The sequence below is a fragment of the Equus asinus genome, chromosome 1 (genome assembly GCF_041296235.1).
Source record: "Equus asinus isolate D_3611 breed Donkey chromosome 1, EquAss-T2T_v2, whole genome shotgun sequence".
NCBI lineage: Eukaryota > Metazoa > Chordata > Mammalia > Perissodactyla > Equidae > Equus > Equus asinus.
In genome coordinates, this window is record NC_091790.1 from 58,931,530 (window position 1) to 59,075,708 (window position 144,179).

Consider the following 144,179-nt stretch of genomic DNA (forward strand, 5'->3'; position numbering starts at 1 on the left):
CAAGTCCCTCTGCACAGTGCTCTTACAGCCTACCGGGAACATCTCTTACAGAGGCCTGTGAAACGCAGTTTCTTTGCAGGCCTGATACGGCTGAAGTAGAACATCTGCTCTGGGTGTGCTACATTGCCCTAGAGATGCAAGGCACAAAGTGCTGCCTTCTTTCCTTAAGGGCAGATGGCCCCTAAAGCATCTTGCTTCCAGCTCGTTGGGAAGCTAAGAAACAACTCGCTCTGCACAGTGCTCTAACAGCCTACCGGGAACATCTCTTACAAAGGCCTGTGAAACGCAGTTTCTTTGCAGGTCTGATCTAGCTGAAGTAGAACTTCTGCTGTGGGTGTGCTACATTGCCCTAGAGCTGCAAGGCACAAAGTGCTGCCTTCTTTCCAAAGGGTGAGAAGGGCCCCAAAGCATCTTGCTTCCAGCTCTGTGGGAAGCTAAGAAACAAGTCGCTCTGCACAGTGCTCTTAGAGCCTACCGGCAACATCTCTTACAAAGGCCTGTGAAACGAAGTTTCTTTGCAGGCCTGACCTGGCAGAAGTAGAACATCTGCTCTGGGTGTGCTACATTGCCCTAGAGATGCAAGGCACAAAGTGCTGCCTTCTTTCCTTAAGGGCAGATGGCCCCTAAAGCATCTTGCTTCCAGCTCGTTGGGAATCTAAGAAACAACTCGCTCTGCACAGTGCTCTAACAGCCTACCGGGAACATCTCTTACAAAGGCCTGTGAAACGCAGTTTCTTTGCGGGCCTGATCTGGCTGAAATAGAACTTCTGCTCTGGGTGTGCTACATTGCCCTAGAGCTGCAAGGCACAAAGTGCTGCCTTCTTTCCAAAGGGTGAGAAGGGCCCCAAAGCATCTTGCTTCCGGCTGTTTGGGAAGCTGAGAAACAATTCGCTCTGCACAGTGCTCTAACAGCCTACCGGGAACATCTCTTACAAAGGCCTGTGAAACGCAGTTTCTTTGCAGGCCAGATCTGGCTGAAGTAGAACTTCTGCTCGGGGTGTGCTACCTTGCCCTAGAGCTGCAAGGCACAAAGTGCTGCCTTCTTTCCTTAAGGGCAGATGGCCCCTAAAGTATCTTGCTTCCAGCTCTTTGGGAAGCTAAGAAACAACTCGCTCTGCACAGTGCTCTAACAGCCTACCGGGAACATCTCTTACAAAGGCCTGTGAAACGCAGTTTCTTTGCAGGCCTGATCTGGCTGAAGTAGAACTTCTGCTGTGGGTGTGCTACATTGCCCTAGAGCTGCAAGGCACAAAGTGCTGCCTTCTTTCCAAAGGGTGAGAAGGGCCCAAAAGCATCTTGCTTCCGGCTGTTTGGGAAGCTGAGAAACAACTCGCTCTGCACAGTGCTCTAACAGCCTACTGGGAACATCCCTTACAAAGGACTGTGAAACGAAGTTTCTTTGCAGGACTGACCCTGAAGAAGTAGAACATCTGCTCTGGGTGTGCTACATTGCCCTAGACCTGCAAGACACAAAGTGTTGCCTTCTTTCCAAAGGGGCAGATGAGTCGCAAAGCATTTTGCTTCCAGCTCTTTGGGAAGCTAAGAAACAAGTCCCTCTGCACAGTGCTCTTACAGCCTACCGGGAACATCTCTTACAGAGGCCTGTGAAACGCAGTTTCTTTGCAGGCCTGATACGGCTGAAGTAGAACATCTGCTCTGGGTGTGCTACATTGCCCTAGAGATGCAAGGCACAAAGTGCTGCCTTCTTTCATTAAGGGCAGATGGCCCCTAAAGCATCTTGCTTCCAGCTCTTTGGGAAGCTAAGAAACAACTCGCTCTGTACAGTGCTCTAACAGCCTACAGGGAACATCTCTTACAAAGGCCTGTGAAACACAGTTTCTTTTCAGGCCTGACCTGGGAGAAGTAGAACATCTGCTCTGGGTGTGCTACATTGCCCTAGAGCTGCAAGGCACAAAGTGCTGCCTTCTTTCCAAGGGTGAGAAGGGCCCAAAAGCATCTTGCTTCCGGGTGTTTGGGAAGCTGAGAAACAACTCGCTCTGCACAGTGCTCTAACAGCCTACTGGGAACATCCCTTACAAAGGACTGTGAAACGAAGTTTCTTTGCAGGACTGACCCTGAAGAAGTAGAACATCTGCTCGGGGTGTGCTACATTGCCCTAGACCTGCAAGACACAAAGTGTTGCCTTCTTTCCAAAGGGGCAGATGAGTCGCAAAGCATTTTGCTTCCAGCTCTTTGGGAAGCTAAGAAACAAGTCCCTCTGCACAGTGCTCTTACAGCCTACCGGGAACATCTCTTACAGAGGCCTGTGAAACGCAGTTTCTTTGCAGGCCTGATACGGCTGAAGTAGAACATCTGCTCTGGGTGTGCTACATTGCCCTAGAGATGCAAGGCACAATGTGCTGCCTTCTTTCATTAAGGGCAGATGGCCCCTAAAGCATCTTGCTTCCAGCTCTTTGGGAAGCTAAGAAACAACTCGCTCTGTACAGTGCTCTAACAGCCTACCGGGAACATCTCTTACAAAGGCCTGTGAAACGCAGTTTCTTTGCGGGCCTGATCTGGCTGAAGTAGAACTTCTGCTCGGGGTGTGCTGCATTGCCCTAGAGCTGCAAGGCACAAAGTGCTGCGTTCTTTCCATAGGGGCAGATGGGCCCCAAAGCATCTTGCTTCCAGCTCTCTGGGAAGCTAAGAAACTAGTCGCTCTGCACAGTGCTCTTACAGCCTACCGGGAACATCTCCTACAAGGGCCTGTGAAACGAAGTGTCTTTGCAGGCCTGACCTGGCAGAAGTAGAACATCTGCTCTGGGTGTGCTACATTGCCCTAGAGCTGCAAGGCACAAAGTGCTGCCTTCTTTCCTTAAGGGCAGATGGCCCCTAAAGCATCTTGCTTCCAGCTCGTTGGGAAGCTAAGAAACAACTCGCTCTGCACAGTGCTCTAACAGCCTACCGGGAACATCTCTTACAAAGGCCTGTGAAACGCAGTTTCTTTGCAGGTCTGATCTAGCTGAAGTAGAACTTCTGCTGTGGGTGTGCTACATTGCCCTAGAGCTGCAAGGCACAAAGTGCTGCCTTCTTTCCAAAGGGTGAGAAGGGCCCCAAAGCATCTTGCTTCCAGCTCTGTGGGAAGCTAAGAAACAAGTCGCTCTGCACAGTGCTCTTAGAGCCTACCGGCAACATCTCTTACAAAGGCCTGTGAAACGAAGTTTCTTTGCAGGCCTGACCTGGCAGAAGTAGAACATCTGCTCTGGGTGTGCTACATTGCCCTAGAGATGCAAGGCACAAAGTGCTGCCTTCTTTCCTTAAGGGCAGATGGCCCCTAAAGCATCTTGCTTCCAGCTCGTTAGGAATCTAAGAAACAACTCGCTCTGCACAGTGCTCTAACAGCCTACCGGGAACATCTCTTACAAAGGCCTGTGAAACGCAGTTTCTTTGCGGGCCTGATCTGGCTGAAGTAGAACTTCTGCTCTGGGTGTGCTACATTGCCCTAGAGCTGCAAGGCACAAAGTGCTGCCTTCTTTCCTGAAGGGCAGATGGCCCCTAAAGTATCTTGCTTCCAGCTCTTTGGGAAGCTAAGAAACAACTCGCTCTGCACAGTGCTCTAACAGCCTACTGGGAACATCCCTTACAAAGGACCGTGAAACGCAGTTTCTTTGCAGGACTGACCCTGAAGAAGTAGAACATCTGCTCTGGGTGTGCTACATTGCCCTAGACCTGCAAGACACAAAGTGTTGCCTTCTTTCCAAAGGGGCAGATGAGTCGCAAAGCATTTTGCTTCCAGCTCTTTGGGAAGCTAAGAAACAAGTCCCTCTGCACAGTGCTCTTACAGCCTACCGGGAACATCTCTTACAGAGGCCTGTGAAACGCAGTTTCTTTGCAGGCCTGATACGGCTGAAGTAGAACATCTGCTCTGGGTGTGCTACATTGCCCTAGAGATGCAAGGCACAAAGTGCTGCCTTATTTCCTTAAGGGCAGATGGCCCCTAAAGCATCTTGCTTCCAGCTCTTTGGGAAGCTAAGAAACAACTCGCTCTGTACAGTGCTCTAACAGCCTACAGGGAACATCTCTTACAAAGGCCTGTGAAACACAGTTTCTTTTCAGGCCTGACCTGGGAGAAGTAGAACATCTGCTCTGGGTGTGCTACATTGCCCTAGAGCTGCAAGGCACAAAGTGCTGCCTTCTTTCCTTAAGGGCAGATGGCCCGTAAAGCATCTTGCTTCCAGCTCTTTGGGAAGCTAAGAAACACCTCGCTCTGCACAGTGCTCTAACAGCCTACCGGGAACATCTCTTACAAAGGCCTGTGAAACGCAGTTTCTTTGCAGGCCAGATCTGGCTGAAGTAGAACTTCTGCTCGGGGTGTGCTACCTTGCCCTAGAGCTGCAAGGCACAAAGTGCTGCCTTCTTTCCTTAAGGGCAGATGGCCCCTAAAGTATCTTGCTTCCAGCTCTTTGGGAAGCTAAGAAACAACTCGCTCTGCACAGTGCTCTAACAGCCTACCGGGAACATCTCTTACAAAGGCCTGTGAAACGCAGTTTCTTTGCGGGCCTGATCTGGCTGAAGTAGAACTTCTGCTGTGGGTGTGCTACATTGCCCTAGAGCTGCAAGGCACAAAGTGCTGCCTTCTTTCCAAAGGGTGAGAAGGGCCCAAAAGCATCTTGCTTCCGGCTGTTTGGGAAGCTGAGAAACAACTCGCTCTGCACAGTGCTCTAACAGCCTACTGGGAACATCTCTTACAAAGGACTGTGAAACGAAGTTTCTTTGCAGGACTGACCTTGATGAAGTAGAACATCTGCTCTGGGTGTGCTACATTGCCCTAAACCTGCAAGACACAATGTGTTGCCTTCTTTCCAAAGGGGCAGATGAGTCTCAAAGCATTTTGCTTCCAGCTCCTTGGGAAGCTAAGAAACAAGTCCCTCTGCACAGTGCTCTTACAGCCTACCGGGAACATCTCTTACAGAGACCTGTGAAACGCAGTTTCTTTGCAGGCCTGATACGGCTGAAGTAGAACATCTGCTCTGGGTGTGCTACATTGCCCTAGAGATGCAAGGCACAAAGTGCTGCCTTCTTTCCTTAAGGGCAGATGGCCCCTAAAGCATCTTGCTTCCAGCTCTTTGGGAAGCTAAGAAACAACTCGCTCTGCACAGTGCTCTAACAGCCTACCGGGAACATCTCTTACAAAGGCCTGTGAAATGCAGTTTCTTTGCGGGCCTGATCTGGCTGAAGTAGAACTTCTGCTGTGGGTGTGCTACATTGCCCTAGAGCTGCAAGGCACAAAGTGCTGCCTTCTTTCCAAAGGGTGAGAAGGGCCCAAAAGCATCTTGCTTCCGGCTGTTTGGGAAGCTGAGAAACAACTCGCTCTGCACAGTGCTCTAACAGCCTACTGGGAACATCTCTTACAAAGGACTGTGAAACGAAGTTTCTTTGCAGGACTGAACTTGATGAAGTAGAACATCTGCTCTGGGTGTGCTACATTGCCCTAGACCTGCAAGACACAAAGTGTTGCCTTCTTTCCAAAGGGGCAGATGAGTCGCAAAGCATTTTGCTTCCAGCTCTTTGGGAAGCTAAGAAACAAGTCCCTCTGCACAGTGCTGTTACAGCCTACCGGGAACATCTCTTACAAGGCCTGTGAAACGCAGTTTCTTTGCAGGCCTGATACGGCTGAAGTAGAACATCTGCTCTGGGTGTGCTACATTGCCCTAGAGCTGCAAGGCACAAAGTGCTGCCTTCTTTCCTTAAGGGCAGATGGCCCCTAAAGCATCTTGCTTCCAGCTCTTTGGGAAGCTAAGAAACAACTCGCTCTGCACAGTGCTCTAACAGCCTACCGGGAACATCTCTTACAAAGGCCTGTGAAACGCAGTTTCTTTTCAGGCCTGACCTGGGAGAAGTAGAACATCTGCTCTGGGTGTGCTACATTGCCCTAGAGCTGCAAGGCACAAAGTGCTGCCTTCTTTCCTTAAGGGCAGATGGCCCGTAAAGCATCTTGCTTCCAGCTCTTTGGGAAGCTAAGAAACAACTCGCTCTGCACAGTGCTCTAACAGCCTACCGGGAACATCTCTTACAAAGGCCTGTGAAACGCAGTTTCTTTGCGGGCCTGATCTGGCTGAAGTAGAACTTCTGCTCTGGGTGTGCTACATTGCCCTAAAGCTGCAAGGCACAAAGTGCTGCCTGCTTTCCAAAGGGTGAGAAGGGCCCCAAAGCATCTTGCTTCTGGCTGTTTGGGAAGCTGAGAAACAATTCGCTCTGCACAGTGCTCTAACAGCCTACCGGGAACATCTCTTACAAAGGCCTGTGAAACGCAGTTTCTTTGCGGGCCTGATCTGGCTGAAGTAGAACATCTGCTCTGGGTGTGCTACATTGCCCTAGAGATGCAAGGCACAAAGTGCTGCCTTCTTTCATTAAGGGCAGACGGCCCCTAAAGCATCTTGCTTCCAGCTCTTTGGGAAGCTAAGAAACAACTCGCTCTGTACAGTGCTCTAACAGCCTACCGGGAACATCTCTTACAAAGGCCTGTGAAACGCAGTTTCTTTGCGGGCCTGATCTGGCTGAAGTAGAACTTCTGCTCGGGGTGTGCTGCATTGCCCTAGAGCTGCAAGGCACAAAGTGCTGCGTTCTTTCCATAGGGGCAGATGGGCCCCAAAGCATCTTGCTTCCAGCTCTCTGGGAAGCTAAGAAACTAGTCACTCTGCACAGTGCTCTTACAGCCTACCGGGAACATCTCCTACAAGGGCCTGTGAAACGAAGTGTCTTTGCAGGCCTGACCTGGCAGAAGTAGAACATCTGCTATGGGTGTGCTACATTGCCCTAGAGCTGTAAGGCACAAAGTGCTGCCTTCTTTCCTTAAGGGCAGATGGCCCCTAAAGCATCTTGCTTCCAGCTCGTTGGGAAGCTAAGAAACAACTCGCTCTGCACAGTGCTCTAACAGCCTACCGGGAACATCTCTTACAAAGGCCTGTGAAACGCAGTTTCTTTGCAGGTCTGATCTAGCTGAAGTAGAACTTCTGCTGTGGGTGTGCTACATTGCCCTAGAGCTGCAAGGCACAAAGTGCTGCCTTCTTTCCAAAGGGTGAGAAGGGCCCCAAAGCATCTTGCTTCCAGCTCTGTGGGAAGCTAAGAAACAAGTCGCTCTGCACAGTGCTCTTAGAGCCTACCGGCAACATCTCTTACAAAGGCCTGTGAAACGAAGTTTCTTTGCAGGCCTGACCTGGCAGAAGTAGAACATCTGCTCTGGGTGTGCTACATTGCCCTAGAGATGCAAGGCACAAAGTGCTGCCTTCTTTCCTTAAGGGCAGATGGCCCCTAAAGCATCTTGCTTCCAGCTCGTTGGGAATCTAAGAAACAACTCGCTCTGCACAGTGCTCTAACAGCCTACCGGGAACATCTCTTACAAAGGCCTGTGAAACGCAGTTTCTTTGCAGGCTTGATCTGGCTGAAGTAGAACTTCTGCTCGGGGTGTGCTACCTTGCCCTAGAGCTGCAAGGCACAAAGTGCTGCCTTCTTTCCTTAAGGGCAGATGGCCCCTAAAGTATCTTGCTTCCAGCTCTTTGGGAAGCTAAGAAACAACTCGCTCTGCACAGTGCTCTAACAGCCTACCGGGAACATCTCTTACAAAGGCCTGTGAAACGCAGTTTCTTTACGGGCCTGATCTGGCTGAAGTAGAACTTCTGCTGTGGGTGTGCTACATTGCCCTAGAGCTGCAAGGCACAAAGTGCTGCCTTCTTTCCAAAGGGTGAGAAGGGCCCAAAAGCATCTTGCTTCCGGCTGTTTGGGAAGCTGAGAAACAACTCGCTCTGCACAGTGCTCTAACAGCCTACTGGGAACATCCCTTACAAAGGACTGTGAAATGAAGTTTCTTTGCAGGACTGACCCTGAAGAAGTAGAACATCTGCTCTGGGTGTGCTACATTGCCCTAGACCTGCAAGACACAAAGTGTTGCCTTCTTTCCAAAGGGGCAGATGAGTCGCAAAGCATTTTGCTTCCAGCTCTTTGGGAAGCTAAGAAACAAGTCCCTCTGCACAGTGCTCTTACAGCCTACCGGGAACATCTCTTACAGAGGCCTGTGAAACGCAGTTTCTTTGCAGGCCTGATACGGCTGAAGTAGAACATCTGCTCTGGGTGTGCTACATTGCCCTAGAGATGCAAGGCACAAAGTGCTGCCTTCTTTCCTTAAGGGCAGATGGCCCCTAAAGCATCTTGCTTCCAGCTCTTTGGGAAGCTAAGAAACAACTCACTCTGTACAGTGCTCTAACAGCCTACAGGGAACATCTCTTACAAAGGCCTGTGAAACACAGTTTCTTTTCAGGCCTGACCTGGGAGAAGTAGAACATCTGCTCTGGGTGTGCTACATTGCCCTAGAGCTGCAAGGCACAAAGTGCTGCCTTCTTTCCTTAAGGGCAGATGGCCCCTAAAGTATCTTGCTTCCAGCTCTTTGGGAAGCTAAGAAACAACTCGCTCTGCACAGTGCTCTAACAGCCTACCGGGAACATCTCTTACAAAGGCCTGTGAAACGCAGTTTCTTTGCGGGCCTGATCTGGCTGAAGTAGAACTTCTGCTCGGGGTGTGCTGCATTGCCCTAGAGCTGCAAGGCACAAAGTGCTGCGTTCTTTCCATAGGGGCAGATGGGCCCCAAAGCATCTTGCTTCCAGCTCTCTGGGAAGCTAAGAAACTAGTCGCTCTGCACAGTGCTCTTACAGCCTACCGGGAACATCTCCTACAAGGGCCTGTGAAACGAAGTGTCTTTGCAGGCCTGACCTGGCAGAAGTAGAACATCTGCTCTGGGTGTGCTACATTGCCCTAGAGCTGCAAGGCACAAAGTGCTGCCTTCTTTCCTTAAGGGCAGATGGCCCCTAAAGCATCTTGCTTCCAGCTCGTTGGGAAGCTAAGAAACAACTCGCTCTGCACAGTGCTCTAACAGCCTACCGGGAACATCTCTTACAAAGGCCTGTGAAACGCAGTTTCTTTGCAGGTCTGATCTAGCTGAAGTAGAACTTCTGCTGTGGGTGTGCTACATTGCCCTAGAGCTGCAAGGCACAAAGTGCTGCCTTCTTTCCAAAGGGTGAGAAGGGCCCCAAAGCATCTTGCTTCCAGCTCTGTGGGAAGCTAAGAAACAAGTCGCTCTGCACAGTGCTCTTAGAGCCTACCGGCAACATCTCTTACAAAGGCCTGTGAAACGAAGTTTCTTTGCAGGCCTGACCTGGCAGAAGTAGAACATCTGCTCTGGGTGTGCTACATTGCCCTAGAGATGCAAGGCACAAAGTGCTGCCTTCTTTCCTTAAGAGCAGATGGCCCCTAAAGCATCTTGCTTCCAGCTCGTTAGGAATCTAAGAAACAACTCGCTCTGCACAGTGCTCTAACAGCCTACCGGGAACATCTCTTACAAAGGCCTGTGAAACGCAGTTTCTTTGCGGGCCTGATCTGGCTGAAGTAGAACTTCTGCTCTGGGTGTGCTACATTGCCCTAGAGCTGCAAGGCACAAAGTGCTGCCTTCTTTCCAAAGGGTGAGAAGGGCCCCAAAGCATCTTGCTTCCGGCTGTTTGGGAAGCTGAGAAACAATTCGCTCTGCACAGTGCTCTAACAGCCTACCGGGAACATCTCTTACAAAGGCCTGTGAAACGCAGTTTCTTTGCAGGCCAGATCTGGCTGAAGTAGAACTTCTGCTCGGGGTGTGCTACCTTGCCCTAGAGCTGCAAGGCACAAAGTGCTGCCTTCTTTCCTTAAGGGCAGATGGCCCCTAAAGTATCTTGCTTCCAGCTCTTTGGGAAGCTAAGAAACAACTCGCTCTGCACAGTGCTCTAACAGCCTACTGGGAACATCCCTTACAAAGGACCGTGAAACGCAGTTTCTTTGCAGGACTGACCCTGAAGAAGTAGAACATCTGCTCTGGGTGTGCTACATTGCCCTAGACCTGCAAGACACAAAGTGTTGCCTTCTTTCCAAAGGGGCAGATGAGTCGCAAAGCATTTTGCTTCCAGCTCTTTGGGAAGCTAAGAAACAAGTCCCTCTGCACAGTGCTCTTACAGCCTACCGGGAACATCTCTTACAGAGGCCTGTGAAACGCAGTTTCTTTGCAGGCCTGATACGGCTGAAGTAGAACATCTGCTCTGGGTGTGCTACATTGCCCTAGAGATGCAAGGCACAAAGTGCTGCCTTATTTCCTTAAGGGCAGATGGCCACTAAAGCATCTTGCTTCCAGCTCTTTGGGAAGCTAAGAAACAACTCGCTCTGTACAGTGCTCTAACAGCCTACAGGGAACATCTCTTACAAAGGCCTGTGAAACACAGTTTCTTTTCAGGCCTGACCTGGGAGAAGTAGAACATCTGCTCTGGGTGTGCTACATTGCCCTAGAGCTGCAAGGCACAAAGTGCTGCCTTCTTTCCTTAAGGGCAGATGGCCCGTAAAGCATCTTGCTTCCAGCTCTTTGGGAAGCTAAGAAACAACTCGCTCTGCACAGTGCTCTAACAGCCTACCGGGAACATCTCTTACAAAGGCCTGTGAAACGCAGTTTCTTTGCAGGCCAGATCTGGCTGAAGTAGAACTTCTGCTCGGGGTGTGCTACCTTGCCCTAGAGCTGCAAGGCACAAAGTGCTGCCTTCTTTCCTTAAGGGCAGATGGCCCCTAAAGTATCTTGCTTCCAGCTCTTTGGGAAGCTAAGAAACAACTCGCTCTGCACAGTGCTCTAACAGCCTACCGGGAACATCTCTTACAAAGGCCTGTGAAACGCAGTTTCTTTGCGGGCCTGATCTGGCTGAAGTAGAACTTCTGCTGTGGGTGTGCTACATTGCCCTAGAGCTGCAAGGCACAAAGTGCTGCCTTCTTTCCAAAGGGTGAGAAGGGCCCAAAAGCATCTTGCTTCCGGCTGTTTGGGAAGCTGAGAAACAACTCGCTCTGCACAGTGCTCTAACAGCCTACTGGGAACATCTCTTACAAAGGACTGTGAAACGAAGTTTCTTTGCAGGACTGACCTTGATGAAGTAGAACATCTGCTCTGGGTGTGCTACATTGCCCTAGACCTGCAAGACACAATGTGTTGCCTTCTTTCCAAAGGGGCAGATGAGTCGCAAAGCATTTTGCTTCCAGCTCCTTGGGAAGCTAAGAAACAAGTCCCTCTGCACAGTGCTCTTACAGCCTACCGGGAACATCTCTTACAGAGACCTGTGAAACGCAGTTTCTTTGCAGGCCTGATACGGCTGAAGTAGAACATCTGCTCTGGGTGTGCTACATTGCCCTAGAGATGCAAGGCACAAAGTGCTGCCTTCTTTCCTTAAGGGCAGATGGCCCCTAAAGCATCTTGCTTCCAGCTCTTTGGGAAGCTAAGAAACAACTCGCTCTGCACAGTGCTCTAACAGCCTACCGGGAACATCTCTTACAAAGGCCTGTGAAACGCAGTTTCTTTGCGGGCCTGATCTGGCTGAAGTAGAACTTCTGCTCGGGGTGTGCTGCATTGCCCTAGAGCTGCAAGGCACAAAGTGCTGCGTTCTTTCCATAGGGGCAGATGGGCCCCAAAGCATCTTGCTTCCAGCTCTCTGGGAAGCTAAGAAACTAGTCGCTCTGCACAGTGCTCTTACAGCCTACCGGGAACATCTCCTACAAGGGCCTGTGAAACGAAGTGTCTTTGCAGGCCTGACCTGGCAGAAGTAGAACATCTGCTCTGGGTGTGCTACATTGCCCTAGAGCTGCAAGGCACAAAGTGCTGCCTTCTTTCCTTAAGGGCAGATGGCCCCTAAAGCATCTTGCTTCCAGCTCGTTGGGAATCTAAGAAACAACTCGCTCTGCACAGTGCTCTAACAGCCTACCGGGAACATCTCTTACAAAGGCCTGTGAAACGCAGTTTCTTTGCGGGCCTGATCTGGCTGAAGTAGAACTTCTGCTGTGGGTGTGCTACATTGCCCTAGAGCTGCAAGGCACAAAGTGCTGCCTTCTTTCCAAAGGGTGAGAAGGGCCCCAAAGCATCTTGCTTCCGGCTGTTTGGGAAGCTGAGAAACAATTCGCTCTGCACAGTGCTCTAACAGCCTACCGGGAACATCTCTTACAAAGGCCTGTGAAACGCAGTTTCTTTGCAGGCCAGATCTGGCTGAAGTAGAACTTCTGCTCGGGGTGTGCTACCTTGCCCTAGAGCTGCAAGGCACAAAGTGCTGCCTTCTTTCCTTAAGGGCAGATGGCCCCTAAAGTATCTTGCTTCCAGCTCTTTGGGAAGCTAAGAAACAACTCGCTCTGCACAGTGCTCTAACAGCCTACCGGGAACATCTCTTACAAAGGCCTGTGAAACGCAGTTTCTTTGCGGGCCTGATCTGGCTGAAGTAGAACTTCTGCTGTGGGTGTGCTACATTGCCCTAGAGCTGCAAGGCACAAAGTGCTGCCTTCTTTCCAAAGGGTGAGAAGGGCCCAAAAGCATCTTGCTTCCGGCTGTTTGGGAAGCTGAGAAACAACTCGCTCTGCACAGTGCTCTAACAGCCTACTGGGAACATCTCTTACAAAGGACTGTGAAACGAAGTTTCTTTGCAGGACTGAACTTGATGAAGTAGAACATCTGCTCTGGGTGTGCTACATTGCCCTAGACCTGCAAGACACAAAGTGTTGCCTTCTTTCCAAAGGGGCAGATGAGTCGCAAAGCATTTTGCTTCCAGCTCTTTGGGAAGCTAAGAAACAAGTCCCTCTGCACAGTGCTGTTACAGCCTACCGGGAACATCTCTTACAAGGCCTGTGAAACGCAGTTTCTTTGCAGGCCTGATACGGCTGAAGTAGAACATCTGCTCTGGGTGTGCTACATTGCCCTAGAGCTGCAAGGCACAAAGTGCTGCCTTCTTTCCTTAAGGGCAGATGGCCCCTAAAGCATCTTGCTTCCAGCTCTTTGGGAAGCTAAGAAACAACTCGCTCTGCACAGTGCTCTAACAGCCTACCGGGAACATCTCTTACAAAGGCCTGTGAAACGCAGTTTCTTTTCAGGCCTGACCTGGGAGAAGTAGAACATCTGCTCTGGGTGTGCTACATTGCCCTAGAGCTGCAAGGCACAAAGTGCTGCCTTCTTTCCTTAAGGGCAGATGGCCCGTAAAGCATCTTGCTTCCAGCTCTTTGGGAAGCTAAGAAACAACTCGCTCTGCACAGTGCTCTAACAGCCTACCGGGAACATCTCTTACAAAGGCCTGTGAAACGCAGTTTCTTTGCGGGCCTGATCTGGCTGAAGTAGAACTTCTGCTCTGGGTGTGCTACATTGCCCTAAAGCTGCAAGGCACAAAGTGCTGCCTGCTTTCCAAAGGGTGAGAAGGGCCCCAAAGCATCTTGCTTCTGGCTGTTTGGGAAGCTGAGAAACAATTCGCTCTGCACAGTGCTCTAACAGCCTACCGGGAACATCTCTTACAAAGGCCTGTGAAACGCAGTTTCTTTGCGGGCCTGATCTGGCTGAAGTAGAACTTCTGCTGTGGGTGTGCTACATTGCCCTAGAGCTGCAAGGCACAAAGTGCTGCCTTCTTTCCAAAGGGTGAGAAGGGCCCAAAAGCATCTTGCTTCCGGCTGTTTGGGAAGCTGAGAAACAACTCGCTCTGCACAGTGCTCTAACAGCCTACTGGGAACATCTCTTACAAAGGACTGTGAAACGAAGTTTCTTTGCAGGACTGACCTTGAAGAAGTAGAACATCTGCTCTGGTGTGCTACATTGCCCTAGACCTGCAAGACACAAAGTGTTGCCTTCTTTCCAAAGGGGCAGATGAGTCGCAAAGCATTTTGCTTCCAGCTCTTTGGGAAGCTAAGAAACAAGTCCCTCTGCACAGTGCTCTTACAGCCTACCGGGAACATCTCTTACAGAGGCCTGTGAAACGCAGTTTCTTTGCAGGCCTGACCTGGCAGAAGTAGAACATCTGCTCTGGGTGTGCTACATTGCCCTAGAGCTGCAAGGCACAAAGTGCTGCCTTCTTTCCTTAAGGGCAGATGGCCCGTAAAGCATCTTGCTTCCATCTCTTTGGGAAGCTAAGAAACAACTCGCTCTGCACAGTGCTCTAACAGCCTACCGGGAACATCTCTTACAAAGGCCTGTGAAATGCAGTTTCTTTGCAGGCCAGATCTGGCTGAAGTAGAACTTCTGCTCGGGGTGTGCTACCTTGCCCTAGAGCTGCAAGGCACAAAGTGCTGCCTTCTTTCCTTAAGGGCAGATGGCCCCTAAAGTATCTTGCTTTCACCTCTTTGGGAAGCTAAGAAACAACTCGCTCTGCACAGTGCTCTAACAGCCTACAGGGAACATCTCTTACAAAGGCCTGTGAAACGCAGTTTCTTTGCGGGCCTGATCTGGCTGAAGTAGAACTTCTGCTGTGGGTGTGCTACATTGCCCTAGAGCTGCAAGGCACAAAGTGCTGCCTTCTTTCCAAAGGGTGAGAAGGGCCCAAAAGCATCTTGCTTCCGGCTGTTTGGGAAGCTGAGAAACAACTCGCTCTGCACAGTGCTCTAACAGCCTACTGGGAACATCCCTTACAAAGGACTGTGAAACGAAGTTTCTTTGCAGGACTGACCCTGAAGAAGTAGAACATCTGCTCTGGGTGTGCTACATTGCCCTAGACCTGCAAGACACAAAGTGTTGCCTTCTTTCCAAAGGGGCAGATGAGTCGCAAAGCATTTTGCTTCCAGCTCTTTGGGAAGCTAAGAAACAAGTCCCTCTGCACAGTGCTCTTACAGCCTACCGGGAACATCTCTTACAGAGGCCTGTGAAACGCAGTTTCTTTGCAGGCCTGATACGGCTGAAGTAGAACATCTGCTCTGGGTGTGCTACATTGCCCTAGAGATGCAAGGCACAAAGTGCTGCCTTCTTTCCTTAAGGGCAGATGGCCCCTAAAGCATCTTGCTTCCAGCTCTTTGGGAAGCTAAGAAACAACTCGCTCTGTACAGTGCTCTAACAGCCTACAGGGAACATCTCTTACAAAGGCCTGTGAAACACAGTTTCTTTTCAGGCCTGACCTGGGAGAAGTAGAACATCTGCACTGGGTGTGCTACATTGCCCTAGAGCTGCAAGGCACAAAGTGCTGCCTTCTTTCGTTAAGGGCAGATGGCCCGTAAAGCATCTTGCTTCCAGCTCTTTGGGAAGCTAAGAAACAACTCGCTCTGCACAGTGCTCTAACAGCCTACCGGGAACATCTCTTACAAAGGCCTGTGAAACGCAGTTTCTTTGCAGGCCAGATCTGGCTGAAGTAGAACTTCTGCTCGGGGTGTGCTACCTTGCCCTAGAGCTGCAAGGCACAAAGTGCTGCCTTCTTTCCTTAAGGGCAGATCTCCCCTAAAGTATCTTGCTTCCAGCTCTTTGGGAAGCTAAGAAACAACTCGCTCTGCACAGTGCTCTAACAGCCTACCGGGAACATCTCTTACAAAGGCCTGTGAAACGCAGTTTCTTTGCGGGCCTGATCTGGCTGAAGTAGAACTTCTGCTGTGGGTGTGCTACATTGCCCTAGAGCTGCAAGGCACAAAGTGCTGCCTTCTTCCCAAAGGGTGAGAAGGGCCCAAAAGCATCTTGCTTCCGGCTGTTTGGGAAGCTGAGAAACAACTCGCTCTGCACAGTGCTCTAACAGCCTACTGGGAACATCTCTTACAATGGACTGTGAAACGAACTTTCTTTGCAGGACTGACCTTGATGAAGTAGAACATCTGCTCTGGGTGTGCTACATTGCCCTAGACCTGCAAGACACAAAGTGTTGCCTTCTTTCCAAAGGGGCAGATGAGTCGCAAAGCATTTTGCTTCCAGCTCTTTGGGAAGCTAAGAAACAAGTCCCTCTGCACAGTGCTGTTACAGCCTACCGGGAACATCTCTTACAGAGGCCTGTGAAACGCAGTTTCTTTGCAGGCCTGATACGGCTGAAGTAGAACATCTGCTCTGGGTGTGCTAAATTGCCCTAGAGCTGCAAGGCACAAAGTGCTGCCTTCTTTCCTTAAGGGCAGATGGCCCCTAAAGCATCTTGCTTCCAGCTCTTTGGGAAGCTAAGAAACAACTCGCTCTGCACAGTGCTCTAACAGCCTACAGGGAACATCTCTTACAAAGGCCTGTGAAACGCAGTTTCTTTTCAGGCCTGACCTGGGAGAAGTAGAACATCTGCTCTGGGTGTGCTACATTGCCGTAGAGCTGCAAGGCACAAAGTGCTGCCTTCTTTCCAAAGGGTGAGAAGGGCCCAAAAGCATCTTGCTTCCGGCTGTTTGGGAAGCTGAGAAACAACTCGCTCTGCACAGTGCTCTAACAGCCTACTGGGAACATCTCTTACAAAGGACTGTGAAACAAAGTTTCTTTGCAGGACTGACCTTGAAGAAGTAGAACATCTGCTCTGGGTGTGCTACATTGCCCTAGACCTGCAAGACACAAAGTGTTGCCTTCTTTCCAAAGGGGCAGATGAGTCGCAAAGCATTTTGCTTCCAGCTCTTTGGGAAGCTAAGAAACAAGTCCCTCTGCACAGTGCTCTTACAGCCTACCGGGAACATCTCTTACAGAGGCCTGTGAAACGCAGTTTCTTTGCAGGCCTGACCTGGCAGAAGTAGAACATCTGCTCTGGGTGTGCTACATTGCCCTAGAGCTGCAAGGCACAAAGTGCTGCCTTCTTTCCTTAAGGGCTGATGGCCCCTAATGCATCTTGCTTCCAGCTCTTTGGGAAGCTAAGAAACAACTCGCTCTGCACAGTGCTCTAACAGCCTACAGGGAACATCTCTTACAAAGGCCTGTGAAACGCAGTTTCTTTTCAGGCCTGACCTGGGAGAAGTAGAACATCTGCTCTGGGTGTGCTACATTGCCCTAGAGCTGCAAGGCACAAAGTGCTGCCTTCTTTCCTTAAGGGCAGATGGCCCGTAAAGCATCTTGCTTCCAGCTCTTTGGGAAGCTAAGAAACAACTCGCTCTGCACAGTGCTCTAACAGCCTACCGGGAACATCTCTTACAAAGGCCTGTGAAATGCAGTTTCTTTGCAGGCCAGATTTGGCTGAAGTAGAACTTCTGCTCGGGGTGTGCTACCTTGCCCTAGAGCTGCAAGGCACAAAGTGCTGCCTTCTTTCCTTAAGGGCAGATGGCCCCTAAAGTATCTTGCTTCCACCTCTTTGGGAAGCTAAGAAACAACTCGCCCTGCACAGTGCTCTAACAGCCTACCGGGAACATCTCTTACAAAGGCCTCTGAAACGCAGTTTCTTTGCGGGCCTGATCTGGCTGAAGTAGAACTTCTGCTGTGGGTGTGCTACATTGCCCTAGAGCTGCAAGGCACAAAGTGCTGCCTTCTTTCCAAAGGGTGAGAAGGGCCCAAAAGCATCTTGCTTCCGGCTGTTTGGGAAGCTGAGAAACAACTCGCTCTGCACAGTGCTCTAACAGCCTCCTGGGAACATCTCTTACAAAGGACTGTGAAACGAAGTTTCTTTGCAGGACTGACCTTGAAGAAGTAGAACATCTGCTCTGGGTGTGCTACATTGCCCTAGACCTGCAAGACACAAAGTGTTGCCTTCTTTCCAAAGGGGCAGATGAGTCGCAAAGCATTTTGCTTCCAGCTCTTTGGGAAGCTAAGAAACAAGTCCCTCTGCACAATGCTCTTACAGCCTACCGGGAACATCTCTTACAGAGGCCTGTGAAACGCAGTTTCTTTGCAGGCCTGATACGGCTGAAGTAGAACATCTGCTCTGGGTGTGCTACATTGCCCTAGAGATGCAAGGCACAAAGTGCTGCCTTCTTTCCTTAAGGGCAGATGGCCCCTAAAGCATCTTGCTTCCAGCTCTTTGGGAAGCTAAGAAACAACTCGCTCTGCACAGTGCTCTAACAGCCTACAGGGAACATCTCTTACAAAGGCCTGTGAAACGCAGTTTCTTTTCAGGCCTGACCTGGGAGAAGTAGAACATCTGCTCTGGGTGTGCTACATTGCCCTAGAGCTGCAAGGCACAAAGTGCTGCCTTCTTTCCTTAAGGGCAGATGGCCCGTAAAGCATCTTGCTTCCAGCTCTTTGGGAAGCTAAGAAACAACTCGCTCTGCACAGTGCTCTAACAGCCTACCGGGAACATCTCTTACAAAGGCCTGTGAAACGCAGTTTCTTTGCGGGCATGATCTGGCTGAAGTAGAACTTCTGCTCGGGGTGTGCTGCATTGCCCTAGAGCTGCAAGGCACAAAGTGCTGCGTTCTTTCCATAGGGGCAGATGGGCCCCAAAGCATCTTGCTTCCAGCTCTCTGGGAAGCTAAGAAACTAGTCGCTCTGCACAGTGCTCTTACAGCCTACCGGGAACATCTCCTACAAGGGCCTGTGAAACGAAGTGTCTTTGCAGGCCTGACCTGGCAGAAGTAGAACATCTGCTCTGGGTGTGCTACATTGCCCTAGAGCTGCAAGGCACAAAGTGCTGCCTTCTTTCCTTAAGGGCAGATGGCCCCTAAAGCATCTTGCTTCCAGCTCTTTGGGAAGCTAAGAAACAACTCGCTCTCCACAGTGCTCTAACAGCCTACCGGGAACATCTCTTACAAAGGCCTGTGAAACGCAGTTTCTTTGCCGGTCTGATCTAGCTGAAGTAGAACTTCTGCTGTGGGTGTGCTACATTGCCGTAGAGCTGCAAGGCACAAAGTGCTGCCTTCTTTGCAAAGGGTGACAAGGGCCCCAAAGCATCTTGCTTCCAGCTCTGTGGGAAGCTAAGAAACAAGTCGCTCTGCACAGTGCTCTTAGAGCCTACCGGGAACATCTCTTACAAAGGCCTGTGAAACGAAGTTTCTTTGCAGGCCTGACCTGGCAGAAGTAGAACATCTGCTCTGGGTGTGCTACATTGCCCTAGAGCTGCAAGGCACAAAGTGCTGCCTTCTTTCCTTAAGGGCAGATGGCCCCTAAAGCATCTTGCTTCCAGCTCGTTGGGAATCTAAGAAACAACTCGCTCTGCACAGTGCTCTAACAGCCTACCGGGAACATCTCTTACAAAGGCCTGTGAAACGCAGTTTCTTGGCGGGCATGATCTGGCTGAAGTAGAACTTCTGCTCTGGGTGTGCTACATTGCCATAGAGCTGCAAGGCACAAAGTGCTGCCTTCTTTCCAAAGGGTGAGAAGGGCCCCAAAGCATCTTGCTTCCGGCTGTTTGGGAAGCTGAGAAACAACTCGCTCTGCACAGTGCTCTAACAGCCTACCGGGAACATCTCTTACAAAGGCCTGTGAAACGCAGTTTCTTTGCAGGCCAGATCTGGCTGAAGTAGAACTTCTGCTCGGGGTGTGCTACCTTGCCCTAGAGCTGCAAGGCACAAAGTGCTGCCTTCTTTCCTTAAGGGCAGATGGCCCGTAAAGCATCTTGCTTCCAGCTCTTTGGGAAGCTAAGAAACAACTCGCTCTGCACAGTGCTCTAACAGCCTACCGGGAACATCTCTTACAAAGGCCTGTGAAACGCAGTTTCTTTGCGGGCCTGATCTGGCTGAAGTAGAACTTCTGCTGTGGGTGTGCTACATTGCCCTAGAGCTGCAAGGCACAAAGTGCTGCCTTCTTTCCAAAGGGTGAGAAGGGCCCAAAAGCATCTTGCTTCCGGCTGTTTGGGAAGCTGAGAAACAACTCGCTCTGCACAGTGCTCTAACAGCCTACTGGGAACATCCCTTACAAAGGACTGTGAAACGAAGTTTCTTTGCAGGACCGACCCTGAAGAAGTAGAACATCTGCTCTGGGTGTGCTACATTGCCCTAGACCTGCAAGACACAAAGTGTTGCCTTCTTTCCAAAGGGGCAGATGAGTCGCAAAGCATTTTGCTTCCAGCTCTTTGGGAAGCTAAGAAACAAGTCCCTCTGCACAGTGCTCTTACAGCCTACCGGGAACATCTCTTACAGAGGCCTGTGAAACGCAGTTTCTTTGCAGGCCTGATACGGCTGAAGTAGAACATCTGCTCTGGGTGTGCTACATTGCCCTAGAGATGCAAGGCACAAAGTGCTGCCTTCTTTCCTTAAGGGCAGATGGCCCCTAAAGCATCTTGCTTCCAGCTCTGTGGGAAGCTAAGAAACAACTCGCTCTGTACAGTGCTCTAACAGCCTACAGGGAACATCTCTTACAAAGGCCTGTGAAACACAGTTTCTTTTCAGGCCTGACCTGGGAGAAGTAGAACATCTGCTCTGGGTGTGCTACATTGCCCTAGAGCTGCAAGGCACAAAGTGCTGCCTTCTTTCCTTAAGGGCAGATGGCCCGTAAAGCATCTTGCTTCCAGCTCTTTGGGAAGCTAAGAAACAACTCGCTCTGCACAGTGCTCTAACAGCCTACCGGGAACATCTCTTACAAAGGCCTGTGAAACGCAGTTTCTTTGCAGGCCAGATCTGGCTGAAGTAGAACTTCTGCTCGGGGTGTTCTACCTTGCCCTAGAGCTGCAAGGCACAAAGTGCTGCCTTCTTTCCTTAAGGGCAGATGGCCCCTAAAGTATCTTGCTTCCAGCTCTTTGGGAAGCTAAGAAACAACTCGCTCTGCACAGTGCTCTAACAGCCTACCGGGAACATCTCTTACAAAGGCCTGTGAAACGCAGTTTCTTTGCGGGCCTGATCTGGCTGAAGTAGAACTTCTGCTGTGGGTGTGCTACATTGCCCTAGAGCTGCAAGGCACAAAGTGCTGCCTTCTTTCCAAAGGGTGAGAAGGGCCCAAAAGCATCTTGCTTCCGGCTGTTTGGGAAGCTGAGAAACAACTCGCTCTGCACAGTGCTCTAACAGCCTACTGGGAACATCTCTTACAAAGGACTGTGAAACGAAGTTTCTTTGCAGGACTGACCTTGAAGAAGTAGAACATCTGCTCTGGGTGTGCTACATTGCCCTAGACCTGCAAGACACAAAGTGTTGCCTTCTTTCCAAAGGGGCAGATGAGTCGCAAAGCATTTTGCTTCCAGCTCTTTGGGAAGCTAAGAAACAAGTCCCTCTGCACAGTGCTCTTACAGCCTACCGGGAACATCTCTTACAGAGGCCTGTGAAACGCAGTTTCTTTGCAGGCCTGACCTGGCAGAAGTCGAACATCTGCTCTGGGTGTGCTACATTGCCTTAGAGCTGCAAGGCACAAAGTGCTGCCTTCTTTCCTTAAGGGCTGATGGCCCCTAATGCATCTTGCTTCCAGCTCTTTGGGAAGCTAAGAAACAACTCGCTCTGCACAGTGCTCTAACAGCCTACAGGGAACATCTCTTACAAAGGCCTGTGAAACGCAGTTTCTTTTCAGGCCTGACCTGGGAGAAGTAGAACATCTGCTCTGGGTGTGCTACATTGCCCTAGAGCTGCAAGGCACAAAGTGCTGCCTTCTTTCCTTAAGGGCAGATGGCCCGTAAAGCATCTTGCTTCCAGCTCTTTGGGAAGCTAAGAAACAACTCGCTCTGCACAGTGCTCTAACAGCCTACCGGGAACATCTCTTACAAAGGCCTGTGAAACGCAGTTTCTTTGCGGGCCTGATCTGGCTGAAGTAGAACTTCTGCTGTGGGTGTGCTACATTGCCCTAGAGCTGCAAGGCACAAAGTGCTGCCTTCTTTCCAAAGGGTGAGAAGGGCCCAAAAGCATCTTGCTTCCGGCTGTTTGGGAAGCTGAGAAACAACTCGCTCTGCACAGTGCTCTAACAGCCTACTGGGAACATCTCTTACAAAGGACTGTGAAACGAAGTTTCTTTGCAGGACTGACCTTGAAGAAGTAGAACATCTGCTCTGGGTGTGCTACATTGCCCTAGACCTGCAAGACACAAAGTGTTGCCTTCTTTCCAAAGGGGCAGATGAGTCGCAAAGCATTTTGCTTCCAGCTCTTTGGGAAGCTAAGAAACAAGTCCCTCTGCACAGTGCTCTTACAGCCTACCGGGAACATCTCTTACAGAGGCCTGTGAAACGCAGTTTCTTTGCAGGCCTGACCTGGCAGAAGTCGAACATCTGCTCTGGGTGTGCTACATTGCCTTAGAGCTGCAAGGCACAAAGTGCTGCCTTCTTTCCTTAAGGGCTGATGGCCCCTAATGCATCTTGCTTCCAGCTCTTTGGGAAGCTAAGAAACAACTCGCTCTGCACAGTGCTCTAACAGCCTACAGGGAACATCTCTTACAAAGGCCTGTGAAACGCAGTTTCTTTTCAGGCCTGACCTGGGAGAAGTAGAACATCTGCTCTGGGTGTGCTACATTGCCCTAGAGCTGCAAGGCACAAAGTGCTGCCTTCTTTCCTTAAGGGCAGATGGCCCGTAAAGCATCTTGCTTCCAGCTCTTTGGGAAGCTAAGAAACAACTCGCTCTGCACAGTGCTCTAACAGCCTACCGGGAACATCTCTTACAAAGGCCTGTGAAACGCAGTTTCTTTGCGGGCCTGATCTGGCTGAAGTAGAACTTCTGCTGTGGGTGTGCTACATTGCCCTAGAGCTGCAAGGCACAAAGTGCTGCCTTCTTTCCAAAGGGTGAGAAGGGCCCAAAAGCATCTTGCTTCCGGCTGTTTGGGAAGCTGAGAAACAACTCGCTCTGCACAGTGCTCTATCAGCCTCCTGGGAACATCTCTTACAAAGGACTGTGAAACGAAGTTTCTTTGCAGGACTGACCTTGAAGAAGTAGAACATCTGCTCTGGGTGTGCTACATTGCCCTAGACCTGCAAGACACAAAGTGTTGCCTTCTTTCCAAAGGGGCAGATGAGTCGCAAAGCATTTTGCTTCCAGCTCTTTGGGAAGCTAAGAAACAAGTCCCTCTGCACAGTGCTCTTACAGCCTACCGGGAACATCTCTTACAGAGGCCTGTGAAACGCAGTTTCTTTGCAGGCCTGATACGGCTGAAGTAGAACATCTGCTCTGGGTGTGCTACATTGCCCTAGAGATGCAAGGCACAAAGTGCTGCCTTCTTTCCTTAAGGGCAGATGGCCCCTAAAGCATCTTGCTTCCAGCTCTTTGGGAAGCTAAGAAACAACTCGCTCTGCACAGTGCTCTAACAGCCTACAGGGAACATCTCTTACAAAGGCCTGTGAAACGCAGTTTCTTTTCAGGCCTGACCTGGGAGAAGTAGAACATCTGCTCTGGGTGTGCTACATTGCCCTAGAGCTGCAAGGCACAAAGTGCTGCCTTCTTTCCTTAAGGGCAGATGGCCCGTAAAGCATCTTGCTTCCAGCTCTTTGGGAAGCTAAGAAACAACTCGCTCTGCACAGTGCTCTAACAGCCTACCGGGAACATCTCTTACAAAGGCCTGTGAAACGCAGTTTCTTTGCGGGCCTGATCTGGCTGAAGTAGAACTTCTGCTCGGGGTGTGCTGCATTGCCCTAGAGCTGCAAGGCACAAAGTGCTGCGTTCTTTCCATAGGGGCAGATGGGCCCCAAAGCATCTTGCTTCCAGCTCTCTGGGAAGCTAAGAAACTAGTCGCTCTGCACAGTGCTCTTACAGCCTACCGGGAACATCTCCTACAAGGGCCTGTGAAACGAAGTGTCTTTGCAGGCCTGACCTGGCAGAAGTAGAACATCTGCTCTGGGTGTGCTACATTGCCCTAGAGCTGCAAGGCACAAAGTGCTGCCTTCTTTCCTTAAGGGCAGATGGCCCCTAAAGCATCTTGCTTCCAGCTCTTTGGGAAGCTAAGAAACAACTCGCTCTCCACAGTGCTCTAACAGCCTACCGGGAACATCTCTTACAAAGGCCTGTGAAACGCAGTTTCTTTGCAGGTCTGATCTAGCTGAAGTAGAACTTCTGCTGTGGGTGTGCTACATTGCCCTAGAGCTGCAAGGCACAATGTGCTGCCTTCTTTGCAAAGGGTGACAAGGGCCCCAAAGCATCTTGCTTCCAGCTCTGTGGGAAGCTAAGAAACAAGTCGCTCTGCACAGTGCTCTTAGAGAGTACCGGGAACATCTCTTACAAAGGCCTGTGAAACGAAGTTTCTTTGCATGCCTGACCTGGCAGAAGTAGAACATCTGCTCTGGGTGTGCTACATTGCCCTAGAGCTGCAAGGCACAAAGTGCTGCCTTCTTTCCTTAAGGGCAGATGGCCCCTAAAGCATCTTGCTTCCAGCCTTTTGGGAATCTAAGAAACAACTCGCTCTGCACAGTGCTCTAACAGCCTACCGGGAACATCTCTTACAAAGGCCTGTGAAACGCAGTTTCTTTGCAGGCATGATCTGGCTGAAGTAGAACTTCTGCTCTGGGTGTGCTACATTGCCATAGAGCTGCAAGGCACAAAGTGCTGCCTTCTTTCCAAAGGGTGAGAAGGGCCCCAAAGCATCTTGCTTCCGGCTGTTTGGGAAGCTGAGAAACAACTCGCTCTGCACAGTGCTCTAACAGCCTACCGGGAACATCTCTTACAAAGGCCTGTGAAACGCAGTTTCTTTGCAGGCCAGATCTGGCTGAAGTAGAACTTCTGCTCGGGGTGTGCTACCTTGCCCTAGAGCTGCAAGGCACAAAGTGCTGCCTTCTTTCCTTAAGGGCAGATGGCCCGTAAAGCATCTTGCTTCCAGCTCTTTGGGAAGCTAAGAAACAAGTCCCTCTGCACAGTGCTCTAACAGCCTACCGGGAACATCTCTTACAAAGGCCTGTGAAACGCAGTTTCTTTTCAGGCCTGACCTGGGAGAAGTAGAACATCTGCTCTGGGTGTGCTACATTGCCCTAGAGCTGCAAGGCACAAAGTGCTGCCTTCTTTCCTTAAGGGCAGATGGCCCGTAAAGCATCTTGCTTCCAGCTCTTTGGGAAGCTAAGAAACAACTCGCTCTGCACAGTGCTCTAACAGCCTACCGGGAACATCTCTTACAAAGGCCTGTGAAACGCAGTTTCTTTGCGGGCCTGATCTGGCTGAAGTAGAACTTCTGCTGTGGGTGTGCTACATTGCCCTAGAGCTGCAAGGCAGAAAGTGCTGCCTTCTTTCCAAAGGGTGAGAAGGGCCCAAAAGCATCTTGCTTCCGGCTGTTTGGGAAGCTGAGAAACAACTCGCTCTGCACAGTGCTCTAACAGCCTCCTGGGAACATCCCTTACAAAGGACTGTGAAACGAAGTTTCTTTGCAGGACTGACCCTGAAGAAGTAGAACATCTGCTCTGGGTGTGCTACATTGCCCTAGACCTGCAAGACACAAAGTGTTGCCTTCTTTCCAAAGGGGCAGATGAGTCGCAAAGCATTTTGCTTCCAGCTCTTTGGGAAGCTAAGAAACAAGTCCCTCTGCACAGTGCTCTTACAGCCTACCGGGAACATCTCTTACAGAGGCCTGTGAAACGCAGTTTCTTTGCAGGCCTGACCTGGGAGAAGTAGAACATCTGCTCTGGGTGTGCTACATTGCCCTAGAGCTGCAAGGCACAAAGTGCTGCCTTCTTTCCTTAAGGGCAGATGGCCCCTAAAGCATCTTGCTTCCAGCTCTTTGGGAAGCTAAGAAACAACTCGCTCTGCACAGTGCTCTAACAGCCTACAGGGAACATCTCTTACAAAGGCCTGTGAAACGCAGTTTCTTTTCAGGCCTGACCTGGGAGAAGTAGAACATCTGCTCTGGGTGTGCTACATTGCCCTAGAGCTGCAAGGCACAAAGTGCTGCCTTCTTTCCTTAAGGGCAGATGGCCCGTAAAGCATCTTGCTTCCAGCTCTTTGGGAAGCTAAGAAACAACTCGCTCTGCACAGTGCTCTAACAGCCTACCGGGAACATCTCTTACAAAGGCCTGTGAAACGCAGTTTCTTTGCGGGCCTGATCTGGCTGAAGTAGAACTTCTGCTCGGGGTGTGCTGCATTGCCCTAGAGCTGCAAGGCACAAAGTGCTGCGTTCTTTCCATAGGGGCAGATGGGCCCCAAAGCATCTTGCTTCCAGCTCTCTGGGAAGCTAAGAAACTAGTCGCTCTGCACAGTGCTCTTACAGCCTACCGGGAACATCTCCTACAAGGGCCTGTGAAACGAAGTGTCTTTGCAGGCCTGACCTGGCAGAAGTAGAACATCTGCTCTGGGTGTGCTACATTGCCCTAGAGCTGCAAGGCACAAAGTGCTGCCTTCTTTCCTTAAGGGCAGATGGCCCCTAAAGCATCTTGCTTCCAGCTCTTTGGGAAGCTAAGAAACAACTCGCTCTCCACAGTGCTCTAACAGCCTACCGGGAACATCTCTTACAAAGGCCTGTGAAACGCAGTTTCTTTGCAGGTCTGATCTAGCTGAAGTAGAACTTCTGCTGTGGGTGTGCTACATTGCCCTAGAGCTGCAAGGCACAATGTGCTGCCTTCTTTGCAAAGGGTGACAAGGGCCCCAAAGCATCTTGCTTCCAGCTCTGTGGGAAGCTAAGAAACAAGTCGCTCTGCACAGTGCTCTTAGAGCCTACCGGGAACATCTCTTACAAAGGCCTGTGAAACGAAGTTTCTTTGCATGCCTGACCTGGCAGAAGTAGAACATCTGCTCTGGGTGTGCTACATTGCCCTAGAGCTGCAAGGCACAAAGTGCTGCCTTCTTTCCTTAAGGGCAGATGGCCCCTAAAGCATCTTGCTTCCAGCCTTTTGGGAATCTAAGAAACAACTCGCTCTGCACAGTGCTCTAACAGCCTACCGGGAACATCTCTTACAAAGGCCTGTGAAACGCAGTTTCTTTGCAGGCATGATCTGGCTGAAGTAGAACTTCTGCTCTGGGTGTGCTACATTGCCATAGAGCTGCAAGGCACAAAGTGCTGCCTTCTTTCCAAAGGGTGAGAAGGGCCCCAAAGCATCTTGCTTCCGGCTGTTTGGGAAGCTGAGAAACAACTCGCTCTGCACAGTGCTCTAACAGCCTACCGGGAACATCTCTTACAAAGGCCTGTGAAACGCAGTTTCTTTGCAGGCCAGATCTGGCTGAAGTAGAACTTCTGCTCGGGGTGTGCTACCTTGCCCTAGAGCTGCAAGGCACAAAGTGCTGCCTTCTTTCCTTAAGGGCAGATGGCCCGTAAAGCATCTTGCTTCCAGCTCTTTGGGAAGCTAAGAAACAAGTCCCTCTGCACAGTGCTCTAACAGCCTACCGGGAACATCTCTTACAAAGGCCTGTGAAACGCAGTTTCTTTTCAGGCCTGACCTGGGAGAAGTAGAACATCTGCTCTGGGTGTGCTACATTGCCCTAGAGCTGCAAGGCACAAAGTGCTGCCTTCTTTCCTTAAGGGCAGATGGCCCGTAAAGCATCTTGCTTCCAGCTCTTTGGGAAGCTAAGAAACAACTCGCTCTGCACAGTGCTCTAACAGCCTACCGGGAACATCTCTTACAAAGGCCTGTGAAACGCAGTTTCTTTGCGGGCCTGATCTGGCTGAAGTAGAACTTCTGCTGTGGGTGTGCTACATTGCCCTAGAGCTGCAAGGCAGAAAGTGCTGCCTTCTTTCCAAAGGGTGAGAAGGGCCCAAAAGCATCTTGCTTCCGGCTGTTTGGGAAGCTGAGAAACAACTCGCTCTGCACAGTGCTCTAACAGCCTCCTGGGAACATCCCTTACAAAGGACTGTGAAACGAAGTTTCTTTGCAGGACTGACCCTGAAGAAGTAGAACATCTGCTCTGGGTGTGCTACATTGCCCTAGACCTGCAAGACACAAAGTGTTGCCTTCTTTCCAAAGGGGCAGATGAGTCGCAAAGCATTTTGCTTCCAGCTCTTTGGGAAGCTAAGAAACAAGTCCCTCTGCACAGTGCTCTTACAGCCTACCGGGAACATCTCTTACAGAGGCCTGTGAAACGCAGTTTCTTTGCAGGCCTGACCTGGGAGAAGTAGAACATCTGCTCTGGGTGTGCTACATTGCCCTAGAGCTGCAAGGCACAAAGTGCTGCCTTCTTTCCTTAAGGGCAGATGGCCCCTAAAGCATCTTGCTTCCAGCTCTTTGGGAAGCTAAGAAACAACTCGCTCTGCACAGTGCTCTAACAGCCTACAGGGAACATCTCTTACAAAGGCCTGTGAAACGCAGTTTCTTTTCAGGCCTGACCTGGGAGAAGTAGAACATCTGCTCTGGGTGTGCTACATTGCCCTAGAGCTGCAAGGCACAAAGTGCTGCCTTCTTTCCTTAAGGGCAGATGGCCCGTAAAGCATCTTGCTTCCAGCTCTTTGGGAAGCTAAGAAACAACTCGCTCTGCACAGTGCTCTAACAGCCTACCGGGAACATCTCTTACAAAGGCCTGTGAAACGCAGTTTCTTTGCGGGCCTGATCTGGCTGAAGTAGAACTTCTGCTCGGGGTGTGCTGCATTGCCCTAGAGCTGCAAGGCACAAAGTGCTGCGTTCTTTCCATAGGGGCAGATGGGCCCCAAAGCATCTTGCTTCCAGCTCTCTGGGAAGCTAAGAAACTAGTCGCTCTGCACAGTGCTCTTACAGCCTACCGGGAACATCTCCTACAAGGGCCTGTGAAACGAAGTGTCTTTGCAGGCCTGACCTGGCAGAAGTAGAACATCTGCTCTGGGTGTGCTACATTGCCCTAGAGCTGCAAGGCACAAAGTGCTGCCTTCTTTCCTTAAGGGCAGATGGCCCCTAAAGCATCTTGCTTCCAGCTCTTTGGGAAGCTAAGAAACAACTCGCTCTCCACAGTGCTCTAACAGCCTACCGGGAACATCTCTTACAAAGGCCTGTGAAACGCAGTTTCTTTGCAGGTCTGATCTAGCTGAAGTAGAACTTCTGCTGTGGGTGTGCTACATTGCCCTAGAGCTGCAAGGCACAATGTGCTGCCTTCTTTGCAAAGGGTGACAAGGGCCCCAAAGCATCTTGCTTCCAGCTCTGTGGGAAGCTAAGAAACAAGTCGCTCTGCACAGTGCTCTTAGAGCCTACCGGGAACATCTCTTACAAAGGCCTGTGAAACGAAGTTTCTTTGCATGCCTGACCTGGCAGAAGTAGAACATCTGCTCTGGGTGTGCTACATTGCCCTAGAGCTGCAAGGCACAAAGTGCTGCCTTCTTTCCTTAAGGGCAGATGGCCCCTAATGCATCTTGCTTCCAGCCTTTTGGGAATCTAAGAAACAACTCGCTCTGCACAGTGCTCTAACAGCCTACCGGGAACATCTCTTACAAAGGCCTGTGAAACGCAGTTTCTTTGCAGGCATGATCTGGCTGAAGTAGAACTTCTGCTCTGGGTGTGCTACATTGCCATAGAGCTGCAAGGCACAAAGTGCTGCCTTCTTTCCAAAGGGTGAGAAGGGCCCCAAAGCATCTTGCTTCCGGCTGTTTGGGAAGCTGAGAAACAACTCGCTCTGCACAGTGCTCTAACAGCCTACCGGGAACATCTCTTACAAAGGCCTGTGAAACGCAGTTTCTTTGCAGGCCAGATCTGGCTGAAGTAGAACTTCTGCTCGGGGTGTGCTACCTTGCCCTAGAGCTGCAAGGCACAAAGTGCTGCCTTCTTTCCTTAAGGGCAGATGGCCCGTAAAGCATCTTGCTTCCAGCTCTTTGGGAAGCTAAGAAACAACTCGCTCTGCACAGTGCTCTAACAGCCTACCGGGAACATCTCTTACAAAGGCCTGTGAAACGCAGTTTCTTTTCAGGCCTGACCTGGGAGAAGTAGAACATCTGCTCTGGGTGTGCTACATTGCCCTAGAGCTGCAAGGCACAAAGTGCTGCCTTCTTTCCTTAAGGGCAGATGGCCCGTAAAGCATCTTGCTTCCAGCTCTTTGGGAAGCTAAGAAACAACTCGCTCTGCACAGTGCTCTAACAGCCTACCGGGAACATCTCTTACAAAGGCCTGTGAAACGCAGTTTCTTTGCGGGCCTGATCTGGCTGAAGTAGAACTTCTGCTGTGGGTGTGCTACATTGCCCTAGAGCTGCAAGGCAGAAAGTGCTGCCTTCTTTCCAAAGGGTGAGAAGGGCCCAAAAGCATCTTGCTTCCGGCTGTTTGGGAAGCTGAGAAACAACTCGCTCTGCACAGTGCTCTAACAGCCTCCTGGGAACATCCCTTACAAAGGACTGTGAAACGAAGTTTCTTTGCAGGACTGACCCTGAAGAAGTAGAACATCTGCTCTGGGTGTGCTACATTGCCCTAGACCTGCAAGACACAAAGTGTTGCCTTCTTTCCAAAGGGGCAGATGAGTCGCAAAGCATTTTGCTTCCAGCTCTTTGGGAAGCTAAGAAACAAGTCCCTCTGCACAGTGCTCTTACAGCCTACCGGGAAGATCTCTTACAGAGGCCTGTGAAACGCAGTTTCTTTGCAGGCCTGACCTGGGAGAAGTAGAACATCTGCTCTGGGTGTGCTACATTGCCCTAGAGCTGCAAGGCACAAAGTGCTGCCTTCTTTCCTTAAGGGCAGATGGCCCGTAAAGCATCTTGCTTCCAGCTCTTTGGGAAGCTAAGAAACAACTCGCTCTGCACAGTGCTCTTACAGCCTACCGGGAACATCTCTTACAAAGGCCTGTGAAACGCAGTTTCTTTGCGGGCCTGATCTGGCTGAAGTAGAACTTCTGCTCGGGGTGTGCTGCATTGCCCTAGAGCTGCAAGGCACAAAGTGCTGCGTTCTTTCCATAGGGGCAGATGGGCCCCAAAGCATCTTGCTTCCAGCTCTCTGGGAAGCTAAGAAACTAGTCGCTCTGCACAGTGCTCTTACAGCCTACCGGGAACATCTCCTACAAGGGCCTGTGAAACGAAGTGTCTTTGCAGGCCTGACCTGGCAGAAGTAGAACATCTGCTCTGGGTGTGCTACATTGCCCTAGAGCTGCAAGGCACAAAGTGCTGCCTTCTTTCCTTAAGGGCAGATGGCCCCTAAAGCATCTTGCTTCCAGCTCTTTGGGAAGCTAAGAAACAACTCGCTCTCCACAGTGCTCTAACAGCCTACCGGGAACATCTCTTACAAAGGCCTGTGAAACGCAGTTTCTTTGCAGGTCTGATCTAGCTGAAGTAGAACTTCTGCTGTGGGTGTGCTACATTGCCCTAGAGCTGCAAGGCACAAAGTGCTGCCTTCTTTGCAAAGGGTGACAAGGGCCCCAAAGCATCTTGCTTCCAGCTCTGTGGGAAGCTAAGAAACAAGTCGCTCTGCACAGTGCTCTTAGAGCCTACCGGGAACATCTCTTACAAAGGCCTGTGAAACGAAGTTTCTTTGCAGGCCTGACCTGGCAGAAGTAGAACATCTGCTCTGGGTGTGCTACATTGCCCTAGAGCTGCAAGGCACAAAGTGCTGCCTTCTTTCCTTAAGGGCTGATGGCCCCTAATGCATCTTGCTTCCAGCTCTTTGGGAAGCTAAGAAACAACTCGCTCTGCACAGTGCTCTAACAGCCTACAGGGAACATCTCTTACAAAGGCCTGTGAAACGCAGTTTCTTTTCAGGCCTGACCTGGGAGAAGTAGAACATCTGCTCTGGGTGTGCTACATTGCCCTAGAGCTGCAAGGCACAAAGTGCTGCCTTCTTTCCTTAAGGGCAGATGGCCCGTAAAGCATCTTGCTTCCAGCTCTTTGGGAAGCTAAGAAACAACTCGCTCTGCACAGTGCTCTAACAGCCTACCGGGAACATCTCTTACAAAGGCCTGTGAAATGCAGTTTCTTTGCAGGCCAGATCTGGCTGAAGTAGAACTTCTGCTCGGGGTGTGCTACCTTGCCCTAGAGCTGCAAGGCACAAAGTGCTGCCTTCTTTCCTTAAGGGCAGATGGCCCCTAAAGTATCTTGCTTCCACCTCTTTGGGAAGCTAAGAAACAACTCGCCCTGCACAGTGCTCTAACAGCCTACCGGGAACATCTCTTACAAAGGCCTCTGAAACGCAGTTTCTTTGCGGGCCTGATCTGGCTGAAGTAGAACTTCTGCTGTGGGTGTGCTACATTGCCCTAGAGCTGCAAGGCACAAAGTGCTGCCTTCTTTCCAAAGGGTGAGAAGGGCCCAAAAGCATCTTGCTTCCGGCTGTTTGGGAAGCTGAGAAACAACTCGCTCTGCACAGTGCTCTAACAGCCTCCTGGGAACATCTCTTACAAAGGACTGTGAAACGAAGTTTCTTTGCAGGACTGACCTTGAAGAAGTAGAACATCTGCTCTGGGTGTGCTACATTGCCCTAGACCTGCAAGACACAAAGTGTTGCCTTCTTTCCAAAGGGGCAGATGAGTCGCAAAGCATTTTGCTTCCAGCTCTTTGGGAAGCTAAGAAACAAGTCCCTCTGCACAATGCTCTTACAGCCTACCGGGAACATCTCTTACAGAGGCCTGTGAAACGCAGTTTCTTTGCAGGCCTGATACGGCTGAAGTAGAACATCTGCTCTGGGTGTGCTACATTGCCCTAGAGATGCAAGGCACAAAGTGCTGCCTTCTTTCCTTAAGGGCAGATGGCCCCTAAAGCATCTTGCTTCCAGCTCTTTGGGAAGCTAAGAAACAACTCGCTCTGCACAGTGCTCTAACAGCCTACAGGGAACATCTCTTACAAAGGCCTGTGAAACGCAGTTTCTTTTCAGGCCTGACCTGGGAGAAGTAGAACATCTGCTCTGGGTGTGCTACATTGCCCTAGAGCTGCAAGGCACAAAGTGCTGCCTTCTTTCCTTAAGGGCAGATGGCCCGTAAAGCATCTTGCTTCCAGCTCTTTGGGAAGCTAAGAAACAACTCGCTCTGCACAGTGCTCTAACAGCCTACCGGGAACATCTCTTACAAAGGCCTGTGAAACGCAGTTTCTTTGCGGGCATGATCTGGCTGAAGTAGAACTTCTGCTCGGGGTGTGCTGCATTGCCCTAGAGCTGCAAGGCACAAAGTGCTGCGTTCTTTCCATAGGGGCAGATGGGCCCCAAAGCATCTTGCTTCCAGCTCTCTGGGAAGCTAAGAAACTAGTCGCTCTGCACAGTGCTCTTACAGCCTACCGGGAACATCTCCTACAAGGGCCTGTGAAACGAAGTGTCTTTGCAGGCCTGACCTGGCAGAAGTAGAACATCTGCTCTGGGTGTGCTACATTGCCCTAGAGCTGCAAGGCACAAAGTGCTGCCTTCTTTCCTTAAGGGCAGATGGCCCCTAAAGCATCTTGCTTCCAGCTCTTTGGGAAGCTAAGAAACAACTCGCTCTCCACAGTGCTCTAACAGCCTACCGGGAACATCTCTTACAAAGGCCTGTGAAACGCAGTTTCTTTGCCGGTCTGATCTAGCTGAAGTAGAACTTCTGCTGTGGGTGTGCTACATTGCCGTAGAGCTGCAAGGCACAAAGTGCTGCCTTCTTTGCAAGGGTGACAAGGGCCCCAAAGCATCTTGCTTCCAGCTCTGTGGGAAGCTAAGAAACAAGTCGCTCTGCACAGTGCTCTTAGAGCCTACCGGGAACATCTCTTACAAAGGCCTGTGAAACGAAGTTTCTTTGCAGGCCTGACCTGGCAGAAGTAGAACATCTGCTCTGGGTGTGCTACATTGCCCTAGAGCTGCAAGGCACAAAGTGCTGCCTTCTTTCCTTAAGGGCAGATGGCCCCTAAAGCATCTTGCTTCCAGCTCGTTGGGAATCTAAGAAACAACTCGCTCTGCACAGTGCTCTAACAGCCTACCGGGAACATCTCTTACAAAGGCCTGTGAAACGCAGTTTCTTGGCGGGCATGATCTGGCTGAAGTAGAACTTCTGCTCTGGGTGTGCTACATTGCCATAGAGCTGCAAGGCACAAAGTGCTGCCTTCTTTCCAAAGGGTGAGAAGGGCCCCAAAGCATCTTGCTTCCGGCTGTTTGGGAAGCTGAGAAACAACTCGCTCTGCACAGTGCTCTAACAGCCTACCGGGAACATCTCTTACAAAGGCCTGTGAAACGCAGTTTCTTTGCAGGCCAGATCTGGCTGAAGTAGAACTTCTGCTCGGGGTGTGCTACCTTGCCCTAGAGCTGCAAGGCACAAAGTGCTGCCTTCTTTCCTTAAGGGCAGATGGCCCGTAAAGCATCTTGCTTCCAGCTCTTTGGGAAGCTAAGAAACAACTCGCTCTGCACAGTGCTCTAACAGCCTACCGGGAACATCTCTTACAAAGGCCTGTGAAACGCAGTTTCTTTGCGGGCCTGATCTGGCTGAAGTAGAACTTCTGCTGTGGGTGTGCTACATTGCCCTAGAGCTGCAAGGCACAAAGTGCTGCCTTCTTTCCAAAGGGTGAGAAGGGCCCAAAAGCATCTTGCTTCCGGCTGTTTGGGAAGCTGAGAAACAACTCGCTCTGCACAGTGCTCTAACAGCCTACTGGGAACATCCCTTACAAAGGACTGTTAAACGAAGTTTCTTTGCAGGACCGACCCTGAAGAAGTAGAACATCTGCTCTGGGTGTGCTACATTGCCCTAGACCTGCAAGACACAAAGTGTTGCCTTCTTTCCAAAGGGGCAGATGAGTCGCAAAGCATTTTGCTTCCAGCTCTTTGGGAAGCTAAGAAACAAGTCCCTCTGCACAGTGCTCTTACAGCCTACCGGGAACATCTCTTACAGAGGCCTGTGAAACGCAGTTTCTTTGCAGGCCTGATACGGCTGAAGTAGAACATCTGCTCTGGGTGTGCTACATTGCCCTAGAGATGCAAGGCACAAAGTGCTGCCTTCTTTCCTTAAGGGCAGATGGCCCCTAAAGCATCTTGCTTCCAGCTCTGTGGGAAGCTAAGAAACAACTCGCTCTGTACAGTGCTCTAACAGCCTACAGGGAACATCTCTTACAAAGGCCTGTGAAACACAGTTTCTTTTCAGGCCTGACCTGGGAGAAGTAGAACATCTGCTCTGGGTGTGCTACATTGCCCTAGAGCTGCAAGGCACAAAGTGCTGCCTTCTTTCCTTAAGGGCAGATGGCCCGTAAAGCATCTTGCTTCCAGCTCTTTGGGAAGCTAAGAAACAACTCGCTCTGCACAGTGCTCTAACAGCCTACCGGGAACATCTCTTACAAAGGCCTGTGAAACGCAGTTTCTTTGCAGGCCAGATCTGGCTGAAGTAGAACTTCTGCTCGGGGTGTTCTACCTTGCCCTAGAGCTGCAAGGCACAAAGTGCTGCCTTCTTTCCTTAAGGGCAGATGGCCCCTAAAGTATCTTGCTTCCAGCTCTTTGGGAAGCTAAGAAACAACTCGCTCTGCACAGTGCTCTAACAGCCTACCGGGAACATCTCTTACAAAGGCCTGTGAAACGCAGTTTCTTTGCGGGCCTGATCTGGCTGAAGTAGAACTTCTGCTGTGGGTGTGCTACATTGCCCTAGAGCTGCAAGGCACAAAGTGCTGCCTTCTTTCCAAAGGGTGAGAAGGGCCCAAAAGCATCTTGCTTCCGGCTGTTTGGGAAGCTGAGAAACAACTCGCTCTGCACAGTGCTCTAACAGCCTACTGGGAACATCTCTTACAAAGGACTGTGAAACGAAGTTTCTTTGCAGGACTGACCTTGAAGAAGTAGAACATCTGCTCTGGGTGTGCTACATTGCCCTAGACCTGCAAGACACAAAGTGTTGCCTTCTTTCCAAAGGGGCAGATGAGTCGCAAAGCATTTTGCTTCCAGCTCTTTGGGAAGCTAAGAAACAAGTCCCTCTGCACAGTGCTCTTACAGCCTACCGGGAACATCTCTTACAGAGGCCTGTGAAACGCAGTTTCTTTGCAGGCCTGACCTGGCAGAAGTCGAACATCTGCTCTGGGTGTGCTACATTGCCTTAGTGCTGCAAGGCACAAAGTGCTGCCTTCTTTCCTTAAGGGCTGATGGCCCCTAATGCATCTTGCTTCCAGCTCTTTGGGAAGCTAAGAAACAACTCGCTCTGCACAGTGCTCTAACAGCCTACAGGGAACATCTCTTACAAAGGCCTGTGAAACGCAGTTTCTTTTCAGGCCTGACCTGGGAGAAGTAGAACATCTGCTCTGGGTGTGCTACATTGCCCTAGAGCTGCAAGGCACAAAGTGCTGCCTTCTTTCCTTAAGGGCAGATGGCCCGTAAAGCATCTTGCTTCCAGCTCTTTGGGAAGCTAAGAAACAACTCGCTCTGCACAGTGCTCTAACAGCCTACCGGGAACATCTCTTACAAAGGCCTGTGAAATGCAGTTTCTTTGCATGCCAGATCTGGCTGAAGTAGAACTTCTGCTCGGGGTGTGCTACCTTGCCCTAGAGCTGCAAGGCACAAAGTGCTGCCTTCTTTCCTTAAGGGCAGATGGCCCCTAAAGTATCTTGCTTCCAGCTCTTTGGGAAGCTAAGAAACAACTCGCTCTGCACAGTGCTCTAACAGCCTACCGGGAACATCTCTTACAAAGGCCTGTGAAACGCAGTTTCTTTGCGGGCCTGATCTGGCTGAAGTAGAACTTCTGCTGTGGGTGTGCTACATTGCCCTAGAGCTGCAAGGCACAAAGTGCTGCCTTCTTTCCAAAGGGTGAGAAGGGCCCAAAAGCATCTTGCTTCCGGCTGTTTGGGAAGCTGAGAAACAACTCGCTCTGCACAGTGCTCTATCAGCCTCCTGGGAACATCTCTTACAAAGGACTGTGAAACGAAGTTTCTTTGCAGGACTGACCTTGAAGAAGTAGAACATCTGCTCTGGGTGTGCTACATTGCCCTAGACCTGCAAGACACAAAGTGTTGCCTTCTTTCCAAAGGGGCAGATGAGTCGCAAAGCATTTTGCTTCCAGCTCTTTGGGAAGCTAAGAAACAAGTCCCTCTGCACAGTGCTCTTACAGCCTACCGGGAACATCTCTTACAGAGGCCTGTGAAACGCAGTTTCTTTGCAGGCCTGATATGGCTGAAGTAGAACATCTGCTCTGGGTGTGCTACATTGCCCTAGAGATGCAAGGCACAAAGTGCTGCCTTCTTTCCTTAAGGGCAGATGGCCCCTAAAGCATCTTGCTTCCAGCTCTTTGGGAAGCTAAGAAACAACTCGCTCTGCACAGTGCTCTAACAGCCTACAGGGAACATCTCTTACAAAGGCCTGTGAAACGCAGTTTCTTTTCAGGCCTGACCTGGGAGAAGTAGAACATCTGCTCTGGGTGTGCTACATTGCCCTAGAGCTGCAAGGCACAAAGTGCTGCCTTCTTTCCTTAAGGGCAGATGGCCCGTAAAGCATCTTGCTTCCAGCTCTTTGGGAAGCTAAGAAACAACTCGCTCTGCACAGTGCTCTAACAGCCTACCGGGAACATCTCTTACAAAGGCCTGTGAAACGCAGTTTCTTTGCGGGCCTGATCTGGCTGAAGTAGAACTTCTGCTCGGGGTGTGCTGCATTGCCCTAGAGCTGCAAGGCACAAAGTGCTGCGTTCTTTCCATAGGGGCAGATGGGCCCCAAAGCATCTTGCTTCCAGCTCTCTGGGAAGCTAAGAAACTAGTCGCTCTGCACAGTGCTCTTACAGCCTACCGGGAACATCTCCTACAAGGGCCTGTGAAACGAAGTGTCTTTGCAGGCCTGACCTGGCAGAAGTAGAACATCTGCTCTGGGTGTGCTACATTGCCCTAGAGCTGCAAGGCACAAAGTGCTGCCTTCTTTCCTTAAGGGCAGATGGCCCCTAAAGCATCTTGCTTCCAGCTCTTTGGGAAGCTAAGAAACAACTCGCTCTCCACAGTGCTCTAACAGCCTACCGGGAACATCTCTTACAAAGGCCTGTGAAACGCAGTTTCTTTGCAGGTCTGATCTAGCTGAAGTAGAACTTCTGCTGTGGGTGTGCTACATTGCCCTAGAGCTGCAAGGCACAAAGTGCTGCCTTCTTTGCAAAGGGTGACAAGGGCCCCAAAGCATCTTGCTTCCAGCTCTGTGGGAAGCTAAGAAACAAGTCGCTCTGCACAGTGCTCTTAGAGCCTACCGGGAACATCTCTTACAAAGGCCTGTGAAACGAAGTTTCTTTGCATGCCTGACCTGGCAGAAGTAGAACATCTGCTCTGGGTGTGCTACATTGCCCTAGAGCTGCAAGGCACAAAGTGCTGCCTTCTTTCCTTAAGGGCAGATGGCCCCTAAAGCATCTTGCTTCCAGCCTTTTGGGAATCTAAGAAACAACTCGCTCTGCACAGTGCTCTAACAGCCTACCGGGAACATCTCTTACAAAGGCCTGTGAAACGCAGTTTCTTTGCAGGCATGATCTGGCTGAAGTAGAACTTCTGCTCTGGGTGTGCTACATTGCCATAGAGCTGCAAGGCACAAAGTGCTGCCTTCTTTCCAAAGGGTGAGAAGGGCCCCAAAGCATCTTGCTTCCGGCTGTTTGGGAAGCTGAGAAACAACTCGCTCTGCACAGTGCTCTAACAGCCTACCGGGAACATCTCTTACAAAGGCCTGTGAAACGCAGTTTCTTTGCAGGCCAGATCTGGCTGAAGTAGAACTTCTGCTCGGGGTGTGCTACCTTGCCCTAGAGCTGCAAGGCACAAAGTGCTGCCTTCTTTCCTTAAGGGCAGATGGCCCGTAAAGCATCTTGCTTCCAGCTCTTTGGGAAGCTAAGAAACAACTCGCTCTGCACAGTGCTCTAACAGCCTACCGGGAACATCTCTTACAAAGGCCTGTGAAACGCAGTTTCTTTTCAGGCCTGACCTGGGAGAAGTAGAACATCTGCTCTGGGTGTGCTACATTGCCCTAGAGCTGCAAGGCACAAAGTGCTGCCTTCTTTCCTTAAGGGCAGATGGCCCGTAAAGCATCTTGCTTCCAGCTCTTTGGGAAGCTAAGAAACAACTCGCTCTGCACAGTGCTCTAACAGCCTACCGGGAACATCTCTTACAAAGGCCTGTGAAACGCAGTTTCTTTGCGGGCCTGATCTGGCTGAAGTAGAACTTCTGCTGTGGGTGTGCTACATTGCCCTAGAGCTGCAAGGCAGAAAGTGCTGCCTTCTTTCCAAAGGGTGAGAAGGGCCCAAAAGCATCTTGCTTCCGGCTGTTTGGGAAGCTGAGAAACAACTCGCTCTGCACAGTGCTCTAACAGCCTCCTGGGAACATCCCTTACAAAGGACTGTGAAACGAAGTTTCTTTGCAGGACTGACCCTGAAGAAGTAGAACATCTGCTCTGGGTGTGCTACATTGCCCTAGACCTGCAAGACACAAAGTGTTGCCTTCTTTCCAAAGGGGCAGATGAGTCGCAAAGCATTTTGCTTCCAGCTCTTTGGGAAGCTAAGAAACAAGTCCCTCTGCACAGTGCTCTTACAGCCTACCGGGAACATCTCTTACAGAGGCCTGTGAAACGCAGTTTCTTTGCAGGCCTGACCTGGGAGAAGTAGAACATCTGCTCTGGGTGTGCTACATTGCCCTAGAGCTGCAAGGCACAAACTGCTGCCTTCTTTCCTTAAGGGCAGATGGCCCGTAAAGCATCTTGCTTCCAGCTCTTTGGGAACCTAAGAAACAACCCGCTCTGCACAGTGCTCTTACAGCCTACCGGGAACATCTCTTACAAAGGCCTGTGAAACGCAGTTTCTTTGCGGGCCTGATCTGGCTGAAGTAGAACTTCTGCTCGGGGTGTGCTGCATTGCCCTAGAGCTGCAAGGCACAAAGTGCTGCGTTCTTTCCATAGGGGCAGATGGGCCCCAAAGCATCTTGCTTCCAGCTCTCTGGGAAGCTAAGAAACTAGTCGCTCTGCACAGTGCTCTTACAGCCTACCGGGAACATCTCCTACAAGGGCCTGTGAAACGAAGTGTCTTTGCAGGCCTGACCTGGCAGAAGTAGAACATCTGCTCTGGGTGTGCTACATTGCCCTAGAGCTGCAAGGCACAAAGTGCTGCCTTCTTTCCTTAAGGGCAGATGGCCCCTAAAGCATCTTGCTTCCAGCTCTTTGGGAAGCTAAGAAACAACTCGCTCTCCACAGTGCTCTAACAGCCTACCGGGAACATCTCTTACAAAGGCCTGTGAAACGCAGTTTCTTTGCAGGTCTGATCTAGCTGAAGTAGAACTTCTGCTGTGGGTGTGCTACATTGCCCTAGAGCTGCAAGGCACAAAGTGCTGCCTTCTTTGCAAAGGGTGACAAGGGCCCCAAAGCATCTTGCTTCCAGCTCTGTGGGAAGCTAAGAAACAAGTCGCTCTGCACAGTGCTCTTAGAGCCTACCGGGAACATCTCTTACAAAGGCCTGTGAAACGAAGTTTCTTTGCAGGCCTGACCTGGCAGAAGTAGAACATCTGCTCTGGGTGTGCTACATTGCCCTAGAGCTGCAAGGCACAAAGTGCTGCCTTCTTTCCTTAAGGGCAGATGGCCCGTAAAGCATCTTGCTTCCAGCTCTTTGGGAAGCTAAGAAACAACTCGCTCTGCACAGTGCTCTAACAGCCTACCGGGAACATCTCTTACAAAGGCCTGTGAAAAGCAGTTTCTTTGCGGGCATGATCTGGCTGAAGTAGAACTTCTGCTCTGGGTGTGCTACATTGCCATAGAGCTGCAAGGCACAAAGTGCTGCCTTCTTTCCAAAGGGTGAGAAGGGCCCCAAAGCATCTTGCTTCCGGCTGTTTGGGAAGCTGAGAAACAACTCGCTCTGCACAGTGCTCTAACAGCCTACCGGGAACATCTCTTACAAAGGCCTGTGAAACGCAGTTTCTTTGCAGGCCAGATCTGGCTGAAGTAGAACTTCTGCTCGGGGTGTGCTACCTTGCCCTAGAGCTGCAAGGCACAAAGTGCTGCCTTCTTTCCTTAAGGGCAGATGGCCCGTAAAGCATCTTGCTTCCAGCTCTTTGGGAAGCTAAGAAACAACTCGCTCTGCACAGTGCTCTAACAGCCTACCGGGAACATCTCTTACAAAGGCCTGTGAAACGCAGTTTCTTTGCGGGCCTGATCTGGCTGAAGTAGAACTTCTGCTCGGGGTGTGCTGCATTGCCCTAGAGCTGCAAGGCACAAAGTGCTGCGTTCTTTCCATAGGGGCAGATGGGCCCCAAAGCATCTTGCTTCCAGCTCTCTGGGAAGCTAAGAAACTAGTCGCTCTGCACAGTGCTCTTACAGCCTACCGGGAACATCTCCTACAAGGGCCTGTGAAACGAAGTGTCTTTGCAGGCCTGACCTGGCAGAAGTAGAACATCTGCTCTGGGTGTGCTACATTGCCCTAGAGCTGCAAGGCACAAAGTGCTGCCTTCTTTCCTTAAGGGCAGATGGCCCCTAAAGCATCTTGCTTCCAGCTCTTTGGGAAGCTAAGAAACAACTCGCTCTCCACAGTGCTCTAACAGCCTACCGGGAACATCTCTTACAAAGGCCTGTGAAACGCAGTTTCTTTGCAGGTCTGATCTAGCTGAAGTAGAACTTCTGCTGTGGGTGTGCTACATTGCCCTAGAGCTGCAAGGCACAAAGTGCTGCCTTCTTTGCAAAGGGTGACAAGGGCCCCAAAGCATCTTGCTTCCAGCTCTGTGGGAAGCTAAGAAACAAGTCGCTCTGCACAGTGCTCTTAGAGCCTACCGGGAACATCTCTTACAAAGGCCTGTGAAACGAAGTTTCTTTGCATGCCTGACCTGGCAGAAGTAGAACATCTGCTCTGGGTGTGCTACATTGCCCTAGAGCTGCAAGGCACAAAGTGCTGCCTTCTTTCCTTAAGGGCAGATGGCCCCTAAAGCATCTTGCTTCCAGCCTTTTGGGAATCTAAGAAACAACTCGCTCTGCACAGTGCTCTAACAGCCTACCGGGAACATCTCTTACAAAGGCCTGTGAAACGCAGTTTCTTTGCAGGCATGATCTGGCTGAAGTAGAACTTCTGCTCTGGGTGTGCTACATTGCCATAGAGCTGCAAGGCACAAAGTGCTGCCTTCTTTCCAAAGGGTGAGAAGGGCCCCAAAGCATCTTGCTTCCGGCTGTTTGGGAAGCTGAGAAACAACTCGCTCTGCACAGTGCTCTAACAGCCTACCGGGAACATCTCTTACAAAGGCCTGTGAAACGCAGTTTCTTTGCAGGCCAGATCTGGCTGAAGTAGAACTTCTGCTCGGGGTGTGCTACCTTGCCCTAGAGCTGCAAGGCACAAAGTGCTGCCTTCTTTCCTTAAGGGCAGATGGCCCGTAAAGCATCTTGCTTCCAGCTCTTTGGGAAGCTAAGAAACAACTCGCTCTGCACAGTGCTCTAACAGCCTACCGGGAACATCTCTTACAAAGGCCTGTGAAACGCAGTTTCTTTTCAGGCCTGACCTGGGAGAAGTAGAACATCTGCTCTGGGTGTGCTACATTGCCCTAGAGCTGCAAGGCACAAAGTGCTGCCTTCTTTCCTTAAGGGCAGATGGCCCGTAAAGCATCTTGCTTCCAGCTCTTTGGGAAGCTAAGAAACAACTCGCTCTGCACAGTGCTCTAACAGCCTACCGGGAACATCTCTTACAAAGGCCTGTGAAACGCAGTTTCTTTGCGGGCCTGATCTGGCTGAAGTAGAACTTCTGCTGTGGGTGTGCTACATTGCCCTAGAGCTGCAAGGCAGAAAGTGCTGCCTTCTTTCCAAAGGGTGAGAAGGGCCCAAAAGCATCTTGCTTCCGGCTGTTTGGGAAGCTGAGAAACAACTCGCTCTGCACAGTGCTCTAACAGCCTCCTGGGAACATCCCTTACAAAGGACTGTGAAACGAAGTTTCTTTGCAGGACTGACCCTGAAGAAGTAGAACATCTGCTCTGGGTGTGCTACATTGCCCTAGACCTGCAAGACACAAAGTGTTGCCTTCTTTCCAAAGGGGCAGATGAGTCGCAAAGCATTTTGCTTCCAGCTCTTTGGGAAGCTAAGAAACAAGTCCCTCTGCACAGTGCTCTTACAGCCTACCGGGAACATCTCTTACAGAGGCCTGTGAAACGCAGTTTCTTTGCAGGCCTGACCTGGGAGAAGTAGAACATCTGCTCTGGGTGTGCTACATTGCCCTAGAGCTGCAAGGCACAAACTGCTGCCTTCTTTCCTTAAGGGCAGATGGCCCGTAAAGCATCTTGCTTCCAGCTCTTTGGGAACCTAAGAAACAACCCGCTCTGCACAGTGCTCTTACAGCCTACCGGGAACATCTCTTACAAAGGCCTGTGAAACGCAGTTTCTTTGCGGGCCTGATCTGGCTGAAGTAGAACTTCTGCTCGGGGTGTGCTGCATTGCCCTAGAGCTGCAAGGCACAAAGTGCTGCGTTCTTTCCATAGGGGCAGATGGGCCCCAAAGCATCTTGCTTCCAGCTCTCTGGGAAGCTAAGAAACTAGTCGCTCTGCACAGTGCTCTTACAGCCTACCGGGAACATCTCCTACAAGGGCCTGTGAAACGAAGTGTCTTTGCAGGCCTGACCTGGCAGAAGTAGAACATCTGCTCTGGGTGTGCTACATTGCCCTAGAGCTGCAAGGCACAAAGTGCTGCCTTCTTTCCTTAAGGGCAGATGGCCCCTAAAGCATCTTGCTTCCAGCTCTTTGGGAAGCTAAGAAACAACTCGCTCTCCACAGTGCTCTAACAGCCTACCGGGAACATCTCTTACAAAGGCCTGTGAAACGCAGTTTCTTTGCAGGTCTGATCTAGCTGAAGTAGAACTTCTGCTGTGGGTGTGCTACATTGCCCTAGAGCTGCAAGGCACAAAGTGCTGCCTTCTTTGCAAAGGGTGACAAGGGCCCCAAAGCATCTTGCTTCCAGCTCTGTGGGAAGCTAAGAAACAAGTCGCTCTGCACAGTGCTCTTAGAGCCTACCGGGAACATCTCTTACAAAGGCCTGTGAAACGAAGTTTCTTTGCAGGCCTGACCTGGCAGAAGTAGAACATCTGCTCTGGGTGTGCTACATTGCCCTAGAGCTGCAAGGCACAAAGTGCTGCCTTCTTTCCTTAAGGGCAGATGGCCCGTAAAGCATCTTGCTTCCAGCTCTTTGGGAAGCTAAGAAACAACTCGCTCTGCACAGTGCTCTAACAGCCTACCGGGAACATCTCTTACAAAGGCCTGTGAAAAGCAGTTTCTTTGCGGGCATGATCTGGCTGAAGTAGAACTTCTGCTCTGGGTGTGCTACATTGCCATAGAGCTGCAAGGCACAAAGTGCTGCCTTCTTTCCAAAGGGTGAGAAGGGCCCCAAAGCATCTTGCTTCCGGCTGTTTGGGAAGCTGAGAAACAACTCGCTCTGCACAGTGCTCTAACAGCCTACCGGGAACATCTCTTACAAAGGCCTGTGAAACGCAGTTTCTTTGCAGGCCAGATCTGGCTGAAGTAGAACTTCTGCTCGGGGTGTGCTACCTTGCCCTAGAGCTGCAAGGCACAAAGTGCTGCCTTCTTTCCTTAAGGGCAGATGGCCCGTAAAGCATCTTGCTTCCAGCTCTTTGGGAAGCTAAGAAACAACTCGCTCTGCACAGTGCTCTAACAGCCTACCGGGAACATCTCTTACAAAGGGCTGTGAAACGCAGTTTCTTTGCGGGCCTGATCTGGCTGAAGTAGAACTTCTGCTCTGGGTGTGCTACATTGCCCTAGAGCTGCAAGGCACAAAGTGCTGCCTTCTTTCCAAAGGGTGAGAAGGGCCCAAAAGCATCTTGCTTCCGGCTGTTTGGGAAGCTGAGAAACAACTCGCTCTGCACAGTGCTCTAACAGCCTCCTGGGAACATCCCTTACAAAGGACTGTGAAACGAAGTTTCTTTGCAGGACTGACCCTGAAGAAGTAGAACATCTGCTCTGGGTGTGCTACATTGCCCTAGACCTGCAAGACACAAAGTGTTGCCTTCTTTCCAAAGGGGCAGATGAGTCGCAAAGCATTTTGCTTCCAGCTCTTTGGGAAGCTAAGAAACAAGTCCCTCTGCACAGTGCTCTTACAGCCTACCGGGAACATCTCTTACAGAGGCCTGTGAAACGCAGTTTCTTTGCAGGCCTGATACGGCTGAAGTAGAACATCTGCTCTGGGTGTGCTACATTGCCCTAGAGATGCAAGGCACAAAGTGCTGCCTTCTTTCCTTAAGGGCAGATGGCCCCTAAAGCATCTTGCTTCCAGCTCTTTGGGAAGCTAAGAAACAACTCGCTCTGTACAGTGCTCTAACAGCCTACTGGGAACATCTCTTACAAAGGACTGTGAAACGAAGTTTCTTTGCAGGACTGACCTTGAAGAAGATAGAACATCTGCTCTGGGTGTGCTACATTGCCCTAGACCTGCAAGACACAAAGTGTTGCCTTCTTTCCAAAGGGGCAGATGAGTCGCAAAGCATTTTGCTTCCAGCTCTTTGGGAAGCTAAGAAACAAGTCCCTCTGCACAGTGCTCTTACAGCCTACCGGGAACATCTCTTACAGAGGCCTGTGAAACGCAGTTTCTTTGCAGGCCTGACCTGGCAGAAGTAGAACATCTGCTCTGGGTGTGCTACATTGCCCTAGAGCTGCAAGGCACAAAGTGCTGCCTTCTTTCCTTAAGGGCAGATGGCCCGTAAAGCATCTTGCTTCCAGCTCTTTGGGAAGCTAAGAAACAACTCGCTCTGCACAGTGCTCTAACAGCCTACCGGGAACATCTCTTACAAAGGCCTGTGAAATGCAGTTTCTTTGCAGGCCAGATCTGGCTGAAGTAGAACTTCTGCTCGGGGTGTGCTACCTTGCCCTAGAGCTGCAAGGCACAAAGTGCTGCCTTCTTTCCTTAAGGGCAGATGGCCCCTAAAGTATCTTGCTTCCACCTCTTTGGGAAGCTAAGAAACAACTCGCTCTGCACAGTGCTCTAACAGCCTACCGGGAACATCTCTTACAAAGGCCTGTGAAACGCAGTTTCTTTGCGGGCCTGATCTGGCTGAAGTAGAACTTCTGCTGTGGGTGTGCTACATTGCCCTAGAGCTGCAAGGCACAAAGTGCTGCCTTCTTTCCAAAGGGTGAGAAGGGCCCAAAAGCATCTTGCTTCCGGCTGTTTGGGAAGCTGAGAAACAACTCGCTCTGCACAGTGCTCTAACAGCCTCCTGGGAACATCCCTTACAAAGGACTGTGAAACGAAGTTTCTTTGCAGGACTGACCCTGAAGAAGTAGAACATCTGCTCTGGGTGTGCTACATTGCCCTAGACCTGCAAGACACAAAGTGTTGCCTTCTTTCCAAAGGGGCAGATGAGTCGCAAAGCATTTTGCTTCCAGCTCTTTGGGAAGCTAAGAAACAAGTCCCTCTGCACAGTGCTCTTACAGCCTACCGGGAACATCTCTTACAGAGGCCTGTGAAACGCAGTTTCTTTGCAGGCCTGACCTGGGAGAAGTAGAACATCTGCTCTGGGTGTGCTACATTGCCCTAGAGCTGCAAGGCACAAAGTGCTGCCTTCTTTCCTTAAGGGCAGATGGCCCGTAAAGCATCTTGCTTCCAGCTCTTTGGGAACCTAAGAAACAACCCGCTCTGCACAGTGCTCTTACAGCCTACCGGGAACATCTCTTACAAAGGCCTGTGAAACGCAGTTTCTTTGCGGGCCTGATCTGGCTGAAGTAGAACTTCTGCTCGGGGTGTGCTGCATTGCCCTAGAGCTGCAAGGCACAAAGTGCTGCCTTCTTTCCTTAAGGGCAGATGGCCCCTAAAGCATCTTGCTTCCAGCTCTTTGGGAAGCTAAGAAACAACTCGCTCTCCACAGTGCTCTAACAGCCTACCGGGAACATCTCTTACAAAGGCCTGTGAAACGCAGTTTCTTTGCAGGTCTGATCTAGCTGAAGTAGAACTTCTGCTGTGGGTGTGCTACATTGCCCTAGAGCTGCAAGGCACAAAGTGCTGCCTTCTTTGCAAAGGGTGACAAGGGCCCCAAAGCATCTTGCTTCCAGCTCTGTGGGAAGCTAAGAAACAAGTCGCTCTGCACAGTGCTCTTAGAGCCTACCGGGAACATCTCTTACAAAGGCCTGTGAAACGAAGTTTCTTTGCAGGCCTGACCTGGCAGAAGTAGAACATCTGCTCTGGGTGTGCTACATTGCCCTAGAGCTGCAAGGCACAAAGTGCTGCCTTCTTTCCTTAAGGGCAGATGGCCCCTAAAGCATCTTCCTTCCAGCTATTTGGGAATCTAAGAAACAACTCGCTCTGCACAGTGCTCTAACAGCCTACCGGGAACATCTCTTACAAAGGCCTGTGAAAAGCAGTTTCTTTGCGGGCATGATCTGGCTGAAGTAGAACTTCTGCTCTGGGTGTGCTACATTGCCATAGAGCTGCAAGGCACAAAGTGCTGCCTTCTTTCCAAAGGGTGAGAAGGGCCCCAAAGCATCTTGCTTCCGGCTGTTTGGGAAGCTGAGAAACAACTCGCTCTGCACAGTGCTCTAACAGCCTACCGGGAACATCTCTTACAAAGGCCTGTGAAACGCAGTTTCTTTGCAGGCCAGATCTGGCTGAAGTAGAACTTCTGCTCGGGGTGTGCTACCTTGCCCTAGAGCTGCAAGGCACAAAGTGCTGCCTTCTTTCCTTAAGGGCAGATGGCCCGTAAAGCATCTTGCTTCCAGCTCTTTGGGAAGCTAAGAAACAACTCGCTCTGCACAGTGCTCTAACAGCCTACCGGGAACATCTCTTACAAAGGGCTGTGAAACGCAGTTTCTTTGCGGGCCTGATCTGGCTGAAGTAGAACTTCTGCTCTGGGTGTGCTACATTGCCCTAGAGCTGCAAGGCACAAAGTGCTGCCTTCTTTCCAAAGGGTGAGAAGGGCCCAAAAGCATCTTGCTTCCGGCTGTTTGGGAAGCTGAGAAACAACTCGCTCTGCACAGTGCTCTAACAGCCTCCTGGGAACATCCCTTACAAAGGACTGTGAAACGAAGTTTCTTTGCAGGACTGACCCTGAAGAAGTAGAACATCTGCTCTGGGTGTGCTACATTGCCCTAGACCTGCAAGACACAAAGTGTTGCCTTCTTTCCAAAGGGGCAGATGAGTCGCAAAGCATTTTGCTTCCAGCTCTTTGGGAAGCTAAGAAACAAGTCCCTCTGCACAGTGCTCTTACAGCCTACCGGGAACATCTCTTACAGAGGCCTGTGAAACGCAGTTTCTTTGCAGGCCTGACCTGGCAGAAGTAGAACATCTGCTCTGGGTGTGCTACATTGCCCTAGAGCTGCAAGGCACAAAGTGCTGCCTTCTTTCCTTAAGGGCAGATGGCCCGTAAAGCATCTTGCTTCCAGCTCTTTGGGAAGCTAAGAAACAACTCGCTCTGCACAGTGCTCTAACAGCCTACCGGGAACATCTCTTACAAAGGGCTGTGAAACGCAGTTTCTTTGCGGGCCTGATCTGGCTGAAGTAGAACTTCTGCTCTGGGTGTGCTACATTGCCCTAGAGCTGCAAGGCACAAAGTGCTGCCCTCTTTCCAAAGGGTGAGAAGGGCCCAAAAGCATCTTGCTTCCGGCTGTTTGGGAAGCTGAGAAACAACTCGCTCTGCACAGTGCTCTAATAGCCTCCTGGGAACATCCCTTACAAAGGACTGTGAAACGAAGTTTCTTTGCAGGACTGACCCTGAAGAAGTAGAACATCTGCTCTGGGTGTGCTACATTGCCCTAGACCTGCAAGACACAAAGTGTTGCCTTCTTTCCAAAGGGGCAGATGAGTCGCAAAGCATTTTGCTTCCAGCTCTTTGGGAAGCTAAGAAACAAGTCCCTCTGCACAGTGCTCTTACAGCCTACCGGGAACATCTCTTACAGAGGCCTGTGAAACGCAGTTTCTTTGCAGGCCTGACCTGGGAGAAGTAGAACATCTGCTCTGGGTGTGCTACATTGCCCTAGAGCTGCAAGGCACAAAGTGCTGCCTTCTTTCCTTAAGGGCAGATGGCCCGTAAAGCATCTTGCTTCCAGCTCTTTGGGAACCTAAGAAACAACCCGCTCTGCACAGTGCTCTTACAGCCTACCGGGAACATCTCTTACAAAGGCCTGTGAAACGCAGTTTCTTTGCGGGCCTGATCTGGCTGAAGTAGAACTTCTGCTCGGGGTGTGCTGCATTGCCCTAGAGCTGCAAGGCACAAAGTGCTGCCTTCTTTCCTTAAGGGCAGATGGCCCCTAAAGCATCTTGCTTCCAGCTCTTTGGGAAGCTAAGAAACAACTCGCTCTCCACAGTGCTCTAACAGCCTACCGGGAACATCTCTTACAAAGGCCTGTGAAACGCAGTTTCTTTGCAGGTCTGATCTAGCTGAAGTAGAACTTCTGCTGTGGGTGTGCTACATTGCCCTAGAGCTGCAAGGCACAAAGTGCTGCCTTCTTTGCAAAGGGTGACAAGGGCCCCAAAGCATCTTGCTTCCAGCTCTGTGGGAAGCTAAGAAACAAGTCGCTCTGCACAGTGCTCTTAGAGCCTACCGGGAACATCTCTTACAAAGGCCTGTGAAACGAAGTTTCTTTGCAGGCCTGACCTGGCAGAAGTAGAACATCTGCTCTGGGTGTGCTACATTGCCCTAGAGCTGCAAGGCACAAAGTGCTGCCTTCTTTCCTTAAGGGCAGATGGCCCCTAAAGCATCTTCCTTCCAGCTATTTGGGAATCTAAGAAACAACTCGCTCTGCACAGTGCTCTAACAGCCTACCGGGAACATCTCTTACAAAGGCCTGTGAAAAGCAGTTTCTTTGCGGGCATGATCTGGCTGAAGTAGAACTTCTGCTCTGGGTGTGCTACATTGCCATAGAGCTGCAAGGCACAAAGTGCTGCCTTCTTTCCAAAGGGTGAGAAGGGCCCCAAAGCATCTTGCTTCCGGCTGTTTGGGAAGCTGAGAAACAACTCGCTCTGCACAGTGCTCTAACAGCCTACCGGGAACATCTCTTACAAAGGCCTGTGAAACGCAGTTTCTTTGCAGGCCAGATCTGGCTGAAGTAGAACTTCTGCTCGGGGTGTGCTACCTTGCCCTAGAGCTGCAAGGCACAAAGTGCTGCCTTCTTTCCTTAAGGGCAGATGGCCCGTAAAGCATCTTGCTTCCAGCTCTTTGGGAAGCTAAGAAACAACTCGCTCTGCACAGTGCTCTAACAGCCTACCGGGAACATCTCTTACAAAGGGCTGTGAAACGCAGTTTCTTTGCGGGCCTGATCTGGCTGAAGTAGAACTTCTGCTCTGGGTGTGCTACATTGCCCTAGAGCTGCAAGGCACAAAGTGCTGCCTTCTTTCCAAAGGGTGAGAAGGGCCCAAAAGCATCTTGCTTCCGGCTGTTTGGGAAGCTGAGAAACAACTCGCTCTGCACAGTGCTCTAACAGCCTCCTGGGAACATCCCTTACAAAGGACTGTGAAACGAAGTTTCTTTGCAGGACTGACCCTGAAGAAGTAGAACATCTGCTCTGGGTGTGCTACATTGCCCTAGACCTGCAAGACACAAAGTGTTGCCTTCTTTCCAAAGGGGCAGATGAGTCGCAAAGCATTTTGCTTCCAGCTCTTTGGGAAGCTAAGAAACAAGTCCCTCTGCACAGTGCTCTTACAGCCTACCGGGAACATCTCTTACAGAGGCCTGTGAAACGCAGTTTCTTTGCAGGCCTGACCTGGCAGAAGTAGAACATCTGCTCTGGGTGTGCTACATTGCCCTAGAGCTGCAAGGCACAAAGTGCTGCCTTCTTTCCTTAAGGGCAGATGGCCCGTAAAGCATCTTGCTTCCAGCTCTTTGGGAAGCTAAGAAACAACTCGCTCTGCACAGTGCTCTAACAGCCTACCGGGAACATCTCTTACAAAGGCCTGTGAAATGCAGTTTCTTTGCAGGCCAGATCTGGCTGAAGTAGAACTTCTGCTCGGGGTGTGCTACCTTGCCCTAGAGCTGCAAGGCACAAAGTGCTGCCTTCTTTCCTTAAGGGCAGATGGCCCCTAAAGTATCTTGCTTCCACCTCTTTGGGAAGCTAAGAAACAACTCGCTCTGCACAGTGCTCTAACAGCCTACCGGGAACATCTCTTACAAAGGCCTGTGAAATGCAGTTTCTTTGCGGGCCTGATCTGGCTGAAGTAGAACTTCTGCTGTGGGTGTGCTACATTGCCCTAGAGCTGCAAGGCACAAAGTGCTGCCTTCTTTCCAAAGGGTGAGAAGGGCCCAAAAGCATCTTGCTTCCGGCTGTTTGGGAAGCTGAGAAACAACTCGCTCTGCACAGTGCTCTAACAGCCTCCTGGGAACATCCCTTACAAAGGACTGTGAAACGAAGTTTCTTTGCAGGACTGACCCTGAAGAAGTAGAACATCTGCTCTGGGTGTGCTACATTGCCCTAGACCTGCAAGACACAAAGTGTTGCCTTCTTTCCAAAGGGGCAGATGAGTCGCAAAGCATTTTGCTTCCAGCTCTTTGGGAAGCTAAGAAACAAGTCCCTCTGCACAGTGCTCTTACAGCCTACCGGGAACATCTCTTACAGAGGCCTGTGAAACGCAGTTTCTTTGCAGGCCTGATACGGCTGAAGTAGAACATCTGCTCTGGGTGTGCTACATTGCCCTAGAGATGCAAGGCACAAAGTGCTGCCTTCTTTCCTTAAGGGCATATGGCCCCTAAAGCATCTTGCTTCCAGCTCTTTGGGAAGCTAAGAAACAACTCGCTCTGCACAGTGCTCTAACAGCCTACAGGGAACATCTCTTACAAAGGCCTGTGAAACGCAGTTTCTTTTCAGGCCTGACCTGGGAGAAGTAGAACATCTGCTCTGGGTGTGCTACATTGCCCTAGAGCTGCAAGGCACAAAGTGCTGCCTTCTTTCCTTAAGGGCAGATGGCCCGTAAAGCATCTTGCTTCCAGCTCTTTGGGAAGCTAAGAAACAACTCGCTCTGCACAGTGCTCTAACAGCCTACCGGGAACATCTCTTACAAAGGCCTGTGAAACGCAGTTTCTTTGCGGGCCTGATCTGGCTGAAGTAGAACTTCTGCTCGGGGTGTGCTGCATTGCCCTAGAGCTGCAAGGCACAAAGTGCTGCGTTCTTTCCATAGGGGCAGATGGGCCCCAAAGCATCTTGCTTCCAGCTCTCTGGGAAGCTAAGAAACTAGTCGCTCTGCACAGTGCTCTTACAGCCTACCGGGAACATCTCCTACAAGGGCCTGTGAAACGAAGTGTCTTTGCAGGCCTGACCTGGCAGAAGTAGAACATCTGCTCTGGGTGTGCTACATTGCCCTAGAGCTGCAAGGCACAAAGTGCTGCCTTCTTTCCTTAAGGGCAGATGGCCCCTAAAGCATCTTGCTTCCAGCTCTTTGGGAAGCTAAGAAACAACTCGCTCTCCACAGTGCTCTAACAGCCTACCGGGAACATCTCTTACAAAGGCCTGTGAAACGCAGTTTCTTTGCAGGTCTGATCTAGCTGAAGTAGAACTTCTGCTGTGGGTGTGCTACATTGCCCTAGAGCTGCAAGGCACAAAGTGCTGCCTTCTTTCCTTAAGGGCAGATGGCCCCTAAAGCATCTTCCTTCCAGCTATTTGGGAATCTAAGAAACAACTCGCTCTGCACAGTGCTCTAACAGCCTACCGGGAACATCTCTTACAAAGGCCTGTGAAAAGCAGTTTCTTTGCGGGCATGATCTGGCTGAAGTAGAACTTCTGCTCTGGGTGTGCTACATTGCCATAGAGCTGCAAGGCACAAAGTGCTGCCTTCTTTCCAAAGGGTGAGAAGGGCCCCAAAGCATCTTGCTTCCGGCTGTTTGGGAAGCTGAGAAACAACTCGCTCTGCACAGTGCTCTAACAGCCTACCGGGAACATCTCTTACAAAGGCCTGTGAAACGCAGTTTCTTTGCAGGCCAGATCTGGCTGAAGTAGAACTTCTGCTCGGGGTGTGCTACCTTGCCCTAGAGCTGCAAGGCACAAAGTGCTGCCTTCTTTCCTTAAGGGCAGATGGCCCGTAAAGCATCTTGCTTCCAGCTCTTTGGGAAGCTAAGAAACAACTCGCTCTGCACAGTGCTCTAACAGCCTACCGGGAACATCTCTTACAAAGGGCTGTGAAACGCAGTTTCTTTGCGGGCCTGATCTGGCTGAAGTAGAACTTCTGCTCTGGGTGTGCTACATTGCCCTAGAGCTGCAAGGCACAAAGTGCTGCCTTCTTTCCAAAGGGTGAGAAGGGCCCAAAAGCATCTTGCTTCCGGCTGTTTGGGAAGCTGAGAAACAACTCGCTCTGCACAGTGCTCTAACAGCCTCCTGGGAACATCCCTTACAAAGGACTGTGAAACGAAGTTTCTTTGCAGGACTGACCCTGAAGAAGTAGAACATCTGCTCTGGGTGTGCTACATTGCCCTAGACCTGCAAGACACAAAGTGTTGCCTTCTTTCCAAAGGGGCAGATGAGTCGCAAAGCATTTTGCTTCCAGCTCTTTGGGAAGCTAAGAAACAAGTCCCTCTGCACAGTGCTCTTACAGCCTACCGGGAACATCTCTTACAGAGGCCTGTGAAACGCAGTTTCTTTGCAGGCCTGATACGGCTGAAGTAGAACATCTGCTCTGGGTGTGCTACATTGCCCTAGAGATGCAAGGCACAAAGTGCTGCCTTCTTTCCTTAAGGGCAGATGGCCCCTAAAGCATCTTGCTTCCAGCTCTTTGGGAAGCTAAGAAACAACTCGCTCTGTACAGTGCTCTAACAGCCTACTGGGAACATCTCTTACAAAGGACTGTGAAACGAAGTTTCTTTGCAGGACTGACCTTGAAGAAGATAGAACATCTGCTCTGGGTGTGCTACATTGCCCTAGACCTGCAAGACACAAAGTGTTGCCTTCTTTCCAAAGGGGCAGATGAGTCGCAAAGCATTTTGCTTCCAGCTCTTTGGGAAGCTAAGAAACAAGTCCCTCTGCACAGTGCTCTTACAGCCTACCGGGAACATCTCTTACAGAGGCCTGTGAAACGCAGTTTCTTTGCAGGCCTGACCTGGCAGAAGTAGAACATCTGCTCTGGGTGTGCTACATTGCCCTAGAGCTGCAAGGCACAAAGTGCTGCCTTCTTTCCTTAAGGGCAGATGGCCCGTAAAGCATCTTGCTTCCAGCTCTTTGGGAAGCTAAGAAACAACTCGCTCTGCACAGTGCTCTAACAGCCTACCGGGAACATCTCTTACAAAGGCCTGTGAAATGCAGTTTCTTTGCAGGCCAGATCTGGCTGAAGTAGAACTTCTGCTCGGGGTGTGCTACCTTGCCCTAGAGCTGCAAGGCACAAAGTGCTGCCTTCTTTCCTTAAGGGCAGATGGCCCCTAAAGTATCTTGCTTCCACCTCTTTGGGAAGCTAAGAAACAACTCGCTCTGCACAGTGCTCTAACAGCCTACCGGGAACATCTCTTACAAAGGCCTGTGAAACGCAGTTTCTTTGCGGGCCTGATCTGGCTGAAGTAGAACTTCTGCTGTGGGTGTGCTACATTGCCCTAGAGCTGCAAGGCACAAAGTGCTGCCTTCTTTCCAAAGGGTGAGAAGGGCCCCAAAGCATCTTGCTTCCGGCTGTTTGGGAAGCTGAGAAACAACTCGCTCTGCACAGTGCTCTAACAGCCTACCGGGAACATCTCTTACAAAGGCCTGTGAAACGCAGTTTCTTTGCAGGCCAGATCTGGCTGAAGTAGAACTTCTGCTCGGGGTGTGCTACCTTGCCCTAGAGCTGCAAGGCACAAAGTGCTGCCTTCTTTCCTTAAGGGCAGATGGCCCGTAAAGCATCTTGCTTCCAGCTCTTTGGGAAGCTAAGAAACAACTCGCTCTGCACAGTGCTCTAACAGCCTACCGGGAACATCTCTTACAAAGGGCTGTGAAACGCAGTTTCTTTGCGGGCCTGATCTGGCTGAAGTAGAACTTCTGCTCTGGGTGTGCTACATTGCCCTAGAGCTGCAAGGCACAAAGTGCTGCCTTCTTTCCAAAGGGTGAGAAGGGCCCAAAAGCATCTTGCTTCCGGCTGTTTGGGAAGCTGAGAAACAACTCGCTCTGCACAGTGCTCTAACAGCCTCCTGGGAACATCCCTTACAAAGGACTGTGAAACGAAGTTTCTTTGCAGGACTGACCCTGAAGAAGTAGAACATCTGCTCTGGGTGTGCTACATTGCCCTAGACCTGCAAGACACAAAGTGTTGCCTTCTTTCCAAAGGGGCAGATGAGTCGCAAAGCATTTTGCTTCCAGCTCTTTGGGAAGCTAAGAAACAAGTCCCTCTGCACAGTGCTCTTACAGCCTACCGGGAACATCTCTTACAGAGGCCTGTGAAACGCAGTTTCTTTGCAGGCCTGATACGGCTGAAGTAGAACATCTGCTCTGGGTGTGCTACATTGCCCTAGAGATGCAAGGCACAAAGTGCTGCCTTCTTTCCTTAAGGGCAGATGGCCCCTAAAGCATCTTGCTTCCAGCTCTTTGGGAAGCTAAGAAACAACTCGCTCTGTACAGTGCTCTAACAGCCTACTGGGAACATCTCTTACAAAGGACTGTGAAACGAAGTTTCTTTGCAGGACTGACCTTGAAGAAGATAGAACATCTGCTCTGGGTGTGCTACATTGCCCTAGACCTGCAAGACACAAAGTGTTGCCTTCTTTCCAAAGGGGCAGATGAGTCGCAAAGCATTTTGCTTCCAGCTCTTTGGGAAGCTAAGAAACAAGTCCCTCTGCACAGTGCTCTTACAGCCTACCGGGAACATCTCTTACAGAGGCCTGTGAAACGCAGTTTCTTTGCAGGCCTGACCTGGCAGAAGTAGAACATCTGCTCTGGGTGTGCTACATTGCCCTAGAGCTGCAAGGCACAAAGTGCTGCCTTCTTTCCTTAAGGGCAGATGGCCCGTAAAGCATCTTGCTTCCAGCTCTTTGGGAAGCTAAGAAACAACTCGCTCTGCACAGTGCTCTAACAGCCTACCGGGAACATCTCTTACAAAGGCCTGTGAAATGCAGTTTCTTTGCAGGCCAGATCTGGCTGAAGTAGAACTTCTGCTCGGGGTGTGCTACCTTGCCCTAGAGCTGCAAGGCACAAAGTGCTGCCTTCTTTCCTTAAGGGCAGATGGCCCCTAAAGTATCTTGCTTCCACCTCTTTGGGAAGCTAAGAAACAACTCGCTCTGCACAGTGCTCTAACAGCCTACCGGGAACATCTCTTACAAAGGCCTGTGAAACGCAGTTTCTTTGCGGGCCTGATCTGGCTGAAGTAGAACTTCTGCTGTGGGTGTGCTACATTGCCCTAGAGCTGCAAGGCACAAAGTGCTGCCTTCTTTCCAAAGGGTGAGAAGGGCCCAAAAGCATCTTGCTTCCGGCTGTTTGGGAAGCTGAGAAACAACTCGCTCTGCACAGTGCTCTAACAGCCTCCTGGGAACATCCCTTACAAAGGACTGTGAAACGAAGTTTCTTTGCAGGACTGACCCTGAAGAAGTAGAACATCTGCTCTGGGTGTGCTACATTGCCCTAGACCTGCAAGACACAAAGTGTTGCCTTCTTTCCAAAGGGGCAGATGAGTCGCAAAGCATTTTGCTTCCAGCTCTTTGGGAAGCTAAGAAACAAGTCCCTCTGCACAGTGCTCTTACAGCCTACCGGGAACATCTCTTACAGAGGCCTGTGAAACGCAGTTTCTTTGCAGGCCTGACCTGGGAGAAGTAGAACATCTGCTCTGGGTGTGCTACATTGCCCTAGAGCTGCAAGGCACAAAGTGCTGCCTTCTTTCCTTAAGGGCAGATGGCCCGTAAAGCATCTTGCTTCCAGCTCTTTGGGAACCTAAGAAACAACCCGCTCTGCACAGTGCTCTTACAGCCTACCGGGAACATCTCTTACAAAGGCCTGTGAAACGCAGTTTCTTTGCGGGCCTGATCTGGCTGAAGTAGAACTTCTGCTCGGGGTGTGCTGCATTGCCCTAGAGCTGCAAGGCACAAAGTGCTGCCTTCTTTCCTTAAGGGCAGATGGCCCCTAAAGCATCTTGCTTCCAGCTCTTTGGGAAGCTAAGAAACAACTCGCTCTCCACAGTGCTCTAACAGCCTACCGGGAACATCTCTTACAAAGGCCTGTGAAACGCAGTTTCTTTGCAGGTCTGATCTAGCTGAAGTAGAACTTCTGCTGTGGGTGTGCTACATTGCCCTAGAGCTGCAAGGCACAAAGTGCTGCCTTCTTTGCAAAGGGTGACAAGGGCCCCAAAGCATCTTGCTTCCAGCTCTGTGGGAAGCTAAGAAACAAGTCGCTCTGCACAGTGCTCTTAGAGCCTACCGGGAACATCTCTTACAAAGGCCTGTGAAACGAAGTTTCTTTGCAGGCCTGACCTGGCAGAAGTAGAACATCTGCTCTGGGTGTGCTACATTGCCCTAGAGCTGCAAGGCACAAAGTGCTGCCTTCTTTCCTTAAGGGCAGATGGCCCCTAAAGCATCTTCCTTCCAGCTATTTGGGAATCTAAGAAACAACTCGCTCTGCACAGTGCTCTAACAGCCTACCGGGAACATCTCTTACAAAGGCCTGTGAAAAGCAGTTTCTTTGCGGGCATGATCTGGCTGAAGTAGAACTTCTGCTCTGGGTGTGCTACATTGCCATAGAGCTGCAAGGCACAAAGTGCTGCCTTCTTTCCAAAGGGTGAGAAGGGCCCCAAAGCATCTTGCTTCCGGCTGTTTGGGAAGCTGAGAAACAACTCGCTCTGCACAGTGCTCTAACAGCCTACCGGGAACATCTCTTACAAAGGCCTGTGAAACGCAGTTTCTTTGCAGGCCAGATCTGGCTGAAGTAGAACTTCTGCTCGGGGTGTGCTACCTTGCCCTAGAGCTGCAAGGCACAAAGTGCTGCCTTCTTTCCTTAAGGGCAGATGGCCCGTAAAGCATCTTGCTTCCAGCTCTTTGGGAAGCTAAGAAACAACTCGCTCTGCACAGTGCTCTAACAGCCTACCGGGAACATCTCTTACAAAGGGCTGTGAAACGCAGTTTCTTTGCGGGCCTGATCTGGCTGAAGTAGAACTTCTGCTCTGGGTGTGCTACATTGCCCTAGAGCTGCAAGGCACAAAGTGCTGCCTTCTTTCCAAAGGGTGAGAAGGGCCCAAAAGCATTTTGCTTCCGGCTGTTTGGGAAGCTGAGAAACAACTCGCTCTGCACAGTGCTCTAACAGCCTCCTGGGAACATCCCTTACAAAGGACTGTGAAACGAAGTTTCTTTGCAGGACTGACCCTGAAGAAGTAGAACATCTGCTCTGGGTGTGCTACATTGCCCTAGACCTGCAAGACACAAAGTGTTGCCTTCTTTCCAAAGGGGCAGATGAGTCGCAAAGCATTTTGCTTCCAGCTCTTTGGGAAGCTAAGAAACAAGTCCCTCTGCACAGTGCTCTTACAGCCTACCGGGAACATCTCTTACAGAGGCCTGTGAAACGCAGTTTCTTTGCAGGCCTGACCTGGCAGAAGTAGAACATCTGCTCTGGGTGTGCTACATTGCCCTAGAGCTGCAAGGCACAAAGTGCTGCCTTCTTTCCTTAAGGGCAGATGGCCCGTAAAGCATCTTGCTTCCAGCTCTTTGGGAAGCTAAGAAACAACTCGCTCTGCACAGTGCTCTAACAGCCTACCGGGAACATCTCTTACAAAGGCCTGTGAAATGCAGTTTCTTTGCAGGCCAGATCTGGCTGAAGTAGAACCTCTGCTCGGGGTGTGCTACCTTGCCCTAGAGCTGCAAGGCACAAAGTGCTGCCTTCTTTCCTTAAGGGCAGATGGCCCCTAAAGTATCTTGCTTCCACCTCTTTGGGAAGCTAAGAAACAACTCGCTCTGCACAGTGCTCTAACAGCCTACCGGGAACATCTCTTACAAAGGCCTGTGAAACGCAGTTTCTTTGCGGGCCTGATCTGGCTGAAGTAGAACTTCTGCTGTGGGTGTGCTACATTGCCCTAGAGCTGCAAGGCACAAAGTGCTGCCTTCTTTCCAAAGGGTGAGAAGGGCCCAAAAGCATCTTGCTTCCGGCTGTTTGGGAAGCTGAGAAACAACTCGCTCTGCACAGTGCTCTAACAGCCTCCTGGGAACATCCCTTACAAAGGACTGTGAAACGAAGTTTCTTTGCAGGACTGACCCTGAAGAAGTAGAACATCTGCTCTGGGTGTGCTACATTGCCCTAGACCTGCAAGACACAAAGTGTTGCCTTCTTTCCAAAGGGGCAGATGAGTCGCAAAGCATTTTGCTTCCAGCTCTTTGGGAAGCTAAGAAACAAGTCCCTCTGCACAGTGCTCTTACAGCCTACCGGGAACATCTCTTACAGAGGCCTGTGAAACGCAGTTTCTTTGCAGGCCTGACCTGGGAGAAGTAGAACATCTGCTCTGGGTGTGCTACATTGCCCTAGAGCTGCAAGGCACAAAGTGCTGCCTTCTTTCCTTAAGGGCAGATGGCCCGTAAAGCATCTTGCTTCCAGCTCTTTGGGAACCTAAGAAACAACCCGCTCTGCACAGTGCTCTTACAGCCTACCGGGAACATCTCTTACAAAGGCCTGTGAAACGCAGTTTCTTTGCGGGCCTGATCTGGCTGAAGTAGAACTTCTGCTCGGGGTGTGCTGCATTGCCCTAGAGCTGCAAGGCACAAAGTGCTGCCTTCTTTCCTTAAGGGCAGATGGCCCCTAAAGCATCTTGCTTCCAGCTCTTTGGGAAGCTAAGAAACAACTCGCTCTCCACAGTGCTCTAACAGCCTACCGGGAACATCTCTTACAAAGGCCTGTGAAACGCAGTTTCTTTGCAGGTCTGATCTAGCTGAAGTAGAACTTCTGCTGTGGGTGTGCTACATTGCCCTAGAGCTGCAAGGCACAAAGTGCTGCCTTCTTTGCAAAGGGTGACAAGGGCCCCAAAGCATCTTGCTTCCAGCTCTGTGGGAAGCTAAGAAACAAGTCGCTCTGCACAGTGCTCTTAGAGCCTACCGGGAACATCTCTTACAAAGGCCTGTGAAACGAAGTTTCTTTGCAGGCCTGACCTGGCAGAAGTAGAACATCTGCTCTGGGTGTGCTACATTGCCCTAGAGCTGCAAGGCACAAAGTGCTGCCTTCTTTCCTTAAGGGCAGATGGCCCCTAAAGCATCTTCCTTCCAGCTATTTGGGAATCTAAGAAACAACTCGCTCTGCACAGTGCTCTAACAGCCTACCGGGAACATCTCTTACAAAGGCCTGTGAAAAGCAGTTTCTTTGCGGGCATGATCTGGCTGAAGTAGAACTTCTGCTCTGGGTGTGCTACATTGCCATAGAGCTGCAAGGCACAAAGTGCTGCCTTCTTTCCAAAGGGTGAGAAGGGCCCCAAAGCATCTTGCTTCCGGCTGTTTGGGAAGCTGAGAAACAACTCGCTCTGCACAGTGCTCTAACAGCCTACCGGGAACATCTCTTACAAAGGCCTGTGAAACGCAGTTTCTTTGCAGGCCAGATCTGGCTGAAGTAGAACTTCTGCTCGGGGTGTGCTACCTTGCCCTAGAGCTGCAAGGCACAAAGTGCTGCCTTCTTTCCTTAAGGGCAGATGGCCCGTAAAGCATCTTGCTTCCAGCTCTTTGGGAAGCTAAGAAACAACTCGCTCTGCACAGTGCTCTAACAGCCTACCGGGAACATCTCTTACAAAGGGCTGTGAAACGCAGTTTCTTTGCGGGCCTGATCTGGCTGAAGTAGAACTTCTGCTCTGGGTGTGCTACATTGCCCTAGAGCTGCAAGGCACAAAGTGCTGCCTTCTTTCCAAAGGGTGAGAAGGGCCCAAAAGCATTTTGCTTCCGGCTGTTTGGGAAGCTGAGAAACAACTCGCTCTGCACAGTGCTCTAACAGCCTCCTGGGAACATCCCTTACAAAGGACTGTGAAACGAAGTTTCTTTGCAGGACTGACCCTGAAGAAGTAGAACATCTGCTCTGGGTGTGCTACATTGCCCTAGACCTGCAAGACACAAAGTGTTGCCTTCTTTCCAAAGGGGCAGATGAGTCGCAAAGCATTTTGCTTCCAGCTCTTTGGGAAGCTAAGAAACAAGTCCCTCTGCACAGTGCTCTTACAGCCTACCGGGAACATCTCTTACAGAGGCCTGTGAAACGCAGTTTCTTTGCAGGCCTGACCTGGCAGAAGTAGAACATCTGCTCTGGGTGTGCTACATTGCCCTAGAGCTGCAAGGCACAAAGTGCTGCCTTCTTTCCTTAAGGGCAGATGGCCCGTAAAGCATCTTGCTTCCAGCTCTTTGGGAAGCTAAGAAACAACTCGCTCTGCACAGTGCTCTAACAGCCTACCGGGAACATCTCTTACAAAGGCCTGTGAAATGCAGTTTCTTTGCAGGCCAGATCTGGCTGAAGTAGAACTTCTGCTCGGGGTGTGCTGCATTGCCCTAGAGCTGCAAGGCACAAAGTGCTGCGTTCTTTCCATAGGGGCAGATGGGCCCCAAAGCATCTTGCTTCCAGCTCTCTGGGAAGCTAAGAAACTAGTCGCTCTGCACAGTGCTCTTACAGCCTACCGGGAACATCTCCTACAAGGGCCTGTGAAACGAAGTGTCTTTGCAGGCCTGACCTGGCAGAAGTAGAACATCTGCTCTGGGTGTGCTACATTGCCCTAGAGCTGCAAGGCACAAAGTGCTGCCTTCTTTCCTTAAGGGCAGATGGCCCCTAAAGCATCTTGCTTCCAGCTCTTTGGGAAGCTAAGAAACAACTCGCTCTCCACAGTGCTCTAACAGCCTACCGGGAACATCTCTTACAAAGGCCTGTGAAACGCAGTTTCTTTGCAGGTCTGATCTAGCTGAAGTAGAACTTCTGCTGTGGGTGTGCTACATTGCCCTAGAGCTGCAAGGCACAAAGTGCTGCCTTCTTTGCAAAGGGTGACAAGGGCCCCAAAGCATCTTGCTTCCAGCTCTCTGGGAAGCTAAGAAACAAGTCGCTCTGCACAGTGCTCTTAGAGCCTACCGGGAACATCTCTTACAAAGGCCTGTGAAACGAAGTTTCTTTGCAGGCCTGACCTGGCAGAAGTAGAACATCTGCTCTGGGTGTGCTACATTGCCCTAGAGCTGCAAGGCACAAAGTGCTGCCTTCTTTCCTTAAGGGCAGATGGCCCCTAAAGCATCTTGCTTCCAGCTATTTGGGAATCTAAGAAACAACTCGCTCTGCACAGTGCTCTAACAGCCTACCGGGAACATCTCTTACAAAGGCCTGTGAAACGCAGTTTCTTTGCGGGCATGATCTGGCTGAAGTAGAACTTCTGCTCTGGGTGTGCTACATTGCCATAGAGCTGCAAGGCACAAAGTGCTGCCTTCTTTCCAAAGGGTGAGAAGGGCCCCAAAGCATCTTGCTTCCGGCTGTTTGGGAAGCTGAGAAACAACTCGCTCTGCACAGTGCTCTAACAGCCTACCGGGAACATCTCTTACAAAGGCCTGTGAAACGCAGTTTCTTGGCGGGCATGATCTGGCTGAAGTAGAACTTCTGCTCGGGGTGTGCTACCTTGCCCTAGAGCTGCAAGGCACAAAGTGCTGCCTTCTTTCCTTATGGGCAGATGGCCCGTAAAGCATCTTGCTTCCAGCTCTTTGGGAAGCTAAGAAACAACTCGCTCTGCACAGTGCTCTAACAGCCTACCGGGAACATCTCTTACAAAGGCCTGTGAAACGCAGTTTCTTTTCAGGCCTGACCTGGGAGAAGTAGAACATCTGCTCTGGGTGTGCTACATTGCCCTAGAGCTGCAAGGCACAAAGTGCTGCCTTCTTTCCTTAAGGGCAGATGGCCCGTAAAGCATCTTGCTTCCAGCTCTTTGGGAAGCTAAGAAACAACTCGCTCTGCACAGTGCTCTAACAGCCTACCGGGAACATCTCTTACAAAGGCCTGTGAAATGCAGTTTCTTTGCGGGCCTGATCTGGCTGAAGTAGAACTTCTGCTGTGGGTGTGCTACATTGCCCTAGAGCTGCAAGGCAGAAAGTGCTGCCTTCTTTCCAAAGGGTGAGAAGGGCCCAAAAGCATCTTGCTTCCGGCTGTTTGGGAAGCTGAGAAACAACTCGCTCTGCACAGTGCTCTAACCGCCTACTGGGAACATCCCTTACAAAGGACTGTGAAACGAAGTTTCTTTGCAGGACTGACCCTGAAGAAGTAGAACATCTGCTCTGGGTGTGCTACATTGCCCTAGACCTGCAAGACACAAAGTGTTGCCTTCTTTCCAAAGGGGCAGATGAGTCGCAAAGCATTTTGCTTCCAGCTCTTTGGGAAGCTAAGAAACAAGTCCCTCTGCACAGTGCTCTTACAGCCTACCGGGAACATCTCTTACAGAGGCCTGTGAAACGCAGTTTCTTTGCAGGCCTGATACGGCTGAAGTAGAACATCTGCTCTGGGTGTGCTACATTGCCCTAGAGATGCAAGGCACAAAGTGCTGCCTTCTTTCCTTAAGGGCAGATGGCCCCTAAAGCATCTTGCTTCCAGCTCTTTGGGAAGCTAAGAAACAACTCGCTCTGTACAGTGCTCTAACAGCCTACAGGGAACATCTCTTACAAAGGCCTGTGAAACACAGTTTCTTTTCAGGCCTGACCTGAGAGAAGTAGAACATCTGCTCTGGGTGTGCTACATTGCCCTAGAGCTGCAAGGCACAAAGTGCTGCCTTCTTTCCTTAAGGGCAGATGGCCCGTAAAGCATCTTGCTTCCAGCTGTTTGGGAAGCTAAGAAACAACTCGCTCGGCACAGTGCTCTAACAGCCTACCGGGAACATCTCTTACAAAGGCCTGTGAAACGCAGTTTCTTTGCAGGCCAGATCTGGCTGAAGTAGAACTTCTGCTCGGGGTGTGCTACCTTGCCCTAGAGCTGCAAGGCACAAAGTGCTGCCTTCTTTCCTTAAGGGCAGATGGCCCCTAAAGTATCTTGCTTCCAGCTCTTTGGGAAGCTAAGAAACAACTCGCTCTGCACAGTGCTCTAACAGCCTACCGGGAACATCTCTTACAAAGGCCTGTGAAACGCAGTTTCTTTGCGGGCCTGATCTGGCTGAAGTAGAACTTCTGCTGTGGGTGTGCTACATTGCCCTAGAGCTGCAAGGCACAAAGTGCTGCCTTCTTTCCAAAGGGTGAGAAGGGCCCAAAAGCATCTTGCTTCCGGCTGTTTGGGAAGCGGAGAAACAACTCGCTCTGCACAGTGCTCTAACAGCCTCCTGGGAAAATCCCTTACAAAGGACTGTGAAACGAAGTTTCTTTGCAGGACTGACCCTGAAGAAGTAGAACATCTGCTCTGGGTGTGCTACATTGCCCTAGACCTGCAAGACACAAAGTGTTGCCTTCTTTCCAAAGGGGCAGATGAGTCGCAAAGCATTTTGCTTCCAGCTCTTTGGGAAGCTAAGAAACAACTCGCTCTGCACAGTGCTCTAACAGCCTACCGGGAACATCTCTTACAAAGGCCTGTGAAACGCAGTTTCTTTGCGGGCCTGATCTGGCTGAAGTAGAACTTCTGCTGTGGGTGTGCTACATTGCCCTAGAGCTGCAAGGCACAAAGTGCTGCCTTCTTTCCAAAGGGTGAGAAGGGCCCAAAAGCATCTTGCTTCCGGCTGTTTGGGAAGCTGAGAAACAACTCGCTCTGCACAGTGCTCTAACAGCCTACTGGGAACATCTCTTACAAAGGACTGTGAAACGAAGTTTCTTTGCAGGACTGACCTTGAAGAAGCAGAACATCTGCTCTGGGTGTGCTACATTGCCCTAGACCTGCAAGACACAAAGTGTTGCCTTCTTTCCAAAGGGGCAGATGAGTCGCAAAGCATTTTGCTTCCAGCTCTTTGGGAAGCTAAGAAACAAGTCCCTCTGCACAGTGCTCTTACAGCCTACCGGGAACATCTCTTACAGAGGCCTGTGAAACGCAGTTTCTTTGCAGGCCTGACCTGGCAGAAGTAGAACATCTGCTCTGGGTGTGCTACATTGCCCTAGAGCTGCAAGGCACAAAGTGCTGCCTTCTTTCCTTAAGGGCAGATGGCCCCTAAAGCATCTTGCTTCCAGCTCTTTGGGAAGCTAAGAAACAACTCGCTCTGCACAGTGCTCTAACAGCCTACAGGGAACATCTCTTACAAAGGCCTGTGAAACGCAGTTTCTTTTCAGGCCTGACCTGGGAGAAGTAGAACATCTGCTCTGGGTGTGCTACATTGCCCTAGAGCTTCAAGGCACAAAGTGCTGCCTTCTTTCCTTAAGGGCAGATGGCCCGTAAAGCATCTTGCTTCCAGCTCTTTGGGAAGCTAAGAAACAACTCGCTCTGCACAGTGCTCTAACAGCCTACCGGGAACATCTCTTACAAAGGCCTGTGAAATGCACTTTCTTTGCAGGCCAGATCTGGCTGAAGTAGAACTTCTGCTCGGGGTGTGCTACCTTGTCCTAGAGCTGCAAGGCACAAAGTGCTGCCTTCTTTCCTTAAGGGCAGATGGCCCCTAAAGTATCTTGCTTCCACCTCTTTGGGAAGCTAAGAAACAACTCGCTCTGCACAGTGCTCTAACAGCCTACCGGGAACATCTCTTACAAAGGCCTGTGAAACGCAGTTTCTTTGCGGGCCTGATCTGGCTGAAGTAGAACTTCTGCTGTGGGTGTGCTACATTGCCCTAGAGCTGCAAGGCAGAAAGTCCTGCGTTCTTTCCATAGGGGCAGATGGGCCCCAAAGCATCTTTTTTTGTTTGTTTGTTTGTTTGTTTATTAATCTTATGACGGATTACAAGCTTGTGAAATTTCAGTTGTACATTTTTGTTAGTCATGTTGTGGGAACACCACTTCCCCCTCCGTGCCCTCCCCCCACCCCCCCTTTTCCCTGGTAACCACCAATCAGATCTCCTTCTCAATATACTAATTTCCACCTATGAGTGGAGTCATATAGAGTTCGTCTTTCTCTGACTGACTTATTTCGCTTAACATAATGCCCTCGAGGTCCATCCACATTGTTGTGAATGGGCCACTTTCGTCATTTTTTATGGCTGAGTAGTATTCCATTGTGTATATATACCACATCTTCTTTATCCAATCATCAGTTTCTGGGCATGTAGGCTGGTTCCACGTCTTGGCTATTGTAAATAATGCTGCGATGAACATAGGGGTGCAACGGACTCTTGAGATATCTGATATCAGGTTCTTAGGATAGATACCCAGTAATGGGATGGCTGGGTCATAGGGTATTTCTATTTTTAACTTTTTGAGAAATCTCCATACTGTTTTCCATAGTGGCTGTACCAGTTTGCATTCCCACCAACAGTGTATGAGGGTTCCTCTTTGTCCACAACCTCTGCAACATTTGTCGTTCTTGGTTTTGGATGTTTTTGCCAATCTAACGGGGGTAAGGTGATATCTTAGTGTAGTTTTGATTTGCATTTCCCTGATGATTAGCGATGATGAACATCTTTTCATGTGTCTATTGGCCATGTTCATATCTTCTTTGGAGAAATGTCTGTTCATGTCCTCTGCCCATTTTTTGATCGGGTTGTTTGTTTTTTTGTTGTTAAGCAGTGTGAGTTCTTTGTACCTATTCTCCTCAAACTGTTCCAGAAAATTGAGAAAGATGGAGAACTCCCTAACACATTCTATGAAGCCAACATCACTCTGATCCCCAAACCTGACAAGGACAACACAAAGAAGGAGAACTACAGGCCGATATCACTGATGAACATAGATGCAAAAATCCTCAACCAAATTTTGGCAAACCGATTACAGCAATACATCAAAAAGATTATACACCATGATCAAGTGGGATTTATACCAGGGACACAGGGATGGTTCAACACCCGCAAGTCAATCAACGTGATACACTACATCAACAAAATGAAAAACAAAAACCACATGATCATCTCAATAGACGCAGAGAAAGCATTCGACAAGATCCAACACCCATTTATGATAAAAACCCTCAGTAAAACGGGTATAGAAGGAAAGAACCTCAACATAATAAAGGCCATATATGATAGACCCACAGCCAACATCATACTCAATGGACAAAAGCTGAAAGCCATCCCTCTGAGGACAGGAACAAGACAAGGGTGCCCACTTTCACCACTCCTATTCAACATAGTACTGGAGGTGCTGGCCAGAGCAATTCGGCAGGAAAAAAAAATGAAAGGAATCCAAATCGGTAACGAAGAAGTAAAACTCGCGTTGTTTGCAGACGACATGATCTTATACATAGAAAACCCCAAAGAATCCACAGAAAAACTATTAGAAATAATCAACAACTACAGCAAAGTAGCAGAGTATAAAATTAACGGGCCCCAAAGCATCTTGCTTCCAGCTCTCTGGGAAGCTAAGAAACAACTCGCTCTGCACAGTGCTCTAACAGCCTACCGGGAACATCTCTTACAAAGGCCTGTGAAACGCAGTTTCTTTGCGGGCCTGATCTGGCTGAAGTAGAACTTCTGCTCTGGGTGTGCTACATTGCCCTAGAGCTGCAAGGCAGAAAGTGCTGCGTTCTTTCCATAGGGGCAGATGGGCCCCAAAGCATCTTTTTTTGTTTGTTTGTTTGTTTGTTTATTAATCTTATGACGGATTACAAGCTTGTGAAATTTCAGTTGTACATTTTTGTTAGTCATGTTGTGGGAACACCACTTCCCCCTCCGTGCCCTCCCCCCACCCCCCCTTTTCCCTGGTAACCACCGATCAGATCTCCTTCTCAATATACTAATTTCCACCTATGAGTGGAGTCATATAGAGTTCGTCTTTCTCTGACTGACTTATTTCGCTTAACATAATGCCCTCGAGGTCCATCCACATTGTTGTGAATGGGCCACTTTCGTCTTTTTTTATGGCTGAGTAGTATTCCATTGTGTATATATACCACATCTTCTTTATCCAATCATCAGTTTCTGGGCATGTAGGCTGGTTCCACGTCTTGGCTATTGTAAATAATGCTGCGATGAACATAGGGGTGCAACGGACTCTTGAGATATCTGATATCAGGTTCTTAGGATAGATACCCAGTAATGGGATGGCTGGGTCATAGGGTAATTCTATTTTTAACTTTTTGAGAAATCTCCATACTGTTTTCCATAGTGGCTGTACCAGTTTGCATTCCCACCAACAGTGTATGAGGGTTCCTCTTTGTCCACAACCTCTGCAACATTTGTCGTTCTTGGTTTTGGATGTTTTTGCCAATCTAACGGGGGTAAGGTGATATCTTAGTGTAGTTTTGATTTGCATTTCCCTGATGATTAGCGATGATGAACATCTTTTCATGTGTCTATTGGCCATGTTCATATCTTCTTTGGAGAAATGTCTGTTCATGTCCTCTGCCCATTTTTTGATCGGGTTGTTTGTTTTTTTGTTGTTAAGCAGTGTGAGTTCTTTGTACCTATTCTCCTCAAACTGTTCCAGAAAATTGAGAAAGATGGAGAACTCCCTAACACATTCTATGAAGCCAACATCACTCTGATCCCCAAACCTGACAAGGACAACACAAAGAAGGAGAACTACAGGCCGACATCACTGATGAACATAGATGCAAAAATCCTCAACCAAATTTTGGCAAACCGATTACAGCAATACATCAAAAAGATTATACACCATGATCAAGTGGGATTTATACCAGGGACACAGGGATGGTTCAACACCCGCAAGTCAATCAACGTGATACACTACATCAACAAAATGAAAAACAAAAACCACATGATCATCTCAATAGACGCAGAGAAAGCATTCGACAAGATCCAACACCCATTTATGATAAAAACCCTCAGTAAAACGGGTATAGAAGGAAAGTACCTCAACATAATAAAGGCCATATATGATAGACCCACAGCCAACATCATACTCAATGGACAAAAGCTGAAAGCCATCCCTCTGAGGACAGGAACAAGACAAGGGTGCCCACTTTCACCACTCCTATTCAACATAGTACTGGAGGTGCTGGCCAGAGCAATTCGGCAGGAAAAAAAAATGAAAGGAATCCAAATCGGTAACGAAGAAGTAAAACTCGCGTTGTTTGCAGACGACATGATCTTATACATAGAAAACCCCAAAGAATCCACAGAAAAACTATTAGAAATAATCAACAACTACAGCAAAGTAGCAGAGTATAAAATTAACGGGCCCCAAAGCATCTTGCTTCCAGCTCTCTGGGAAGCTAAGAAACAACTCGCTCTGCACAGTGCTCTAACAGCCTACCGGGAACATCTCTTACAAAGGCCTGTGAAACGCAGTTTCTTTGCGGGCCTGATCTGGCTGAAGTAGAACTTATGCTCTGGGTGTGCTACATTGCCCTAGAGCTGCAAGGCAGAAAGTGCTGCGTACTTTCCATAGGGGCAGATGGGCCCCAAAGCATCTTTTTTTGTTTGTTTGTTTGTTTGTTTATTAATCTTATGACGGATTACAAGCTTGTGAAATTTCAGTTGTACATTTTTGTTAGTCATGTTGTGGGAACACCACTTCCCCCTCCGTGCCCTCCCCCTCCCCCCCCTTTTCCCTGGTAACCACCGATCAGATCTCCTTCTCAATATACTAATTTCCACCTATGAGTGGAGTCATATAGAGTTCGTCTTTCTCTGACTGACTTATTTCGCTTAACATAATGCCCTCGAGGTCCATCCACATTGTTGTGAATGGGCCACTTTCGTCTTTTTTTATGGCTGAGTAGTATTCCATTGTGTATATATACCACATCTTCTTTATCCAATCATCAGTTTCTGGGCATGTAGGCTGGTTCCACGTCTTGGCTATTGTAAATAATGCTGCGATGAACATAGGGGTGCAACGGACTCTTGAGATATCTGATATCAGGTTCTTAGGATAGATACCCAGTAATGGGATGGCTGGGTCATAGGGTATTTCTATTTTTAACTTTTTGAGAAATCTCCATACTGTTTTCCATAGTGGCTGTACCAGTTTGCATTCCCACCAACAGTGTATGAGGGTTCCTCTTTGTCCACAACCTCTGCAACATTTGTCGTTCTTGGTTTTGGATGTTTTTGCCAATCTAACGGGGGTAAGGTGATATCTTAGTGTAGTTTTGATTTGCATTTCCCTGATGATTAGCGATGATGAACATCTTTTCATGTGTCTATTGGCCATGTTCATATCTTCTTTGGAGAAATGTCTGTTCATGTCCTCTGCCCATTTTTTGATCGGGTTGTTTGTTTTTTTGTTGTTAAGCAGTGTGAGTTCTTTGTACCTATTCTCCTCAAACTGTTCCAGAAAATTGAGAAAGATGGAGAACTCCCTAACACATTCTATGAAGCCAACATCACTCTGATCCCCAAACCTGACAAGGACAACACAAAGAAGGAGAACTACAGGCCGATATCACTGATGAACATAGATGCAAAAATCCTCAACCAAATTTTGGCAAACCGATTACAGCAATACATCAAAAAGATTATACACCATGATCAAGTGGGATTTATACCAGGGACACAGGGATGGTTCAACACCCGCAAGTCAATCAACGTGATACACTACATCAACAAAATGAAAAACAAAAACCACATGATCATCTCAATAGACGCAGAGAAAGCATTCGACAAGATCCAACACCCATTTATGATAAAAACCCTCAGTAAAACGGGTATAGAAGGAAAGAACCTCAACATAATAAAGGCCATATATGATAGACCCACAGCCAACATCATACTCAATGGACAAAAGCTGAAAGCCATCCCTCTGAGGACAGGAACAAGACAAGGGTGCCCACTTTCACCACTCCTATTCAACATAGTACTGGAGGTGCTGGCCAGAGCAATTCGGCAGGAAAAAAAAATGAAAGGAATCCAAATCGGTAACGAAGAAGTAAAACTCGCGTTGTTTGCAGACGACATGATCTTATACATAGAAAACCCCAAAGAATCCACAGAAAAACTATTAGAAATAATCAACAACTACAGCAAAGTAGCAGGGTATAAAATTAACGGGCCCCAAAGTATCTTGCTTCCAGCTCTCTGGGAAGCTAAGAAACAACTCGCTCTGCACAGTGCTCTAACAGCCTACCGGGAACATCTCTTACAAAGGCCTGTGAAACGCAGTTTCTTTGCGGGCCTGATCTGGCTGAAGTAGAACTTCTGCTCTGGGTGTGCTACATTGCCCTAGAGCTGCAAGGCAGAAAGTGCTGCGTTCTTTCCATAGGGGCAGATGGGCCCCAAAGCATCTTTTTTTGTTTGTTTGTTTGTTTGTTTATTAATCTTATGACGGATTACAAGCTTGTGAAATTTCAGTTGTACATTTTTGTTAGTCATGTTGTGGGAACACCACTTCCCCCTCCGTGCCCTCCCCCTCCCCCCCCTTTTCCCTGGTAACCACCGATCAGATCTCCTTCTCAATATACTAATTTCCACCTATGAGTGGAGTCATATAGAGTTCGTCTTTCTCTGACTGACTTATTTCGCTTAACATAATGCCCTCGAGGTCCATCCACATTGTTGTGAATGGGCCACTTTCGTCTTTTTTTATGGCTGAGTAGTATTCCATTGTGTATATATACCACATCTTCTTTATCCAATCATCAGTTTCTGGGCATGTAGGCTGGTTCCACGTCTTGGCTATTGTAAATAATGCTGCGATGAACATAGGGGTGCAACGGACTCTTGAGATATCTGATATCAGGTTCTTAGGATAGATACCCAGTAATGGGATGGCTGGGTCATAGGGTATTTCTATTTTTAACTTTTTGAGAAATCTCCATACTGTTTTCCATAGTGGCTGTACCAGTTTGCATTCCCACCAACAGTGTATGAGGGTTCCTCTTTGTCCACAACCTCTGCAACATTTGTCGTTCTTGGTTTTGGATGTTTTTGCCAATCTAACGGGGGTAAGGTGATATCTTAGTGTAGTTTTGATTTGCATTTCCCTGATGATTAGCGATGATGAACATCTTTTCATGTGTCTATTGGCCATGTTCATATCTTCTTTGGAGAAATGTCTGTTCATGTCCTCTGCCCATTTTTTGATCGGGTTGTTTGTTTTTTTGTTGTTAAGCAGTGTGAGTTCTTTGTACCTATTCTCCTCAAACTGTTCCAGAAAATTGAGAAAGATGGAGAACTCCCTAACACATTCTATGAAGCCAACATCACTCTGATCCCCAAACCTGACAAGGACAACACAAAGAAGGAGAACTACAGGCCGATATCACTGATGAACATAGATGCAAAAATCCTCAACCAAATTTTGGCAAACCGATTACAGCAATACATCAAAAAGATTATACACCATGATCAAGTGGGATTTATACCAGGGACACAGGGATGGTTCAACACCCGCAAGTCAATCAACGTGATACACTACATCAACAAAATGAAAAACAAAAACCACATGATCATCTCAATAGACGCAGAGAAAGCATTCGACAAGATCCAACACCCATTTATGATAAAAACCCTCAGTAAAACGGGTATAGAAGGAAAGTACCTCAACATAATAAAGGCCATATATGATAGACCCACAGCCAACATCATACTCAATGGACAAAAGCTGAAAGCCATCCCTCTGAGGACAGGAACAAGACAAGGGTGCCCACTTTCACCACTCCTATTCAACATAGTACTGGAGGTGCTGGCCAGAGCAATTCGGCAGGAAAAAAAAATGAAAGGAATCCAAATCGGTAACGAAGAAGTAAAACTCGCGTTGTTTGCAGACGACATGATCTTATACATAGAAAACCCCAAAGAATCCACAGAAAAACTATTAGAAATAATCAACAACTACAGCAAAGTAGCAGGGTATAAAATTAACGGGCCCCAAAGCATCTTGCTTCCAGCTCTCTGGGAAGCTAAGAAACAACTCGCTCTGCACAGTGCTCTAACAGCCTACCGGGAACATCTCTTACAAAGGCCGGTGAAACGCAGTTTCTTTGCGGGCCTGATCTGGCTGAAGTAGAACTTCTGCTGTGGGTGTGCTACATTGCCCTAGAGCTGCAAGGCACAAAGTGCTGCCTTCTTTCCAAAGGGTGAGAAGGGCCCCAAAGCATCTTGCTTCCAGCTCTTTGGGAAGCTAAGAAACAACTCGCTCTGCACAGTGCTCTAACAGCCTACCGGGAACATCTCTTACAAAGGCCTGTGAAACGCAGTTTCTTTGCGGGCCTGATCTGGCTGAAGTAGAACTTCTGCTCTGGGTGTGCTACATTGCCCTAGAGCTGCAAGGCAGAAAGTGCTGCGTTCTTTCCATAGGGGCAGATGGGCCCCAAAGCATCTTTTTTTGTTTGTTTGTTTGTTTGTTTATTAATCTTATGACGGATTACAAGCTTGTGAAATTTCAGTTGTACATTTTTGTTAGTCATGTTGTGGGAACACCACTTCCCCCTCCGTGCCCTCCCCCCACCCCCCCTTTTCCCTGGTAATCACCGATCAGATCTCCTTCTCAATATACTAATTTCCACCTATGAGTGGAGTCATATAGAGTTCGTCTTTCTCTGACTGACTTATTTCGCTTAACATAATGCCCTCGAGGTCCATCCACATTGTTGTGAATGGGCCACTTTCGTCTTTTTTTATGGCTGAGTAGTATTCCCTTGTGTATATATACCACATCTTCTTTATCCAATCATCAGTTTCTGGGCATGTAGGCTGGTTCCACGTCTTGGCTATTGTAAATAATGCTGCGATGAACATAGGGGTGCAACGGACTCTTGAGATATCTGATATCAGGTTCTTAGGATAGATACCCAGTAATGGGATGGCTGGGTCATAGGGTATTTCTATTTTTAACTTTTTGAGAAATCTCCATACTGTTTTCCATAGTGGCTGTACCAGTTTGCATTCCCACCAACAGTGTATGAGGGTTCCTCTTTGTCCACAACCTCTGCAACATTTGTCGTTCTTGGTTTTGGATGTTTTTGCCAATCTAACGGGGGTAAGGTGATATCTTAGTGTAGTTGTGATTTGCATTTCCCTGATGATTAGCGATGATGAACATCTTTTCATGTGTCTATTGGCCATGTTCATATCTTCTTTGGAGAAATGTCTGTTCATGTCCTCTGCCCATTTTTTGATCGGGTTGTTTGTTTTTTTGTTGTTAAGCAGTGTGAGTTCTTTGTACCTATTCTCCTCAAACTGTTCCAGAAAATTGAGAAAGATGGAGAACTCCCTAACACATTCTATGAAGCCAACATCACTCTGATCCCCAAACCTGACAAGGACAACACAAAGAAGGAGAACTACAGGCCGATATCACTGATGAACATAGATGCAAAAATCCTCAACCAAATTTTGGCAAACCGATTACAGCAATACATCAAAAAGATTATACACCATGATCAAGTGGGATTTCTACCAGGGACACAGGGATGGTTCAACACCCGCAAGTCAATCAACGTGATACACTACATCAACAAAATGAAAAACAAAAACCACATGATCATCTCAATAGACGCAGAGAAAGCATTCGACAAGATCCAACACCCATTTATGATAAAAACCCTCAGTAAAACGGGTATAGAAGGAAAGAACCTCAACATAATAAAGGCCATATATGATAGACCCACAGCCAACATCATACTCAATGGACAAAAGCTGAAAGCCATCCCTCTGAGGACAGGAACAAGACAAGGGTGCCCACTTTCACCACTCCTATTCAACATAGTACTGGAGGTGCTGGCCAGAGCAATTCGGCAGGAAAAAAAAATGAAAGGAATCCAAATCGGTAACGAAGAAGTAAAACTCGCGTTGTTTGCAGACGACATGATCTTATACATAGAAAACCCCAAAGAATCCACAGAAAAACTATTAGAAATAATCAACAACTACAGCAAAGTAGCAGGGTATAAAATTAACGGGCCCCAAAGCATCTTGCTTCCAGCTCTCTGGGAAGCTAAGAAACAACTCGCTCTGCACAGTGCTCTAACAGCCTACCGGGAACATCTCTTACAAAGGCCTGTGAAACGCAGTTTCTTTGCGGGCCAGATCTGGCTTAAGTAGAACTTCTGCTGTGGGTGTGCTACATTGCCCTAGAGCTGCAAGGCACAAAGTGCTGCCTTCTTTCCAAAGGGTGAGAAGGGCCCCAAAGCATCTTGCTTCCAGCTCTTTGGGAAGCTAAGAAACAAGTCGCTCTGCACAGTGCTCTAACAGCCTACCGGGAACATCTCTTACAAGGGCCTGTGAAACGAAGTTTCTTTGCAGGCCTGACCTGGCAGAAGTAGAACATCTGCTCTGGGTGTGCTACATTGCCCTAGAGCTGCAAGGCACAAAGTGCTGCCTTCTTTCCTTAAGGGCAGATGGCCCCTAAAGCATCTTGCTTCCAGCTCGTTGGGAATCTAAGAAACAACTCGCTCTGCACAGTGCTCTAACAGCCTACCGGGAACATCTCTTACAAAGGCCTGTGAAACGCAGTTTCTTTGCGGGCCTGATCTGGCTGAAGTAGAACTTCTGCTCTGGGTGTGCTACATTGCCCTAGAGCTGCAAGGCACAAAGTGCTGCCTTCTTTCCAATGGGTGAGAAGGGCCCCAAAGCATCTTGCTTCCAGCTCTTTGGGAAGCTAAGAAACAACTCGCTCTGCACAGTGCTCTAACAGCCTACCGGGAACATCTCTTACAAAGGCCTGTGAAACGCAGTTTCTTTGCGGGCCTGATCTGGCTGAAGTAGAACTTCTGCTCTGGGTGTGCCACATTGCCCTAGAGCTGCAAGGCAGAAAGTGCTGCGTTCTTTCCATAGGGGCAGATGGGCCCCAAAGCATCTTTTTTTGTTTGTTTGTTTGTTTGTTTATTAATCTTATGACGGATTACAAGCTTGTGAAATTTCAGTTGTACATTTTTGTTAGTCATGTTGTGGGAACACCACTTCCCCCTCCGTGCCCTCCCCCTCCCCCCCCTTTTCCCTGGTAACCACCGATCAGATCTCCTTCTCAATATACTAATTTCCACCTATGAGTGGAGTCATATAGAGTTCGTCTTTCTCTGACTGACTTATTTCGCTTAACATAATGCCCTCGAGGTCCATCCACATTGTTGTGAATGGGCCACTTTCGTCTTTTTTTATGGCTGAGTAGTATTCCATTGTGTATATATACCACATCTTCTTTATCCAATCATCAGTTTCTGGGCATGTAGGCTGGTTCCACGTCTTGGCTATTGTAAATAATGCTGCGATGAACATAGGGGTGCAACGGACTCTTGAGATATCTGATATCAGGTTCTTAGGATAGATACCCAGTAATGGGATGGCTGGGTCATAGGGTATTTCTATTTTTAACTTTTTGAGAAATCTCCATACTGTTTTCCATAGTGGCTGTACCAGTTTGCATTCCCACCAACAGTGTATGAGGGTTCCTCTTTGTCCACAACCTCTGCAACATTTGTCGTTCTTGGTTTTGGATGTTTTTGCCAATCTAACGGGGGTAAGGTGATATCTTAGTGTAGTTTTGATTTGCATTTCCCTGATGATTAGCGATGATGAACATCTTTTCATGTGTCTATTGGCCATGTTCATATCTTCTTTGGAGAAATGTCTGTTCATGTCCTCTGCCCATTTTTTGATCGGGTTGTTTGTTTTTTTGTTGTTAAGCAGTGTGAGTTCTTTGTACCTATTCTCCTCAAACTGTTCCAGAAAATTGAGAAAGATGGAGAACTCCCTAACACATTCTATGAAGCCAACATCACTCTGATCCCCAAACCTGACAAGGACAACACAAAGAAGGAGAACTACAGGCCGATATCACTGATGAACATAGATGCAAAAATCCTCAACCAAATTTTGGCAAACCGATTACAGCAATACATCAAAAAGATTATACACCATGATCAAGTGGGATTTATACCAGGGACACAGGGATGGTTCAACACCCGCAAGTCAATCAACGTGATACACTACATCAACAAAATGAAAAACAAAAACCACATGATCATCTCAATAGACGCAGAGAAAGCATTCGACAAGATCCAACACCCATTTATGATAAAAACCCTCAGTAAAACGGGTATAGAAGGAAAGTACCTCAACATAATAAAGGCCATATATGATAGACCCACAGCCAACATCATACTCAATGGACAAAAGCTGAAAGCCATCCCTCTGAGGACAGGAACAAGACAAGGGTGCCCACTTTCACCACTCCTATTCAACATAGTACTGGAGGTGCTGGCCAGAGCAATTCGGCAGGAAAAAAAAATGAAAGGAATCCAAATCGGTAACGAAGAAGTAAAACTCGCGTTGTTTGCAGACGACATGATCTTATACATAGAAAACCCCAAAGAATCCACAGAAAAACTATTAGAAATAATCAACAACTACAGCAAAGTAGCAGGGTATAAAATTAACGGGCCCCAAAGCATCTTGCTTCCAGCTCTCTGGGAAGCTAAGAAACAACTCGCTCTGCACAGTGCTCTAACAGCCTACCGGGAACATCTCTTACAAAGGCCGGTGAAACGCAGTTTCTTTGCGGGCCTGATCTGGCTGAAGTAGAACTTCTGCTGTGGGTGTGCTACATTGCCCTAGAGCTGCAAGGCACAAAGTGCTGCCTTCTTTCCAAAGGGTGAGAAGGGCCCCAAAGCATCTTGCTTCCAGCTCTTTGGGAAGCTAAGAAACAACTCGCTCTGCACAGTGCTCTAACAGCCTACCGGGAACATCTCTTACAAAGGCCTGTGAAACGCAGTTTCTTTGCGGGCCTGATCTGGCTGAAGTAGAACTTCTGCTCTGGGTGTGCTACATTGCCCTAGAGCTGCAAGGCAGAAAGTGCTGCGTTCTTTCCATAGGGGCAGATGGGCCCCAAAGCATCTTTTTTTGTTTGTTTGTTTGTTTGTTTATTAATCTTATGACGGATTACAAGCTTGTGAAATTTCAGTTGTACATTTTTGTTAGTCATGTTGTGGGAACACCACTTCCCCCTCCGTGCCCTCCCCCCACCCCCCCTTTTCCCTGGTAATCACCGATCAGATCTCCTTCTCAATATACTAATTTCCACCTATGAGTGGAGTCATATAGAGTTCGTCTTTCTCTGACTGACTTATTTCGCTTAACATAATGCCCTCGAGGTCCATCCACATTGTTGTGAATGGGCCACTTTCGTCTTTTTTTATGGCTGAGTAGTATTCCCTTGTGTATATATACCACATCTTCTTTATCCAATCATCAGTTTCTGGGCATGTAGGCTGGTTCCACGTCTTGGCTATTGTAAATAATGCTGCGATGAACATAGGGGTGCAACGGACTCTTGAGATATCTGATATCAGGTTCTTAGGATAGATACCCAGTAATGGGATGGCTGGGTCATAGGGTATTTCTATTTTTAACTTTTTGAGAAATCTCCATACTGTTTTCCATAGTGGCTGTACCAGTTTGCATTCCCACCAACAGTGTATGAGGGTTCCTCTTTGTCCACAACCTCTGCAACATTTGTCGTTCTTGGTTTTGGATGTTTTTGCCAATCTAACGGGGGTAAGGTGATATCTTAGTGTAGTTGTGATTTGCATTTCCCTGATGATTAGCGATGATGAACATCTTTTCATGTGTCTATTGGCCATGTTCATATCTTCTTTGGAGAAATGTCTGTTCATGTCCTCTGCCCATTTTTTGATCGGGTTGTTTGTTTTTTTGTTGTTAAGCAGTGTGAGTTCTTTGTACCTATTCTCCTCAAACTGTTCCAGAAAATTGAGAAAGATGGAGAACTCCCTAACACATTCTATGAAGCCAACATCACTCTGATCCCCAAACCTGACAAGGACAACACAAAGAAGGAGAACTACAGGCCGATATCACTGATGAACATAGATGCAAAAATCCTCAACCAAATTTTGGCAAACCGATTACAGCAATACATCAAAAAGATTATACACCATGATCAAGTGGGATTTCTACCAGGGACACAGGGATGGTTCAACACCCGCAAGTCAATCAACGTGATACACTACATCAACAAAATGAAAAACAAAAACCACATGATCATCTCAATAGACGCAGAGAAAGCATTCGACAAGATCCAACACCCATTTATGATAAAAACCCTCAGTAAAACGGGTATAGAAGGAAAGTACCTCAACATAATAAAGGCCATATATGATAGACCCACAGCCAACATCATACTCAATGGACAAAAGCTGAAAGCCATCCCTCTGAGGACAGGAACAAGACAAGGGTGCCCACTTTCACCACTCCTATTCAACATAGTACTGGAGGTGCTGGCCAGAGCAATTCGGCAGGAAAAAAAAATGAAAGGAATCCAAATCGGTAACGAAGAAGTAAAACTCGCGTTGTTTGCAGACGACATGATCTTATACATAGAAAACCCCAAAGAATCCACAGAAAAACTATTAGAAATAATCAACAACTACAGCAAAGTAGCAGGGTATAAAATTAACGGGCCCCAAAGCATCTTGCTTCCAGCTCTCTGGGAAGCTAAGAAACAACTCGCTCTGCACAGTGCTCTAACAGCCTACCGGGAACATCTCTTACAAAGGCCTGTGAAACGCAGTTTCTTTGCGGGCCTGATCTGGCTGAAGTAGAACTTCTGCTGTGGGTGTGCTACATTGCCCTAGAGCTGCAAGGCACAAAGTGCTGCCTTCTTTCCAAAGGGTGAGAAGGGCCCCAAAGCATCTTGCTTCCAGCTCTTTGGGAAGCTAAGAAACAACTCGCTCTGCACAGTGCTCTAACAGCCTACCGGGAACATCTCTTACAAAGGCCTGTGAAACGCAGTTTCTTTGCGGGCCTGATCTGGCTGAAGTAGAACTTCTGCTCTGGGTGTGCTACATTGCCCTAGAGCTGCAAGGCAGAAAGTGCTGCGTTCTTTCCATAGGGGCAGATGGGCCCCAAAGCATCTTTTTTTGTTTGTTTGTTTGTTTGTTTATTAATCTTATGACGGATTACAAGCTTGTGAAATTTCAGTTGTACATTTTTGTTAGTCATGTTGTGGGAACACCACTTCCCCCTCCGTGCCCTCCCCCCACCCCCCCTTTTCCCTGGTAACCACCGATCAGATCTCCTTCTCAATATACTAATTTCCACCTATGAGTGGAGTCATATAGAGTTCGTCTTTCTCTGACTGACTTATTTCGCTTAACATAATGCCCTCGAGGTCCATCCACATTGTTGTGAATGGGCCACTTTCGTCTTTTTTTATGGCTGAGTAGTATTCCATTGTGTATATATACCACATCTTCTTTATCCAATCATCAGTTTCTGGGCATGTAGGCTGGTTCCACGTCTTGGCTATTGTAAATAATGCTGCGATGAACATAGGGGTGCAACGGACTCTTGAGATATCTGATATCAGGTTCTTAGGATAGATACCCAGTAATGGGATGGCTGGGTCATAGGGTATTTCTATTTTTAACTTTTTGAGAAATCTCCATACTGTTTTCCATAGTGGCTGTACCAGTTTGCATTCCCACCAACAGTGTATGAGGGTTCCTCTTTGTCCACAACCTCTGCAACATTTGTCGTTCTTGGTTTTGGATGTTTTTGCCAATCTAACGGGGGTAAGGTGATATCTTAGTGTAGTTTTGATTTGCATTTCCCTGATGATTAGCGATGATGAACATCTTTTCATGTGTCTATTGGCCATGTTCATATCTTCTTTGGAGAAATGTCTGTTCATGTCCTCTGCCCATTTTTTGATCGGGTTGTTTGTTTTTTTGTTGTTAAGCAGTGTGAGTTCTTTGTACCTATTCTCCTCAAACTGTTCCAGAAAATTGAGAAAGATGGAGAACTCCCTAACACATTCTATGAAGCCAACATCACTCTGATCCCCAAACCTGACAAGGACAACACAAAGAAGGAGAACTACAGGCCGATATCACTGATGAACATAGATGCAAAAATCCTCAACCAAATTTTGGCAAACCGATTACAGCAATACATCAAAAAGATTATACACCATGATCAAGTGGGATTTATACCAGGGACACAGGGATGGTTCAACACCCGCAAGTCAATCAACGTGATACACTACATCAACAAAATGAAAAACAAAAACCACATGATCATCTCAATAGACGCAGAGAAAGCATTCGACAAGATCCAACACCCATTTATGATAAAAACCCTCAGTAAAACGGGTATAGAAGGAAAGTACCTCAACATAATAAAGGCCATATATGATAGACCCACAGCCAACATCATACTCAATGGACAAAAGCTGAAAGCCATCCCTCTGAGGACAGGAACAAGACAAGGGTGCCCACTTTCACCACTCCTATTCAACATAGTACTGGAGGTGCTGGCCAGAGCAATTCGGCAGGAAAAAAAAATGAAAGGAATCCAAATCGGTAACGAAGAAGTAAAACTCGCGTTGTTTGCAGACGACATGATCTTATACATAGAAAACCCCAAAGAATCCACAGAAAAACTATTAGAAATAATCAACAACTACAGCAAAGTAGCAGGGTATAAAATTAACGGGCCCCAAAGCATCTTGCTTCCAGCTCTCTGGGAAGCTAAGAAACAACTCGCTCTGCACAGTGCTCTAACAGCCTACCGGGAACATCTCTTACAAAGGCCTGTGAAACGCAGTTTCTTTGCGGGCCAGATCTGGCTTAAGTAGAACTTCTGCTGTGGGTGTGCTACATTGCCCTAGAGCTGCAAGGCACAAAGTGCTGCCTTCTTTCCAAAGGGTGAGAAGGGCCCCAAAGCATCTTGCTTCCAGCTCTTTGGGAAGCTAAGAAACAAGTCGCTCTGCACAGTGCTCTAACAGCCTACCGGGAACATCTCTTACAAGGGCCTGTGAAACGAAGTTTCTTTGCAGGCCTGACCTGGCAGAAGTAGAACATCTGCTCTGGGTGTGCTACATTGCCCTAGAGCTGCAAGGCACAAAGTGCTGCCTTCTTTCCTTAAGGGCAGATGGCCCCTAAAGCATCTTGCTTCCAGCTCGTTGGGAATCTAAGAAACAACTCGCTCTGCACAGTGCTCTAACAGCCTACCGGGAACATCTCTTACAAAGGCCTGTGAAACGCAGTTTCTTTGCGGGCCTGATCTGGCTGAAGTAGAACTTCTGCTCTGGGTGTGCTACATTGCCCTAGAGCTGCAAGGCACAAAGTGCTGCCTTCTTTCCAATGGGTGAGAAGGGCCCCAAAGCATCTTGCTTCCAGCTCTTTGGGAAGCTAAGAAACAACTCGCTCTGCACAGTGCTCTAACAGCCTACCGGGAACATCTCTTACAAAGGCCTGTGAAACGCAGTTTCTTTGCGGGCCTGATCTGGCTGAAGTAGAACTTCTGCTCTGGGTGTGCTACATTGCCCTAGAGCTGCAAGGCAGAAAGTGCTGCGTTCTTTCCATAGGGGCAGATGGGCCCCAAAGCATCTTTTTTTGTTTGTTTGTTTGTTTGTTTATTAATCTTATGACGGATTACAAGCTTGTGAAATTTCAGTTGTACATTTTTGTTAGTCATGTTGTGGGAACACCACTTCCCCCTCCGTGCCCTCCCCCCACCCCCCCTTTTCCCTGGTAATCACCGATCAGATCTCCTTCTCAATATACTAATTTCCACCTATGAGTGGAGTCATATAGAGTTCGTCTTTCTCTGACTGACTTATTTCGCTTAACATAATGCCCTCGAGGTCCATCCACATTGTTGTGAATGGGCCACTTTCGTCTTTTTTTATGGCTGAGTAGTATTCCCTTGTGTATATATACCACATCTTCTTTATCCAATCATCAGTTTCTGGGCATGTAGGCTGGTTCCACGTCTTGGCTATTGTAAATAATGCTGCGATGAACATAGGGGTGCAACGGACTCTTGAGATATCTGATATCAGGTTCTTAGGATAGATACCCAGTAATGGGATGGCTGGGTCATAGGGTATTTCTATTTTTAACTTTTTGAGAAATCTCCATACTGTTTTCCATAGTGGCTGTACCAGTTTGCATTCCCACCAACAGTGTATGAGGGTTCCTCTTTGTCCACAACCTCTGCAACATTTGTCGTTCTTGGTTTTGGATGTTTTTGCCAATCTAACGGGGGTAAGGTGATATCTTAGTGTAGTTGTGATTTGCATTTCCCTGATGATTAGCGATGATGAACATCTTTTCATGTGTCTATTGGCCATGTTCATATCTTCTTTGGAGAAATGTCTGTTCATGTCCTCTGCCCATTTTTTGATCGGGTTGTTTGTTTTTTTGTTGTTAAGCAGTGTGAGTTCTTTGTACCTATTCTCCTCAAACTGTTCCAGAAAATTGAGAAAGATGGAGAACTCCCTAACACATTCTATGAAGCCAACATCACTCTGATCCCCAAACCTGACAAGGACAACACAAAGAAGGAGAACTACAGGCCGATATCACTGATGAACATAGATGCAAAAATCCTCAACCAAATTTTGGCAAACCGATTACAGCAATACATCAAAAAGATTATACACCATGATCAAGTGGGATTTCTACCAGGGACACAGGGATGGTTCAACACCCGCAAGTCAATCAACGTGATACACTACATCAACAAAATGAAAAACAAAAACCACATGATCATCTCAATAGACGCAGAGAAAGCATTCGACAAGATCCAACACCCATTTATGATAAAAACCCTCAGTAAAACGGGTATAGAAGGAAAGAACCTCAACATAATAAAGGCCATATATGATAGACCCACAGCCAACATCATACTCAATGGACAAAAGCTGAAAGCCATCCCTCTGAGGACAGGAACAAGACAAGGGTGCCCACTTTCACCACTCCTATTCAACATAGTACTGGAGGTGCTGGCCAGAGCAATTCGGCAGGAAAAAAAAATGAAAGGAATCCAAATCGGTAACGAAGAAGTAAAACTCGCGTTGTTTGCAGACGACATGATCTTATACATAGAAAACCCCAAAGAATCCACAGAAAAACTATTAGAAATAATCAACAACTACAGCAAAGTAGCAGGGTATAAAATTAACGGGCCCCAAAGCATCTTGCTTCCAGCTCTCTGGGAAGCTAAGAAACAACTCGCTCTGCACAGTGCTCTAACAGCCTACCGGGAACATCTCTTACAAAGGCCTGTGAAACGCAGTTTCTTTGCGGGCCTGATCTGGCTGAAGTAGAACTTCTGCTGTGGGTGTGCTACATTGCCCTAGAGCTGCAAGGCACAAAGTGCTGCCTTCTTTCCAAAGGGTGAGAAGGGCCCCAAAGCATCTTGCTTCCAGCTCTTTGGGAAGCTAAGAAACAACTCGCTCTGCACAGTGCTCTAACAGCCTACCGGGAACATCTCTTACAAAGGCCTGTGAAACGCAGTTTCTTTGCGGGCCTGATCTGGCTGAAGTAGAACTTCTGCTCTGGGTGTGCTACATTGCCCTAGAGCTGCAAGGCAGAAAGTGCTGCGTTCTTTCCATAGGGGCAGATGGGCCCCAAAGCATCTTTTTTTGTTTGTTTGTTTGTTTGTTTATTAATCTTATGACGGATTACAAGCTTGTGAAATTTCAGTTGTACATTTTTGTTAGTCATGTTGTGGGAACACCACTTCCCCCTCCGTGCCCTCCCCCCACCCCCCCTTTTCCCTGGTAACCACCGATCAGATCTCCTTCTCAATATACTAATTTCCACCTATGAGTGGAGTCATATAGAGTTCGTCTTTCTCTGACTGACTTATTTCGCTTAACATAATGCCCTCGAGGTCCATCCACATTGTTGTGAATGGGCCACTTTCGTCTTTTTTTATGGCTGAGTAGTATTCCATTGTGTATATATACCACATCTTCTTTATCCAATCATCAGTTTCTGGGCATGTAGGCTGGTTCCACGTCTTGGCTATTGTAAATAATGCTGCGATGAACATAGGGGTGCAACGGACTCTTGAGATATCTGATATCAGGTTCTTAGGATAGATACCCAGTAATGGGATGGCTGGGTCATAGGGTATTTCTATTTTTAACTTTTTGAGAAATCTCCATACTGTTTTCCATAGTGGCTGTACCAGTTTGCATTCCCACCAACAGTGTATGAGGGTTCCTCTTTGTCCACAACCTCTGCAACATTTGTCGTTCTTGGTTTTGGATGTTTTTGCCAATCTAACGGGGGTAAGGTGATATCTTAGTGTAGTTTTGATTTGCATTTCCCTGATGATTAGCGATGATGAACATCTTTTCATGTGTCTATTGGCCATGTTCATATCTTCTTTGGAGAAATGTCTGTTCATGTCCTCTGCCCATTTTTTGATCGGGTTGTTTGTTTTTTTGTTGTTAAGCAGTGTGAGTTCTTTGTACCTATTCTCCTCAAACTGTTCCAGAAAATTGAGAAAGATGGAGAACTCCCTAACACATTCTATGAAGCCAACATCACTCTGATCCCCAAACCTGACAAGGACAACACAAAGAAGGAGAACTACAGGCCGATATCACTGATGAACATAGATGCAAAAATCCTCAACCAAATTTTGGCAAACCGATTACAGCAATACATCAAAAAGATTATACACCATGATCAAGTGGGATTTATACCAGGGACACAGGGATGGTTCAACACCCGCAAGTCAATCAACGTGATACACTACATCAACAAAATGAAAAACAAAAACCACATGATCATCTCAATAGACGCAGAGAAAGCATTCGACAAGATCCAACACCCATTTATGATAAAAACCCTCAGTAAAACGGGTATAGAAGGAAAGTACCTCAACATAATAAAGGCCATATATGATAGACCCACAGCCAACATCATACTCAATGGACAAAAGCTGAAAGCCATCCCTCTGAGGACAGGAACAAGACAAGGGTGCCCACTTTCACCACTCCTATTCAACATAGTACTGGAGGTGCTGGCCAGAGCAATTCGGCAGGAAAAAAAAATGAAAGGAATCCAAATCGGTAACGAAGAAGTAAAACTCGCGTTGTTTGCAGACGACATGATCTTATACATAGAAAACCCCAAAGAATCCACAGAAAAACTATTAGAAATAATCAACAACTACAGCAAAGTAGCAGGGTATAAAATTAACGGGCCCCAAAGCATCTTGCTTCCAGCTCTCTGGGAAGCTAAGAAACAACTCGCTCTGCACAGTGCTCTAACAGCCTACCGGGAACATCTCTTACAAAGGCCTGTGAAACGCAGTTTCTTTGCGGGCCAGATCTGGCTTAAGTAGAACTTCTGCTGTGGGTGTGCTACATTGCCCTAGAGCTGCAAGGCACAAAGTGCTGCCTTCTTTCCAAAGGGTGAGAAGGGCCCCAAAGCATCTTGCTTCCAGCTCTTTGGGAAGCTAAGAAACAAGTCGCTCTGCACAGTGCTGTAACAGCCTACCGGGAACATCTCTTACAAGGGCCTGTGAAACGAAGTTTCTTTGCAGGCCTGACCTGGCAGAAGTAGAACTTCTGCTCTGGGTGTGCTACATTGCCCTAGAGCTGCAAGGCACAAAGTGCTGCCTTCTTTCCTTAAGGGCAGATGGCCCCTAAAGCATCTTGCTTCCAGCTCTTTGGGAAGCTAAGAAACAACTCGCTCTGCACAGTGCTCTAACAGCCTACAGGGAACATCTCTTACAAAGGCCTGTGAAACGCAGTTTCTTTGCAGGTCTGATCTAGCTGAAGTAGAACTTCTGCTCTGGGTGTGCTACATTGCCCTAGAGCTGCAAGGCACAAAGTGCTGCCTTCTTTCCAAAGGGTGAGAAGGGCCCCAAAGCATCTTGCTTCCAGCTCTCTGGGAAGCTAAGAAATAAGTCGCTCTGCACAGTGCTCTTACAGCCTACCGGCAAGATCTCTTACAAAGGCCTGTGAAACGAAGTTTCTTTGCAGGCCTGACCTGGCAGAAGTAGAACATCTGCTCTGGGTGTGCTACATTGCCCTAGAGCTGCAAGGCACAAAGTGCTGCCTTCTTTCCTTAAGGGCAGATGGCCCCTAAAGCATCTTGCTTCCAGCTCGTTGGGAATCTAAGAAACAACTCGCTCTGCACAGTGCTCTAACAGCCTACCGGGAACATCTCTTACAAAGGCCTGTGAAACGCAGTTTCTTTGCGGGCCTGATCTGGCTGAAGTAGAACTTCTGCTGTGGGTGTGCTACATTGCCCTAGAGCTGCAAGGCACAAAGTGCTGCCTTCTTTCCAAAGGGTGAGAAGGGCCCCAAAGCATCTTGCTTCCAGCTCTTTGGGAAGCTAAGAAACAACTCGCTCTGCACAGTGCTCTAACAGCCTACCGGGAACATCTCTTACAAAGGCCTGTGAAACGCAGTTTCTTTGCGGGCCTGATCTGGCTGAAGTAGAACTTCTGCTCTGGGTGTGCTACATTGCCCTAGAGCTGCAAGGCAGAAAGTGCTGCGTTCTTTCCATAGGGGCAGATGGGCCCCAAAGCATCTTTTTTTGTTTGTTTGTTTGTTTGTTTATTAATCTTATGACGGATTACAAGCTTGTGAAATTTCAGTTGTACATTTTTGTTAGTCATGTTGTGGGAACACCACTTCCCCCTCCGTGCCCTCCCCCCACCCCCCCTTTTCCCTGGTAACCACCGATCAGATCTCCTTCTCAATATACTAATTTCCACCTATGAGTGGAGTCATATAGAGTTCGTCTTTCTCTGACTGACTTATTTCGCTTAACATAATGCCCTCGAGGTCCATCCACATTGTTGTGAATGGGCCACTTTCGTCTTTTTTTATGGCTGAGTAGTATTCCATTGTGTATATATACCACATCTTCTTTATCCAATCATCAGTTTCTGGGCATGTAGGCTGGTTCCACGTCTTGGCTATTGTAAATAATGCTGCGATGAACATAGGGGTGCAACGGACTCTTGAGATATCTGATATCAGGTTCTTAGGATAGATACCCAGTAATGGGATGGCTGGGTCATAGGGTATTTCTATTTTTAACTTTTTGAGAAATCTCCATACTGTTTTCCATAGTGGCTGTACCAGTTTGCATTCCCACCAACAGTGTATGAGGGTTCCTCATTGTCCACAACCTCTGCAACATTTGTCGTTCTTGGTTTTGGATGTTTTTGCCAATCTAACGGGGTTAAGGTGATATCTTAGTGTAGTTTTGATTTGCATTTCCCTGATGATTAGCGATGATGAACATCTTTTCATGTGTCTATTGGCCATGTTCATATCTTCTTTGGAGAAATGTCTGTTCATGTCCTCTGCCCATTTTTTGATCGGGTTGTTTGTTTTTTTGTTGTTAAGCAGTGTGAGTTCTTTGTACCTATTCTCCTCAAACTGTTCCAGAAAATTGAGAAAGATGGAGAACTCCCTAACACATTCTATGAAGCCAACATCACTCTGATCCCCAAACCTGACAAGGACAACACAAAGAAGGAGAACTACAGGCCGATATCACTGATGAACATAGATGCAAAAATCCTCAACCAAATTTTGGCAAACCGATTACAGCAATACATCAAAAAGATTATACACCATGATCAAGTGGGATTTATACCAGGGACACAGGGATGGTTCAACACCCGCAAGTCAATCAACGTGATACACTACATCAACAAAATGAAAAACAAAAACCACATGATCATCTCAATAGACGCAGAGAAAGCATTCGACAAGATCCAACACCCATTTATGATAAAAACCCTCAGTAAAACGGGTATAGAAGGAAAGTACCTCAACATAATAAAGGCCATATATGATAGACCCACAGCCAACATCATACTCAATGGACAAAAGCTGAAAGCCATCCCTCTGAGGACAGGAACAAGACAAGGGTGCCCACTTTCACCACTCCTATTCAACATAGTACTGGAGGTGCTGGCCAGAGCAATTCGGCAGGAAAAAAAAATGAAAGGAATCCAAATCGGTAACGAAGAAGTAAAACTCGCGTTGTTTGCAGACGACATGATCTTATACATAGAAAACCCCAAAGAATCCACAGAAAAACTATTAGAAATAATCAACAACTACAGCAAAGTAGCAGGGTATAAAATTAACGGGCCCCAAAGCATCTTGCTTCCAGCTCGTTGGGAATCTAAGAAACAACTCGCTCTGCACAGTGCTCTAACAGCCTACCGGGAACATCACTTACAAAGGCCTGTGAAACGCAGTTTCTTTGCAGGTCTGATCTAGCTGAAGTAGAACTTCTGCTCTGGGTGTGCTACATTGCCCTAGAGCTGCAAGGCACAAAGTGCTGCCTTCTTTCCAAAGGGTGAGAAGGGCCCCAAAGCATCTTGCTTCCAGCTCTCTGGGAAGCTAAGAAATAAGTCGCTCTGCACAGTGCTCTTACAGCCTACCGGCAACATCTCTTACAAAGGCCTGTGAAACGAAGTTTCTTTGCAGGCCTGACCTGGCAGAAGTAGAACATCTGCTCTGGGTGTGCTACATTGCCCTAGAGCTGCAAGGCACAAAGTGCTGCCTTCTTTCCAAAGGGTGAGAAGGGCCCCAAAGCATCTTGCTTCCAGCTCTTTGGGAAGCTAAGAAACAAGTCGCTCTGCACAGTGCTCTAACAGCCTACCGGGAACATCTCTTACAAGGGCCTGTGAAACGAAGTTTCTTTGCAGGCCTGACCTGGCAGAAGTAGAACATCTGCTCTGGGTGTGCTACATTGCCCTAGAGCTGCAAGGCACAAAGTGCTGCCTTCTTTCCTTAAGGGCAGATGGCCCCTAAAGCATCTTGCTTCCAGCTCGTTGGGAATCTAAGAAACAACTCGCTCTGCACAGTGCTCTAACAGCCTACCGGGAACATCTCTTACAAAGGCCTGTGAAACGCAGTTTCTTTGCGGGCCTGATCTGGCTGAAGTAGAACTTCTGCTCTGGGTGTGCTACATTGCCCTAGAGCTGCAAGGCAGAAAGTGCTGCGTTCTTTCCATAGGGGCAGATGGGCCCCAAAGCATCTTTTTTTGTTTGTTTGTTTGTTTGTTTATTAATCTTATGACGGATTACAAGCTTGTGAAATTTCAGTTGTACATTTTTGTTAGTCATGTTGTGGGAACACCACTTCCCCCTCCGTGCCCTCCCCCCACCCCCCCTTTTCCCTGGTAACCACCGATCAGATCTCCTTCTCAATATACTAATTTCCACCTATGAGTGGAGTCATATAGAGTTCGTCTTTCTCTGACTGACTTATTTCGCTTAACATAATGCCCTCGAGGTCCATCCACATTGTTGTGAATGGGCCACTTTCGTCTTTTTTTATGGCTGAGTAGTATTCCATTGTGTATATATACCACATCTTCTTTATCCAATCATCAGTTTCTGGGCATGTAGGCTGGTTCCACGTCTTGGCTATTGTAAATAATGCTGCGATGAACATAGGGGTGCAACGGACTCTTGAGATATCTGATATCAGGTTCTTAGGATAGATACCCAGTAATGGGATGGCTGGGTCATAGGGTATTTCTATTTTTAACTTTTTGAGAAATCTCCATACTGTTTTCCATAGTGGCTGTACCAGTTTGCATTCCCACCAACAGTGTATGAGGGTTCCTCTTTCTCCACAACCTCTGCAACATTTGTCGTTCTTGGTTTTGGATGTTTTTGCCAATCTAACGGGGGTAAGGTGATATCTTAGTGTAGTTGTGATTTGCATTTCCCTGATGATTAGCGATGATGAACATCTTTTCATGTGTCTATTGGCCATGTTCATATCTTCTTTGGAGAAATGTCTGTTCATGTCCTCTGCCCATTTTTTGATCGGGTTGTTTGTTTTTTTGTTGTTAAGCAGTGTGAGTTCTTTGTACCTATTCTCCTCAAACTGTTCCAGAAAATTGAGAAAGATGGAGAACTCCCTAACACATTCTATGAAGCCAACATCACTCTGATCCCCAAACCTGACAAGGACAACACAAAGAAGGAGAACTACAGGCCGATATCACTGATGAACATAGATGCAAAAATCCTCAACCAAATTTTGGCAAACCGATTACAGCAATACATCAAAAAGATTATACACCATGATCAAGTGGGATTTATACCAGGGACACAGGGATGGTTCAACACCCGCAAGTCAATCAACGTGATACACTACATCAACAAAATGAAAAACAAAAACCACATGATCATCTCAATAGACGCAGAGAAAGCATTCGACAAGATCCAACACCCATTTATGATAAAAACCCTCAGTAAAACGGGTATAGAAGGAAAGTACCTCAACATAATAAAGGCCATATATGATAGACCCACAGCCAACATCATACTCAATGGACAAAAGCTGAAAGCCATCCCTCTGAGGACAGGAACAAGACAAGGGTGCCCACTTTCACCACTCCTATTCAACATAGTACTGGAGGTGCTGGCCAGAGCAATTCGGCAGGAGAAAAAAATGAAAGGAATCCAAATCGGTAACGAAGAAGTAAAACTCGCGTTGTTTGCAGACGACATGATCTTATACATAGAAAACCCAAAAGAATCCACAGAAAAACTATTAGAAATAATCAACAACTACAGCAAAGCAGCAGGGTATAAAATTAACGGGCCCCAAAGCATCTTGCTTCCAGCTCTCTGGGAAGCTAAGAAACAACTCGCTCTGCACAGTGCTCTAACAGCCTACCGGGAACATCTCTTACAAAGGCCTGTGAAACGCAGTTTCTTTGCGGGCCAGATCTGGCTTAAGTAGAACTTCTGCTGTGGGTGTGCTACATTGCCCTAGAGCTGCAAGGCACAAAGTGCTGCCTTCTTTCCAAAGGGTGAGAAGGGCCCCAAAGCATCTTGCTTCCAGCTCTTTGGGAAGCTAAGAAACAAGTCGCTCTGCACAGTGCTCTAACAGCCTACCGGGAACATCTCTTACAAGGGCCTGTGAAACGAAGTTTCTTTGCAGGCCTGACCTGGCAGAAGTAGAACATCTGCTCTGGGTGTGCTACATTGCCCTAGAGCTGCAAGGCACAAAGTGCTGCCTTCTTTCCTTAAGGGCAGATGGCCCCTAAAGCATCTTGCTTCCAGCTCGTTGGGAATCTAAGAAACAACTCGCTCTGCACAGTGCTCTAACAGCCTACCGGGAACATCTCTTACAAAGGCCTGTGAAACGCAGTTTCTTTGCGGGCCTGATCTGGCTGAAGTAGAACTTCTGCTCTGGGTGTGCTACATTGCCCTGGAGCTGCAAGGCACAAAGTGCTGTCTTCTTTCCAAAGGGTGAGAAGGGCCCCAAAGCATCTTGCTTCCAGCTCTTTGGGAAGCTAAGAAACAACTCGCTCTGCACAGTGCTCTAACAGCCTACCGGGAACATCTCTTACAAAGGACTGTGAAACGCAGTTTCTTTGCAGGACTGACCTGGAAGAAGTAGAACTTCTGCTCTGGGTGTGCTACATTGCCCTAGAGCTGCAAGGCACAAAGTGCTGCCTTCTTTCCAAAGGGGCAGATGAGTCTCAAAGCATTTTGCTTCCAGCTCTTTGGGAAGCTAAGAAACAACTCGCTCTGCACAGTGCTCTAACAGCCTACCGGGAACATCTCTTACAAAGGCCTGTGAAACGCAGTTTCTTTGCGGACCTGATCTGGCTGAAGTAGAACTTCTGCTCTGGGTGTGCTACATTGCCCTAGAGCTGCAAGGCAGAAAGTGCTGCGTTCTTTCCATAGGGGCAGATGGGCCCCAAAGCATCTTTTTTTGTTTGTTTGTTTGTTTGTTTATTAATCTTATGACGGATTACAAGCTTGTGAAATTTCAGTTGTACATTTTTGTTAGTCATGTTGTGGGAACACCACTTCCCCCTCCGTGCCCTCCCCCCACCCCCCCTTTTCCCTGGTAACCACCGATCAGATCTCCTTCTCAATATACTAATTTCCACCTATGAGTGGAGTCATATAGAGTTCGTCTTTCTCTGACTGACTTATTTCGCTTAACATAATGCCCTCGAGGTCCATCCACATTGTTGTGAATGGGCCACTTTCGTCTTTTTTTATGGCTGAGTAGTATTCCATTGTGTATATATACCACATCTTCTTTATCCAATCATCAGTTTCTGGGCATGTAGGCTGGTTCCACGTCTTGGCTATTGTAAATAATGCTGCGATGAACATAGGGGTGCAACGGACTCTTGAGATATCTGATATCAGGTTCTTAGGATAGATACCCAGTAATGGGATGGCTGGGTCATAGGGTATTTCTATTTTTAACTTTTTGAGAAATCTCCATACTGTTTTCCATAGTGGCTGTACCAGTTTGCATTCCCACCAACAGTGTATGAGGGTTCCTCTTTCTCCACAACCTCTGCAACATTTGTCGTTCTTGGTTTTGGATGTTTTTGCCAATCTAACGGGGGTAAGGTGATATCTTAGTGTAGTTGTGATTTGCATTTCCCTGATGATTAGCGATGATGAACATCTTTTCATGTGTCTATTGGCCATGTTCATATCTTCTTTGGAGAAATGTCTGTTCATGTCCTCTGCCCATTTTTTGATCGGGTTGTTTGTTTTTTTGTTGTTAAGCAGTGTGAGTTCTTTGTACCTATTCTCCTCAAACTGTTCCAGAAAATTGAGAAAGATGGAGAACTCCCTAACACATTCTATGAAGCCAACATCACTCTGATCCCCAAACCTGACAAGGACAACACAAAGAAGGAGAACTACAGGCCGATATCACTGATGAACATAGATGCAAAAATCCTCAACCAAATTTTGGCAAACCGATTACAGCAATACATCAAAAAGATTATACACCATGATCAAGTGGGATTTATACCAGGGACACAGGGATGGTTCAACACCCGCAAGTCAATCAACGTGATACACTACATCAACAAAATGAAAAACAAAAACCACATGATCATCTCAATAGACGCAGAGAAAGCATTCGACAAGATCCAACACCCATTTATGATAAAAACCCTCAGTAAAATGGGTATAGAAGGAAAGTACCTCAACATAATAAAGGCCATATATGATAGACCCACAGCCAACATCATACTCAATGGACAAAAGCTGAAAGCCATCCCTCTGAGGACAGGAACAAGACAAGGGTGCCCACTTTCACCACTCCTATTCAACATAGTACTGGAGGTGCTGGCCAGAGCAATTCGGCAGGAAAAATAAATGAAAGGAATCCAAATCGGTAACGAAGAAGTAAAACTCGCGTTGTTTGCAGACGACATGATCTTATACATAGAAAACCCCAAAAAATCCACAGAAAAACTATTAGAAATAATCAACAACTACAGCAAAGTAGCAGGGTATAAAATTAACGGGCCCCAAAGCATCTTGCTTCCAGCTCTCTGGGAAGCTAAGAAACAACTCGCTCTGCACAGTGCTCTAACAGCCTACCGGGAACATCTCTTACAAAGGCCTGTGAAACGCAGTTTCTTTGCGGGCCAGATCTGGCTTAAGTAGAACTTCTGCTGTGGGTGTGCTACATTGCCCTAGAGCTGCAAGGCACAAAGTGCTGCCTTCTTTCCAAAGGGTGAGAAGGGCCCCAAAGCATCTTGCTTCCAGCTCTTTGGGAAGCTAAGAAACAACTCGCTCTGCACAGTGCTCTAACAGCCTACCGGGAACATCTCTTACAAGGGCCTGTGAAACGAAGTTTCTTTGCGGGCCTGACCTGGAAGAAGTAGAACATCTGCTCTGGGTGTGCTACATTGCCCTAGAGCTGCAAGGCACAAAGTGCTGCCTTCTTTCCTTAAGGGCAGATGGCCCCTAAAGCATCTTGCTTCCAGCTCGTTGGGAATCTAAGAAACAACTCGCTCTGCACAGTGCTCTAACAGCCTACCGGGAACATCTCTTACAAAGGCCTGTGAAACGCAGTTTCTTTGCGGGCCTGATCTGGCTGAAGTAGAACTTCTGCTCTGGGTGTGCTACATTGCCCTAGAGCTGCAAGGCAGAAAGTGCTGCGTTCTTTCCATAGGGGCAGATGGGCCCCAAAGCATCTTTTTTTGTTTGTTTGTTTGTTTGTTTATTAATCTTATGACGGATTACAAGCTTGTGAAATTTCAGTTGTACATTTTTGTTAGTCATGTTGTGGGAACACCACTTCCCCCTCCGTGCCCTCCCCCCACCCCCCCTTTTCCCTGGTAACCACCGATCAGATCTCCTTCTCAATATACTAATTTCCACCTATGAGTGGAGTCATATAGAGTTCGTCTTTCTCTGACTGACTTATTTCGCTTAACATAATGCCCTCGAGGTCCATCCACATTGTTGTGAATGGGCCACTTTCGTCTTTTTTTATGGCTGAGTAGTATTCCATTGTGTATATATACCACATCTTCTTTATCCAATCATCAGTTTCTGGGCATGTAGGCTGGTTCCACGTCTTGGCTATTGTAAATAATGCTGCGATGAACATAGGGGTGCAACGGACTCTTGAGATATCTGATATCAGGTTCTTAGGATAGATACCCAGTAATGGGATGGCTGGGTCATAGGGTATTTCTATTTTTAACTTTTTGAGAAATCTCCATACTGTTTTCCATAGTGGCTGTACCAGTTTGCATTCCCACCAACAGTGTATGAGGGTTCCTCTTTCTCCACAACCTCTGCAACATTTGTCGTTCTTGGTTTTGGATGTTTTTGCCAATCTAACGGGGGTAAGGTGATATCTTAGTGTAGTTGTGATTTGCATTTCCCTGATGATTAGCGATGATGAACATCTTTTCATGTGTCTATTGGCCATGTTCATATCTTCTTTGGAGAAATGTCTGTTCATGTCCTCTGCCCATTTTTTGATCGGGTTGTTTGTTTTTTTGTTGTTAAGCAGTGTGAGTTCTTTGTACCTATTCTCCTCAAACTGTTCCAGAAAATTGAGAAAGATGGAGAACTCCCTAACACATTCTATGAAGCCAACATCACTCTGATCCCCAAACCTGACAAGGACAACACAAAGAAGGAGAACTACAGGCCGATATCACTGATGAACATAGATGCAAAAATCCTCAACCAAATTTTGGCAAACCGATTACAGCAATACATCAAAAAGATTATACACCATGATCAAGTGGGATTTATACCAGGGACACAGGGATGGTTCAACACCCGCAAGTCAATCAACGTGATACACTACATCAACAAAATGAAAAACAAAAACCACATGATCATCTCAATAGACGCAGAGAAAGCATTCGACAAGATCCAACACCCATTTATGATAAAAACCCTCAGTAAAACGGGTATAGAAGGAAAGTACCTCAACATAATAAAGGCCATATATGATAGACCCACAGCCAACATCATACTCAATGGACAAAAGCTGAAAGCCATCCCTCTGAGGACAGGAACAAGACAAGGGTGCCCACTTTCACCACTCCTATTCAACATAGTACTGGAGGTGCTGGCCAGAGCAATTCGGCAGGAAAAATAAATGAAAGGAATCCAAATCGGTAACGAAGAAGTAAAACTCGCGTTGTTTGCAGACGACATGATCTTATACATAGAAAACCCCAAAAAATCCACAGAAAAACTATTAGAAATAATCAACAACTACAGCAAAGTAGCAGGGTATAAAATTAACGGGCCCCAAAGCATCTTGCTTCCAGCTCTCTGGGAAGCTAAGAAACAACTCGCTCTGCACAGTGCTCTAACAGCCTACCGGGAACATCTCTTACAAAGGCCTGTGAAACGCAGTTTCTTTGCGGGCCAGATCTGGCTTAAGTAGAACTTCTGCTGTGGGTGTGCTACATTGCCCTAGAGCTGCAAGGCACAAAGTGCTGCCTTCTTTCCAAAGGGTGAGAAGGGCCCCAAAGCATCTTGCTTCCAGCTCTTTGGGAAGCTAAGAAACAAGTCGCTCTGCACAGTGCTCTAACAGCCTACCGGGAACATCTCTTACAAGGGCCTGTGAAACGAAGTTTCTTTGCGGGCCTGACCTGGAAGAAGTAGAACATCTGCTCTGGGTGTGCTACATTGCCCTAGAGCTGCAAGGCACAAAGTGCTGCCTTCTTTCCTTAAGGGCAGATGGCCCCTAAAGCATCTTGCTTCCAGCTCGTTGGGAATCTAAGAAACAACTCGCTCTGCACAGTGCTCTAACAGCCTACCGGGAACATCTCTTACAAAGGCCTGTGAAACGCAGTTTCTTTGCGGGCCTGATCTGGCTGAAGTAGAACTTCTGCTCTGGGTGTGCTACATTGCCCTAGAGCTGCAAGGCAGAAAGTGCTGCGTTCTTTCCATAGGGGCAGATGGGCCCCAAAGCATCTTTTTTTGTTTGTTTGTTTGTTTGTTTATTAATCTTATGACGGATTACAAGCTTGTGAAATTTCAGTTGTACATTTTTGTTAGTCATGTTGTGGGAACACCACTTCCCCCTCCGTGCCCTCCCCCCACCCCCCCTTTTCCCTGGTAACCACCGATCAGATCTCCTTCTCAATATACTAATTTCCACCTATGAGTGGAGTCATATAGAGTTCGTCTTTCTCTGACTGACTTATTTCGCTTAACATAATGCCCTCGAGGTCCATCCACATTGTTGTGAATGGGCCACTTTCGTCTTTTTTTATGGCTGAGTAGTATTCCATTGTGTATATATACCACATCTTCTTTATCCAATCATCAGTTTCTGGGCATGTAGGCTGGTTCCACGTCTTGGCTATTGTAAATAATGCTGCGATGAACATAGGGGTGCAACGGACTCTTGAGATATCTGATATCAGGTTCTTAGGATAGATACCCAGTAATGGGATGGCTGGGTCATAGGGTATTTCTATTTTTAACTTTTTGAGAAATCTCCATACTGTTTTCCATAGTGGCTGTACCAGTTTGCATTCCCACCAACAGTGTATGAGGGTTCCTCTTTCTCCACAACCTCTGCAACATTTGTCGTTCTTGGTTTTGGATGTTTTTGCCAATCTAACGGGGGTAAGGTGATATCTTAGTGTAGTTGTGATTTGCATTTCCCTGATGATTAGCGATGATGAACATCTTTTCATGTGTCTATTGGCCATGTTCATATCTTCTTTGGAGAAATGTCTGTTCATGTCCTCTGCCCATTTTTTGATCGGGTTGTTTGTTTTTTTGTTGTTAAGCAGTGTGAGTTCTTTGTACCTATTCTCCTCAAACTGTTCCAGAAAATTGAGAAAGATGGAGAACTCCCTAACACATTCTATGAAGCCAACATCACTCTGATCCCCAAACCTGACAAGGACAACACAAAGAAGGAGAACTACAGGCCGATATCACTGATGAACATAGATGCAAAAATCCTCAACCAAATTTTGGCAAACCGATTACAGCAATACATCAAAAAGATTATACACCATGATCAAGTGGGATTTATACCAGGGACACAGGGATGGTTCAACACCCGCAAGTCAATCAACGTGATACACTACATCAACAAAATGAAAAACAAAAACCACATGATCATCTCAATAGACGCAGAGAAAGCATTCGACAAGATCCAACACCCATTTATGATAAAAACCCTCAGTAAAACGGGTATAGAAGGAAAGTACCTCAACATAATAAAGGCCATATATGATAGACCCACAGCCAACATCATACTCAATGGACAAAAGCTGAAAGCCATCCCTCTGAGGACAGGAACAAGACAAGGGTGCCCACTTTCACCACTCCTATTCAACATAGTACTGGAGGTGCTGGCCAGAGCAATTCGGCAGGAAAAATAAATGAAAGGAATCCAAATCGGTAACGAAGAAGTAAAACTCGCGTTGTTTGCAGACGACATGATCTTATACATAGAAAACCCCAAAAAATCCACAGAAAAACTATTAGAAATAATCAACAACTACAGCAAAGTAGCAGGGTATAAAATTAACGGGCCCCAAAGCATCTTGCTTCCAGCTCTCTGGGAAGCTAAGAAACAACTCGCTCTGCACAGTGCTCTAACAGCCTACCGGGAACATCTCTTACAAAGGCCTGTGAAACGCAGTTTCTTTGCGGGCCAGATCTGGCTTAAGTAGAACTTCTGCTGTGGGTGTGCTACATTGCCCTAGAGCTGCAAGGCACAAAGTGCTGCCTTCTTTCCAAAGGGTGAGAAGGGCCCCAAAGCATCTTGCTTCCAGCTCTTTGGGAAGCTAAGAAACAAGTCGCTCTGCACAGTGCTCTAACAGCCTACCGGGAACATCTCTTACAAGGGCCTGTGAAACGAAGTTTCTTTGCGGGCCTGACCTGGAAGAAGTAGAACATCTGCTCTGGGTGTGCTACATTGCCCTAGAGCTGCAAGGCACAAAGTGCTGCCTTCTTTCCTTAAGGGCAGATGGCCCCTAAAGCATCTTGCTTCCAGCTCGTTGGGAATCTAAGAAACAACTCGCTCTGCACAGTGCTCTAACAGCCTACCGGGAACATCTCTTACAAAGGCCTGTGAAACGCAGTTTCTTTGCGGGCCTGATCTGGCTGAAGTAGAACTTCTGCTCTGGGTGTGCTACATTGCCCTAGAGCTGCAAGGCAGAAAGTGCTGCGTTCTTTCCATAGGGGCAGATGGGCCCCAAAGCATCTTTTTTTGTTTGTTTGTTTGTTTGTTTATTAATCTTATGACGGATTACAAGCTTGTGAAATTTCAGTTGTACATTTTTGTTAGTCATGTTGTGGGAACACCACTTCCCCCTCCGTGCCCTCCCCCCACCCCCCCTTTTCCCTGGTAACCACCGATCAGATCTCCTTCTCAATATACTAATTTCCACCTATGAGTGGAGTCATATAGAGTTCGTCTTTCTCTGACTGACTTATTTCGCTTAACATAATGCCCTCGAGGTCCATCCACATTGTTGTGAATGGGCCACTTTCGTCTTTTTTTATGGCTGAGTAGTATTCCATTGTGTATATATACCACATCTTCTTTATCCAATCATCAGTTTCTGGGCATGTAGGCTGGTTCCACGTCTTGGCTATTGTAAATAATGCTGCGATGAACATAGGGGTGCAACGGACTCTTGAGATATCTGATATCAGGTTCTTAGGATAGATACCCAGTAATGGGATGGCTGGGTCATAGGGTATTTCTATTTTTAACTTTTTGAGAAATCTCCATACTGTTTTCCATAGTGGCTGTACCAGTTTGCATTCCCACCAACAGTGTATGAGGGTTCCTCTTTCTCCACAACCTCTCCCACATTTGTCGTTCTTGGTTTTGGATGTTTTTGCCAATCTAACGGGGGTAAGGTGATATCTTAGTGTAGTTTTGATTTGCATTTCCCTGATGATTAGCGATGATGAACATCTTTTCATGTGTCTATTGGCCATGTTCATATCTTCTTTGGAGAAATGTCTGTTCATGTCCTCTGCCCATTTTTTGATCGGGTTGTTTGTTTTTTTGTTGTTAAGCAGTGTGAGTTCTTTGTACCTATTCTCCTCAAACTGTTCCAGAAAATTGAGAAAGATGGAGAACTCCCTAACACATTCTATGAAGCCAACATCACTCTGATCCCCAAACCTGACAAGGACAACACAAAGAAGGAGAACTACAGGCCGATATCACTGATGAACATAGATGCAAAAATCCTCAACCAAATTTTGGCAAACCGATTACAGCAATACATCAAAAAGATTATACACCATGATCAAGTGGGATTTATACCAGGGACACAGGGATGGTTCAACACCCGCAAGTCAATCAACGTGATACACTACATCAACAAAATGAAAAACAAAAACCACATGATCATCTCAATAGACGCAGAGAAAGCATTCGACAAGATCCAACACCCATTTATGATAAAAACCCTCAGTAAAACGGGTATAGAAGGAAAGTACCTCAACATAATAAAGGCCATATATGATAGACCCACAGCCAACATCATACTCAATGGACAAAAGCTGAAAGCCATCCCTCTGAGGACAGGAACAAGACAAGGGTGCCCACTTTCACCACTCCTATTCAACATAGTACTGGAGGTGCTGGCCAGAGCAATTCGGCAGGAAAAAAAAATGAAAGGAATCCAAATCGGTAACGAAGAAGTAAAACTCGCGTTGTTTGCAGACGACATGATCTTATACATAGAAAACCCCAAAGAATCCACAGAAAAACTATTAGAAATAATCAACAACTACAGCAAAGTAGCAGGGTATAAAATTAACGGGCCCCAAAGCATCTTGCTTCCAGCTCTCTGGGAAGCTAAGAAACAACTCGCTCTGCACAGTGCTCTAACAGCCTACCGGGAACATCTCTTACAAAGGCCTGTGAAACGCAGTTTCTTTGCGGGCCTGATCTGGCTGAAGTAGAACTTCTGCTCTTGGTGTGCTACATTGCCCTAGAGCTGCAAGGCACAAAGTGCTGCCTTCTTTCCAAAGGGTGAGAAGGGCCCCAAAGCATCTTGCTTCCAGCTCTTTGGGAAGCTAAGAAACAACTCGCTCTGCACCGTGCTCTAACAGCCTACCGGGAACATCTCTTACAAAGGCCTGTGAAACGCAGTTTCTTTGCGGGCCTGATCTGGCTGAAGTAGAACTTCTGCTCTGGGTGTGCTACATTGCCCTAGAGCTGCAAGGCACAAAGTGCTGCCTTCTTTCCAAAGGGTGAGAGGGCCCCAAATCATCTTGCTTCCAGCTCTTTGGGAAGCTAAGAAACAACTCGCTCTGCACAGTGCTCTAACAGCCTACCGGGAACATCTCTTACACAGGCCTGTGAAACGCAGTTTCTTTGCGGGCCTGATCTGGCTGAAGTAGAACTTCTGCTCTGGGTGTGCTACATTGCCCTAGAGCTGCAAGGCAGAAAGTGCTGCGTTCTTTCCATAGGGGCAGATGGGCCCCAAAGCATCTTTTTTTTTTTTTTTGTTTATTAATGTTATGATGGATTACCTGCTTGTGAAATTTCAGTTGTACATTTTTGTTAGTCATGTTGTGGGAACACCACTTCCCCCTCCGTTCCCCCCCCCCCCCCCCCCTTTTCCCTGGTAACCACCGATCAGATCTCCTTCTCAATATACTAATTTCCACCTATGAGTGGAGTCATATAGAGTTCGTCTTTCTCTGACTGACTTATTTCGCTTAACATAATGCCCTCGAGGTCCATCCACATTGTTGTGAAGGGGCCAATGTCGTCTTTTTTTATGGCTGAGTAGTATTCCATTGTGTATATATACCACATCTTCTTTATCCAATCATCAGTTTCTGGGCATGTAGGCTGGTTCCACGTCTTGGCTATTGTAAATAATGCTGCGATGAACATAGGGGTGCAACGGACTCTTGAGATATCTGATATCAGGTTCTTAGGATAGATACCCAGTAATGGGATGGCTGGGTCATAGGGTATTTCTATTTTTAACTTTTTGAGAAATCTCCATACTGTTTTCCATAGTGGCTGTACCAGTTTGCATTCCCACCAACAGTGTATGAGGGTTCCTCTTTCTCCACAACCTCTGCAACATTTGTCGTTCTTGGTTTTGGATGTTTTTGCCAATCTAACGGGGGTAAGGTGATATCTTAGTGTAGTTTTGATTTGCATTTCCCTGATGATTAGCGATGATGAACATCTTTTCATGTGTCTATTGGCCATGTTCATATCTTCTTTTGAGAAATGTCTGTTCATGTCCTCTGCCCATTTTTTGATCGGGTTGTTTGCTTTTTTGTTGTTAAGCAGTGTGAGTTCTTTGTACCTATTCTCCTCAAACTGTTCCAGAAAATTGAGAAAGATGGAGAACTCCCTAACACATTCTATGAAGCCAACATCACTCTGATCCCCAAACCTGACAAGGACAACACAAAGAAGGAGAACTACAGGCCGATATCACTGATGAACATAGATGCCAAATCTTCAACAAAATTTTGGCAAACCGATTACAGCAATACATCAAAAAGATTATACACCATGATCAAGTGGGATTTATACCAGGGACACAGGGATGGTTCAACACCCGCAAGTCAATCAACGTGATACACTACATCAACAAAATGAAAAACAAAAACCACATGATCATCTCAATAGACGCAGAGAAAGCACTCGACAAGATCCAACACCCATTTATGATAAAAACCCTCAGTAAAATGGGTATAGAAGGAAAGTACCTCAACATAATAAAGGCCATATATGATAGACCCACAGCCAACATCATACTCAATGGACAAAAGCTGAAAGCCATCCGCCTGAGGACAGGAACAAGACAAGGGTGCCCACTTTCACCACTCCTATTCAACATAGTACTGGAGGTGCTGGCCAGAGCAGTTCGGCAGGAAAAAAAAATAAAAGGAATCCAAATAGGTAACGAAGAAGTAAAACTCGCGTTGTTTGCAGACGACATGATCTTATACATAGAAAACCTCAAAGAATCCACAGAAAAACTATTAGAAATAATCAACAACTACAGCAAAGTAGCAGGGTATAAAATTAACGGGCCCCAAAGCATCTTGCTTCCAGCTCTCTGGGAAGCTAAGAAACAACTCGCTCTGCACAGTGCTCTAACAGCCTACCGGGAACATCTCTTACAAAGGCCTGTAAAACGCAGTTTCTTTGCAGGCCTGATCTGGCTGAAGTAGAACTTCTGCTCGGGGTGTGCTGCATTGCCCTAGAGCTGCAAGGCACAAAGTGCTGCGTTCTTTCCATAGGGGCAGATGGGCCCCAAAGCATCTTGCTTCCAGCTCTCTGGGAAGCTAAGAAACTAGTCGCTCTGCACAGTGCTCTTACAGCCTACCGGGAACATCTCTTACAAAGGCCTGTGAAACGAAGTTTCTTTGCAGGTCTGATCTAGCTGAAGTAGAACTTCGGCTCTGGGTGTGCTACATTGCCCTAGAGCTGCAAGGCACAAAGTGCTGCCTTCTTTCCAAAGGGTGAGAAGGGCCCCAAAGCATCTTGCTTCCAGCTCTTTGGGAAGCTAGGAAACAACTCGCTCTGCACAGTGCTCTAACAGCCTACCGGGAACATCTCTTACAAAGGCCTGTGAAACGCAATTTCTTTGCAGGCCTGAACTGGCAGAAGTAGAACATCTGCTCTGGGTGTGCTACATTGCCCTAGAGCTGAAAGGCACAAAGTGCTGCCTTCTTTACTTAACGGCAGATGGCCCCCAAAGAATCTTGCTTCCAGGTCTTTGGGAAGCTAAGAAAGAACTCACTCTGCACAGTGATCTAACAGCCTACAGGGAACATCTCTTACAAAGGCCTGTGAAACGCAGTTTCTTTGCGGGCCTGATCTGGCTGAAGAAGAACTTCTGCTCTGGGTGTGCTACATTGCCCTAGAGCTGTAAGGCACAAAGTGCTGCCTTCTTTCCAAAGGGTGAGAAGGGCCCCAAAGCATCTTGCTTCCAGCTCTCTGGGAAGCTAAGAAACAACTCGCTCTGCACAGTGCTCTAACAGCCTACCGGGAACATCTCTTACAAAGGCCTGTGAAACGCAGTTTCTCTGCAGGCCTGATCTGGCTGAAGTAGAACTTCTGCTCGGGGTGTGCTGCATTGCCCTAGACCTGCAAGGCACAAAGTGCTGCGTTCTTTCCATAGGGGCAGATGGGCCCCAAAGCATCTTGCTTCCAGCTCTCTGGGAAGCTAAGAAACTAGTCGCTCTGCACAGTGCTCTTACAGCCTACAGGGAACATCTCTTACAAAGGCCTGTGAAACGAAGTTTCTTTGCAGGTCTGATCTAGCTGAAGTAGAACTTCGGCTCTGGGTGTGCTACATTGCCCTAGAGCTGCAAGGCACAAAGTGCTGCCTTCTTTCCAAAGGGTGAGAAGCGCCCCAAAGCATCTTGCTTCCAGCTCTTTAGGAAGCTAGGAAACAGCTCGCTCTGCACAGTGCTCTAACAGCCTACCGGGAACATCTCTTACAATGGCCTGTGGACCGCAGTTTCTTTGCAGTCCTGATCTGGCTGAAGTACAACTTCTGCTCTGGGTGTGCTACATTGCCCTAGAGCTGCAAGGCACAAAGTGCTGCCTTCTTTCCTTAAGGGCAGATGGCCCCTAAAGCATCTTGCTTCCAGCTCGTTGGGAAGCTAAGAAAGAACTCGCTCTGCACAGTGCTCTAACAGCCTATCGGGAACATCTCTTACAAAGGCCTGTGAAACGCAGTTTCTTTGCGGGCCTGATCTGGCTGAAGTAGAACTTCTGCTCTGGGTATGCTACATTGCCCTAGAGCTGCAAGGCACAAAGTGCTGCGTTCTTTCCATAGGGGCAGATGGGCCCCAAAGCATCTTTTTTTTTTTTTTTTCTTTATTAATGTTATGATGGATTACAAGATTGTGAAATTTCAGTTGTACTTTTTTGTTAGTCATGTTGTGGGAACACCACTTCCCCCTCCGTGCCCTCCCCCCACCCCCCCTTTTCCCTGGTAACCACCGATCAGATCTCCTTCTCAATATACTAATTTCCACCTATGAGTGGAGTCATATAGAGTTCGTCTTTCTCTGACTGACTTATTTCGCTTAACATAATGCCCTCGAGCTCCATCCACATTGTTGTGAATGGGCCAATGTCGTCTTTTTTTATGGCTGAGTAGTATTCCATTGTGTATATATACCACATCTTCTTTATCCAATCATCAGTTTCTGGGCATGAAGGCTGGTTCCACGTCTTGGCTATTGTAAATAATGCTGCGATGAACATAGGGGTGCAACGGACTCTTGAGATATCTGATATCAGGTTCTTAGGATAGATACCCAGTAATGGGATGGCTGGGTCATAGGGTATTTCTATTTTTAACTTTTTGAGAAATCTCCATACTGTTTTCCATAGTGGCTGTACCAGTTTGCATTCCCACCAACAGTGTATGAGGGTTCCTCTTTCTCCACAACCTCTCCAACATTTGTCGTTCTTGGTTTTGGATGTTTTTGCCAATCTAACGGGGGTAAGGTGATATCTTAGTGTAGTTTTGATTTGCATTTCCCTGATGATTAGCGATGATGAACATCTTTTCATGTGTCTATTGGCCATATTCATATCTTCTTTGGAGAAATGTCTGTTCATGTCCTCTGCCCATTTTTTGATCGGGTTGTTTGTTTTTTTGTTGTTAAGCAGTGTGAGTTCTTTGTACCTATTCTCCTCAAACTGTTCCAGAAAATTGAGAAAGATGGAGAACTCCCTAACACATTCTATGAAGCCAACATCACTCTGATCCCCAAACCTGACAAGGACAACACAAAGAAGGAGAACTACAGGCCGATATCACTGATGAACATAGATGCAAAAATCCTCAACCAAATTTTGGCAAACCGATTACAGCAATACATCAAAAAGATTATACACCATGATCAAGTGGGATTTATACCAGGGACACAGGGATGGTTCAACACCCGCAAGTCAATCAACGTGATACACTACATCAACAAAATGAAAAACAAAAACCACATGATCATCACAATAGACGCAGAGAAAGCATTCGACAAGATCCAACACCCATTTATGATAACAACCCTCAGTAAAATGGGTATAGAAGGAAAGTACCGCAACATAATAAAGGCCATATATGATAGACCCACAGCCAACATCATACTCAATGGACAAAAGCTGAAAGCCATCCCTCTGAGGACAGGAACAAGACAAGGGTGCCCACTTTCACCACTCCTATTCAACATAGTACTGGAGGTGCTGGCCAGAGCAATTCGGCAGGAAAAAAAAATGAAAGGAATCCAAATAGGTAACGAAGAAGTAAAACTCGCGTTGTTTGCAGACGACATGATCTTATACATAGAAAACCCCAAAGAATCCACAGAAAAACTATTAGAAATAATCAACAACTACAGCAAAGTAGCAGGGTATAAAATTAACGGGCCCCAAAGCATCTTGCTTCCAGCTCTCTGGGAAGCTAAGAAACAACTCGCTCTGCACAGTGCTCTAACAGCCTACCGGGAACATCTCTTACAAAGGCCTGTGAAACGCAGTTTCTTTGCGGGCCTGATCTGGCTGAAGTAGAACTTCTGCTCTGGGTGTGCTACATTGCCCTAGAGCTGCAAGGCACAAAGTGCTGCCTTCTTTCCAAAGGGTGAGAAGGGCCCCAAAGCATCTTGCTTCCAGCTCTTTGGGAAGCTAAGAAACAACTCGCTCTGCACAGTGCTCTAACAGCCTACCGGGAACATCTCTTACAAAGGCCTGTGAAACGCAGTTTCTTTGCGGGCCTGATCTGGCTGAAGTAGAACTTCTGCTCTGGGTGTGCTACATTGCCCTAGAGCTGCAAGGCACAAAGTGCTGCCTTCTTTCCAAAGGGTGAGAGGGCCCCAAAGCATCTTGCTTCCAGCTCTTTGGGAAGCTAAGAAACAACTCGCTCTGCACAGTGCTCTAACAGCCTACCGGGAACATCTCTTACAAAGGCCTGTGAAACGCAGTTTCTTTGCGGGCCTGATCTGGCTGAAGTAGAACTTCTGCTCTGGGTGTGCTGCATTGCCCTAGAGCTGCAAGGCAGAAAGTGCTGCGTTCTTCCATAGGGGCAGATGGGCCCCAAAGCATTTTTTTTTTGTTTGTTTGTTTATTAATGTTATGATGGATTACAAGCTGGTGAAATTTCAGTTGTACATTTTTGTTAGTCATGTTGTGGGAACACCACTTCCCCCTCCGTGCCCTCCCCCCACCCCCCCTTTTCCCTGGTAACCACCGATCAGATCTCCTTCTCAATATACTAATTTCCACCTATGAGTGGAGTCATATAGAGTTCGTCTTTCTCTGACTGACTTATTTCGCTTAACATAATGCCCTCGAGCTCCATCCACATTGTTGTGAATGGGCCAATGTCGTCTTTTTTTATGGCTGAGTAGTATTCCATTGTGTATATATACCACATCTTCTTTATCCAATCATCAGTTTCTGGGCATGTAGGCTGGTTCCACGTCTTGGCTATTGTAAATAATGCTGCGATGAACATAGGGGTGCAACGGACTCTTGAGATATCTGATATCAGGTTCTTAGGATAGATACCCAGTAATGGGATGGCTGGGTCATAGGGTATTTCTATTTTTAACTTTTTGAGAAATCTCCATACTGTTTTCCATAGTGGCTGTACCACTTTGCATTCCCACCAACAGTGTATGAGGGTTCCTCTTTGTCCACAACCTCTCCAACATTCGTCGTTCTTGGTTTTGGATGTTTTTGCCAATCTAACGGGGGTAATGTGATATCTTAGTGTAGTTTTGATTTGCATTTCCCTGATGATTAGCGATGATGAACATCTTTTCATGTGTCTATTGGCCATATTCATATCTTCTTTTGAGAAATGTCTGTTCATGTCCTCTGCCCATTTTTGGATCGGGTTGTTTGTTTTTTTGTTGTTAAGCAGTGTGAGTTCTTTGTACCTATTCTCCTCAAACTGTTCCAGAAAATTGAGAAAGATGGAGAACTCCCTAACACATTCTATGAAGCCAACATCACTCTGATCCCCAAACCTGACAAGGACAACACAAAGAAGGAGAACTACAGGCCGATATCACTGATGAACATAGATGCAAAAATCCTCAACCAAATTTTGGCAAACCGATTACAGCAATACATCAAAAAGATTATACACCATGATCAAGTGGGATTTATACCAGGGACACAGCCATGGTTCAACACCCGCAAGTCAATCAACGTGATACACTACATCAACAAAATGAAAAACAAAAACCACATGATCATCTCAATAGACGCAGAGAAAGCATTCGACAAGATCCAACACCCATTTATGATAAAAACCCTCAGTAAAATGGGTATAGAAGGAAAGTACCTCAACATAATAAAGGCCATATATGATAGACCCACAGCCAACATCATACTCAATGGACAAAAGCTGAAAGCCATCCCTCTGAGGACAGGAACAAGACAAGGGTGCCCACTTTCACCACTCCTATTCAACATAGTACTGGAGGTGCTGGCCAGAGCAATTCGGCAGGAAAAAAAAATGAAAGGAATCCAAATAGGTAACGAAGAAGTAAAACTCGCGTTGTTTGCAGACGACATGATCTTATACATAGAAAACCCCAAAGAATCCACAGAAAAACTATTAGAAATAATCAACAACTACAGCAAAGTAGCAGGGTATAAAATTAACGGGCCCCAAAGCATCTTGCTTCCAGCTCTCTGGGAAGCTAAGAAACAACTCGCTCTGCACAGTGCTCTAACAGCCTACCGGGAACATCTCTTACAAAGGCCTGTGAAACGCAGTTTCTTTGCGGGCCTGATCTGGCTGAAGTAGAACTTCTGCTCGGGGTGTGCTACATTGCCCTAGAGCTGCAAGGCACAAAGTGCTGCCTTCTTTCCAAAGGGTGAGAAGGGCCCCAAAGCATCTTGCTTCCAGCTCTTTGGGAAGCTAAGAAACAAGTCGCTCTGCACAGTGCTCTAACAGCCTACCGGGAACGTCTCTTACAAGGGCCTGTGAAACGAAGTTTCTTTGCAGGCCTGACCTGGCAGAAGTAGAACATCTGCTCTGGGTGTGCTACATTGCCCTAGAGCTGCAAGGCACAAAGTGCTGCCTTCTTTCCTTAATGGCAGATGGCCCTAAAGCATCTTGCTTCCAGCTCTTTGGGAAGCTAAGAAACAACTCGCTCTGCACAGTGCTCTAACAGCCTACAGGGAACATCTCTTACAAAGGCCTGTGAAACGCAGTTTCTTTGCGGGCCTGATCTGGCTGAAGTAGAATTTATGCTGTGGGTGTGCTACATTGCCCTAGAGCTGCAAGGCACAAAGTGCTGCCTTCTTTCCAAAGGGTGAGAAGGGCCCCAAAGCATCTTGCTTCCAGCTCTCTGGGAAGCTAAGAAACAAGTCGCTCTGCACAGTGCTCTTACAGCCTACCGGGAACATCTCTTACAAAGGCCTGTGAAACGCAGTTTCTTTGCGGGCCTGATCTGGATGAAGTAGAACTTCTGCTGTGGGTGTGCTACATTGCCCTAGACCTGCAAGGCACAAAGTGCTGCCTTCTTTCCAAAGGGTGAGAAGGGCCCCAAAGCATCTTGCTTCCAGCTCTTTGGGAAGCTAAGAAACAACTCGCTCTGCACAGTGCTCTAACAGCCTACCGGGAACATCTCTTACAAAGGCCTGTGAAACGCAGTTTCTTTGCGGGCCTGATCTGGCTGAAGTAGAACTTCTGCTGTGGGTGTGCTACATTGCCCTAGAGCTGCAAGGCAGAAAGTGCTGCGTTCTTTCCATAGGGGCAGATGGGCCCCAAAGCATCTTTTTTTTTTTTTTGTTTATTAATGTTATGATGGATTACAAGCTTGTGAAATTTCAGTTGTACATTTATGTTAGTGATGTTGTGGGAACACCACTTCCCCCTCCGTGCCCTCCCCCCACCCCCCCTTTTCCCTGGTAACCACCGATCAGATCTCCTTCTCATTATACTAATTTCCACCTATGAGTGGAGTCATATAGAGTTCGTCTTTCTCTGACTGACTTATTTCGCTTAACATAATGCCCTCGAGGTCCCTCCACATTGTTGTGAAGGGGCCAATGTCGTCTTTTTTTATGGCTGAGTAGTATTCCATTGTGTATATATACCACATCTTCTTTATCCAATCATAAGTTTCTAGGCATGTAGGCTGGTTCCACGTCTTGGCTATTGTAAATAATGCTGCGATGAACATAGGGGTGCAACGGACTCTTGAGATATCTGATATCAGGTTCTTAGGATAGATACCCAGTAATGGGATGGCTGGGTCATAGGGTATTTCTATTTTTAACTTTTTGAGAAATCTCCATACTGTTTTCCATAGTGGCTGTACCAGTATGCATTCCCACCAACAGTGTATGAGGGTTCCTCTTTCTCCACAACCTCTCCAACATTTGTCGTTCTTGGTTTTGGATGTTTTTGCCAATCTAACGGGGGTAAGGTGATATCTTAGTGTAGTTGTGATTTGCATTTCCCTGATGATTAGCGATGATGAACATCTTTTCATGTGTCTATTGGCCATGTTCATATCTTCTTTGGAGAAATGTCTGTTCATGTCCTCTGCCCATTTTTTGATCGGGTTGTTTGTTTTTTTGTTGTTAAGCAGTGTGAGTTCTTTGTACCTATTCTCCTCAAACTGTTCCAGAAAATTGAGAAAGATGGAGAACTCCCTAACACATTCTATGAAGCCAACATCACTCTGATCCCCAAACCTGACAAGGACAACACAAAGAAGGAGAACTACAGGCCGATATCACTGATGAACATAGATGCAAAAATCCTCAACCAAATTTCGGCACACCGATTACAGCAATACATCAAAAAGATTATACACCATGATCAAGTGGGATTTATACCAGGGACACAGGGATGGTTCAACACCCGCAAGTCAATCAACGTGATACACTACATCAACAAAATGAAAAACAAAAACCACATGATCATCTCAATAGACGCAGAGAAAGCATTCGACAAGATCCAACACCCATTTATGATAAAAACCCTCAGTAAAATGGGTATAGAAGGAAAGTACCTCAACATAATAAAGGCCATATATGATAGACCCACAGCCAACATCATACTCAATGGACAAAAGCTGAAAGCCATCCCTCTGAGGACAGGAACAAGACAAGGGTGCCCACTTTCACCACTCCTATTCAACATAGTACTGGAGGTGCTGGCCAGAGCAATTCGGCAGGAAAAAAAAATGAAAGGAATCCAAATAGGTAACGAAGAAGTAAAACTCGCGTTGTTTGCAGACGACATGATCTTATACATAGAAAACCCCAAAGAATCCACAGAAAAACTATTAGAAATAATCAACAACTACAGCAAAGTAGCAGGGTATAAAATTAACGGGCCCCAAAGCATCTTGCTTCCAGCTCTCTGGGAAGCTAAGAAACAACTCGCTCTGCACAGTGCTCTAACAGCCTACCGGGAACATCTCTTACAAAGGCCTGTGAAACGCAGTTTCTTTGCGGGCCTGACCTGGCTGAAGTAGAACTTCTGCTCGGGGTGTGCTACATTGCCCTAGAGCTGCAAGGCACAAAGTGCTGCCTTCTTTCCAAAGGGTGAGAAGGGCCCCAAAGCATCTTGCTTCCAGCTCTTTGGGAAGCTAAGAAAGAACTCGCTCTGCACAGTGCTCTAACAGCCTACCGGGAACGTCTCTTACAAGGGCCTGTGAAACGAAGTTTCTTTGCCTGCCTGATCTGGCTGAAGTAGAACTTCTGCTCTGGGTGTGCTACATTGCCCTAGAGCTGCAAGGCACAAAGTGCTGCGTTCTTTCCATAGGGGCAGATGGGCCCCAAAGCATCTTTTTTTTTTTTTGTTTATTAATGTTATGATGGATTACAAGCTTGTGAAATTTCAGTTGTACATTTTTGTTAGTCATGTTGTGGGAACACCACTTCCCCCTCCGTGCCCTCCCCCCACCCCCCCTTTTCCCTGGTAACCACCGATCAGATCTCCTTCTCAATATACTAATTTCCACCTATGAGTGGAGTCATATAGAGTTCGTCTTTCTCTGACTGACTTATTTCGCTTAACATAATGCCCTCGAGGTCCATCCACATTGTTGTGAAGGGGCCAATGTCGTCTTTTTTTATGGCTGAGTAGTATTCCATTGTGTATATATACCACATCTTCTTTATCCAATCATCAGTTTCTGGGCATGTAGGCTGGTTCCACGTCTTGGCTATTGTAAATAATGCTGCGATGAACATAGGGGTGCAACGGACTCTTGAGATATCTGATATCAGGTTCTTAGGATAGATACCCAGTAATGGGATGGCTGGGTCATAGGGTATTTCTATTTTTAACTTTTTGAGAAATCTCCATACTGTTTACCATAGTGGCTGTACCAGTTTGCATTCCCACCAACAGTGTATGAGGGTTCCTCTTTCTCCACAACCTCTCCCACATTTGTCGTTCTTGGTTTTGGATGTTTTTGCCAATCTAACGGGGGTAAGGTGATATCTTAGTGTAGTTTTGATTTGCATTTCCCTGATGATTAGCGATGATGAACATCTTTTCATGTGTCTATTGGCCATATTCATATATTCTTTTGAGAAATGTCTGTTCATGTCCTCTGCCCATTTTTGGATCGGGTTGTTTGTTTTTTTGTTGTTAAGCAGTGTGAGTTCTTTGTACCTATTCTCCTCAAACTGTTCCAGAAAATTGAGAAAGATGGAGAACTCCCTAACACATTCTATGAAGCCAACATCACTCTGATCCCCCAACCTGACAAGGACAACACAAAGAAGGAGAACTACAGGCCGATATCACTGATGAACATAGATGCAAAAATCCTCAACAAAATTTTGGCAAACCGATTACAGCAATACATCAAAAAGATTATACACCATGATCAAGTGGGATTTATACCAGGGACACAGGGATGGTTCAACACCCGCAAGTCAATCAACGTGATACACTACATCAACAAAATGAAAAACAAAAACCACATGATCATCTCAATAGACGCAGAGAAAGCATTCGACAAGATCCAACACCCATTTATGATAACAACCCTCAGTAAAATGGGTATAGAAGGAAAGTACCTCAACCTAATAAAGGCCATATATGATAGACCCACAGCCAACAGCATACTCAATGGACAAAAGCTGAAAGCCATCCCTCTGAGGACAGGAACAAGACAAGGCTGCCCACTTTCACCACTCCTATTCAACATAGTACTGGAGGTGCTGGCCAGAGCAATTCGGCAGGAAAAAAAAATAAAAGGAATCCAAATAGGTAACGAAGAAGTAAAACTCGCGTTGTTTGCAGACGACATGATCTTATACATAGAAAACCCCAAAGAATCCACAGAAAAACTATTAGAAATAATAAACAACTACAGCAAAGTAGCAGGGGATACAATTAACGGGCCCCAAAGCATCTTGCTTCCAGCTCTCTGGGAAGCTAAGAAACAACTCGCTCTGCACAGTGCTCTAACAGCCTACCGGGAACATCTCTTACAAAGGCCTGTGAAACGCAGTGTCTTTGCAGGTCTGATCTAGCTGAAGTAGAACTTCGGCTCTGGGTGTGCTACATTGCCCTAGAGCTGCAAGGCACAAAGTGCTGCCTTCTTTCCAAAGGGTGAGAGGGCCCCAAAGCATCTTGCTTCCAGCTCTTTGGGAAGCTAAGAAACAAGTCGCTCTGCACAGTGCTCTAACAGCCTACCGGGAACATCTCTTACAAAGACCTGTGAAACGAAGTTTCTTTGCAGGCCTGACCTGGCAGAAGTAGAACAAATTCTCTGGGTGTGCTACATTGCCCTAGAGCTGCAAGGCACAAAGTGCTGCCTTCTTTCCTTAAGGGCAGATGGTCCCTAAAGCATCTTGCTTCCAGCTCCTTGGGAAGCTAAGAAACAACTCGCTCTGCACAGTTCTCTAACAGCCTACAGGGAACATCTCTTACAAAGGCCTGTGAAACGCAGTTTCTTTGCAGGTCTGATGTGGCTGAAGTAGAACTTCTGCTTTGGGTGTCCTACATTGCCCTAGAGCTGGAAGGCACAAAGTGCTGCCTTCTTTCCAAAGGGTGAGAAGGGCCCCAAAGCATCTTGCTTCCATCTCTTTGGGAAGCTAGGAAACAACTTGCGCTGCACAGTGCTCTAACAGCCTACCGGGAACATCTCTTACAAAGGCCTGTGAAATGCAGTTTCTTTGCAGGCCTGATCTGGCTGAAGTAGAACTTCTGCTCTGGGTGTGCTACATTGCCCTAGAGCTGCAAGGCACAAAGTGCTGCCTTCATCTCAAAGGGGCAGATGAGCCCCAAAGCATCTTGCTTCCAACTCTTTTGGAAGCTGAGAAACAACTCGCTCTGCACAGTGCTCTAACAGCCTACCGGGAACATCTCTTACAAAGGCCTGTGAAACGCAGTTTCTTTGCAGGCCTGATCTGGCTGAAGTAGAACTTCTGCTCTGGGTGTGCTACATTGCCCTAGAGCTGCCAGGCACAAAGTGCTGCCTTCTTTCCTTAAGGGCAGATGGCCCCTAAAGCATCTTGCTTCCAGCTCGTTGGGAAGCTAAGATACAACTCGCTCTGCACAGTGCTCTAACAGCCTACCGGGAACATCTCTTACAAAGGCCCGTGAAACGCAGTTTCTTTGCGGGCCTGATCTGGCTGAAGTAGAACTTCTGCTCTGGGTGTGCTACATTGCCCTAGAGCTGCAAGGCACAAAGTGCTGCCTTCTTTCCAAAGGGTGAGAAGGGCCCCAAAGCATCTTGCTTCCAGCTCTTTGGGAAGCTAAGAAACAAGTCGCTCTGCACAGTGCTCTAACAGCCTACCGGGAACATCTCTTACAAGGGCCTGTGAAACGAAGTTTCTTTGCAGGCCTGACCTGGCAGAAGTAGAACATCTGCTCTGGGTGTGCTACATTGCCCTAGAGCTGCAAGGCACAAAGTGCTGCCTTCTTTCCTTAAGGGCAGATGGCCCCTAAAGCATCTTGCTTCCAGCTCTTTGGGAAGCTAAGAAACAACTCGCTCTGCACAGTGCTCTAACAGCCTACAGGGAACATCTCTTACAAAGGCCTGTGAAACGCAGTTTCTTTGCAGGTCTGATCTAGCTGAAGTAGAACTTCTGCTCTGGGTGTGCTACATTGCCCTAGAGCTGCAAGGCACAAAGTGCTGCCTTCTTTCCAAAGGGTGAGAAGGGCCCCAAAGCATCTTGCTTCCAGCTCTCTGGGAAGCTAAGAAATAAGTCGCTCTGCACAGTGCTCTTACAGCCTACCGGCAACATCTCTTACAAAGGCCTGTGAAACGAAGTTTCTTTGCAGGCCTGACCTGGCAGAAGTAGAACATCTGCTCTGGGTGTGCTACATTGCCCTAGAGCTGCAAGGCACAAAGTGCTGCCTTCTTTCCTTAAGGGCAGATGGCCCCTAAAGCATCTTGCTTCCAGCTCGTTGGGAATCTAAGAAACAACTCGCTCTGCACAGTGCTCTAACAGCCTACCGGGAACATCTCTTACAAAGGCCTGTGAAACGCATTTTCTTTGCGGGCCTGATCTGGCTGAAGTAGAACTTCTGCTCTGGGTGTGCTACATTGCCCTAGAGCTGCAAGGCACAAAGTGCTGCCTTCTTTCCAAAGGGTGAGAAGGGCCCCAAAGCATCTTGCTCCCAGCTCTTTGGGAAGCTAAGAAATAACTCGCTCTGCACAGTGCTCTAACAGCCTACAGGGAACATCTCTTACAAAGGCCTGTGAAACGCAGTTTCTTTGCATGCCTGATCTGGCTGAAGTAGAACTTCTGCTCTGGGTGTGCTACATTGCCTGAGAGCTGCAAGGCACAAAGTGCTGCCTTCTTGCCAAAGGGTGAGAAGGGCCCCAAAGCATCTTGCTTCCAGCTCTTTGGGAAGCTAAGAAGCAACTCGCTCTGCACAGTGCTCTAACAGCCTACTGGGAACATCTCTTACAAAGGCCTGTGAAACGCAGTTTCTTTGCGGGCCTGATCTGGCTGAAGTAGAACTTCTGCTCTGGGTGTGCTACATTGCCCTAGAGCTGCAAGGCACAAAGTGCTGTGTTCTTTCCATAGGGGCAGATGGGCCCCAAAGCATCTTTTTTTTTTTGTTTATTAATGTTATGATGGATTAGAAGCTTGTGAAATTTCAGTTGTACATTTTTGTTAGTCATGTTGTGGGAACACCACTTCCCACTCCGTGCCCTCCCCCACCCCCCCTTTTCCCTGGTAACCACCGATCAGATCTCCTTCTCAATATACTAATTTCCACCTATGAGTGGAGTCATATAGAGTTCGTCTTTCTCTGACTGACTTATTTCGCTTAACATAATGCCCTCGAGGTCCATCCACATTGTTGTGAAGGGGCCAATGTCGTCTTTTTTTATGGCTGAGTAGTATTCCATTGTGTATATATACCACATCTTCTTTATCCAATCATCAGTTTCTGGGCATGTAGGCTGGTTCCACGTCTTGGCTATTGTAAATAATGCTGCGATGAACATAGGGGTGCAACGGACTCTTGAGATATCTGATATCACCTTCTTAGGATAGATACCCGGTAATGGGATGGCTGGGTCATAGGGTATTTCTATTTTTAACTTTTTGAGAAATCTCCATACTGTTTTCCATAGTGGCTGTACCAGTTTGCATTCCCACCAACAGTGTATGAGGGTTCCTCTTTCTCCACAACCTCTGCAACATTTGTCGTTCTTGGTTTTGGATGTTTTTGCCAATCTAACGGGGGTGAGGTGATATCTTAGTGTAGTTTTGATTTGCATTTCCCTGATGATTAGCGATGATGAACATCTTTTCATGTGTCTATTGGCCATATTCCTATCTTCTTTGGAGAAATGTCTGTTCATGTCCTCTGCCCATTTTTGGATCGGGTTGTTTGTTTTTTTGTTGTTAAGCAGTGTGAGTTCTTTGTACCTATTCTCCTCAAACTGTTCCAGAAAATTGAGAAAGATGGAGAACTCCCTAACACATTCTATGAAGCCAACATCACTCTGATCCCCAAACCTGACAAGGACAACACAAAGAAGGAGAACTACAGGCCGATATCACTGATGAACATAGATGCAAAAATCCTCAACAAAATTTTGGCAAACCGATTACAGCAATACATCAAAAAGATTATACACCATGATCAAGTGGGATTTATACCAGGGACACAGGGATGGTTCAACACCCGCAAGTCAATCAACGTGATACACTACATCAACAAAATGAAAAACAAAAACCACATGATCATCTCAATAGACGCAGAGAAAGCATTCGACAAGATCCAACACCCATTTCTGATAACAACCCTCAGTAAAATGGGTATAGAAGCAAAGTACCTCAACATAATACAGGCCATATATGATAGACCCACAGCCAACATCATACTCAATGGACAAAAGCTGAAAGCCATCCCTCTGAGGACAGGAACAAGACAAGGGTGCCCACTTTCACCACTCCTATTCAACATAGTACTGGAGGTGCTGGCCAGAGCAATTCGGCAGGAAAAAAAAATAAAAGGAATCCCAATAGGTAACGAAGAAGTAAAACTCGCGTTGTTTGCAGACGACATGATCTTATACATAGAAAACCCCAAAGAATCCACAGAAAAACTATTAGAAATAATCAACAACTACAGCAAAGTAGCAGGGGATACAATTAACGGGCCCCAAGGCATCTTGCTTCCAGCTCTCTGGGAAGCTAAGAAACAACTCGCTCTGCACAGTGCTCTAACAGCCTACCGGGAACATCTCTCACAAAGGCCTGTGAAACGCAGTTTCTTTGCGGGCCTTATCTGGCTGAAGTAGAACTTCTGCTCTGGGTGTGCTACATTGCCCTAGAGCTGTAAGGCACAAAATGCTGCCTTCTTTCCAAAGGGTGAGAAGGGCCCCAAAGCATCTTGCTTCCAGCTCTTTGGGAAGCTAAGAAACAACTCGCTCTGCACAGTGCTCTATCAGCCTACCGGGAACATCTCTTACAAAGGCCTGTGAAACGCAGTTTCTTTGCGGGCCTGATCTGGCTGAAGTAGAACTTCTGCTCTGGGTGTGCTACATTGCCCTAGAGCTGCAAGGCACAAAGTGCTGCGTTCTTTCCATAGGGGCAGATGGGCCCCAAAGCATCTTTTTTTTTTTTTTTTTTGTTTATTAATGTTATGATGCATTAGAAGCTTGTGAAATTTCAGTTGTACATTTTTGTTAGTCATGTTGTGGGAACACCACTTCCCACTCCGTGCCCTCCCCCCACCCCCCCTTTTCCCTGGTAACCACCGATCAGATCTCCTTCTCAATATACTAATTTCCACCTATGAGTGGAGTCATATAGAGTTCGTCTTTCTCTGACTGACTTATTTCGCTTAACATAATGCCCTCGAGGTCCATCCACATTGTTGTGAAGGGGCCAATGTCGTCTTTTTTTATGGCTGAGTAGTATTCCATTGTGTATATATACCACATCTTCTTTATCCAATCATCAGTTTCTGGGCATGTAGGCTGGTTCCACGTCTTGGCTATTGTAAATAATGCTGCGATGAACATAGGGGTGCAACGGACTCTTGAGATATCTGATATCAGGTTCTTAGGATAGATACCCAGTAATGGGATGGCTGGGTCATAGGGTATTTCTATTTTTAACTTTTTGAGAAATCTCCATACTGTTTTCCATAGTGGCTGTCCCAGTTTGCATTCCCACCAACAGTGTATGAGGGTTCCTCTTTCTCCACAACCTCTCCCACATTTGTCGTTCTTGGTTTTGGATGTTTTTGCCAATGTAACGGGGTTAAGGTGATATCTTAGTGTAGTTTTGATTTGCATTTCCCTGATGATTAGCGATGATGAACATCTTTTCATGTGTCTATTGGCCATATTCATATCTTCTTTTGAGAAATGTCTGTTCATGTCCTCTGCCCATTTTTTGATCGGGTTGTTTGTTTTTTTGTTGTTAAGCAGTGTGAGATCCTTGTACCTATTCTACTCAAACTGTTCCAGAAAATTGAGAAAGATGGAGAACTCCCTAACACATTCTATGAAGCCAACATCACTCTGATCCCCAAACCTGACAAGGACAACACAAAGAAGGAGAACTACAGGCCGATATCACTGATGAACATAGATGCAAAAATCCTCAACCAAATTTTGGCAAACCGATTACAGCAATACATCAAAAAGATTATACACCATGATCAAGTGGGATTTATACCAGGGACACAGGGATGGTTCAACACCCGCAAGTCAATCAACGTGATACACTACATCAACAAAATGAAAAACAAAAACCACATGATCATCTCAATAGACGCAAAGAAAGCATTCGACAAGATCCAACACCCATTTATGATAAAAACCCTCAGTAAAATGGGTATAGAAGGAAAGTACCTCAACATAATAAAGGCCATATATGATAGACCCACAGCCAACATCATACTCAATGGACAAAAGCTGAAAGCCATCCCTCTGAGGACAGGAACAAGACAAGGGTGCCCACTTTCACCACTCCTATTCAACATAGTACTGGAGGTGCTGGCCAGAGCAATTCGGCAGGAAAAAAAAATAAAAGGAATCCAAATAGGTAACGAAGAAGTAAAACTCGCGTTGTTTGCAGACGACATGATCTTATACATAGAAAACCCCAAAGAATCCACAGAAAAACTATTAGAAATAATCAACAACTACAGCAAAGTAGCAGGGTATAAAATTAACGGGCCCCAAAGCATCTTGCTTCCAGCTCTCTGGGAAGCTAAGAAACAACTCGCTCTGCACAGTGCTCTAACAGCCTACAGGGAACATCTCTTACAAAGGCCTGTGAAACGCAGTTTCTTTGCAGGTCTGATCTGGCTGAAGTAGAACTTCTGCTTTGGGTGTGCTACATTGCCCTAGAGCTGCAAGGCACAAAGTGCTGCCTTCTTTCCAAAGGGTGAGAAGGGCCCCAAAGCATCTTGCATCCAGCTCTTTGGGAAGCTAAGAAACAAGTCGCTCTGCACAGTGCTCTAACAGCCTACCGGGAACATCTCTTACAAAGGCCTGTGAAACGCAGTTTCTTTGCGGGGCTGATCTGGCTGAAGTAGAACTTCTGCTCTGGGTGTGCTACATTGCCCTAGAGCTGCAAGGCAGAAAGTGCTGCGTTCTTTCCATAGGGGCAGATGGGCCCCAAAGCATCTTTTTTTTTTTTTGTTTATAAATGTTATGATGGATTACAAGCTTGTGAAATTTCAGTTGTACATTTTTGTTAGTCATGTTGTGGGAACACCACTTCCCCCTCCGTGCCCTCCACCCACCCCCCCTTTTCCCTGGTAACCACCGATCAGATCTCCTTCTCAATATACTAATTTCCACCTATGAGTGGAGTCATATAGAGTTCGTCTTTCTCTGACTGACTTATTTCGCTTAACATAATGCCCTCGAGGTCCATCCACATTGTTGTGAAGGGGCCAATGTCGTCTTTTTTATGGCTGAGTAGTATTCCATTGTGTATATATACCACATCTTCTTTATCCAATCATCAGTTTCTGGGCATGTAGGCTGGTTCCACGTCTTGGCTATTGTAAATAATGCTGCGATGAACATAGGGGTGCAACGGACTCTTGAGATATCTGATATCAGGTTCTTAGGATAGATACCCAGTAATGGGATGGCTGGGTCATAGGGTATTTCTATTTTTAACTTTTTGAGAAATCTCCATACTGTTTTCCATAGTGGCTGTACCAGTTTGCATTCCCACCAACAGTGTATGAGGGTTCCTCTTTCTCCACAACCTCTGCAACATTTGTCGTTCTTGGTTTTGGATGTTTTTGCCAATCTAACGGGGGTAAGGTGATATCTTAGTGTAGTTGTGATTTGCATTTCCCTGATGATTAGCGATGATGAACATCTTTTCATGTGTCTATTGGCCATGTTCATATCTTCTTTGGAGAAATGTCTGTTCATGTCCTCTGCCCATTTTTTGATCGGGTTGTTTGTTTTTTTGTTGTTAAGCAGTGTGAGTTCTTTGTACCTATTCTCCTCAAACTGTTCCAGAAAATTGAGAAAGATGGAGAACTCCCTAACACATTCTATGAAGCCAACATCACTCTGATCCCCAAACCTGACAAGGACAACACAAAGAAGGAGAACTACAGGCCGATATCACTGATGAACATAGATGCAAAAATCCTCAACCAAATTTTGGCAAACCGATTACAGCAATACATCAAAAAGATTATACACCATGATCAAGTGGGATTTATACCAGGGACACAGGGATGGTTCAACACCCGCAAGTCAATCAACGTGATACACTACATCAACAAAATGAAAAACAAAAACCACATGATCATCTCAATAGATGCAGAGAAAGCATTCGACAAGATCCAGCACCCATTTATGATAAAAACCCTCAGTAAAATGGGTATAGAAGGAAAGTACCTCAACATAATAAAGGCCATATATGATAGACCCACAGCCAACAGCATACTCTATGGACAAAAGCTGAAAGCCATCCCTCTGAGGACAGGAACAAGACAAGGGTGCCCACTTTCACCACTCCTATTCAACATAGTACTGGAGGTGCTGGCCAGAGCAATTCGGCAGGAAAAAAAAATAAAAGGAATCCAAATAGGTAACGAAGAAGTAAAACTCGCGTTGTTTGCAGACGACATGATCTTATACATAGAAAACCCCAAAGAATCCACAGAAAAACTATTAGAAATAATCAACAACTACAGCAAAGTAACAGGGTATAAAATTAACGGGCCCCAAAGCATCTTGCTTCCAGCTCTCTGGGAAGCTAAGAAACAAGTCGCTCTGCACAGTGCTCTAACAGCCTACCGGGAACATCTCTTACAAAGGCCTGTGAAACGCAGTTTCTTTGCAGGCCTGATCTGGCTGAAGTAGAACTTCTGCTCGGGGTGTGCTGCGTTGCCCTAGAGCTGAAAGGCACAAAGTGCTGCGTTCTTTCCATAGGGGCAGATGGGCCCCAAAGCATCATGCTTCCAGCTCTCTGGGAAGCTAAGAAACTAGTCGCTCTGAACAGTGCTCTTACAGCCTACCGGGAACATCTCTTACAAAGGCCTCTGAAATGAAGTTTCTTTGCAGGTCTGATCTAGCTGAAGTAGAACTTCGGCTCTGGGTGTGCTACATTGCCCTAGAGCTGCAAGGCACAAAGTGCTGCCTTCTTTCCAAAGGGTGAGAGGGCCCCAAAGCATCTTGCTTCCAGCTCTTTAGGAAGCTAAGAAACAAGTCGCTCTGCACAGTGCTCTAACAGCCTACCGGGAACATCTCTTACAAAGGCCTGTGAAACACAGTTTCTTTGCATGCCTGACCTGGCAGAAGTAGAACAACTGCTCTGGGTGTGCTACATTGCCCTAGAGATGCAAGGCACAAAGTGCTGCCTTCTTTCCTTAAGAGCAGATGGCCCCTAAAGCATCTTGCTTCCAGCTCCTTGGGAAGCTAAGAAACAACTCGCTCTGCACAGTGCTCTAACAGCCTACCGGGAACATCTCTTACAAAGGCCTGTGAAACGCAGTTTCTTTGCGGGCCTGATCTGGCTGAAGTAGAACTTCTGCTCTGGGTGTGCTACATTGCCCTAGAGCTGCAAGGCAGAAAGTGCTGCGTTCTTTCCATAGGGGCAGATGGGCCCCAAAGCATCTTTTTTTTTTTTTGTTTATAAATGTTATGATGGATTACAAGCTTGTGAAATTTCAGTTGTACATTTTTGTTAGTCATGTTGTGGGAACACCACTTCCCCCTCCGTGCCCTCCCCCCACCCCCCCTTTTCCCTGGTAACCACCGATCAGATCTCCTTCTCAATATACTAATTTCCACCTATGAGTGGAGTCATATAGAGTTCGTCTTTCTCTGACTGACTTATTTCGCTTAACATAATGCCCTCGAGGTCCATCCACATTGTTGTGAAGGGGCCAATGTCGTCTTTTTTTATGGCTGAGTAGTATTCCATTGTGTATATATACCACATCTTCTTTATCCAATCATCAGTTTCTGGGCATGTAGGCTGGTTCCACGTCTTGGCTATTGTAAATAATGCTGCGATGAACATAGGGGTGCAACGGACTCTTGAGATATCTGATATCAGGTTCTTAGGATAGATACCCAGTAATGGGATGGCTGGGTCATAGGGTATTTCTATTTTTAACTTTTTGAGAAATCTCCATACTGTTTTCCATAGTGGCTGTACCAGTTTGCATTCCCACCAACAGTGTATGAGGGTTCCTCTTTCTCCACAACCTCTCCCACATTTGTCGTTCTTGGTTTTGGATGTTTTTGCCAATCTAACGGGGGTAAGGTGATATCTTAGTGTAGTTTTGATTTGCATTTCCCTGATGATTAGCGATGATGAACATCTTTTCATGTGTCTATTGGCCATATTCATATCTTCTTTTGAGAAATGTCTGTTCATGTCCTCTGCCCATTTTTGGATCGGGTTGTTTGTTTTTTGTTGTTAAGCAGTGTGAGTTCTTTGTACCTATTCTCCTCAAACTGTTCCAGAAAATTGAGAAAGATGGAGAACTCCCTAACACATTCTATGAAGCCAACATCACTCTGATCCCCAAACCTGACAAGGACAACACAAAGAAGGAGAACTACAGGCCGATATCACTGATGAACATAGATGCAAAAATCCTCAACCAAATTTTGGCAAACCGATTACAGCAATACATCAAAAAGATTATACACCATGATCAAGTGGGATTTATACCAGGGACACAGGGATGGTTCAACACCCGCAAGTCAATCAACGTGATACACTACATCAACAAAATGAAAAACAAAAACCACATGATCATCTCAATAGACGCAGAGAAAGCATTCGACAAGATCCAACACCCATTTATGATAAAAACCCTCAGTAAAATGGGTATAGAAGGAAAGTACCTCAACATAATAAAGGCCATATATGATAGACCCACAGCCAACATCATACTCAATGGACAAAAGCTGAAAGCCATCCCTCTGAGGACAGGAACAAGACAAGGGTGCCCACTTTCACCACTCCTATTCAACATAGTACTGGAGGTGCTGGCCAGAGCAATTCGGCAGGAAAAAAAAATAAAAGGAATCCAAATCGGTAACGAAGAAGTAAAACTCGCGTTGTTTGCAGACGACATGATCTTATACATAGAAAACCCCAAAGAATCCACAGAAAAACTATTAGAAATAATCAACAACTACAGCAAAGTAGCAGGGTATAAAATTAACGGGCCCCAAAGCATCTTGCTTCCAGCTCTCTGGGAAGCTAAGAAACAACTCGCTCTGCACAGTGCTCTAACAGCCTACAGGGAACATCTCTTACAAAGGCCTGTGAAACGCAGTTTCTTTGCAGGTCTGATCTGGCTGAAGTAGAACTTCTGCTTTGGGTGTGCTACATTGCCCTAGAGCTGCAAGGCACAAAGTGCTGCCTTCTTTCCAAAGGGTGAGAAGGGCCCCAAAGCATCTTGCATCCAGCTCTTTGGGAAGCTAAGAAACAAGTCGCTCTGCACAGTGCTCTAACAGCCTACCGGGAACATCTCTTACAAGGGCCTGTGAAACGCAGTTTCTTTGCGGGCCTGATCTGGCTGAAGTAGAACTTCTGCTCTGGGTGTGCTACATTGCCCTAGAGCTGCAAGGCAGAAAGTGCTGCGTTCTTTCCATAGGGGCAGATGGGCCCCAAAGCATCTTTTTTTTTTTTTGTTTATAAATGTTATGATGGATTACAAGCTTGTGAAATTTCAGTTGTACATTTTTGTTAGTCATGTTGTGGGAACACCACTTCCCCCTCCGTGCCCTCCCCCCACCCCCCGTTTTCCCTGGTAACCACCGATCAGATCTCCTTCTCAATATACTAATTTCCACCTATGAGTGGAGTCATATAGAGTTCGTCTTTCTCTGACTGACTTATTTCGCTTAACATAATGCCCTCGAGGTCCATCCACATTGTTGTGAAGGGGCCAATGTCGTCTTTTTTTATGGCTGAGTAGTATTCCATTGTGTATATATACCACATCTTCTTTATCCAATCATCAGTTTCTGGGCATGTAGGCTGGTTCCACGTCTTGGCTATTGTAAATAATGCTGCGATGAACATAGGGGTGCAACGGACTCTTGAGATATCTGATATCAGGTTCTTAGGATAGATACCCAGTAATGGGATGGCTGGGTCATAGGGTATTTCTATTTTTAACTTTTTGAGAAATCTCCATACTGTATTCCATAGTGGCTGTACCAGTTTGCATTCCCACCAACAGTGTATGAGGGTTCCTCTTTCTCCACAACCTCTCCCACATTTGTCGTTCTTGGTTTTGGATGTTTTTGCCAATCTAACGGGGGTAAGGTGATATCTTAGTGTAGTTTTGATTTGCATTTCCCTGATGATTAGCGATGATGAACATCTTTTCATGTGTCTATTGGCCATATTCATATCTTCTTTTGAGAAATGTCTGTTCATGTCCTCTGCCCATTTTTGGATCGGGTTGTTTGTTTTTTTGTTGTTAAGCAGTGTGAGTTCTTTGTACCTATTCTCCTCAAACTGTTCCAGAAAATTGAGAAAGATGGAGAACTCCCTAACACATTCTATGAAGCCAACATCACTCTGATCCCCAAACCTGACAAGGACAACACAAAGAAGGAGAACTACAGGCCGATATCACTGATGAACACAGATGCAAAAATCCTCAACCAAATTTTGGCAAACCGATTACAGCAATACCTCAAAAAGATTATACACCATGATCAAGTGGGATTTATACCAGGGACACAGGGATGTTTCAACACCCGCAAGTCAATCAACGTAATACACTACATCAACAAAATGAAAAACAAAAACCACATGATCATCTCAATAGACGCAGAGAAAGCATTCGACAAGATCCAACACCCATTTATGATAAAAACCCTCAGTAAAATGGGTATAGAAGGAAAGTACCTCAACATAATAAAGGCCATATATGATAGACCCACAGCCAACATCATACTCAATGGACAAAAGCTGAAAGCCATCCCTCTGAGGACAGGAACAAGACAAGGGTGCCCACTTTCACCACTCCTATTCAACATAGTACTGGAGGTGCTGGCCAGAGCAATTCGGCAGGAAAAAAAAATAAAAGGAATCCAAATAGGTAACGAAGAAGTAAAACTCGCGTTGTTTGCAGACGACATGATCTTATACATAGAAAACCCCAAAGAATCCACAGAAAAACTATTAGAAATAATCAACAACTACAGCAAAGTAGCAGGGTATAAAATTAACGGGCCCCAAAGCATCTTGCTTCCAGCTCTCTGGGAAGCTAAGAAACAAATCGCTCTGCACAGTGCTCTAACAGCCTACAGGGAACATCTCTTACAAAGGCCTGTGAAACGCAGTTTCTTTGCAGGTCTGATCTGGCTGAAGTAGAACTTCTGCTTTGGGTGTGCTACATTGCCCTAGAGCTGCAAGGCACAAAGTGCTGCCTTCTTTCCAAAGGGTGAGAAGGGCCCCAAAGCATCTTGCATCCAGCTCTTTGGGAAGCTAAGAAACAAGTCGCTCTGCACAGTGCTCTAACAGCCTACCGGGAACATCTCTTACAAAGGCCTGTGAAACGCAGTTTCTTTGCGGGGCTGATCTGGCTGAAGTAGAACTTCTGCTCTGGGTGTGCTACATTGCCCTAGAGCTGCAAGGCAGAAAGTGCTGCGTTCTTTCCATAGGGGCAGATGGGCCCCAAAGCATCTTTTTTTTTTTTTGTTTATAAATGTTATGATGGATTACAAGCTTGTGAAATTTCAGTTGTACATTTTTGTTAGTCATGTTGTGGGAACACCACTTCCCCCTCCGTGCCCTCCCCCCACCCCCCCTTTTCCCTGGTAACCACCGATCAGATCTCCTTCTCAATATACTAATTTCCACCTATGAGTGGAGTCATATAGAGTTCGTCTTTCTCTGACTGACTTATTTCGCTTAACATAATGCCCTCGAGGTCCATCCACATTGTTGTGAAGGGGCCAATGTCGTCTTTTTTTATGGCTGAGTAGTATTCCATTGTGTATATATACCACATCTTCTTTATCCAATCATCAGTTTCTGGGCATGTAGGCTGGTTCCACGTCTTGGCTATTGTAAATAATGCTGCGATGAACATAGGGGTGCAACGGACTCTTGAGATATCTGATATCAGGTTCTTAGGATAGATACCCAGTAATGGGATGGCTGGGTCATAGGGTATTTCTATTTTTAACTTTTTGAGAAATCTCCATACTGTTTTCCATAGTGGCTGTACCAGTTTGCATTCCCACCAACAGTGTATGAGGGTTCCTCTTTCTCCACAACCTCTCCCACATTTGACGTTCTTGGTTTAGGATGTTTTTGCCAATCTAACGGGGGTAAGGTGATATCTTAGTGTAGTTGTGATTTGCATTTCCCTGATGATTAGCGATGATGAACATCTTTTCATGTGTCTATTGGCCATGTTCATATCTTCTTTGGAGAAATGTCTGTTCATGTCCTCTGCCCATTTTTTGATCGGGTTGTTTGTTTTTTTGTTGTTAAGCAGTGTGAGTTCTTTGTACCTATTCTCCTCAAACTGTTCCAGAAAATTGAGAAAGATGGAGAACTCCCTAACACATTCTATGAAGCCAACATCACTCTGATCCCCCAACCTGACAAGGACAACACAAAGAAGGAGAACTACAGGCCGATATCACTGATGAACATAGATGCAAAAATCCTCAACCAAATTTTGGCAAACCGATTACAGCAATACATCAAAAAGATTATACACCATGATCAAGTGGGATTTATACCAGGGACACAGGGATGGTTCAACACCCGCAAGTCAATCAACGTGATACACTACATCAACAAAATGAAAAACAAAAACCACATGATCATCTCAATAGACGCAGAGAAAGCATTCGACAAGATCCAACACCCATTTATGATAAAAACCCTCAGTAAAACGGGTATAGAAGGAAAGTACCTCAACATAATAAAGGCCATATATGATAGACCCACAGCCAACATAATACTCAATGGACAAAAGCTGAAAGCCATCCCTCTGAGGACAGGAACAAGACAAGGGTGCCCACTTTCACCACTCCTATTCAACATAGTACTGGAGGTGCTGGCCAGAGCAATTCGGCAGGAAAAAAAAATGAAAGGAATCCAAATCGGTAACGAAGAAGTAAAACTCGCGTTGTTTGCAGACGACATGATCTTATACATAGAAAACCCCAAAGAATCCACAGAAAAACTATTAGAAATAATCAACAACTACAGCAAAGTAGCAGGGTATAAAATTAACGGGCCCCAAAGCATCTTGCTTCCAGCTCTCTGGGAAGCTAAGAAACAACTCGCTCTGCACAGTGCTCTAACAGCCTACCGGGAACATCTCTTACAAAGGACTGTGAAACGCAGTTTCTTTGCGGGCCAGATCTGGCTGAAGTAGAACTTCTGCTGTGGGTGTGCTACATTGCCCTAGAGCTGCAAGGCACAAAGTGCTGCCTTCTTTCCAAAGGGTGAGAAGGGCCCCAAAGCATCTTGCTTCCAGCTCTTTGGGAAGCTAAGAAACAAGTCGCTCTGCACAGTGCTCTAACAGCCTACCGGGAACATCTCTTACAAGGGCCTGTGAAACGAAGTTTCTTTGCAGGCCTGACCTGGCAGAAGTAGAACATCTGCTCTGGGTGTGCTACATTGCCCTAGAGCTGCAAGGCACAAAGTGCTGCCTTCTTTCCTTAAGGGCAGATGGCCCCTAAAGCATCTTGCTTCCAGCTCTTTGGGAAGCTAAGAAACAACTCGCTCTGCACAGTGCTCTAACAGCCTACAGGGAACATCTCTTACAAAGGCCTGTGAAACGCAGTTTCTTTGCAGGTCTGATCTAGCTGAAGTAGAACTTCTACTCTGGGTGTGCTACATTGCCCTAGAGCTGCAAGGCACAAAGTGCTGCCTTCTTTCCAAAGGGTGAGAAGGGCCCCAAAGCATCTTGCTTCCAGCTCTCTGGGAAGCTAAGAAATAAGTCGCTCTGCACAGTGCTCTTACAGCCTACCGGCAACATCTCTTACAAAGGCCTGTGAAACGAAGTTTCTTTGCAGGCCTGACCTGGCAGAAGTAGAACATCTGCTCTGGGTGTGCTACACTGCCCTAGAGCTGCAAGGCACAAAGTGCTGCCTTCTTTCCTTAAGGGCAGATGGCCCCTAAAGCATCTTGCTTCCAGCTCGTTGGGAAGCTAAGAAACAACTCGCTCTGCACAGTGCTCTAACAGCCTACCGGGAACATCTCTTACAAAGGCCTGTGAAACGCAGTTCCTTTGCGGGCCTGATCTGGCTGAAGTAGAACTTCTGCTCTGGGTGTGCTACATTGCCCTAGAGCTGCAAGGCACAAAGTGCTGCCTTCTTTCCAAAGGGTGAGAAGGGCCCCAAAGCATCTTGCTTCCAGCTCTTTGGGAAGCTAAGAAACAACTCGCTCTGCACAGTGCTCTAACAGCCTACCGGGAACATCTCTTACAAAGGCCTGTGAAACGCAGTTTCTTTGCGGGCCTGATCTGGCTGAAGTAGAACTTCTGCTCTGGGTGTGCTACATTGCCCTAGAGCTGCAAGGCAGAAAGTGCTGCGTTCTTTCCATAGGGGCAGATGGGCCCCAAAGCATCTTTTTTTGTTTGTTTGTTTGTTTGTTTATTAATCTTATGACGGATTACAAGCTTGTGAAATTTCAGTTGTACATTTTTGTTAGTCATGTTGTGGGAACACCACTTCCCCCTCCGTGCCCTCCCCCCACCCCCCCTTTTCCCTGGTAACCACCGATCAGATCTCCTTCTCAATATACTAATTTCCACCTATGAGTGGAGTCATATAGAGTTCGTCTTTCTCTGACTGACTTATTTCGCTTAACATAATGCCCTCGAGGTCCATCCACATTGTTGTGAATGGGCCACTTTCGTCTTTTTTTATGGCTGAGTAGTATTCCATTGTGTATATATACCACATCTTCTTTATCCAATCATCAGTTTCTGGGCATGTAGGCTGGTTCCACGTCTTGGCTATTGTAAATAATGCTGCGATGAACATAGGGGTGCAACGGACTCTTGAGATATCTGATATCAGGTTCTTAGGATAGATACCCAGTAATGGGATGGCTGGGTCATAGGGTATTTCTATTTTTAACTTTTTGAGAAATCTCCATACTGTTTTCCATAGTGGCTGTACCAGTTTGCATTCCCACCAACAGTGTATGAGGGTTCCTCTTTGTCCACAACCTCTGCAACATTTGACGTTCTTGGTTTAGGATGTTTTTGCCAATCTAACGGGGGTAAGGTGATATCTTAGTGTAGTTGTGATTTGCATTTCCCTGATGATTAGCGATGATGAACATCTTTTCATGTGTCTATTGGCCATGTTCATATCTTCTTTGGAGAAATGTCTGTTCATGTCCTCTGCCCATTTTTTGATCGGGTTGTTTGTTTTTTTGTTGTTAAGCAGTGTGAGTTCTTTGTACCTATTCTCCTCAAACTGTTCCAGAAAATTGAGAAAGATGGAGAACTCCCTAACACATTCTATGAAGCCAACATCACTCTGATCCCCCAACCTGACAAGGACAACACAAAGAAGGAGAACTACAGGCCGATATCACTGATGAACATAGATGCAAAAATCCTCAACCAAATTTTGGCAAACCGATTACAGCAATACATCAAAAAGATTATACACCATGATCAAGTGGGATTTATACCAGGGACACAGGGATGGTTCAACACCCGCAAGTCAATCAACGTGATACACTACATCAACCAAATGAAAAACAAAAACCACATGATCATCTCAATAGACGCAGAGAAAGCATTCGACAAGATCCAACACCCATTTATGATAAAAACCCTCAGTAAAACGGGTATAGAAGGAAAGTACCTCAACATAATAAAGGCCATATATGATAGACCCACAGCCAACATAATACTCAATGGACAAAAGCTGAAAGCCATCCCTCTGAGGACAGGAACAAGACAAGGGTGCCCACTTTCACCACTCCTATTCAACATAGTACTGGAGGTGCTGGCCAGAGCAATTCGGCAGGAAAAAAAAATGAAAGGAATCCAAATCGGTAACGAAGAAGTAAAACTCGCGTTGTTTGCAGACGACATGATCTTATACATAGAAAACCCCAAAGAATCCACAGAAAAACTATTAGAAATAATCAACAACTACAGCAAAGTAGCAGGGTATAAAATTAAGGGGCCCCAAAGCATCTTGCTTCCAGCTCTCTGGGAAGCTAAGAAACAACTCGCTCTGCACAGTGCTCTAACAGCCTACCGGGAACATCTCTTACAAAGGACTGTGAAACGCAATTTCTTTGCGGGCCAGATCTGGCTTAAGTAGAACTTCTGCTGTGGGTGTGCTACATTGCCCTAGAGCTGCAAGGCACAAAGTGCTGCCTTCTTTCCAAAGGGTGAGAAGGGCCCCAAAGCATCTTGCTTCCAGCTCTTTGGGAAGCTAAGAAACAAGTCGCTCTGCACAGTGCTCTAACAGCCTACCGGGAACATCTCTTACAAGGGCCTGTGAAACGAAGTTTCTTTGCAGGCCTGACCTGGCAGAAGTAGAACATCTGCTCTGGGTGTGCTACATTGCCCTAGAGCTGCAAGGCACAAAGTGCTGCCTTCTTTCCTTAAGGGCAGATGGCCCCTAAAGCATCTTGCTTCCAGCTCTTTGGGAAGCTAAGAAACAACTCGCTCTGCACAGTGCTCTAACAGCCTACAGGGAACATCTCTTACAAAGGCCTGTGAAACGCAGTTTCTTTGCAGGTCTGATCTAGCTGAAGTAGAACTTCTACTCTGGGTGTGCTACATTGCCCTAGAGCTGCAAGGCACAAAGTGCTGCCTTCTTTCCAAAGGGTGAGAAGGGCCCCAAAGCATCTTGCTTCCAGCTCTCTGGGAAGCTAAGAAATAAGTCGCTCTGCACAGTGCTCTTACAGCCTACCGGCAACATCTCTTACAAAGGCCTGTGAAACGAAGTTTCTTTGCAGGCCTGACCTGGCAGAAGTAGAACATCTGCTCTGGGTGTGCTACACTGCCCTAGAGCTGCAAGGCACAAAGTGCTGCCTTCTTTCCTTAAGGGCAGATGGCCCCTAAAGCATCTTGCTTCCAGCTCGTTGGGAAGCTAAGAAACAACTCGCTCTGCACAGTGCTCTAACAGCCTACCGGGAACATCTCTTACAAAGGCCTGTGAAACGCAGTTCCTTTGCGGGCCTGATCTGGCTGAAGTAGAACTTCTGCTCTGGGTGTGCTACATTGCCCTAGAGCTGCAAGGCACAAAGTGCTGCCTTCTTTCCAAAGGGTGAGAAGGGCCCCAAAGCATCTTGCTTCCAGCTCTTTGGGAAGCTAAGAAACAACTCGCTCTGCACAGTGCTCTAACAGCCTACCGGGAACATCTCTTACAAAGGCCTGTGAAACGCAGTTTCTTTGCGGGCCTGATCTGGCTGAAGTAGAACTTCTGCTCTGGGTGTGCTACATTGCCCTAGAGCTGCAAGGCAGAAAGTGCTGCGTTCTTTCCATAGGGGCAGATGGGCCCCAAAGCATCTTTTTTTGTTTGTTTGTTTGTTTGTTTATTAATCTTATGACGGATTACAAGCTTGTGAAATTTCAGTTGTACATTTTTGTTAGTCATGTTGTGGGAACACCACTTCCCCCTCCGTGCCCTCCCCCCACCCCCCCTTTTCCCTGGTCACCACCGATCAGATCTCCTTCTCAATATACTAATTTCCACCTATGAGTGGAGTCATATAGAGTTCGTCTTTCTCTGACTGACTTATTTCGCTTAACATAATGCCCTCGAGGTCCATCCACATTGTTGTGAATGGGCCACTTTCGTCTTTTTTTATGGCTGAGTAGTATTCCATTGTGTATATATACCACATCTTCTTTATCCAATCATCAGTTTCTGGGCATGTAGGCTGGTTCCACGTCTTGGCTATTGTAAATAATGCTGCGATGAACATAGGGGTGCAACGGACTCTTGAGATATCTGATATCAGGTTCTTAGGATAGATACCCAGTAATGGGATGGCTGGGTCATAGGGTATTTCTATTTTTAACTTTTTGAGAAATCTCCATACTGTTTTCCATAGTGGCTGTACCAGTTTGCATTCCCACCAACAGTGTATGAGGGTTCCTCTTTGTCCACAACCTCTGCAACATTTGACGTTCTTGGTTTAGGATGTTTTTGCCAATCTAACGGGGGTAAGGTGATATCTTAGTGTAGTTTTGATTTGCATTTCCCTGATGATTAGCGATGATGAACATCTTTTCATGTGTCTATTGGCCATGTTCATATCTTCTTTGGAGAAATGTCTGTTCATGTCCTCTGCCCATTTTTTGATCGGGTTGTTTGTTTTTTTGTTGTTAAGCAGTGTGAGTTCTTTGTACCTATTCTCCTCAAACTGTTCCAGAAAATTGAGAAAGATGGAGAACTCCCTAACACATTCTATGAAGCCAACATCACTCTGATCCCCCAACCTGACAAGGACAACACAAAGAAGGAGAACTACAGGCCGATATCACTGATGAACATAGATGCAAAAATCCTCAACCAAATTTTGGCAAACCGATTACAGCAATACATCAAAAAGATTATACACCATGATCAAGTGGGATTTATACCAGGGACACAGGGATGGTTCAACACCCGCAAGTCAATCAACGTGATACACTACATCAACAAAATGAAAAACAAAAACCACATGATCATCTCAATAGACGCAGAGAAAGCATTCGACAAGATCCAACACCCATTTATGATAAAAACCCTCAGTAAAACGGGTATAGAAGGAAAGTACCTCAACATAATAAAGGCCATATATGATAGACCCACAGCCAACATAATACTCAATGGACAAAAGCTGAAAGCCATCCCTCTGAGGACAGGAACAAGACAAGGGTGCCCACTTTCACCACTCCTATTCAACATAGTACTGGAGGTGCTGGCCAGAGCAATTCGGCAGGAAAAAAAAATGAAAGGAATCCAAATCGGTAACGAAGAAGTAAAACTCGCGTTGTTTGCAGACGACATGATCTTATACATAGAAAACCCCAAAGAATCCACAGAAAAACTATTAGAAATAATCAACAACTACAGCAAAGTAGCAGGGTATAAAATTAACGGGCCCCAAAGCATCTTGCTTCCAGCTCTCTGGGAAGCTAAGAAACAACTCGCTCTGCACAGTGCTCTAACAGCCTACCGGGAACATCTCTTACAAAGGCCTGTGAAACGCAGTTCCTTTGCGGGCCTGATCTGGCTGAAGTAGAACTTCTGCTCTGGGTGTGCTACATTGCCCTAGAGCTGCAAGGCACAAAGTGCTGCCTTCTTTCCAAAGGGTGAGAAGGGCCCCAAAGCATCTTGCTTCCAGCTCTTTGGGAAGCTAAGAAACAACTCGCTCTGCACAGTGCTCTAACAGCCTACCGGGAACATCTCTTACAAAGGCCTGTGAAACGCAGTTTCTTTGCGGGCCTGATCTGGCTGAAGTAGAACTTCTGCTCTGGGTGTGCTACATTGCCCTAGAGCTGCAAGGCAGAAAGTGCTGCGTTCTTTCCATAGGGGCAGATGGGCCCCAAAGCATCTTTTTTTGTTTGTTTGTTTGTTTGTTTATTAATCTTATGACGGATTACAAGCTTGTGAAATTTCAGTTGTACATTTTTGTTAGTCATGTTGTGGGAACACCACTTCCCCCTCCGTGCCCTCCCCCCACCCCCCCTTTTCCCTGGTAACCACCGATCAGATCTCCTTCTCAATATACTAATTTCCACCTATGAGTGGAGTCATATAGAGTTCGTCTTTCTCTGACTGACTTATTTCGCTTAACATAATGCCCTCGAGGTCCATCCACATTGTTGTGAATGGGCCACTTTCGTCTTTTTTTATGGCTGAGTAGTATTCCATTGTGTATATATACCACATCTTCTTTATCCAATCATCAGTTTCTGGGCATGTAGGCTGGTTCCACGTCTTGGCTATTGTAAATAATGCTGCGATGAACATAGGGGTGCAACGGACTCTTGAGATATCTGATATCAGGTTCTTAGGATAGATACCCAGTAATGGGATGGCTGGGTCATAGGGTATTTCTATTTTTAACTTTTTGAGAAATCTCCATACTGTTTTCCATAGTGGCTGTACCAGTTTGCATTCCCACCAACAGTGTATGAGGGTTCCTCTTTGTCCACAACCTCTGCAACATTTGACGTTCTTGGTTTAGGATGTTTTTGCCAATCTAACGGGGGTAAGGTGATATCTTAGTGTAGTTGTGATTTGCATTTCCCTGATGATTAGCGATGATGAACATCTTTTCATGTGTCTATTGGCCATGTTCATATCTTCTTTGGAGAAATGTCTGTTCATGTCCTCTGCCCATTTTTTGATCGGGTTGTTTGTTTTTTTGTTGTTAAGCAGTGTGAGTTCTTTGTACCTATTCTCCTCAAACTGTTCCAGAAAATTGAGAAAGATGGAGAACTCCCTAACACATTCTATGAAGCCAACATCACTCTGATCCCCCAACCTGACAAGGACAACACAAAGAAGGAGAACTACAGGCCGATATCACTGATGAACATAGATGCAAAAATCCTCAACCAAATTTTGGCAAACCGATTACAGCAATACATCAAAAAGATTATACACCATGATCAAGTGGGATTTATACCAGGGACACAGGGATGGTTCAACACCCGCAAGTCAATCAACGTGATACACTACATCAACCAAATGAAAAACAAAAACCACATGATCATCTCAATAGACGCAGAGAAAGCATTCGACAAGATCCAACACCCATTTATGATAAAAACCCTCAGTAAAACGGGTATAGAAGGAAAGTACCTCAACATAATAAAGGCCATATATGATAGACCCACAGCCAACATAATACTCAATGGACAAAAGCTGAAAGCCATCCCTCTGAGGACAGGAACAAGACAAGGGTGCCCACTTTCACCACTCCTATTCAACATAGTACTGGAGGTGCTGGCCAGAGCAATTCGGCAGGAAAAAAAAATGAAAGGAATCCAAATCGGTAACGAAGAAGTAAAACTCGCGTTGTTTGCAGACGACATGATCTTATACATAGAAAACCCCAAAGAATCCACAGAAAAACTATTAGAAATAATCAACAACTACAGCAAAGTAGCAGGGTATAAAATTAAGGGGCCCCAAAGCATCTTGCTTCCAGCTCTCTGGGAAGCTAAGAAACAACTCGCTCTGCACAGTGCTCTAACAGCCTACCGGGAACATCTCTTACAAAGGACTGTGAAACGCAGTTTCTTTGCGGGCCAGATCTGGCTTAAGTAGAACTTCTGCTGTGGGTGTGCTACATTGCCCTAGAGCTGCAAGGCACAAAGTGCTGCCTTCTTTCCAAAGGGTGAGAAGGGCCCCAAAGCATCTTGCTTCCAGCTCTTTGGGAAGCTAAGAAACAAGTCGCTCTGCACAGTGCTCTAACAGCCTACCGGGAACATCTCTTACAAGGGCCTGTGAAACGAAGTTTCTTTGCAGGCCTGACCTGGCAGAAGTAGAACATCTGCTCTGGGTGTGCTACATTGCCCTAGAGCTGCAAGGCACAAAGTGCTGCCTTCTTTCCTTAAGGGCAGATGGCCCCTAAAGCATCTTGCTTCCAGCTCTTTGGGAAGCTAAGAAACAACTCGCTCTGCACAGTGCTCTAACAGCCTACAGGGAACATCTCTTACAAAGGCCTGTGAAACGCAGTTTCTTTGCAGGTCTGATCTAGCTGAAGTAGAACTTCTACTCTGGGTGTGCTACATTGCCCTAGAGCTGCAAGGCACAAAGTGCTGCCTTCTTTCCAAAGGGTGAGAAGGGCCCCAAAGCATCTTGCTTCCAGCTCTCTGGGAAGCTAAGAAATAAGTCGCTCTGCACAGTGCTCTTACAGCCTACCGGCAACATCTCTTACAAAGGCCTGTGAAACGAAGTTTCTTTGCAGGCCTGACCTGGCAGAAGTAGAACATCTGCTCTGGGTGTGCTACACTGCCCTAGAGCTGCAAGGCACAAAGTGCTGCCTTCTTTCCTTAAGGGCAGATGGCCCCTAAAGCATCTTGCTTCCAGCTCGTTGGGAAGCTAAGAAACAACTCGCTCTGCACAGTGCTCTAACAGCCTACCGGGAACATCTCTTACAAAGGCCTGTGAAACGCAGTTCCTTTGCGGGCCTGATCTGGCTGAAGTAGAACTTCTGCTCTGGGTGTGCTACATTGCCCTAGAGCTGCAAGGCACAAAGTGCTGCCTTCTTTCCAAAGGGTGAGAAGGGCCCCAAAGCATCTTGCTTCCAGCTCTTTGGGAAGCTAAGAAACAACTCGCTCTGCACAGTGCTCTAACAGCCTACCGGGAACATCTCTTACAAAGGCCTGTGAAACGCAGTTTCTTTGCGGGCCTGATCTGGCTGAAGTAGAACTTCTGCTCTGGGTGTGCTACATTGCCCTAGAGCTGCAAGGCAGAAAGTGCTGCGTTCTTTCCATAGGGGCAGATGGGCCCCAAAGCATCTTTTTTTGTTTGTTTGTTTGTTTGTTTATTAATCTTATGACGGATTACAAGCTTGTGAAATTTCAGTTGTACATTTTTGTTAGTCATGTTGTGGGAACACCACTTCCCCCTCCGTGCCCTCCCCCCACCCCCCCTTTTCCCTGGTCACCACCGATCAGATCTCCTTCTCAATATACTAATTTCCACCTATGAGTGGAGTCATATAGAGTTCGTCTTTCTCTGACTGACTTATTTCGCTTAACATAATGCCCTCGAGGTCCATCCACATTGTTGTGAATGGGCCACTTTCGTCTTTTTTTATGGCTGAGTAGTATTCCATTGTGTATATATACCACATCTTCTTTATCCAATCATCAGTTTCTGGGCATGTAGGCTGGTTCCACGTCTTGGCTATTGTAAATAATGCTGCGATGAACATAGGGGTGCAACGGACTCTTGAGATATCTGATATCAGGTTCTTAGGATAGATACCCAGTAATGGGATGGCTGGGTCATAGGGTATTTCTATTTTTAACTTTTTGAGAAATCTCCATACTGTTTTCCATAGTGGCTGTACCAGTTTGCATTCCCACCAACAGTGTATGAGGGTTCCTCTTTGTCCACAACCTCTGCAACATTTGACGTTCTTGGTTTAGGATGTTTTTGCCAATCTAACGGGGGTAAGGTGATATCTTAGTGTAGTTTTGATTTGCATTTCCCTGATGATTAGCGATGATGAACATCTTTTCATGTGTCTATTGGCCATGTTCATATCTTCTTTGGAGAAATGTCTGTTCATGTCCTCTGCCCATTTTTTGATCGGGTTGTTTGTTTTTTTGTTGTTAAGCAGTGTGAGTTCTTTGTACCTATTCTCCTCAAACTGTTCCAGAAAATTGAGAAAGATGGAGAACTCCCTAACACATTCTATGAAGCCAACATCACTCTGATCCCCCAACCTGACAAGGACAACACAAAGAAGGAGAACTACAGGCCGATATCACTGATGAACATAGATGCAAAAATCCTCAACCAAATTTTGGCAAACCGATTACAGCAATACATCAAAAAGATTATACACCATGATCAAGTGGGATTTATACCAGGGACACAGGGATGGTTCAACACCCGCAAGTCAATCAACGTGATACACTACATCAACAAAATGAAAAACAAAAACCACATGATCATCTCAATAGACGCAGAGAAAGCATTCGACAAGATCCAACACCCATTTATGATAAAAACCCTCAGTAAAACGGGTATAGAAGGAAAGTACCTCAACATAATAAAGGCCATATATGATAGACCCACAGCCAACATAATACTCAATGGACAAAAGCTGAAAGCCATCCCTCTGAGGACAGGAACAAGACAAGGGTGCCCACTTTCACCACTCCTATTCAACATAGTACTGGAGGTGCTGGCCAGAGCAATTCGGCAGGAAAAAAAAATGAAAGGAATCCAAATCGGTAACGAAGAAGTAAAACTCGCGTTGTTTGCAGACGACATGATCTTATACATAGAAAACCCCAAAGAATCCACAGAAAAACTATTAGAAATAATCAACAACTACAGCAAAGTAGCAGGGTATAAAATTAACGGGCCCCAAAGCATCTTGCTTCCAGCTCTCTGGGAAGCTAAGAAACAACTCGCTCTGCACAGTGCTCTAACAGCCTACCGGGAACATCTCTTACAAAGGACTGTGAAACGCAGTTTCTTTGCGGGCCAGATCTGGCTTAAGTAGAACTTCTGCTGTGGGTGTGCTACATTGCCCTAGAGCTGCAAGGCACAAAGTGCTGCCTTCTTTCCAAAGGGTGAGAAGGGCCCCAAAGCATCTTGCTTCCAGCTCTTTGGGAAGCTAAGAAACAAGTCGCTCTGCACAGTGCTCTAACAGCCTACCGGGAACATCTCTTACAAGGGCCTGTGAAACGAAGTTTCTTTGCAGGCCTGACCTGGCAGAAGTAGAACATCTGCTCTGGGTGTGCTACATTGCCCTAGAGCTGCAAGGCACAAAGTGCTGCCTTCTTTCCTTAAGGGCAGATGGCCCCTAAAGCATCTTGCTTCCAGCTCTTTGGGAAGCTAAGAAACAACTCGCTCTGCACAGTGCTCTAACAGCCTACAGGGAACATCTCTTACAAAGGCCTGTGAAACGCAGTTTCTTTGCAGGTCTGATCTAGCTGAAGTAGAACTTCTACTCTGGGTGTGCTACATTGCCCTAGAGCTGCAAGGCACAAAGTGCTGCCTTCTTTCCAAAGGGTGAGAAGGGCCCCAAAGCATCTTGCTTCCAGCTCTCTGGGAAGCTAAGAAATAAATCGCTCTGCACAGTGCTCTTACAGCCTACCGGCAACATCTCTTACAAAGGCCTGTGAAACGAAGTTTCTTTGCAGGCCTGACCTGGCAGAAGTAGAACATCTGCTCTGGGTGTGCTACACTGCCCTAGAGCTGCAAGGCACAAAGTGCTGCCTTCTTTCCTTAAGGGCAGATGGCCCCTAAAGCATCTTGCTTCCAGCTCGTTGGGAAGCTAAGAAACAACTCGCTCTGCACAGTGCTCTAACAGCCTACCGGGAACATCTCTTACAAAGGCCTGTGAAACGCAGTTCCTTTGCGGGCCTGATCTGGCTGAAGTAGAACTTCTGCTCTGGGTGTGCTACATTGCCCTAGAGCTGCAAGGCACAAAGTGCTGCCTTCTTTCCAAAGGGTGAGAAGGGCCCCAAAGCATCTTGCTTCCAGCTCTTTGGGAAGCTAAGAAACAACTCGCTCTGCACAGTGCTCTAACAGCCTACCGGGAACATCTCTTACAAAGGCCTGTGAAACGCAGTTTCTTTGCGGGCCTGATCTGGCTGAAGTAGAACTTCTGCTCTGGGTGTGCTACATTGCCCTAGAGCTGCAAGGCAGAAAGTGCTGCGTTCTTTCCATAGGGGCAGATGGGCCCCAAAGCATCTTTTTTTGTTTGTTTGTTTGTTTGTTTATTAATCTTATGACGGATTACAAGCTTGTGAAATTTCAGTTGTACATTTTTGTTAGTCATGTTGTGGGAACACCACTTCCCCCTCCGTGCCCTCCCCCCACCCCCCCTTTTCCCTGGTCACCACCGATCAGATCTCCTTCTCAATATACTAATTTCCACCTATGAGTGGAGTCATATAGAGTTCGTCTTTCTCTGACTGACTTATTTCGCTTAAAATAATGCCCTCGAGGTCCATCCACATTGTTGTGAATGGGCCAATGTCGTCTTTTTTTATGGCTGAGTAGTATTCCATTGTGTATATATACCACATCTTCTTTATCCAATCATCAGTTTCTGGGCATGTAGGCTGGTTCCACGTCTTGGCTATTGTAAATAATGCTGCGATGAACATAGGGGTGCAACGGACTCTTGAGATATCTGATATCAGGTTCTTAGGATAGATACCCAGTAATGGGATGGCTGGGTCATAGGGTATTTCTATTTTTAACTTTTTGAGAAATCTCCATACTGTTTTCCATAGTGGCTGTACCAGTTTGCATTCCCACCAACAGTGTATGAGGGTTCCTCTTTGTCCACAACCTCTGCAACATTTGACGTTCTTGGTTTAGGATGTTTTTGCCAATCTAACGGGGGTAAGGTGATATCTTAGTGTAGTTGTGATTTGCATTTCCCTGATGATTAGCGATGATGAACATCTTTTCATGTGTCTATTGGCCATGTTCATATCTTCTTTGGAGAAATGTCTGTTCATGTCCTCTGCCCATTTTTTGATCGGGTTGTTTGTTTTTTTGTTGTTAAGCAGTGTGAGTTCTTTGTACCTATTCTCCTCAAACTGTTCCAGAAAATTGAGAAAGATGGAGAACTCCCTAACACATTCTATGAAGCCAACATCACTCTGATCCCCCAACCTGACAAGGACAACACAAAGAAGGAGAACTACAGGCCGATATCACTGATGAACATAGATGCAAAAATCCTCAACCAAATTTTGGCAAACCGATTACAGCAATACATCAAAAAGATTATACACCATGATCAAGTGGGATTTATACCAGGGACACAGGGATGGTTCAACACCCGCAAGTCAATCAACGTGATACACTACATCAACAAAATGAAAAACAAAAACCACATGATCATCTCAATAGACGCAGAGAAAGCATTCGACAAGATCCAACACCCATTTATGATAAAAACCCTCAGTAAAACGGGTATAGAAGGAAAGTACCTCAACATAATAAAGGCCATATATGATAGACCCACAGCCAACATAATACTCAATGGACAAAAGCTGAAAGCCATCCCTCTGAGGACAGGAACAAGACAAGGGTGCCCACTTTCACCACTCCTATTCAACATAGTACTGGAGGTGCTGGCCAGAGCAATTCGGCAGGAAAAAAAAATGAAAGGAATCCAAATCGGTAACGAAGAAGTAAAACTCGCGTTGTTTGCAGACGACATGATCTTATACATAGAAAACCCCAAAGAATCCACAGAAAAACTATTAGAAATAATCAACAACTACAGCAAAGTAGCAGGGTATAAAATTAACGGGCCCCAAAGCATCTTGCTTCCAGCTCTCTGGGAAGCTAAGAAACAACTCGCTCTGCACAGTGCTCTAACAGCCTACCGGGAACATCTCTTACAAAGGACTGTGAAACGCAGTTTCTTTGCGGGCCAGATCTGGCTTAAGTAGAACTTCTGCTGTGGGTGTGCTACATTGCCCTAGAGCTGCAAGGCACAAAGTGCTGCCTTCTTTCCAAAGGGTGAGAAGGGCCCCAAAGCATCTTGCTTCCAGCTCTTTGGGAAGCTAAGAAACAAGTCGCTCTGCACAGTGCTCTAACAGCCTACCGGGAACATCTCTTACAAGGGCCTGTGAAACGAAGTTTCTTTGCAGGCCTGACCTGGCAGAAGTAGAACATCTGCTCTGGGTGTGCTACATTGCCCTAGAGCTGCAAGGCACAAAGTGCTGCCTTCTTTCCTTAAGGGCAGATGGCCCCTAAAGCATCTTGCTTCCAGCTCTTTGGGAAGCTAAGAAACAACTCGCTCTGCACAGTGCTCTAACAGCCTACAGGGAACATCTCTTACAAAGGCCTGTGAAACGCAGTTTCTTTGCAGGTCTGATCTAGCTGAAGTAGAACTTCTACTCTGGGTGTGCTACATTGCCCTAGAGCTGCAAGGCACAAAGTGCTGCCTTCTTTCCAAAGGGTGAGAAGGGCCCCAAAGCATCTTGCTTCCAGCTCTCTGGGAAGCTAAGAAATAAGTCGCTCTGCACAGTGCTCTTACAGCCTACCGGCAACATCTCTTACAAAGGCCTGTGAAACGAAGTTTCTTTGCAGGCCTGACCTGGCAGAAGTAGAACATCTGCTCTGGGTGTGCTACACTGCCCTAGAGCTGCAAGGCACAAAGTGCTGCCTTCTTTCCTTAAGGGCAGATGGCCCCTAAAGCATCTTGCTTCCAGCTCGTTGGGAAGCTAAGAAACAACTCGCTCTGCACAGTGCTCTAACAGCCTACCGGGAACATCTCTTACAAAGGCCTGTGAAACGCAGTTCCTTTGCGGGCCTGATCTGGCTGAAGTAGAACTTCTGCTCTGGGTGTGCTACATTGCCCTAGAGCTGCAAGGCACAAAGTGCTGCCTTCTTTCCAAAGGGTGAGAAGGGCCCCAAAGCATCTTGCTTCCAGCTCTTTGGGAAGCTAAGAAACAACTCGCTCTGCACAGTGCTCTAACAGCCTACCGGGAACATCTCTTACAAAGGCCTGTGAAACGCAGTTTCTTTGCGGGCCTGATCTGGCTGAAGTAGAACTTCTGCTCTGGGTGTGCTACATTGCCCTAGAGCTGCAAGGCAGAAAGTGCTGCGTTCTTTCCATAGGGGCAGATGGGCCCCAAAGCATCTTTTTTTGTTTGTTTGTTTGTTTGTTTATTAATCTTATGACGGATTACAAGCTTGTGAAATTTCAGTTGTACATTTTTGTTAGTCATGTTGTGGGAACACCACTTCCCCCTCCGTGCCCTCCCCCCACCCCCCCTTTTCCCTGGTAACCACCGATCAGATCTCCTTCTCAATATACTAATTTCCACCTATGAGTGGAGTCATATAGAGTTCGTCTTTCTCTGACTGACTTATTTCGCTTAACATAATGCCCTCGAGGTCCATCCACATTGTTGTGAATGGGCCACTTTCGTCTTTTTTTATGGCTGAGTAGTATTCCATTGTGTATATATACCACATCTTCTTTATCCAATCATCAGTTTCTGGGCATGTAGGCTGGTTCCACGTCTTGGCTATTGTAAATAATGCTGCGATGAACATAGGGGTGCAACGGACTCTTGAGATATCTGATATCAGGTTCTTAGGATAGATACCCAGTAATGGGATGGCTGGGTCATAGGGTATTTCTATTTTTAACTTTTTGAGAAATCTCCATACTGTTTTCCATAGTGGCTGTACCAGTTTGCATTCCCACCAACAGTGTATGAGGGTTCCTCTTTGTCCACAACCTCTGCAACATTTGACGTTCTTGGTTTAGGATGTTTTTGCCAATCTAACGGGGGTAAGGTGATATCTTAGTGTAGTTGTGATTTGCATTTCCCTGATGATTAGCGATGATGAACATCTTTTCATGTGTCTATTGGCCATGTTCATATCTTCTTTGGAGAAATGTCTGTTCATGTCCTCTGCCCATTTTTTGATCGGGTTGTTTGTTTTTTTGTTGTTAAGCAGTGTGAGTTCTTTGTACCTATTCTCCTCAAACTGTTCCAGAAAATTGAGAAAGATGGAGAACTCCCTAACACATTCTATGAAGCCAACATCACTCTGATCCCCCAACCTGACAAGGACAACACAAAGAAGGAGAACTACAGGCCGAAATCACTGATGAACATAGATGCAAAAATCCTCAACCAAATTTTGGCAAACCGATTACAGCAATACATCAAAAAGATTATACACCATGATCAAGTGGGATTTATACCAGGGACACAGGGATGGTTCAACACCCGCAAGTCAATCAACGTGATACACTACATCAACCAAATGAAAAACAAAAACCACATGATCATCTCAATAGACGCAGAGAAAGCATTCGACAAGATCCAACACCCATTTATGATAAAAACCCTCAGTAAAACGGGTATAGAAGGAAAGTACCTCAACATAATAAAGGCCATATATGATAGACCCACAGCCAACATAATACTCAATGGACAAAAGCTGAAAGCCATCCCTCTGAGGACAGGAACAAGACAAGGGTGCCCACTTTCACCACTCCTATTCAACATAGTACTGGAGGTGCTGGCCAGAGCAATTCGGCAGGAAAAAAAAATGAAAGGAATCCAAATCGGTAACGAAGAAGTAAAACTCGCGTTGTTTGCAGACGACATGATCTTATACATAGAAAACCCCAAAGAATCCACAGAAAAACTATTAGAAATAATCAACAACTACAGCAAAGTAGCAGGGTATAAAATTAAGGGGCCCCAAAGCATCTTGCTTCCAGCTCTCTGGGAAGCTAAGAAACAACTCGCTCTGCACAGTGCTCTAACAGCCTACCGGGAACATCTCTTACAAAGGACTGTGAAACGCAGTTTCTTTGCGGGCCAGATCTGGCTTAAGTAGAACTTCTGCTGTGGGTGTGCTACATTGCCCTAGAGCTGCAAGGCACAAAGTGCTGCCTTCTTTCCAAAGGGTGAGAAGGGCCCCAAAGCATCTTGCTTCCAGCTCTTTGGGAAGCTAAGAAACAAGTCGCTCTGCACAGTGCTCTAACAGCCTACCGGGAACATCTCTTACAAGGGCCTGTGAAACGAAGTTTCTTTGCAGGCCTGACCTGGCAGAAGTAGAACATCTGCTCTGGGTGTGCTACATTGCCCTAGAGCTGCAAGGCACAAAGTGCTGCCTTCTTTCCTTAAGGGCAGATGGCCCCTAAAGCATCTT